This window comes from Lampetra fluviatilis, chromosome 72 (genome assembly GCF_964198595.1).
Source record: "Lampetra fluviatilis chromosome 72, kcLamFluv1.1, whole genome shotgun sequence".
NCBI lineage: Eukaryota > Metazoa > Chordata > Hyperoartia > Petromyzontiformes > Petromyzontidae > Lampetra > Lampetra fluviatilis.
In genome coordinates, this window is record NC_136346.1 from 886954 (window position 1) to 1023308 (window position 136355).

The following is a 136355-nucleotide window of genomic DNA, read 5'->3' on the forward strand; positions in this document are numbered from 1 at the left end:
GGTGTGGCGAACGCCCTTACGGTATGTGGTTTGGAAATCGTAATCCTGGAGGACCTCCAACCATCGGGACAATTGTCCCGATGGCTGTTGAACCCTCAGGGCGTACTGCAGTGCCGCATGATCTGTGCGGACGGTGAAATGCCGACCGTACAGATATGGGCGATACTGTTGGATGAAATGGACAATTGCCAACAGTTCCCTACGGGTGACACAATATCGTTGCTCCGCTGGAGACAACACCCGACTGCCGTACGCAACCACACGTTCCACGCCGTCAACCACCTGGGAGAGCACGCCCCCAATACCCGTGTTGCTCGCATCGGTGTCGAGCAAGAATGGTTTTGAAAAATCAGGGTAAATCAGGGGAGGAGCGTTTACCAAAGCGTCCCGAAGGGAGCAAAAAGCAGCTTCCTCCTCCTGACCCCAGCAGAACCGAACCCCTTTTGATGTTAAAGCGTGTAGGGGTTTTGCTATAGTCGCAAAATTAGCGACGAAGCGTCTATAATACGACGCAAACCCAATAAAACTCCTAACCTCTCCCACTGAGGTGGGAGTCGGCCAGGAGCTTACACACTGCGTTTTGGCGGGATCGGTAGAAATACCTGAGCGTCCCACGATGTGCCCCAAATAACGCACCGACTCGCGTAACAAATGGCATTTTTGGGGCTTAAATTTCAAATTAGCAGCCCGCATCTTTAGGAAAACCGCCCGCAACCTCTGGAGATGTTCATCAAAAGTTTTGCCAAAGACAATAACGTCATCCAAATAAATCAGGCACGACTCCCATTGCAATCCAGCCAAAACTAATTCCATCAACCGCTGGAAAGTTGCCGGCGCTGAGTGTAAGCCCATCGGCAACCGGTTGAATTGAAACAGGCCGTGCGGAGTACGGAAAGCAGTTTTAGGCTTTGAATCATCGTCCAGAGGAAGCTGCCAGAATCCCGAAAGTAAGTCCAATGTGGAGAAGAATCGCGCTCCCGCCAAGGCGTCAAGCGATTCGTCCATCCGTGGGAGCGGGTATGCGTCGGCAACCGTAATTTTGTTAAGGCGCCGAAAGTCAACGCAAAACCGCAACGAACCGTCCTGCTTCTTAACCAGGACGATCGGCGCTCCCCAAGGGCTGTTGGAGGGAGAAATGATGTCGGCGGCTAGCATGTCATCAACAGCCGATTTGACATGGTCCTTTTCGGCGGGACTCAACCGAAAAGGATTCTGGCGTATTGGCGCGCTGTCACCCGTATCAATATGGTGACGCAGCAGATTAGTGCAGCCCAAATCGTATTTATCCCGACTGAAAACGTCGGAAAATTCCCTTAGTAGTGTCTTAAGACGTTGACGCTCTAAATTTGACAGGTCCGTCGATCCCGCACAAAGCGCCTCGAGCCACCCTTCATCGCTGTCCGAATGTGGTCGCGGTGCAGGGACAGCGCCGACATGACTCGCGACGGGTTCCTCACAGGGCACCGGCGTTGCGTGAGCAAGCACGGTCCCCTGTGGGACCACCACCGTCTGCGAGCCCACATTGAGGACCGCGATGAAGGGTTCTCCTTCCCCTCTCACTATGGTCTGGGCCGGGAGTAAATCAGGTCCACTGACCCCGGCCCTAGACGGTCCCAACAGAACCCCTTGAGCCCCAATGCCCTTAGCGAAGGGCCGCCGAAGTTTCAAGGGAATCAACATTTGCGCCCCCGGAGGAACGCGCACCGTTCTATCTACGAACGCCGGCACCGTCGCGAACGCCGTCCGGCTCGTAGCGGGGGATGGCAGAAACGCCATGCGTCGGCCCGATGGGAGCTCAATGCATCCCTGGTCGATTAATATCCTAATCGGCATTTTGGCCAGGAAGTCCGTCCCCAGCAGGCACGGAACCGCCAGCGAGGAGGAAACAAAAATCGGCCCAGACAATTTAATATCCCCGACACAAATTTGGGCACGAATTTGTCCGATGATGCCAAGTGAACCCCCGTTAGCAGCAAAGAATGGCACGTTAACAGGCATCAAAGGACGGCTTTGGGCAGGGAGAATGTTATAAATCAACTCCGAAATAATGGTCGCCGATGCTCCTGTATCGACCAGGATGCGCACCTCGACCCCATCGATGTGGCCCGCAACGGCCGACGACCCTGACGACGCGGCTACAACCCGATGGGCCAACACGGACCACTGGCTGGGTTCAATCTGAGTACCCAGAGCGGTGCGTGTTGGTGCCATGGTACGCGATATTGGCCCCCCCTTCGCTGCGGTGTTTGAGTGTGTGACGGGCGTGTGCGTGGGCCAAGCATGAGGGGTGCCGCGACTCGCCGGATTATGATGGTGGAGCTTGTGACGAGGGCCAGCGTCCCGTTGAGGTGTCGTCCTGCGCTGCCCAGGAGAGCGGCACCCCGAGGCGACGTGGCCCCGGATGCCGCAGTTGTAACAGCGTGGAAGCGCTGGTGACGACGATGGATGTTGTAGACGGCTTGAACCGGCCCGGTCCTCCCGTACTCCCGCTCCATGCTGCCGTTGATGGTCGATGGCGCAAACCTCTTCCGCCGGGAGGGTGGCTGCAGCGACGGCACGCCCGCTCGCCGCCTTGCTGGCCTTCCGTCGTTGAGAGGACAGGTTTGCGTGGAGAAGACGGGCCGCTTGGAGGGAGCACATCTCTGCATCGTCCTGTGCGACAATGACGATGTCTAAGTCGTCCGCCAGCAAAAGTATCTTCTCTGTCACCATGGCGTCGACACCCTCGTCATCCATTCGTGGAAAGGCCTCCTTCGCCAGTGCCAGGAGGCTTGTGCGGTACGCCAGGGGCGACTCCTTCGTCCCTCGCTGGCGATCGTAAAAGAGTTGGCGACAGTCCGATGGTGGACCATATACCGCCGACAGCACCTGCATCGCCTTCCGCAGCGTGGAGCGCCTCTCCTTCGAAGCCGATGTTAGAGTGGCGAGGGCGTCGCTGTCGAGAAGTGCTGGCAGCGCGCGGAGAGCCTCGGCGTCTGTCCACTGTGCCATCTCCTGGTGAGCGAGGAAGCGCCGCTGGAAGCCGCCCCAGTCGCCATCCTCGCCCACAAATTCCTTGAGTGGAGGTAGCCGCTGATGTAAGGCAGCGGCTGCAGAGGAAGAACGCACTCCCTCGTCCGCCTTACTCAAGTCAGCGTCGGCACGAACCAGCGATGGCATCGCCGGTCGCACCCGTGGTGACGTTCCGCCCGTTGGTGGTGACGCGGCAGGTACTGTACTCCCGCCGTTGGACGCGATGCTTAGAGCGGCCACGCCCTCAGCAGCAGCTGCGGCGATGGCGGGAGTTTCAAAATGTTGCTCCGTGGAAATGGCGGGAAGGCGCTGTGATCGTCGGCTGCCGTTGCCCCGTGGCGGTCCCGCAGCCCCCAGCTGCGTGATGGTGTCGAGCATGGCGGCTGCGGCGTACAGCAGCTCGGTCAGCTTCGCGTGCGCCTCCCTCAGCCCCTCCATCGACGGCTCCCCTTCCTCCAGCTGCTGTGGCGTGGATGCGCCCAGCCCCGGCTGGTCGATGGCATCTTCAGCCGTCTCGGGCCCTCCGACTGCAGTGGTGTCTTCTGCCTCTGGTACCCCGACTCGAGTCGTCCGGCGTGTATCCATGTTCGTACTTTGTTTCACTTCTGACGCCAGATGTAGTAACGCTTATGACTCGTTCACACCGGAGTTGGAGGCACACTTGTTTATTTAACACCACACGTTGTGACATACACACTGAGGGGGTATCGGCCCCCTCACCCGTCTATCTGAGGACACACCTCTAGGCTAACCCTAGCCTGCCTCTGAGTCCTCCTCTAATGGGCTAGGGGAGGCTATCTTGGCCCGACACTGGTCAGTCGGGCCCGGTACCCAGAGTCCAGACCAGCACTGGCTCTGGCTCTGGTACCACGCCACTGGCTCGAGCCTGCGCGGTCCTGATAAGGACGGCGTGCCAGGGGGAGACCAGGGCTCTATCTAGGACGTCTTCCGTCTCCTCTTCTTAGCTAACACAACACTCCCGAGCCCCTCGATACATTCCCCTTTTATACCCAACCCCTCCCTGAGGGGTGGGGCCCCGGGGGATCATAATGACCGAATCGACCCCCCAGGGTGTCTGGCGCGGACGTCGCAGAGGGCACCTGCTCGTGCACACATGTAGCCCCGCCTACTGTGTTTGTTTACCATAGGCTGCCATGCATAACGGGCTCTCTCTCTAACACCCCTACACTACTATACTATATAATACACTACTGCACTATATTATACACTACTGCACTATATTATACACTACATTACATTATACGACACTACGTTATACACTACTACACTACATTGTACACCACTACACTATACACTACTAGACTACATTATATAGTACTATACTACAATATACACTACTATACTACATTTTATACTGTTACACTACTGTACAGGGACTGCCCCGACTTACAAACGAGTTGGGTTTGCAGGAGGCTCTGTCTGTTTGCAAGTCCCAACTTTACTCCTGTCGACTGCAAAGGTATTCTACGGCATGTACGGTACTACTATACATGATACACTACTATACAAAAATATACACTACATTACTATATACTACACTGTATTATAAACTACACTACATTATATACATGCCACTGGTTCTTCACGTTCTGTAGATGCCACCGATTCTTCACGTTCTGTAGATGAAGATGCCACTGGTTCTTCACGTTCTGTAGATATAGATGTCATCTACAGAATGGGCAGTGTTGAGTCTATGAGGCAGTGTTGAGTCTATGGTGCAGTGCTGAGCCTATGGTGCAGTGTTGAGTCGATGGTGCAGTGTTGAGTCGATGGTGCAGTGTTGAGTTGATGGTGCAGTATTGAGTTAATGGTGCAGTACGCGTCACTCTGACGATTTATCTCGTGGGTCAGCAATGCTTTCACGCACATTAGGACGAGAAGGGAGTGTTCGCCAAGCCGCGATTCGGGGCAATGCGCGTTTATTTGATCGGTGAGCAAAAAAACCATCACGCAAACTCCAGTCATGCTCGCATGAGCAGAATCGGCAGCGGCTTTTGAGCGGCCATCGAACAAAGACGGCGGTCGACGCATCGCGTGGCGCTTTCAGATGCGCTGCTTATGCGGCCGTCTGGAACGCTCTTCCTTCCGATATTAGGAAGCCACTGGAGCCAAACTACGCACTTTTGAATCATCTAGATTGACAAACTAATTTGTTTAGAACTGCTTGTTGTTGTGTTTAGGTTGTTGCCCAACCCCCCCTTACCTCTGATTATCGCGGTTGGCTACGCACGGTGCAAAAGAAGTTCAACATACATACAAAGCAACTAAACTAATTTAACATTGTTTTAATGGCTTGGTGAGCACTGCATGAATAGTTTAGTGCTGAACCACCAAATTCCCACTCTCGTCCATCGCATGACCGGCATTGTTCACGTATCCGTGTCTTACGGCGCAACTGTTCCTAGCCAGTAAATGCTGCTATCCAGACTACCATCCTCAACACGGCACGAAGCGCCTCGAAACTCACCGAACACCAAACTCTCACGCTCTCGTGGGTTCAGACACGGTGCTCCCTTCCCGCTCGTGGCGCGGCTCGACAAATCTCGCGGTTTCGACCGCGAGATTCCTGCTGGACAGCGTCGTGACTGCACTGCTCGCGGTGACGACGCTGCTGCGGAACAAACATGGCGCCGTCTCTTCTCGCCCCATCTCGTCTCCCCCCGTCTCGTCTCCAGTGGTGTGTACTGTGTGCGGATACCACGAGTACACTACTGTGTGCGGATACCACGTGTACAGTATTGTACACGGATACCATGTGTACAGTATTTATTTCTTTAATTCTCTACATTTAACGAACAATTTAGATTTTTGTACTTAACAAAATACTTTTTGGTGTGTGTTGGGTCGACGCAGGGTAACAACGTAACAACAAAGGTAGGTCCGTGGGTGTCCGTACTACGCTGAGCGCCAAACCAAACCGCAGTATTCCCCCCCCCCCCCATGTAACGTCGGTCCGAGTTTGCAGATGATCGCGGATTTGCCGATCGCAGTTCTAATTTTCAATAAAACGTAGCACCCCCGCCGTGGTGGGCGAGGGTTTCCTGTACCGCTTTCCTTTCACCCGCACTCGGTTCAAGCAGAAAAGACCTCCACCGCCGCACCTCCGGTTAGCTACGTACGGTGGTGTGCGAAAGAAGTTCAACGTACACACACAAGCATACGTAACAATTCAACCGCAATGCAGTTGACGGTTCCTCCTTCCATGCTGATTTAAAAGTTCCTGACTCTTTGCCATTCGTGCTGCGCATTGTCCGCGGTGCATTGTGGGTTTGGCTACCGTGTGCCCGCCCGCTCCACACCACCGCGATTTTGCTTTCGCGCGCCGTGTTGGAATTTTTTTTTTGGTGGGAAAGCATCTACCGCTGTCAAGTGAAGGAGCAGTCCTGCGTGGTGGAATTCGGCCTCTTGAAAGTGTAACTGGGATTCCATTTAACACGTAGCAGCAGGAGGCTTTCGCAATCAATGTTATCCATTATGGAGGTTTTTGGGTTTAGATCGCGTAAATGTGTCGTTAAACCCGCCACCACCCGACAGCCAATTAGGTAAGGGGTTAACCCCTTCCCCCCCTACACCACCTCTAGCCTTTGCACCTGATTGGCTAACAAGTGAAAACATCACATGTATCCCTCTATTTAAGAGCGAAGCAGGAGGAGGATTTTATCCGCAACTCTGTTGCAATCGCCCGATGATGCCGGTTGTTGTTGTAATTACTGGAGAAACATCACGGCTACTCGAATTGTAAATGTTGCAGTGGGTTTACTCTCCAACACACAGCAACCGGTTAGTGCTGAACTAGTAACTAATTGGCGCCACGTTTTGTTTACGTTACAAACCCCTTAACTTAATTGGCTGTGTGGGGGGTGGCGGGTTTAACGACACATTTATACTTACGCGCTATGCCCCAAAAACCTCTGTAATGGGATTCCATTGATGCAAGCAGGTTTCCCAGATGACTCAAAGGTATATTTGATAAATAAACACCAGAGTGTGATGAATAGGTGGTAAGAATGTGCATGGGAACACGATTACATCTGATTATGGATGAATTCAACCAAAAACGGGCGATAGCAGCCAAGCGTCCAGTGGCCGTCAAGCCAAGGAGTTTAAAGCAACGCCTCTGAACGTTAAACGGCCCACGCTCAGCTTCAAGACTCGTAGTGATTAAGACACTTGATGTGAAAGTTGAGGTTCGAAGGGTCCGCAAAGTTCCTCCCGCACACGAAGCACTTGTACGGCTTCTGCACGTTGTGCGTCTTCGTGTGCTTGTCGCGGGCCGACAGGCTCACGAAGCTCTTCTCGCAGATCGGGCACTGGTGCGGCTTCTCGCCCGTGTGGGTCATCATGTGGATCTTCAGCGCCGACAGGTGTACGAACTCCTTCTCGCACAGGGCGCACCTGTGCGACTTCCTGTCCGAGTGGGTCCTCATGTGACTCTTGAGGGTCGAAAAATGCGTGAAGGTCTTCGCGCACAGGTCGCACTTGTGTGGCTTCTCGCCCGTGTGGGTCTTCATGTGGATGTTGAGTGTGGATATCTGCTTGAAGTCCTTCCCGCATACGGAGCACTTGTGCGGCTTCTCTCCCGTGTGGCCCATCATGTGATTCTTAAGTGACTTCGACTCGATGAAGTCCTTGCCGCACGTGGGGCACCGGTGGGGCTTCACGCCCATGTGGATCTTAGTGTGGCTCCTGAGGTTGGAGATACGCGCGAAGGTCTTCCCGCACGTTGCGCACTCGTGCGGCTTTTCGCCCGTATGGATCAGAAGATGGCTCTTGAGCGTCGACGAGTCCGTGAAGGTCTTGCCGCACACCGAGCACATGTACGGCTTCTCGTCCGTGTGCTTCATCATGTGCCTCTTGAGGGCGAACGACTCAATGAATCCCTTTTCGCACAGCGAGCACCGATACGGCTTCTCCCCCGTGTGGATCATCGCGTGGCTCTTGAGGGCCGATGACTTTCGGAAACCCTTCCCACACACGGAGCACTCGAGGGGCCGCTCACCGGTGTGCGTCATCGTGTGGCTCTTGAGGCGCGACAAGCAGGAGAATCCCTTGCCGCACAGGGAGCACCGGTGGGACATCTTCTCGTCGCGGGCCTTCTGGTCGATCGGTGAATTCTTACGACTGCTGTCGTCCTCCAGGACCACCTCAATCTCGGCCACTTCCGACGAAATCACCCCATCTCTCTGTGAGCTCCGTGGCCCTCTCCGAAGCCTCCCTTTGGAACCGCCGGCCTCGAAGGTTTCCTCCTCATCGTGGTCGTCATCATCCCCCTCGTCGGAATGAAGGTCTCGCTCATCGGATTTAAGATCCTCATCCTCACTACTAAGGTCCTCTCCTTCGGACTCAGAGTCTTCTTCTTTCAAACGAATGTCGGATTCTTCCTGACCTAGAAGGCGAAACGTTGAGAGTTGAGCCTCAGTGCGAAGTCACACACGGGACAACGTCGGCTCGTGATGCGTACGCAGCAGAGGGAATGCTAAGAGATGGACAAGCAAGCTAATGTTCAGATGATTTTTAAATTATTAGTATTTAGAGTATTACAACCGACAAAGGATTTAAAATCATGAAGTAGATGGGGGACAGTCGAGTCTCATCACCGTAATCTTAGCAGGAGACAAAGACACTTACTATCATCGGTGTCTTCACTCTTAACTTTCACCCGTGGGCACGTCTCATTTCTCGGCTTTTCTTGACCCGCTTTCCCGTCGCGTGGCTCGACCGGCAAAGAGGCTGCCATCTCATCTGCCCAAAATAAGAGCACAGCAGAACTACTGGACATCTGTGAACACTACTGGACATCCGTGAACACTTCTGGACATCCGTGAACACTAATGGACATCCGTGAACACGACTGGACATCCGTGAACACTATTGGACATCCGTGAACACTATTGGACATCTGTGAACACGACGGACATCCGTGAACACTACTGGACATCTGTGAAAACTACTGGACATCCGTGAACAATATTGGACATCCGTGAAAAAGAGCTTTATAGCAAGGAGAGACTTGTAATTTATATGACTACATTACCCCACCCCCCTTCTTCTCTGGTCTTCGCACCTGATAGGCTCACCACAGTGATGATGACACCACTTTTACTCCCCCTCCAAGGCCGGAAGACTTCTTCACAATTGATGGCTAATCACCAACGAAACGTCACCAGCTACTCGAATGCGTAAATGTTGCTGCGGGTTTAACTCTCCAAACACACAACACAACCAGTTTAGTGCTGAACTAAGTAACTAATCAGCCACGTGTTGTTTCGGTGACACCCCCCCCCCCTCACTGATTGGTCATGTCGGGTGGTGGTGGTGGTGATGGTGATGGTGGGTTTAACGACACAACGTTTATATCCACACGATCTAACTGAAACAACAAAACGCCCAAACGTTTATTATGGATATTGGTCGCAAAAGCCCACGACTACCACTACGACTACTACTACTACGCGTTAAACTGACTCAATGCTAATGCCGCCTGCTCGCCCCGCGACTTTGCAGCCTGAAGGGAAAAGTGCGGGGAAGAAATCGCTCACCGGCGGCGGCATGAACATCCTCGCGCTGAGCATCTCCTCCAAGGGACAGCGTCTCACGGCCGGGGTCCCCTCCAGCGTCTCGCCCGACGGGCGACTGCCCCTCCTCGGACGACGGAGCCTCGGACATACCCTCGTCGCTGACCGTGATGCAGAACGTGAAGAACCAGTGGCATCTACATCTGGAAAACATGAAGAACCAGTAGCATCTACATCTGCAGAACGTGAAGAACCAGTGGCATCTACATTTGCAGAACATGAAGAACCAGTGGCATCTACAACTGCAGAACACGAAGAAGCAGTGGCATCTACATCTACAGAACGTGAAGAACCAGTGGCATCTACGTCTGCAGAATGTGAAGAACCAGTGGCATCTACATCTACAGAACATTAAGAACCAGTGGCATCTACATCTACAGAACATGAAGAACCAGTGGCATCTACATCTTAAAAACGTGAAGAAGCAGTGGAATCTACGTCTACAGAACATGAAGAAGCAGTGGCATCTACATCTGCAGAATATTTTACAACTTTTAAAGCCATTTCCCGTGTTTAGTGCATGCGCAGCACAACACGTTTGTACTTACGACCAGACAGACCACCTGCAACACAACTCGTTTGTAAGTAGAGGCAGTTCCTACAAGGTCATTGCACACGCGCACACAGAGAAAGACCCATATACGTTGAGAGTCATTTGGCTGCAGGAATAGAAGGGAGGCATGGGAGCAGATGAATAGGAGATGCAGCAGGAATCGAAGGATAGAGGAGCAGGAATAGGAGGAAGATGACGATGAGAAGCAGCAGGAAGAGGAGGACAAAGAGGAGGATGAGGGAGGAATAGGGAGAAGAGGAAGAAGAAGAGGCTTTTCGCACCCGCAGAGGAGGTGGAGGAGGCTCCTCGCTCTGCCCCCACGCCGAGCGGTGGTGGGGTGAGTGTGGGGGAGGGTGAGTGTGTGGGGGGTGGCAGCAGCAGAGAGGCGAGATACCGCAGGAGACGCTTCACTTCCTGAGCGGCAGTGGCCGTGGTGGTGCAGCTCTCTCCGCTCCAAGCCGGTTGGAGGAACAGGGGGCGGAGTCACGGGTGGGGGAGGAGCGGTACCACAAAATTGAGGGCGGGGCTAGAAATAAATGGCCTCCTTTATCAAAGGATGTGAGTGGTCGAGGGCCACGAATGAGGGGCGACGAATGAGAGGGGCGGACCCACGGAATGGGGGTGGGGCTACGAATAAAGTGGGCGGTGCCACTTATAGAAGGGGCGGGGCATCTGGTGAGAGGGGCGTGGCTACGGAAATGAGGGAGGGGATTCAGGAGGTGAGGGGTCTGAGCCGGCCATGACGAAGGGTCGTTGCCCGAAACGTCTCCCCCCCCCCCGTCAAAGTGGAGTAGTGGTGGTGGTGGTGGTGGCGGCGTTTGGAGTGCTCCGTCTTGGCTGTGCATTCACTTGCCAGTTGTAGACCCCCACCCACTCAGCCACGCTCCGCGTTCGACGTTTCGCGCTCCGCCTCTCTCCCGCGGTGTGATCCGGGAGATGTTCACTGCCTCGCGTGGTGTACAGGAGGTCGTGTGTAAGGTGTGTGTGTGTAGGTGTGTTTGAGACCAGGAAAGGCACCGGGCAGAGATGATCTCCCAAGCGAAATGCTGAGGGAGGGTGGCGTTTGTGCACAGAATGCCCTATATGACATCATAACAACAGTCCGGACCACTGGACGGGTTCCGCAGGATTTGAAGGATGCCCTGGTGGTCCCCCTCTTTAAGAAGGGGGACCGCACAGACTGTAACAACTACAGGGGCATCTCCTCAGTGTACCGGGAAAGGTCCTGGCAAGGATTATTCAACATCGCCTTGCTCGGCACGCTGAGGAGAGGCTTGCGGAGCCCCAATGCGGTTTCAGGAAAGGGCGGTCCTGTACAGATGCCATATTTTCTGTCCGTCTGCTACAGCAGAGGTGTAGGGAATTCCAACACGACCTACATCTCTGCTTTATTGACCTGGTCAAGGCCTATGATACCATCAGTAGGCCTGGGCTCTGGGTTGTTCTTCGTGCTTTCGGAGTCCCTGACCCTCTGTTCGCGATCATTAAGGGCCTTCATGATGGTGAGCGGGCCCGGGTAAAACTACGTGGCCGGGAATCCGAGCCATTCTCTGTACACCTTGGGGTGCGACAGGAATGTCCTCTGGCTCCCACATTATTTAACATCTATTTTGACCACGTAGTTCGTGAAGCCTTCAATAGCTGTACCGAGGGAATTTCCATTTGTTACAGATATAATGGGAGGCTGATCGATGCCCGGGTGTGATCAAGGGATGGCTCTCTATTGGTCAACCACGTTATGTATGCCGGTGATTTGGTAATAGCTGCTCATTCAGAGGAGGAGTTGGAGACGCTGCTGCTGAGACTGGAATGTGCCACTAAGAGGTGGGGCCTTACCATCAGCCCCACCAAAACTAAGCACCTGCCTGGGTATTTTGTACCATCGGACACTCCACCCCCACAACTACCCAATCAGTGATGGGGCAGTAGTGGAGAGAGTGGAGAGTTTCCCATACCTGGGCAGTGTGCTCATGACCGGCTCCAGTTTAACAGCAGAGGTCTCAGTCCGAATCAGTCGAGCGGCAATATCTTTCCATCGGTTGCGTAACGCTGTGTGGAAGCTACCTGGTCTGTCGCTCCGCACGAAGCTTCAGGTCTTCTCGGCCACAGTCATTCCCTCCCTTCTCTACGCTTGCGAAACGTGGACCCTCCTAATGGAGCATCTTCGCCGGTTAGAAATATTTAGGCTGTTTAACACGTAGGCTTTCGCGACCAATATTATTCATAATCAACGTTTTTAGGTTTAGATCGCGTTATTTATAAATGTGTTGTAACCCTCCACCACCCGACACGGCCAATCAGTAAAAAAGTGTCACGTTGACAAAAGACAAATTAGTTCACTGCTTTAGCCCACCGGTGTGTTGAAGCGCGAAACCACAACATTTACAATTTGAGTACGACGTTTCGCTGGTAATTGCATCCAGCATCATCGGCCAATTCGCCAGAATGGCGAGGCTCTGCTGTGTCTGAGTTAATGATGACGTCACCCTGCTGCTGCTCTATATAAGAACGGGAGACACAGCAGAGCCTCGCCATTCTGGCGAATTGGCCGATGATGCTGGATGCAATTACCAGCGAAACGTCGTACTCAAATTGTAAATGTTGTGGTTTCGCGCTTCAACACACCGGTGGGCTAAAGCAGTGAACTAATTTGTCTTTTGTCAACGTGACACTTTTTTACTGATTGGCCATGTCGGGTGGTGGAGGGTTACGACACATTTATAAATAACGCGATCTAAACCCAAAAACGTTGATTATGAATAATATTTAGGCTGGCCTGCCTACGATCCATCCTGGGTTTAACCAGGCTGGATTGTGTGAGGAGCTCACAAATCCTTAAAAGATCTGGAGCTGAGTGGACTTGCTGATGACTGACACCAGCAGTGTCAAGATCGGCCTCTGTGGAGGAGACTCGTGAAGGACGCTACTGTGCAGTTGGAGGCAGTCGCCGCCCAACAACAACGGAGGGCAGAGGAGCGACGCTCACAACGAGCTGTGTTTTAGCCGGGCAGCTAAAAAACAGCAAGTTGGCACAGTAGGGGCCACAGGTGGTGCATCGGCCACTCATCTCAGTCAGTCGACCCATGGCACCTGCTGGGTCTGCCCCGTGACCTCCTGCCAGCAGGCATTCGACACTTCACGTGGCCGCAATGTACTCGTTCACTGGCACAAGCGCCATGGTGACGTCACCGCCACTTAGTGGGTGAGTGGGTGGGTGGGTGTGTGAGTGGGTGTGTGAGTGGATAAGTGGACGAGTATGTGAGTGCATGAATGAGTGGATAAGTGGGTGGGCGAGTGTGAGCAGGTGAGTGGGTGGGTGAGTGTAACGAATTGGCATTATCTGTTTATATGACAAACCTGACTAATTGTCCGTGTCGGGTGGTGGCAGGTTTAATGATGCAGCATTTATATTTCAGCGATCTAAGAGGCCGTCCGTAAATGACGTCACGCGATTTTGGACAATTTTTGACCCCCCCCCCCCTCGTCACACAGCGTCACAAAAAGTCAGACCCCCCCTCAAATATGACGTCACATAGCTCTGCCCCCCCCCCCCCCCGACAACCATATTTCCATTTTGAAAATAAAACATGCTTCAAATCGCTTTAAACTATTGTCATTGTAGTATTTAATGTGGCGCTGCACTCTGATGTTGTTGTAGAAAACATTCATTAAAAAGGCTATATAATTAAGTAAAACGTGTTGTCTATATTTATTTAAAGTTGCGCATTTTGATGTGACGTCACATTTCTCAAACCCCCCCCCCCCAATCGTCACACATCACGAATGTCTAACCCCAGTGTCTAGGGTGCAGTGCTTCGTCTATGGTGCAGTGATGAGTCTATGGTGCAGTGCTGAGCCCATGGTGCAGTGCTGAGCCCATGGTGCAGTGTTGAGTCGATGGTGCAGTGTTGAGTTGATGGTGCAGTATTGAGTTGATGGTGCAGTACGCGTCACTCAGACGATTCATCTCGTGGGTCAGCAACGCTTTCACGCACATCCAGACGAGAAGGTGTTCGCCAACCCGCGATTCGGGGCAATGCGCGTTTATTTGATTGGTGAGTAAAAAAAACCATCACGCAAACTCCAGTCATGCTCGCAGGAGCAGAATCGGCGGTGGCTTTTGGGCGGCCATCGAACGAAGACGGCGGTCGACGCATCGCGTGGCACTTTCAGATGCGCTGCTTATGCGGCCGTCTGGAACGCTCTTCCTTCCGATGTTAGGAAGCCACTGGAGCCAAACTACGCACTTTTGAATCATCTAGATTGACAAACTAATTTGTTTAGAACTGCTTGTTGTTGTTGTGTTTAGGTTGTTGCCCCCCCCCCCCCCTTACCTCTGATTATCGCGGTTGGCTACCGCACGGTGCGAAAGAAGTTCAACATACATACAAAGCAACTAAACTACACCATTGGAACCTCATTTGCCAGAAGAAAAAATATGATAATTGTTTTTTTACCCTTTTATCTGGCAACAAAACTGACACTTTTTTTTACAAGAAGTCATGTTTGCATAGAGCACAATACCTGCAGTCATAATGCAAACAAAAAACATAACTCTGATAATGTATGCACTGTCCTTGGAAGTTGATTGGTCCACACCCGAGACAGCTTTCCTTAGAGCCTAGTCTCACATGGTGTTGGACAAGGCGTCACCCCACCTCTAGCCTTTGCACCTGATTGGCTAACAAGTGATAACATCACATGTATCCCTCTATTTAAGAGCGCAGCAGGAGGAGGATTTTATCCGCAACTCTGTTGCTGTCGCCCGATGATGACGGTTGTTGTAATTACTGGAGAAACATCACGGCTACTCGAATTGTAAATGTTGCAGTGGGTTTACTCTCCAACACACAGCAACCGGTTAGTGCTGAATTAGTAACTAATTGGCACCACGTTTTGTTTACGTGACAAACCCCTTCACTTAATTGGCTGTCGGGGGGTGGCGGGTTTAACGACACATTTATATTTACACGCTCTGCCCCAAAAACCTCTATGATGAGATTCCATTGATGCAAGCAAGTTTCCCAGATGACTCAAAGGTATACTTGATAAATAAACACCGGAGTGGGATGAATAGGTGGTAAGAATGTGCATGGGAACACGATTAAATCTGCAGCTTCCCAATGTCAGCAACGGGCGATAGCAGCCAAGCCTCCAGTGGCCGTCAAGCCAGGGAGTTTAAAGCGACGCCTCTGAACGTTAAACGGCCCACGCTCGGCTTCAAGACTCGTAGTGATTAAGACACTTGATGTGAAAGTTGAGGTTCGAAGGGTCCGCAAAGTTCCTCCCGCACACGAAGCACTTGTACGGCTATTACACGTTGTGCGTCTTCGTGTGCTTGTCGCGGGCCGACAGGCTCACGAAGCTCTTCTCGCAGATCGGGCACTGGTGCGGCTTCTCGCCCGTGTGGGTCATCATGTGGATCTTCAGCGCTGACAGGTGTACGAACTCCTTCTCGCACAGGGCGCACCTGTGCGACTTCCTGTCCGAGTGGGTCCTCATGTGACTCTTGAGGGTCGAAAAAAGCGTGAAGGTCTTCGCGCACAGGTCGCACTTGTGTGGCTTCTCAAACGTGTGGGTCTTCATGTGGATGTTGAGTGTGGATATCTGCTTGAAGTCCTTCCCGCATACGGAGCACTTGTGTGGCTTCTCTCCCGTGTGGCCCATCATGTGATGCTTAAGTGACTTCGACTCGATGAAGTCCTTGCCGCACGTGGGGCACTGGTGGGGCTTCACGCCCGTGTGGATCTTAGTGTGGCTCCTGAGGTTGGAGATACGCGCGAAGGTCTTCCCGCACGTCGCGCACTCGTGCGGCTTCTCGCCCGTGTGGATCAGAAAGTGGCTCTTGAGCGTCGACAACTCCGTGAAGGTCTTCCCGCACACCGAGCACAAGTGCGGCTTTTCTCCCGTGTGGCCCATCATGTGATTCTTAAGTGACTTTGACTCGATGAAGTCCTTGCCGCACGTGGGGCACTGGTGGGGCTTCACGCCCGTGTGGATCTTAGTGTGGCTCCTGAGGTTGGAGATACGCGCGAAGGTCTTCCCGCACGTCGCGCACTCGTGCGGCTTCTCGCCCGTGTGGATCAGAAAGTGGCTCTTGAGCGTCGACGAGTCCGTGAAGGTCTTCCCGCACACAGAGCACATGTGCGGCTTTTCTCCCGTGTGGCCCATCATGTGATTCTTAAGTGACTTTGACTCGATGAAGTCCTTGCCGCACGTGGGGCACTGGTGGGGCTTCACGCCCGTGTGGATCTTAGCGTGGCTCCTGAGGTTGGAGATACGCGCGAAGGTCTTCCCGCACGTCGCGCACTCGTGCGGCTTCTCGCCCGTGTGGATCAGAAGGTGGCTCTTGAGCGTCGACAAGTCCGTGAAGGTCTTCCCACACACCGAGCACCAGTGCGGCCTCTCGTCTGTGTGCTTCATCATGTGCCTCTTGAGGGCAAACGACTGGATGAATCCCTTTTCGCACAGCGAGCACCGGTACGGCTTCTCCCCCGTGTGGATCATCGCGTGGCTCTTGAGGGCCGACGACTTTCGGAAACCCTTCCCGCACACGGAGCACTCGAGGGGCCGCTCTCCGGTGTGCGTTATCGTGTGGCTCTTGAGGCGCGACAGACAGGAGAATCCCTTGCCGCACAGGGAGCACCGGTGGGACATCTTCTCGTCGCGGGCCTTCTGGTCGATCGGTGAATTCTTACGACTCCTGTCGTCCTCCAGGACCACCTCAATCTCGGCCACGTCCGACGAAATCACCCCGTCTCTCCGTGAGCTCCGTGGCCCTCTCCGAAGCCTCCCTTTGGAACCGTCGGCCTCGAAGGCTTCCTCCTCATCGTGGTCGTCATCATCCCCCTCGTCGGAATGATGGTCTCGCTCATCGGATTGAAGATCCTCATCCTCACTACTAAGGTCCTCTCCTTCGGACTCAGAGTCTTCTTCTTTCAAACGAATGTCGGATTCTTCCTGACCTAGGAGGCGAAACGTTGAGAGTTGAGCCTCAGTGCGAAGTCACACATGGGACAACGTTGGCTCGTGATGCGTACGACTAAGAGATGGACAAGCAAGCTAATGTTCAGATGATTTTTAAATTATTAGTATTTAGAGTATTACAACCGACAAAGGATTTAAAATCATGAAGTAGATGGGGGACAGTCGAGTCTCATCACCGTAATCTTAGCAGGAGACAAAGACACTTACTATCATCGGTGTCTTCACTCTTAACTTTCACCCGTGGGCACGTCTCATTTCTCGGCTTTTCTTGACCCGCTTTCCCGTCGCGTGGCTCGACCGGCAAAGAGGCTGCCATCTCATCTGCCCAAAATGAGAGCACAGCAGAACTACTGGACATCTGTGAACACTACTGGACATCCGTGAACACTACTGGACATCCGTGAACACTATTGGACATCCGTGAAGACTACTGGACATCTGTGAACACGACGGACATCCGTAAACACTACTGGACATCTGTGAAAACTACTGGACATCCGTGAACAATTTTGGACATCCGTGAAAAAGAGCTTTATAGCAAGGAGAGACTTGTAATTTATATGACCCCCTTCTTCTCTGGTCTTCGCACCTGATAGGCTCACCACAGTGATGATGACACCACTTTTACTCACCCTCTAAGGCCGGAAGACTTCTTCACAATTGTTGGCTAATCGCCTGATGGAGGCTGCTGGCAGCTGCTGGCTGTTGTTGTAATCACCAACGAAACATCACCAGCTACTCGAATGCATCAATGTTGCTGCAGGTTTAACTCTCCCAACACACAACAACACAACCGGTTTAGTGCTGAACTAAGTAACTAATCGGCCACTTGTTGTTTCGGTGACACAAACCCCCCCCTTCACTGATTGGCCATGTCTGGTGGTGGTGGGTTTAACAACACAATGTTTATATCCATGCGATCTAACCGAAACAACAAAACTCCCAAACCTTTATTATGGATATTGGTCGCGTAGGCCCACGACTACCACTACGACTACTACTACTACGCGTTAAACTGACTCAATGCTAATGCTGCCTGCTCGCCCCGCAACTTTGCAGCCTGAAGGGAAAAGTGCGGGGAAGAAATCGCTCACCAGCGGCGGCATGAACATCCTCGCGCTGCACATCTCCTCCAAGGGACGGCGTCTCACGGCCGGGGTCCCCTCCAGCGTCTCGCCCAACGGGCGACTGCCCCTCCTCGGACGACGGAGCCTCGGACATGCCCTCGTCACTGACCGTGATGCAAAATGTGAAGAACCAGTGGCATCTGCAGAACATAAAGAAGCAGTGGCATCTACATCTGCAGAACATGAAGAACCAGTGGCATCTACATCTGCAGAACGTGAAGAACCAGTAGCATCTAGATCTGCAGAACATGAAGAACCAGTGGCCTCTATATCTACAAAACATGGAGAACCAGTGGCATCTACATATGCAGAACGTGAAGAACCAGTAGCATCTACATCTGCAGAACATGGAGAACCAGTGGCATCTACATCTGCAGAACGTGAAGAACCAGTGGCATCTATATCTGCAGAACACGAATAAGCAGTGGCATCAACATCTGCAGAACGTGATGAACCAGTAGCATCTACATCTACAGAACGTGAAGAACCAGTGGCATCTACATCTGCAGAACGTGAAGCAGTGGCATCTACATCTGCAGAACGTGAAGAACCAGTGGCATCTACATCTGCTGAACGTGAAGAACCAGTCACATTGACATCTGCAGAACGTGAGGAACCAGTGGAATCTACATCTACAGAACGTGAAAAACCAGTGGCATCTACATCTGCAGAACATGAAGAACCAGTGACATCTACATCTGCAGAACGTGAAGAACCAGTGGCATCTACATCTGCAGAACACGAAGAACCAGTGGCACTTACATCTACAGAACGTGAAAAACCAGTGGAATCTACATCTGCAGAACGTGAAGAACAAGTGGCATCTACATCTTCAGAACGTGAAGAACCAGTGATATCTACATATTCAGAACGTGAAGAAGCAGTGGCATCTACATCTACAGAACGTGAAGAACCAGTGGAATCTACATCTGCAGAACACGAGGAACCAGTGGCATCTACATCTACAGAACATGAGGAACCAGTGGCATCTACATCTACAGAACGTGAAGAACCAGTGGCATCTACATCTGCAGAACGTGAAGAACCAGTGGCATCTAGATCTGCAGAACACGAATAAGCAGTGGCATCAACATCTGCAGAACGTGATGAACCAGTAGCATCTACATCTACAGAACGTGAACAACTAGTTACATCGACATCTGCAGAACGTGAGGAGCCAGTGGAATCTACATCTACAGAATGTGAAAAACCAGTGGCATCTACATCTGCAGAACGTGAAGAACCAGTGACATCTACATCTGCAGAACGTGAAGAACCAGTGGTATCTACATCTGCAGAACATGAAGAACCAGTGACATCTACATCTGCAGAACGTGAAGAACCAGTGGCATCTACATCTGCAGAACACGAAGAACCAGTGGCACTTACATCTACAGAACGTGAAAAACCAGTGGAATCTACATCTGCAGAACGCGAAGAACTAGTGGCATCTACATCATCAGAACGTGAAGAACCAGTGGTATCTACATATGCAGAACGTGAAGAAGCAGTGGCATCAACATCTGCAGAACGTGATGAACCAGTAGCATCTACATCTACAGAACGTGAAGAACCAGTGGCATCTACATCTGCAGAACGTGAAGCAGTGGCATCTACATCTGCAGAACGTGAAGAACCAGTGGCATCTACATCTGCTGAACGTGAAGAACCAGTCACATCGACATCTGCAGAACGTGAGGAACCAGTGGAATCTACATCTACAGAACGTGAAAAACCAGTGGCATCTACATCTGCAGAACGTGAAGAACCAGTGACATCTACATCTGCAGAACGTGAAGAACCAGTGGTATCTACATCTGCAGAACATGAAGAACCAGTGACATCTACATCTGCAGAACGTGAAGAACCAGTGGCATCTACATCTGCAGAACATGAAGAACCAGTGGCACTTACATCTACAGAACGTGAAAAACCAGTGGAATCTACATCTGCAGAATGTGAAGAACAAGTGGCATCTACATCTTCAGAACGTGAAGAACCAGTGATATCTACATATGCAGAACGTGAAGAAGCAGTGGCATCTACATCTACAGAACGTGAAGAACCAGTGGAATCTACATCTGCAGAACACGAGGAACCAGTGGCATCTACATCTACAGAACATGAGGAACCAGTGGCATCTACATCTACAGAACGTGAAGAACCAGTGGCATCAACATCTGCAGAACGTGATGAACCAGTAGCATCTACATCTACAGAACGTGAAGAACTAGTTACATCGACATCTGCAGAACCTGAGGAGCCAGTGGAATCTACATCTACAGAATGTGAAAAACCAGTGGCATCTACATCTGCAGAACGTGAAGAACCAGTGGCATCTACATCTGCAGAACACGAAGAACCAGTGGCACTTACATCTACAGAACGTGAAAAACCAGTGGAATCTACATCTGCAGAATGTGAAGAACAAGTGGCATCTACATCTTCAGAACGTGAAGAACCAGTGATATCTACATATGCAGAACGTGAAGAAGCAGTGGCATCTACATCTACAGAACGTGAAGAACCAGTGGAATTTACATCTGCAGAACACGAGGAACCAGTGACATCTACATCTACAGAACATGAGGAACCAGTGGCATCTACATCTACAGAACGTGAAGAACCAGTGGCATCAACATCTGCAGAACGTGATGAACCAGTAGCATCTACATCTACAGAACGTGAAGAACTAGTTACATCGACATCTGCAGAACGTGAGGAGCCAGTGGAATCTACATCTACAGAATGTGAAAAACCAGTGGCATCTACATCTGCAGAACGTGAAGAACCAGTGACATCTACATCTGCAGAACGTGAAGAACCAGTGGTATCTACATCTGCAGAACATGAAGAACCAGTGACATCTACATCTGCAGAACGTGAAGAACCAGTGGCATCTACATCTGCAGAACACGAAGAACCAGTGGCACTTACATCTACAGAACGTGAAAAACCAGTGGAATCTACATCTGCAGAACGTGAAGAACTAGTGGCATCTACATCATCAGAACGTGAAGAACCAGTGGTATCTACATATGCAGAACGTGAAGAAGCAGTGGCATCTACATCTACAGAACGTGAAGAACCAGTGGAATCTACATCTGCAGAACACGAGGAACCAGTGGCATCTACATCTACAGAATATGAGGAACCAGTGGCATCTACATCTACAGAACGTGAAGAACCAGTGGCATGTACATCTACAGAACGTGAACAACCAGTGGCATCTACATCTTCAAAACATGAATAACCAGTGGCATCTACATCTTAAAAACGTTAAGAAGCAGTGGCATCTACATCTGCAGAACATGAAGAACCAGTGGCATCTACATCTACAAAACGTGAAGAACCAGTGGCATCTACATCTACAAAACATGGAGAACCAGTGGCATCTACATCTACAGAACATGAACAACCAGTGGCATCTACATCTTCAAAACATGAATAACCAGTGGCATCTACATCTTAAAAACGTAAAGAAGCAGTGGCATCTACATCTGCAGAACATGAAGAACCAGTGGCATCGACATCTACAAAACATGGAGAACCAGTGGCATCTACATCTACAGAACGTGAACAACCAGTGGCATCTACATCTGCAGAACGTGAAGAACCAGTGACATCTACATCTGCAGAACGTGAAGAACCAGTGGCATCTACATCTGCAGAACACGAAGAACCAGTGGCACTTACATCTACAGAACGTGAAAAACCAGTGGAATCTACATCTGCAGAACGTGAAGAACTAGTGGCATCTACATCATCAGAACGTGAAGAACCAGTGGTATCTACATATGCAGAACGTGAAGAAGCAGTGGCATCTACATCTACAGAACGTGAAGAACCAGTGGAATCTACATCTGCAGAACACGATGAACCAGTGGCATCTACATCTACAGAACATGAGGAACCAGTGGCATCTACATCTACAGAACGTGAAGAACCAGTGGCATGTACATCTACAGAACGTGAACAACCAGTGGCATCTACATCTTCAAAACATGAATAACCAGTGGCATCTACATCTTAAAAACGTTAAGAAGCAGTGGCATCTACATCTGCAGAACATGAAGAACCAGTGGCATCTACATCTACAAAACGTGAAGAACCAGTGGCATCTACATCTACAAAACATGGAGAACCAGTGGCATCTACATCTACAGAACATGAACAACCAGTGGCATCTACATTTTCAAAACATGAATAACCAGTGGCATCTACATCTTAAAAACGTAAAGAAGCAGTGGCATCTACATCTGCAGAACATGAAGAACCAGTGGCATCGACATCTACAAAACATGGAGAACCAGTGGCATCTACATCTACAGAACGTGAACAACCAGTGGCATCTACATCTACAGAACGTGAAGAACTAGTTACATCGACATCTGCAGAACGTGAGGAACCAGTGGCATCTACATCTGCAGAACGTGAAGAACCAGTGGCATCTACATCTACAGAACACGAAGAACCAGTGGCATCTACATCTACAGAACGTGAAAAACCAGTGGCATCTACATCTGCAGAACGTGAAGAACCAGTGACATCTACATCTGCAGAACGTGAAGAACCAGTGGCATCTACATCTGCAGAACACGAAGAACCAGTGGCATTTACATCTACAGAACGTGAAAACCCAGTGGCATCAACATCTGCAGAACGTGAAGAACCAGTGACATCTACATCTGCAGAACGTGAAGAACCAGTGACATCTACATCTGCAGAACGTGAAGAACCAGTGGCATCTACATCTGCAGAACACGAAGAACCAGTGGCATTTACATCTACAGAACGTGAAAAACCAGTGGAATCTACATCTGCAGAACGTGAAGAACTAGTGGCATCTACATCATCAGAACGTGAAGAACCAGTGGTATCTACATATGCAGAACGTGCAGAAGCAGTGGCATCTACATCTACAGAACGTGAAGAACCAGTGGAATCTACATCTGTAGAACACGAGGAACCAGTGGCATCTACATCTACAGAACATGAGGAACCAGTGGCATCTACATCTACAGAACGTGAAGAACCAGTGGCATGTACATCTACAGAACGTGAACAACCAGTGGCATCTACATCTGCAGAACGTGAAGAACCAGTGGCATCTACATCTGCAGAACACGAAGAACCAGTGGCACTTACATCTACAGAACGTGAAAAACCAGTGGAATCTACATCTGCAGAACGTGAAGAACTAGTGGCATCTACATCATCAGAACGTGAAGAACCAGTGGTATCTACATATGCAGAACACGAGGAACCAGTGGCATCTACATCTACAGAACGTGAAGAACCAGTGGCATCTACATCTGTAGAACGTGAAGAACCAGTAGCATCTACATCTGTAGAACATGAAGAACCAGTGGCATCTACATCTGTAGATCGTGAAGAACCAGTGGAATCTACATCTGCAGAACACGAGGAACCAGTGGCATCTACATCTACAGAACATGAGGAACCAGTGGTATCTACATCTACAGAACGTGAAGAACCAGTGGCATGTACATCTACAGAACGTGAACAACCAGTGGCATCTACATCTTCAAAACATGAATAACCAGTGGCATCTACATCTTAAAAACGTTAAGAAGCAGTGGCATCTACATCTGCAGAACATGAAGAACCAGTGGCATCTACATCTACAAAACGTGAAGAACCAGTGGCATCTACATCTACAAAACATGGAGAACCAGTGGCATCTACATCTACAGAACATGAACAACCAGTGGCATCTACATTTTCAAAACATGAATAACCAGTGGCATCTACATCTTAAAAACGTAAAGAAGCAGTGGCATCTACATCTGCAGAACATGAAGAACCAGTGGCATCGACATCTACAAAACATGGAGAACCAGTGGCATCTACATCTACAGAACGTGAACAACCAGTGGCATCTACATCTACAGAACGTGAAGAACTAGTTACATCGACATCTGCAGAACGTGAGGAACCAGTGGCATCTACATCTGCAGAACGTGAAGAACCAGTGGCATCTACATCTACAGAACACGAAGAACCAGTGGCATCTACATCTACAGAACGTGAAAAACCAGTGGCATCTACATCTGCAGAACGTGAAGAACCAGTGACATCTACATCTGCAGAACGTGAAGAACCAGTGGCATCTACATCAGCAGAACACGAAGAACCAGTGGCATTTACATCTACAGAACGTGAAAAACCAGTGGCATCTACATCTGCAGAACGTGAAGAACCAGTGACATCTACATCTGCAGAACGTGAAGAACCAGTGGCATCTACATCTGCAGAACACGAAGAACCGGTGGCATTTACATCTACAGAACGTGAAAAACCAGTGGAATCTACATCTGCAGAACGTGAAGAACTAGTGGCATCTACATCATCAGAACGTGAAGAACCAGTGGTATCTACATATGCAGAACGTGCAGAAGCAGTGGCATCTACATCTACAGAACGTGAAGAACCAGTGGAATCTACATCTGTAGAACACGAGGAACCAGTGGCATCTACATCTACAGAACATGAGGAACCAGTGGCATCTACATCTACAGAACGTGAAGAACCAGTGGCATGTACATCTACAGAACGTGAACAACCAGTGGCATCTACATCTTCAAAACATGAATAACCAGTGGCATCTACATCTTAAAAACGTTAAGAAGCAGTGGCATCTACATCTGCAGAACATGAAGAACCAGTGGCATCTACATCTACAAAACGTGAAGAACCAGTGGCATCTACATCTACAAAACATGGAGAACCAGTGGCATCTACATCTACAGAACATGAACAACCAGTGGCATCTACATCTTCAAAACATGAATAACCAGTGGCATCTACATCTTAAAAACGTTAAGAAGCAGTGGCATCTACATCTGCAGAACATGAAGAACCAGTGGCATCTACATCTACAAAACATGGAGAACCAGTGGCATCTACATCTACAGAACGTGAACAACCAGTGGCATTTACATCTACAGAACGTGAACAACCAGTGGCATCTACATCTTCAAAACATGAATAACCAGTGGCATCTACATCTTAAAAAACGTTAAGAAGCAGTGGCATCTACATCTGCAGAATATTTTACAACTTTTAAAGCCATTTCCCGTGTTTAGTGCATGCGCAGCACAACACGTTTGTACTTACGACGAGACAGACCACCTACAACACAACTCGTTTGTAAGTAGAGGCAGTTCCTACAAGGTCATTGCACACACACACATAGAGAAAGACCCATATACGTTGAGAGTCATTTGGCTGCGGGAATAGAAGGGGGGCATGGGAGCAGATGAAGAGGAAGTGTAGCAGGAATAGAAGGATAGAGGAGCAGGAATAGGAGGAAGATGACGATGAGAAGCAGCAGGAAGAGGAGGAGGACGAAGAGGAGGAAGATGAGGATGAGGGAGGAATAGGGAGAAGAGGAAGAAGAGAAGGAGGCTTTTCGCACCCGCAGAGGATGTAGAGGAGGCTCCTCGCTCTGCCCCACGCCGAGCGGTGGTGGATGTGAGTGTGGGGGAGGGTGAGTGTGTGGGGGGGGGGCAGCAGCAGCAGAGAGGCGAGATACCGCAGGAGACGCTTCACTTGCCGAGCGGCAGTGGAGGCGGTTGGTGCAGCTCTCTCCGCTCCAAGCCGATTGGAGGATTATTTGTTTCTTTCGGTTAAGTCACGTCTAAAGATAAAATAATAAATTAAATTAAATAATAGAATACGACGTTTCGATTGCAACACAAGCAATCATCATCAGGTATAATGAAATAGCGACATAAAATCTAACCAGAAAACTATAGACAGACATATTAGCAGACAGATATCACCAAGATACATAGAGAGAGCAACACAGGTAACAGAGAGAGGTGGTCGTCTCTGTGGGGTGGCCTTAAATAGACAGAGGGCGGACGCAGAGAGAGGGAGGGGGGTTAGAGAAAAAATTAGCATATCAATGAGTGGACAACAAAACGTGGTGCTGCAAGTGCGATGACACGGCAAGCAAGCCTGAAAATCAGAAGGACACACTAAAATTAAATAACCTAGTAAAATATCGAAATGTAATGTAATACAACACAGAGGGTCGATCAACACACAATTAACGCATAGCCTGGTTGATTACGTATTTCAAAGATTGCTAAGTTAGAATTTAAGTGTGAACATTCCAAAGAAAGGACACAGGCAGAGAGAACAAGTAGTCAGAGAGAGAGAAAAAAAAGAAGATAAGTTTAAAACTTCCCCGTAGAAGTGGTTCAATCTTAATTTTAGAACTTTCGTGACTGCAGGAATTATTATTTGTTTCTTTCGGTTAAGTCACGTCTAAAGATAAAATAATAAATTACCTGTGTTGCTCTCTCTATGTATCTTGGTGATATCTGTCTGCTAATATGTCTGTCTATAGTTTTCTGGTTAGATTTTATGTCGCTATTTCATTATACCTGATGATGATTGCTTGTGTTGCAATCGAAACGTCGTATTCTATTATTTAATTTAATTTATTATTTTATCTTTAGACGTGACTTAACCGAAAGAAACAAATAATAATTCCTGCAGTCACGAAAGTTCTAAAATTAAGACCGATTGGAGGAGTGGGCGGTGCCACTTATAAAAAGGGAGGGGCGGGGCTACGAAATGGGGGAGGGAATTCAGGAGGTGACGAGTCTCTGAGCCGGCCATGACGAAGGGTCGTTGCCCGAAAAGTCTCCCCCCCCCCCCGTCAAAGTGGAGTAGTGGTGGTGGTGATGGCGGCGTTTCGAGTGCTCCGTCTTGGCTGTGCATTCACTTGCCAGTTGTAGACCCCCACCCACCCACTCAGCCACGCTCCGCGTTCGACGTTTCGCGCTCCGCCTCTCTCCCGCGGTGTGATCCGGGAGATGTTCACTGCCTCGCCTGGTGTACAGGAGGTCGTGTGTAAGGTGTGTGTGTGTAGTGTGTGTGTGTAGGTGTGTGTAAGTGTGTGTGTGTAGGTGTGTGTTTAAGGTGTGTGTAAGTGTGTGTGTGTAAGTGTGTGTGTGTAGGTGTGTGTTTAAGGTGTGTGTGTGTAGGTGTGTGTGTGTAGGTTTGTGTGTGGCCTCAAGGTGCACATGGCCTGGCACAAGCGTCGTGGTGACGTCACCGCCACTTACTGGCGAATGGCGGTTGTGTGTAGGTGTGTGTGCCGGTGTGTGTAGGTGAGTGTATGTAGGTGTGTGCAGGTGTGTGGTGTGTGTGTGTAGGTGTGTGTGTGTGTGTACGTGCTGCTCATTCAGAGGAGGAGTTGGAGGCGCAGCTGCTGAAACTGGAGCGTGCCAATAAGAGGTGGGGCCTTACCATCAGCCCCACCAAAACTAAGCACCTGCCTGGGTATTTTGTACCATCGGACACTCCACCCCCACAACTCCCAATCGGTGATGGGGCAGTTGTGGAGAAAGTGGAGAGTTTCCCATACCTTGGCAGTGTGCTTATAACCGGGCTCCGGTTCAACAACAGAGGTCTCACTCCGAATCAGTAAGGCAGAAATATATTTTCATCGGTTGTGTAACGCTGTGTGAAAGCTACCTGGTCTGTCGCTCCGCACGAAGCTTCGGGTCTTCTCGGCCATGGTCATTCCCTCGCTTCTCTACGCTTGCGAAACGTGGACCCCCCTAATGGAACATCTTCGCCGGTTAGAAACATTTAGGCTGGCCTGCCTACGATCCATCCTGGATTTAACCAGGCTGGATTGTGTGAGGAGCTCACAAATCCTTGAAAGATCTGGACAAAGTCCCATCGGTGAGCTCCTCTGGCAGGCAAGGCTGCGTTGGCTGGGTCATGTAGCCCGCATGCCCAGCCACCGCATTCCTAAACAGCTCTTGTTTGGCCGGATAGAGAGGGCTAAACGGGCTCGGCACTGGCTAGAGAAGAGATGGAGCTGATGTGGTCCAGGAGGATGTGGAGCTGAGTGGACTTGCCGATGACTGGTACCAGCGATGTCAAGATCGGCCTCTGTGGAGGAGGCTCGTGAAGGACACTGCTACTGGGCAAGTTGGAGGCAGTCGCCTTGCAGCAACAGCGGAGGAGCGACGCTCACAACAACGAGCGGAGCGCCGGGTGGCTAAAGCACAGCAAGTTGGTACAGTAGGGGGCACAGGTGGTGTATCAGCCAGTCGTCTCAGTCGACCAGTGGTACCTGGGTCTGCCCCGTGATCTCCTCCCAACCGGCGTTCGGCACTTCACGTGGCCTCAACGTGCACATAGTCTGGCGCAAGCGTCGTGGTGACATCACCGCCACTTAGTGGTGAATTGGCGGTTGTTGTGTGTGTGTCGGTGTGTGTATCAGTGTGTGTAGGTGTACATGTTCCGCGTTATAACGAGGGCTTACCAGAGGTGGTAATAAGGGGGATAAGTTATGAGATTCTTGGGATTAATAGGACAAGATAGCAATGATCTTAGCATTTGTGTCAGCGACCAGATCAGTGCATCACTCTTGACCACGAGTCTCGTGTCATTCTCAGACCGCACCTCCGATTAGCACCGTTGGCTACGTACGGTGCAAAATAAGTTCAGCATACATACTACATACTACACTTCTATACACTATACACTACACTATACACTACTATACACTACACTATACACTGCACTATACACTACTATACACTGCTATACACTACACTATACAAACGTATCATACACACCGAAGACTCCGGGCTGACCGAGCAAGGGATCTGCAGGAGGAGATCCTCTCGGCTGTGAGATGTCGCGTAGAGGGGACGACGGATCACGAGGACAGGCTCCTGCTGCTGCTGCTGCTGGTGAGTAGTCCTCTAGCTGCACCTAGCCTGGCGCTAGCGGCCGTGGTGGTGGTAGTGACGGTCCCCGCTAGCGAGCGGCGCTTGTTGCTGGGCGCTGTCTCTGCGTTTGCTTCCTTCCCGCTGCAACCTCACGGAGAGAAGCAGCGGCGGTGCTTGAGTCTCTCACTGCACTGGGTTCCTCTTGGGACAGGAGATGTGGAGGAGGTGGAGGAGGTGGAGGTGTTCCCTTCTCTACCCGTGGAGCCGCTCGTGAAGCGAGAGGAGGAGGAGGAGGAGCCGGGCGGTGGGACGTGGCCACCCGTAAAGGTGGAAAGAGACGACGCTGATGACGGTGAGTGACCTCCCCTGTTCACATCCTTCTGGGGGCTGAACTTTGAGCAACTATTTCATCATCTGAAAGCTTTTCGGCTCTGGCAACGGAAAATAACGTTGCCCTGTTCATTTCCTCACAATCCATCATGCTGCGTGCGCATTGAAAACTTTTCTAAACGTAAAAGCTCATTTCTTTAGAACATTCTTTTTGTGTTTAGTTTGTTGTCCTTCCCCCTCACCTCCGACGAGCATGGTCGGCTCCGTACGGCGGTGCGAAAGTAGTTCAACGCGCACGCACGTAGACGCGCATGGAGAGAAACCATAGACTCGCACGGGGACCCACAGACTTACACGTGCACTTTGAAATAATCGAGATTGAAAACGAATTTACTTCGAACTGCTTGTTGTTGTGTTCAGTTTATTGCTTTAGAGCACGGTCGGCTATGTACCGTGTGAAAAATGTGTGAAAGAAGTTCAACACACACGCACATACATCGTGAACAATGTTGTCTCGTGCGTACATTTGTACAGAGCTCAACTCTTAATGTTTCGTCTCCTAGGTCAAGACCCTGACATTCATTTGAAAGAAGAAGAAGACTCTCAGTCTGAAGGAGAGGACCCAAGCAGCGGAGAAGAAGACCTTCAATTTGATGAACGAGACCTTCATTCTGATGAAGACGATGGTCACGTTGAACAGACCGGTGGCTCCAGAGGGAGGCTTTGGCGAGAATCATGGATCCCGCGAAGAGATGGGGCGACTTCGTCGGACGTGGCGGAGATTGAGGTGGTCCTGGAGGACGACAGGAGCCGTAAGAATTCACCGATCGACCAGAAGGCCCGCGACGAAAAGATGTCCCACCGGTGCTCCCTGTGCGGCAAGGGATTCTCCTGCCCGTCGCGCCTCAAGAGCCACACGATGACACACACCGGAGAGCGGCCTCTCGAGTGCTCCGTGTGCGGGAAGGGTTTCCGAAAGTCGTCGGCCCTCAAGAGCCACGCAATGATCCACACGGGGGAGAAGCCGCACAAGTGTCCGTTGTGCGAGCACAGCTTCATCCAGTCTTCCGCCCTCAAGAGGCACATGATGAAGCACACGGACGAGAGGCCGCACTGGTGCTCGGAGTGCGGCAAGGCCTTCACCGACTCGTCGACGCTCAAGAGCCACCTCCTGATCCACACGGGCGAGAAGCCGCACGAGTGCCCGACGTGCGGCAAGGCCTTCGCGCACCTCTCCAACCTCAGGAGCCACGTCAAGATCCACACGGATGAGAAGCCGCACCGCTGCCCCGTGTGCGAAAAAGGCTTCGCGGAGGCGAAGTCGCTTAAGAATCACATGATGAGCCACACGGGAGAGAAGCCGTACAGGTGTCTGTTGTGCCAGATGGGCTTCGTGCAGCCGTCTGCTCTCAAGAGGCACATGATGAAGCACACGGACGAGAAGCCGCACAAGTGCTCCGTGTGCGGCAAGGCCTTCACGGACTCGTCGACGCTCAAGAGCCACCTCCTGATCCACACGGGTGAGAGGCCGCACGAGTGCGCGACGTGCGGGAAGACCTTCGCGCACCTCTCCAACCTCAGGAGCCACACGAAGATCCACACGGGCGAGAAGCCCCACCGGTGCCCCGTGTGCGACAAGTGTTTCATTGAGGCGAAGTCGCTTAAGAATCACGCGAAGACCCACACGGGCGAGAAGCACAAGTGTGATTCGTGTGAGAAGACTTTCACGCATTTGTCGACGCTGAAGAGTCACAAGATGTCCCACTCGGATGAGAAGCCGCACAAGTGCGCGTTGTGCGAGAAGGAGTTCGTACACTTGTCAGCGCTGAGGAACCACACGATGACTCACACGGGCGAGAAGCCGCACCAGTGCCCAATATGCGAGAAGTTCTTTGTGACCACTTCGGCTCGTGATCGCCACATGAAGACCCACAACCTGCAGAAGCCGTACAAGTGCTTCGTGTGCGGGAGAAACTTTGTAGATCCGGCGAACCTTAACTTTCACATCAAGTGTCTTAATCACTACGAGTCTTGAATCCAAGTACGAACCGTTTAACGTTCAATAGCTCCGCTTTAAATCCTTGATTTCTTGAGGTGTGACAGATGTAGAGAAGGGTAACGGACGTTGGGGGGAAGTAAAACTACTGGAGGCAATAGAGGCTCGGATAGTCTTCTTCTTTCTGATAGCATTTTTGGGAATTGCAACAGATTACAAATTGATGTCGAGATCTCCCTCGGCAGGTCAGATCCCTCGTTGGAGGATTGTGAGGATCGCTGACGATGGATTTCTGCAACAGGGTTGGTTGTTTTGCCCCAAGGCTTCCCTCCATCGTGCTTCGGTGGACTTCTTATCGTCGTGGAGGTTCTTCGCATACCTGCCAAAACGGTTTTTCTGTATTCGAGCCGCCGGTGGTGGTGGTGGCTGCTTATATAGGTAAGAAAGGGGGGAGGGGCAAGGGTGGAGAGAGAGAGGGGGGGGGGAGGAGAGCGCTGCGTGAGCGCTCGGGGGGGAGAGGGCGACCTCTCCCACCTGATGATGATTGCTTATGTTGCAATCGAAACGTCGTGATTTGTTGTATTTTATTTCTAACTACGTGACTTTACCAAAAGAACCAAATAGTATGGATTCCTGCAGTCACGAAAGCTTCAAATCAAGATTGAGAATAATGAATTCTAAATATATGGCTCTCACTCATTAACACCATTCATTCAATCCATTCATCATCATTTACTTTGAGAATAATTAATTATTCTCATTATATGGCTCCCACTCATTAACACCATTCATTCAATCCATTCATCATTTCCTGTCATCCATTTGGCTTTCACCAAATTCAGACATCGCAGATTTTTTTTCCCCCCCATTGCTTCTTGCCTTCTATTTGATTAACCTCGTCTCCACCGTTACATTTGTTAATTATCTGTAACGTGCCTTGGTCAAGGCGCTATATGAATTCCGTCAAGATAAGGTCAGATGGCAGCAGCCAAACAATCTAAACGCGTGATGTTGTTCCTAAATATGGAGGGGGGAAAAGCGGAGAGACCCGGAGAACAATCCACTCGACCACCCCGGGCAGAGATAGAGAACACGACGACTATACAGCAGCAGGTGTCATCAGGGTCCGGGATCGAACCCACGACTTCCTGCGTAGCGGACGAGCGAGATAACGTCTCGCGTGAAGGAGAGCTTTTGTGTTTTTTTAAGTAAGTCGAATTCGTTGGCTGTCTGATTGTCTGCAAGGTGATCTTTCTAAACTATTGAAAATTTCACTTTTTTGTTTTACTAGCTGCTTTGTAACTATTTTTCAGAAGCGACCTGGCTGGGGGCCGTCCATAAATGACGTCACGCGATTTTGGACGATTTCTGACCCCCCCCCCTCGTCACACGGCGTCACAAAAAGTCAGACCCCACCCCCCTCACAGGACAGCAGGTTGCCCACCCCTGGTCTAGAGACACTTGGACCAGGCAACGTATGCTGCGAAAGAAGTTAAACATACATACACTATACACTACACTATACACTACACTATACACTGCACTGCACTATACACTATACACGACAGCGCACTTCCGACTAGCACGGTTGGTTATTTACGGTGCGAAAGCAGCTCAACGTAGATGTGTAGCGCTGTAAATGGGCTGCGGGCACTTACCTGCAGTAGCAGACAGGGCCCATCAGGGGCAGTACCTCGCACCGGCAGAGGGGTCGCTACGTTCCCCAACCCCAAAGCAGGAGGGGGCTACGGGGTTTCCTGGTATCCCCCGAGACCCCACCCCTGGAACTCTCTGGAAGGAAGGCGTAGCCAGGGGCTGACACGCCTGGGAGCTGTATAAAAGCCGGACCTCTGGACGGGTCCGGTGCCAGTTGAAGACTGAAGCCCAGCTAGCCAGGACCCTGGAACTCGCCTGACCCGCCGTCCTTGTAAGGGCCGGGTCTGAGTGGGCCAGTGGTCTCGCCTAGGTCACCCCTAGTCAGAGGACCCAGAGACCGTGGCCCCAGTAGTGGGGCACGTCAGTCCGGAGGCGGTAGCTCCTTAGGCAGCGGGTGAAGGGGCCGGAACCCCTTCAAGTGTTAGGGGTTCGCTACGCGCTGTATCGTAGCTGTGTGTTAATAAACGTGTTGCCCCAAACGTTCGTCTCCACCGTCGTGAAACCCATCACTACAGATGCAACTGCAAGGCATCGCCACGTCTGCACGAAGGGCTCGTGCTGCAGCGTCTTTTGAAACTGGTTGGCCTGCACCAGAGCTGGTTTGCGACCGTGGCCTGGCGTGGTGGGGAGCTTTTAATATTCTCGAGTGTGGGTTGGGTGGGTGTGGATGTTGGCTGGGTTATGTAGCCAGCATGCCCAGCCACCGCATGCCTCAACAGCTTTTGGTCGGCCAGAAAGAGGGGGCTAAACGGGCGCGGCATGGGCTGGAGAGGTGATGGAGTGATGGGTGAGTGAGTGGGTGTGTGTGTGAGTGGGTGGGTGAGTGAGTGAGTGGGTGAGTGAGTTGGTGTGTGGGTGAGTGAGTGGGCGAGTGAGTGAGTGAGTGACACGGGCTAGAGAAGAGATGGAGTGATGTGGTACAGGTCTACAGGAGGATGTGGAGCTGAGTGGACTTGCCGATGACTCAAAGAATACCACACGTCCATACGGAGTACAGCTGATTCAATACGGGCAAAACAAAAACGTTCGTCTATTTGTTTGGGCTATGATAAGGTAGGGCACTGACAGAGACCCATAGAGATAGGGACCCATAGAGATAGACGATGCCCATAGACATACATAGAACCCTATAGATATACATAGAGACCCATATAGATAGAGATACATAGAGACCCATAGAGATACATAGAGCCCTATAGATATACATAGAGTCCCATAAACACCCACAGAGATACATAGAGTCCCATAGAGACCAACAGATATACATAAAGACCCACAGGGATACATAGAGACCCATAGAGATAGACAGAGACCAATAGAATCTCATAGAGATACATAGAGACTCATAAATAGAGACCTATACAGATACATAGAGTCCCATAAAGATACATAAAGACCCACAGAGATACATAGAGACCCATAGAGATACATAGAGTCCCATAAAGACCCACAGATATACACAGAGACCCACAGGGATAGTAACAACAACAGCGTGCAGCGTGTCAGTGCTTCGGCTTGGCTCGCATCCATCGTTCCGTGTTGAGTCGTGGTTGTTGTAACATCCACAGACCACTCTCGTTTCCCACCACCCTCCCCCCACCACCCCCTCCCCCCACGTTGCGCCCCCCCGCCCCGCCCCCCAGGGCGCGCTCCGTCTCCCGCGGGGAGGTCCCCGCTCCGTGCGGGGGGGAAGCCGCCAGCTGCTCCTAGGGCCCCCGCCCCCCCCGGAGCCAGGTTCGCGACCCTCCCGAGCCTCCTCCTCTTCCTCCTCTTAATCATCCTCATCCTCCTCCTCCTCTTAATCATCCTCCTCCTCATCCTCTTGCTCCTCCTCATCCTCTTCCTCCACTTCCTCATCCTCTTGCTCCTCCTCATCCTCTTCTCCTATTGCTCCTCCACTTCTTCCTCCTCTTCCTCATCCTCTTCTTAATCATCCTTTTAATCCTCCTCTTGCTCCTCATCCTCTTAATCATCCTCATCCTCTTGCTCCTCCTTCTCTTACTCCTCTTCCTCTTAATCATCCTCCTCCTCATCCTCTTGCTCCTCCTCCTCTTACTCCTCCACTTCTTCCTCCTCTTGCTCCTCCTCATCCTCTTCATCCTCCTCTTAATCATCCTCTTGCTGCTCCTTCTCTTCCTCCTCCTCATCCTCTTGCTCCTCCTCATCCTGTTCATCCCCCTCTTGCTCCTCCTCCACTTCTTCCTCCTTTTGCTCCTCCTCATCCTCTTCTTAATCATCCTCTCGATCCTCCTCCAGATCCTCCTCCTCCCCCCGATCTCCTTCCCAATCTTCTTCCCCATCCTCCTCAAGATCCAACCACTTCCTCCTCTTCCCGATCCTCGTCCCAATTGGCCATTGTGAATCCACGCCCCTCAAAGTTGATCCGAGAGGAGCCCTCCGGGTCTCTGCTGTGGCCAGGAGATGTTAACTACCTCGCCGGGTACACAGGAGGTCGTGGATTCGATCCCGACCCCGACAATGCCCACTGCTGTATATTTGTGTGGAGCGAGGAGATGTTGACGACCTTGCCGGGTGTACAGGAGGTCGTGGGTTCGATCCAGATCCTGACGATGCCTGCTGCTATATATTTGTGTGGAGCTAGATGTTGACTACCTCGCCGGGTATGCAGGAGGTCGTGGGTTCGATCCCGACCCCGACGATGCCTGCTACTGTATATTTGGAGTCTGTGTGTCTTTCTTCCCGTGGTGAGATGTTAACCACCTCGCCTGGTCTGCAGGAGGCCGTGGGTTCAATCCCGATTTTTCTCCATCGCGCGAGCACGTCTGAGCGAGCGCGCGGGCGAGGCTCCTCCGACCCCGAGACTCCGGCCTCACGGAGCGAGGGAGGCGGCAGGAGGAGATCCTCCCGGCCGTGAGATGTCGCGTCGTAGAGGGGCCGACGAGCCACGCCGAGACGCTGCCGCTGCTGCTACCGGTGAGTAGTCCTCTAGGTGCACCTAGCCTGGCGCTAGCGGCCGTGGTGGTGGTTACGTACCCGGCTTGCTGCCACATATTTGGAGTCTGCGTCTCTCTTCTCTCGCTGTCCCCGTGGTCGTGTGGATTTGTCTCCGGGTCTTCCTCCGGTTTTGCCCCTCCGCATTTTAGAATCAACATCACACAGAGACACAGCCTCATTACAGAGAGACCCGTAGCCTCATTACATAGAGACCCATAGCCTTATTATTCGGAGGTGCGGTGTAGTGTATAGTATGTAGGGTATAGTACTGTAGTCTATAACACATTCCTGCGGAGGGAGCTGGTAGGAACGTTGGGTTGCTCGGTCAATGGCCAGGGTCAACGGCGGCGTGGTGTATTCCTCAAATATGGCCGACTGTGAGGGCGGGCACAAGCCGGCGTGAGTAGGTTAAACGTTGAGTTTTATAAGGGCACCACGGGGTGACCAGCACCTCCCCACCCAGCCCCACCCCTCCCACCCCTCACCCAGCCCCACCCTCCCCACCCAGCCACTCCCCACCCTCCCCTCCCCACCCAGCCCCTCCCCAACCTCCCCTCTCCACCCAGCCCCACCCCTCCCATGCACGACGGACAGACACAATAATCCCCTGTGGGCTGGTGTAACCAGGAGGTTCCTACCAGTGTAGTGTATAGTAGTGTATAGTATAGTAGTGTCGTGTATAGTGTAGTGTATAGTCGTGTAGTGTACAAGTAGTGTATAGTGTAGTGTATAGTATAGTGTAGTTTGTAGTGTAGTATGTAGTGTGCACCGTATAGTGTAGTGTATAGTGTGCCAACCGCGCTAATCAGTGCGTGGTTGGCACACTACACTATACACTATGTGCTGCACTACACGCCCTGATCATTTAAATCTCAACCACAATCATCCATCCTATTTGCGACTGTGTAAGGGGGGGGTGATCCGCGTTGTTCGTTCGCGATCCAATCGCATGACGGGCGGCATCAGCCGGAGTCTCCTCGCTCTGTTGCCGTTGCACAATGGGACAGGCCGGGCGGGGCCCTCGCCTCCGGAGCCGTGTGCTGAGCAAACGGACGAAGCGGGGTCTGGGCACGAGGGGTGGCGGCCGGTGAAAACGGAGAGGGAAGAAGACGCCCCCTGCGACCACGGTGACGACGGCGGTGAGTCGGGATGCCTCTCCGCGTGAAAGGTGGGAAGTTGAATTCCTGTCGGTAGGTGGCGTCTGGAAAAGGAGGCAACGACGGACGTGTCGGTGGTCCGTGACTTGGCGGAGAAGGCAGATCTGGCTGTCGCCTGATGAAGCTGGTTGTGATTACTGGTGAAATGTTGTACTCAGATTGTAAATGTTGTTGCTTGGCTCTCCAACGCACCGGTGTGCTGTACTAATACACTACACTATACACTACACTACTATACACTACACTACTATACACTACACTATACACTACTATACACTACACTATACACTACACTACTATACACTACACACTCATGCTGTACTCGTGACGAATTGGCACGTTCTGTTTACGTGACAACTTTTACAAGTTGGCTGTGTCGGGTGGTGGTGGGTTTTAACGACACATTTATATATTTACGCGGTCTAACCCAAGCCTACCTGTTAAACAGACAGAACTGTCTATAGCCTATACAAAAAACTAGAAACTGGATGAAAATTAAGATTAGGTGTTTTTTTTACACTTTTTGGCTGTGGTTGCATGGTTTTGTCTCCAGGTCGTCTGGTTTTCCCTCCAACATTTAGAATGAACGTCACGCATTTAGAGCATTTGGCCGCTGCTATAAATTTCCACGTGATGATGATGATGATATCAGCCACTTCGATGAGCTGCTATCATTTGTGCCAGTCAGACGAGCTACACAGTAGCTTGGTGAGGCCTTAGTTTAAAATAGATATTGTGGAGAAGATTAGCGGTGCGGAGAGGTCATGGCAACAGATGCCTGTTCGGACCGAGAGTCGTAAGTTCGACTGCGGCACGATAGATGGCGGTGGTGGCATCTACATCTGCAGAACATGAAGAACCAGTGGCATCTGCGTAACGTGAAGAACCAGTGGCATCTACATCTGCGTAACGTGAAGAACCAGTGGCATCTACATCTGCAGAACGTGAAGAACCAGTGGCATCTACATCTGCAGAACGTGAAGAACCAGTGGCATCTACATCTGCAGAACGTGAAGAACCAGTGGCATCTACATCTACAGAACGCGAAGAACCAGTGGCATCTACATCTGCAGAACGTGAAGAACCAGTGGCATCTACATCTGCAGAACGTGAAGAACCAGTGGCATCTACATCTGTAGAACGTGAAGAACCAGTAGCATCTACATCTGTAGAACATGAAGAACCAGTGGCATCTACATCTGTAGATCGTGAAGAACCAGTGGCATCTACATCTGCAGCATCTCGCCAGACAAGTGACCGCCCCTCCTCAGACGACGGAGCCTCTGACGATCCCCTCGTCGCTGACCGTGCCGCAAGGACTCTCGCGCAGTTCTAAAGCGACACGGTCAGCGGCGGCGCCGGGGGGTTTAATGATGCAACGTTTGTACGCTCGCGCGGCTCAACGCTGAGTGACGTTTCGCGTCTCTCTCTCTCTCAGCTCGCGGAGCCGAGGTTCGGATCAAGGAGGAGGAGGAGGAGAACGTCGCGAGCGACGGGGGAGCCCCGGAGAGTCCGGCCACCGACGATGACGGTGGCCGTGCTGGGAAGCGCGGAGAGGTACTGCGGCTACCGTGGGGAGACCGAGCTGCTGCCATTGCTGCTGCTGCTTCGGCTCCTTCGGACGCAGCGGAGATCGAGGTTGTGGTGGAGGATGACGGCGACGGTAAGTCGGGGCGTGGTAGGGGCGTGGTTGGAGCTTGGTAGGGGCGTGGTAGGGGCGTGGTCGGAGCTTGGTAGGAGCTTGGTAGGGGCTTGGTAGGGGCGTGGTAGGGGCGTGGTCGGAGCTTGGTAGGGGCGTGGTCGGAGCTTGGTAGGGGCGTGGTAGGGGCGTGGGAGCGGTGCGGTAGGGGCGATGTATGGGAAGGTGCGGATAGAATAGCGGCGGATTAAAGGCGTCATTTTTTTTCATGTTCACCATCCACCACTCAATTGTGAGTGGATCTCGTCCATTGCTCCTTTAAAATGAGTGAAGGCGGCGGCGGAGCGTTCGTGACGGCAGTCGATTGGTTTGGGATTCGTGAGCGCTCGCCACGCCTGCCCAGATCTTCGGTGGCCGCCATCGGTGCATCGGGTGGCCGCACCAGCCGCGTGCCCTGGCCCCGATTCGGTCGACGGTCGACCAATCGGCTGCGTGGGAGGTTGAGGGCCGGGGGTGCGGGAGGTTCGGCCGACTACGGGAAACGTCGCTCGCAGTCCGCGCTCTCGGCTTCATTCGTATTCTGGGTCGCTTATTGCGAAACCGTTGATTGTGTCTCCCTCCCTCCCGTCCCCTCCCGTCCCCTCCCTCCCCTCACCTCCCCTCCCCTCCCTCCCCTCCCCTCCCTCCCCTCCCTCCCCTCCCTCCCCTCCCTCCCCTCCCTCCCCTCCCTCCCCTCCCTCCCCTCCCTCCCCTCCCTCCCCTCCCTCCCTCCCTCCCCTCCCTCCCTCCCTCTCTCCTCCCCTCCCTCCCCTCCCTCCCCTCCCTCCCTCCCCTCCCTCCCTCCCTCCCCTCCCTCCCCTCCCCTCCCTCTGCCTCCCACGCGGCCCCCCCTTTTACAAAACAAGGTTACTCGGCGGGCCTGGCGTTCTCGGCGGCGGTGGCGGCGGCGGCCGCGGCGAAGAGGAAGCGTGTCGTGCTGACCATCGAACAGAAGTTCGAGATCCTCTCGCGCATCGAAACGGGCCACACGAGGGAGAGGATCGCGGCCGACTTCGGCATCGGCAAGAGCACCGTCACGTCCATCAAGAAGGCGGAGGCGAGCCTCAAGTCGTTCGTCGAGTCCACGGAGTCCTTCACCTCCTGCAGGCAGAGGAAGATCATGCGCGGCGCCCAGGACCACCAGCTGGACAGCGCCGTCTTCACGTGGCTCGTGCAGAGGCGGAGCGAGGGCCTGCCCGTGTCCGGCCCCATCGTGAGCGACAAGGCCAAGCAGCTCAACGCCATCCTGGGCGGCGACCCCGACTTCAAGGCGTCGACCGGCTGGCTGAAGCGCTTCCAGCAGCGCCACGGCATACGGCAGCTCTGCTGCGCTCAGGGCGGGCGGCTCACTGCCGCCGCTGCCGCCGCTGCTGCGGCCGCTGCCGCGGCGGCTGCCGAGGCGGAGGAGGAGTGGACGCGTTGCGACGGAGGCGAGCCCGGCTACCGCATCCTGGCGGACGAGGACATCGACGCCCTGGTGACGGAGACCGAAGCGTCGGGGCGTGCGGCAATGGACGAGGAGGAGGAGGGGGGCGTGGAGGAGGACTTCAATGGCGAGGAGGAGGAGGAGGAGGACGAGGTGGCGGAGAGCCCCGGCTGCGGCGTCTCGCACGCCGAAGCCGGCGAGTGCCTCCGGAGGGCGCTGCGCTGGCTGGAGCGGCAGCCCGAGGCTCGGCCGGTGCAGCTGGCGCTGCTGCGGTCGCTGGTCGGCATGGCCGCCGAGAAGGAGAGATCGCCGGGCGGGGGGGCGAACGGAGAAGCGTTGACCAAATAGAGAAAGAGACCTTCGATCCGTGGTTCGATCCCCCCTCACCCCCCTTGCCCCCCTCCCTCCCCTCGCCCCCCTTGCCCCCGTCCGCCCCCCTCGCCTCCCACGCCCCCCGACGAAGCTCGTCACGTTGAACCAAGGCGTTATTATTTATTGACGTGCCAGTGATCGATGTATTTATCGAGATCCGACCAATAAAGCTCCACCCCCCCACCGCCCGTGCCCGGCGGCTTACAAGAACCGTTCCCTTGCGACGGAATTCGGCGGCGTCAGACTCCAACATGGAACCGATGTCTCATTATCACATCCACCAGCACCACCACCTGCTAGTACTGGACACACCGAAAGCGGCTTCGGCCCGGGGCGTTTCTTGCACCCGGAGCCTGCGAAAGACGACGACAACAACGGGGTGACGTGGATCGTCGGATAACCGCGTGTACTGTACACGAATAACCGCGTGTACTGTACACTGATAACCACGTGCTCTGTACACGGATAACCGCGTGTACTGTACACGGATAACCGCGCGTACCGTACACGAATAACCGCGTGTACTGTACACACGGATAACCGCGTGTACTGTACACACGGATAACCACGTGTACTGTACACGGATAACCGCGTGTACAGTACACACGGATAACCGCGTGTACTTTACACACGGATAACCGCGTGTACAGTACACGGATAACCGCTCACACTGTACACGGATAACCGCTCGCACTACACGAATAAACGCGTGTACTGTACACGGATACCCACGTGCACTGTACACGGATAACCCCTTGTACAGTACACGGGTGGCCACGTGTACAGTGCTCCACACGTATGCAGCGTGTAGAGCGATGCCATTTTAATTCGGAGGAAAGTTGACGACACTTTTTTCCCCGTTTAAAGACTGACGCTGCAACAACATCCCTCTCCCTCTGAATGCGGCGAGTCGCGCTTGCTGTTTTAATAGTAATCACCATTATTATTAGAAGTTAAAGCAACCCCGACGAAGATACACGTGGAGATTGTTTTAGTGTGTGGACATCGCTCTTTGCTGTAAACGACGTTAAATCAAAAGTTCAAATGTGGCATGCAAACCCAACCCAACTCACCCACACAACACCACAAAGTCTCTCCATTTGGCAGCAAAAAACAACGCGCTAATGTGGACTACAACATTCAATAAGGGCCTGGCACGAGCGTGCTTATCCGCGTTACAAAATCAAACGCGCTCATGCTGGCCGCGGAGACCAACTGACAACATAGCAACGGGCGTCACCTGGCAACGGCGTCACTTAGCAACGGCGTCCCAAGCAAACGGCCGTCCCTGGCAACGGCGTCACTTAGCAACGGCGTCCCAAGCAAACGGCCGTCCCTGGCAACGGCGTCACTTAGCAACGGCGTCCCAAGCAAACGGCCGTCCCTGGCAACGGCGTCACTTAGCAACGGCGTCCCAAGCAAACGGCCGTTCCTAGCAACGGCGTCCCTAGCAACAGCTGGGCCTGCAATCCGTGACAGGAGCCTGGCGATTGAATAAGGTAAAGAATGAAAGAAGTTTTAGTGATTGAACGAGAGAAGAATAAGATCGATTTTGACCTCTTAAAAACTTAAAACAAATACTTCACGATTCTGGTGATGTGTGTGTGTATATAGCGACCGAGACAAAGAATCGGGGTCAGAATCTTGTCTTTATACTGGAGGAGGAATCCGATGAGCTATGAAGCGCTTTAATCACAGATGTTGAGTTCGGGGCACGGGGTCAGAACGTCACAACAACAACACAGAACTCACAAACACGACAGGAGTGCAAAGTGCAAGGCAGTTAAACAATCACCCAGACACACAGACACACAATTACACACACAGACACACCCAGAAACACACAGATACACACATACACTGAAAATCACCCAGCCATACACAGACACGCACACAACCATCCCCCATCCTAGTTTAGTGTTTGTATCTGTGTGTGTATGCGTGTGTGTCTTTGTGATTGTGTCTGTGTGTGTCTTTGTGATTGTGTGTCTGGGTGATTGTGTGTGTCTGTGTGTGTCTTTGTGATTGTGTCTGTGTGTGTCTGGGTGATTGTGTGTGTCTGTGTAGGTGTCTGTGTAGGCCTGGGTGTGTCTGTGTGATTGTGTGTGTCTGTGTGATTGTGTGTGTCTGTATGTGTCTGGGTGAATGTGTGTGTCTGTGTGTGTCTGGGTGATTGTGTCTGGGTGATTGTGTAGGTCTTTGTGTTTGTGTAGGTATGTGTGTCTGTGTGTGGCTGGGTGATTGTGTGTGTCTGTGTAGGTCTGTGTGTGTCTGTGTGTGTCTGGGTGATTGTGTAGGTCTGTGTGTGTCTGGGTGATTGTGTAGGTCTGTGTGTGGCTGGGTGATTGTGTAGGTCTGTGTGTGGCTGGGTGATTGTGTGTGTGTGTCTGTGTGTGTCTGGGTGATTGTGTAGGTCTGTGTGTGGCTGGGTGATTGTGTGTGTCTGTGTCGGTCTGTGCATGTCTGTGTGTGTCTGAGTGATTGTTTACCTGTCTTGCACTTTGCACTTCTTTCGTGTTTGTGAGTTCTGTTGTTGTGACGTTCTGACCCCGTGCCCCGAACTCGAAAACATCTGTGATTAAAGAGCTTTATAGCTCATTGGATACGTCCAATATATGCAGTGGATCAACGATTACACAATGTAACACGATTTTTGTTCCTGGGTACTAAGTGTTATTTTCTAATTGCTTCTAAAAGTATAGAACATGGCTATTATTCCCCACAAACTTTGCTTTTGTGACCAGGACTTTCCGTGAAGGAATGACACAAATGCACACCACGTGTTCTCATTGAGCTAAGGTACATTTCAAAATATCACTGTCCTGGTCACAAAAGCAAAGTTTGTGGGGAATAATAGACATTTTCTGTACTTTTGAGGCATAAGCAATTGGAAAATAAAACTTTGTACCCAGGGACCAAAAAAAAATGTTTTTGTTACACAGCGTGTAATTAATCACTCATCATCATTCGTAGGAATATCTTAATTTTTGCACTTTCCTGCATGGCTTTAATGTTTCGGGTGTCGTGTATAATGCTTTTATTACACGCTTTCTATTAACTCACTCTGTTGTTGTCGTATCCTCAAATCTTATAACTCAATTTTAACCCACTTCCCAATGTGGTATCAACTGCAAACTTGGTATACTTATGGCATACTGATGACAATACTATATTCTATCATAAGAAATGTTATGTTTCGGCTTTGGTGTCATTGTCCACGGTCAACTGACGTTGGCTGTTGGCCACGGTCCCTTACGTTGTGGCAAGCTTCGGGGCCACTTCCTGGAGTCGTGGAGTTCTTCCATTACTAGTACGGTACATTTCATGAAAGCGTGTTTTTAAAAAGTTTTTTTAAATATTACTTCTTTCAACGGTTCTACTTAAATTTCGATTTAAAGCTTTCGTGACTGCAGGGATTCATCTTCTTGGTTCTTTCGGTAAAGTCACGTAGAAGGGAAGTAAAAAAATAATAAAAAATAAAACATAATCAAAATTTCGTCCACTTCCCGTTGTCCAATCAATTACACATTTTGCACACGTACTTAGATCCGGTGACAATGCAATGCCTGTATCAAAATCGGCATCAATTCATCAATGAATTCGCTACTTTAACGCAATTTACATTTTGTATGGACGCCTTATTATTGCTATATATATTTGTGTAGGTCAAAAACGCCGCGGTCCCTAAACTGTGGAATCGCACAAAAAGCAGGCGCCACGTGTTTCAGGCGCCATTGACGGACTTCTCGACGACCGTAAGTTAAAGGAAGTTGTTAATAAAACCGTTGTTTAAAAAAACATTTTTTTAAGGAGTTTATGAATGTCTTTGTTCGTTGGTTTCTCAATCCGCTTGTCTTGGCGAGGGTCGTGGCGGTCGCAACGTGTTGAGTGGTGGCGGTCCACGCCTCTGTTTCCTTGGCGACAGACTCCAGCACTACATCACTATACAATACACTATACACTACACTATACACTACTGTACATTACTACATCACTATACACTACACTATACACTACACTATACATTACTATACACTACTACACTACACTATACACTACACGATACACTACTGTATACATTACTACACACTACACTATACAATACTATGCACTACTTTACATTACTGCACACTACTACACTACTATACACCACTACACTACTATACACTACAATACATTACTATAAACTACGACACTATACACTACTACACTATACACTGCTACGTTATACACGACTATACACTACACGATACACTACTACACATTACTATACACTGCTACACTATTATACACTATACACTACTATACACTACACTATACAATACTATACACTACTATACATTACAATACGCTACACGATACATTACTATACACTACTATGCACTACACTATACACTACTACACTCAGAATCTCGCTCTTCCTGGGGAATTCCCAGGCATTCCCAGGCCAACCGAGCAACGTCGTCCCGCCAGCAGCCTGTCCTGGGCCGGCCCTCTGGGGTCTTCTTCAATGAAATTGGCACGAACTTACAAATCTAAATAGCATACTGTCAAAAAAAAAACGGGTGACTGCATCTACTCTACCGTACTTACCACTCCAACTAGAAGACTTTGCGTGGGGCGATGTCCGTAGCACTACGCCGCCCGTATTTCAACAACCATGATGTGTGTTTTAACGATCGCTGGACTGGGTCGCAGCTTTTGGAGCGGGCTTTGCCGGACCACTGGATAATGTTGTAAGCAGTCGGATAATCGACGATCGAATGGATTCTGATCCACTTTACTTTTGCTCCTCGGCCCTTGCCTTCCTTTCCCCACATTACAGAGTGGGCCATAACGACCCGCTTTGAAAGAGCGGTCATTTTGTGTTCAATTATTTTGTAAACGAAACGTAAAAACACGCGCGGAAATAAAGTGGACGCATGGGGAGTTTACGACGAACCGGCAAGACACTTCAGCAGCGTGCAAAAATACTTGACATTTCAGAAACCATCGTTCAATCATTTAGAATTCGTGTTTTTATTTCACTTTTTCACAAGCCATAGGCAAAACAAATCAAGGTCGTTACTTATGGCCCAGCCTGTATAGACCCCTTAAGTTCCCGCTCCCGGTGACCTTAAAACCAAAACAGGAGCAGGATTTCTCCACAACTCTGGCTGTCGCCTGACGAGACTGGATGTCACGGTACTCGAATTCTAAACGTAGTGGGTTTACTCTACGACACACAACCGGTTAGTGCTGTACTAGTCACGAATTGGTACGTTTTGTTTACGTGACAAACTAATTAGCATCTAAACAAAAAAAATACCTATAACATGGATAATATTGGTCACGAATGCCTACTACTACTACTAAGATGTTACACTGTGCAGTATAAGAGTTTGCGGTGAAACAAAATAAATATATACAAGGTGCTTCAAAAAAAGTGATGACACTTCTGAAAATTTGCAACAATACCACGAGAAATGTGCCCCTCTGGGCTCTGGAGACCATCTGGAGAAGATTACAGGCGTGAGTTGACAATGATGGTGAACAAGTGGGAGACTCTGGCTTTTTTAAGCTATTAACATTACATTTGTTATCATGTTACGGTGTATTATCCGTTCTTTTTCCATTCAAAACGATAATTCCACAAAAGTGTTAAAAAAAATTTTGAAGCACCCTGTATATACGGTAGGCGACAAAACCACTGGTTTTCAAATGGGAGGCATAAAAAAAAACACATTCGGGACACGCGAGGTCTTCACTTGAGCGCGTGCGTCTTTGAGTGCCTGTTCAGCTGACCACTCTGGGCAAACCCCTTGCCGCACTCCTCGCACACGTACGGCTTCTCGCCCGTGTGCGTCCTCGCGTGCCTCTCCAGTTGGGCGGAATGCGAGAAGCCCCGGCCGCACTCGGCGCACACGTGCGGCCACTCGCCGGTGTGCGTCCTCGTGTGCGCCTCCAGGGAGGAGCGCTGCGAGAACGCCTTTCCGCACTCCTCGCACGCGTACGGTCTCTCGCCCGTGTGCATCCTCGTGTGGACCTCCAGGGCGGAGCGCTGCGAGAACGTCTTGTCGCACTCGCCACACGCGTGCGGCCTTTCGCCCGTGTGGGTCCTCGCGTGCGCGTTCAGGGTGGCGCGGTAGGCGAAGGCCTTGCCGCACTGCTCGCACGCGTACGGCCTCTCGCCCGTGTGCGTCCTCGTGTGCTCCTCCAGGGCGAAGCGCTGAGAGAACGCCTTGCCGCATTCGCCGCACCCGTACGGCTTCTCGCCCGTGTGCGTCCTCGTGTGCGCCTCCAGCGCGGAACGCTGCGAAAAAGCCTTGTCACACTCCTCGCACGCGTGCGGCCTTTCGCCCGTGTGTGTCCTCGTGTGCGCCTCCAACGCGGAACGCTGAGAGAACGCCTTGCCGCACTCGCCGCACCCGTGCGGCCTCTCACCCGTGTGCCTCTTCGCGTGCGCGTTCAGGGTGGCGCGGTAGGCGAAGCCCTTGCCGCACTCCTCGCACGCGTACGGCCTCTCGGCCGTGTGCCTCCTCGCGTGCACTACTAATTGGGAGCGCTGCGCAAACTTCCTCCCGCAATCGGCGCACGCGTGCCTCCGCCGGTCGCCGGCGACCGCCGCGCACGACGGCGCGGTGGCTTCCAGCGGCTTGCCGCACCGCGCGCAGGAGGCTCCCGGCGTGGCGGCCGCTCGTCCGGCGTCGTCCGCCCCCGTCCACAAGCGTCGTCCGCCCGCCTCGCACTCCTCGCACAGGAGTTCCGTTCCTGTCGCGTCGTAATAATTGTGAACAGTGTCTGGGACTCCGAAATCATGAAGAAAAACCCAGAGCCCAGACCTATTATGATGGGGTTATGGGTCTCCGTGTGATGGATATATGGGTCTCTATGTAATGAGTCTATGGGTCTCTATGTGATGAGTCTATGGGTCTCTGTGTGATGACTCTATGGGTCTCTATGTAATGAGTCTATGGGTCTCTGTGTGATGACTCTATGGGTATCTGTGTGATGACTCTATGGGTCTCTATGGAATGAGTCCATAGACGGCAACTAAACAATGTTTACGTTACCAGGTGTGAGCTGTGTGGCTCTTTTGTCAGATAAGCGACATGGCCACCACACAAATGATAGCAGCTCAACAGAATTGGCTTATCACGTGGGAATCTATAGTAACCAATTACCCTAAATGCGTGACGTTGATTCTAAACGTGGAGGGAAAAACCGCAGGAGCCGGAGAAAATTCCACGCGACCTCGGGGAGAGAGAGAGAGACACCCACGAAACTCCGAATAAAGTGAAACTCACGCTCACCGACATCCTCCTCTGACAGCTCCACCTCGATGAAGTTCTGGTTTGCGGTGAAGAGACGTCCGTGAGATTCCTCCGTCTCATCCGGCCTCTCGATTGCGTCTGCGGCTGCAACGTCAGAAAAAGCGCCACATGGCCTTTGGACGAGTAGGGGGTGAAACGCACCCGAAGATCGTGCAGTCAAGCTGCCAGCTGGGGATGTTTCCCCTTCCGCATATTAATTGATGAGAGTGGTCTCTCGGTTAACGTTATTTCGTTGGTTCCACGAAAAACCGTCGTAAATCGAATATAGCAAATGCACGTTAAAGGCTTAATTTGATAAGTTTAACTTTTTCACCCTAAAACATTGCTTGTATGTTTAAACACACAATTTTAACAAATACACGGTGTAAAAACATGTTAACACATTAATATTAGTAGAAACATGGATAAATAATGCATAAGTAGGGCATAAAATAGTGCATAAAGCGCAGAAACATACACGTCAGTCACTTATCAGTGCCCGACCTCATTACAGACCAATTCAGACCTTATTGGTCACCCTGTGACCTTCATACATCCCAACGTTCATCCTACAAAGTCCCATCACAAGCGAGAGAAATACAAACAAATAGACAAAATCATGTTGATTTGAAGCTTTCGTGACTGCAGGAATCCATACTCTTTGGTTCTTTCGGTAAAGTCACGTAGGTAGAAAAAGAAAAAAAGAAAAATCACGACGTTTCGATCACAACACAAGCAGTTGCCCTCAGGCGGAAAAAAATTATCCAGCAGTGGAACTGTTGAACCAGGAAGAACACAGCGAGAGAGCCGTTACAACGATGAGGTTATATACGTGGCGAAGGGCAAGCAGGCGGGGTCTGAGCTGGAAAGGAATTCCATCCCCGCACGCAAGCACGTCAGTTGTGTTAATGGGAGAGATTAGGCAGAGAGATTATGGGGATTATCAAAAATAGTGTTGTCCGTATTGAAACGGCTGTACGCCATATGGACCTGAAAACTAAATTTCCCTGTACAAGAATACGGGGTCAACCATACGGGTTGACGCGGTATTCATAAAATAAAAAGTCTTACCTTAGGCCGAGAAGGCGGATGGCTTAAGTATTCAAGAGAGCCGTTTCCAGAAGCAACGCAACACCAAACATCGAAAAGCCCACAGTCAGCCGCCCTCAAAACGCTCGTAAAAGGGGCGGTCGCGGATTGGCTGAGATCTGCCGGGTTCACTTGGGAGCGCTCCGATTATTGGCCGAAATTGGCGGCTCCGCGTGGTATCGTACAACACGTCGTTGATAAAAAAAAAACGTATCGCAAACAGAAACAATGGGAACCCCATGGGAGGCGGATCGCGAGTCGAAACATCGCTACCCTGTGGCATCATTAAACCGAGGGACCGCTGCATTAGCATCCTGCCCTAGTTTGGTTCTTAACAATCTCAAAGCTGTCATAGGGAAAGGGGGCCTCACCGTCATCCTCCACTTCCGTTTTCACCACGATCCTCAGGATCTCGGGGCTCAGGCTCCCCTCACCCTCCTGCTTCACGACTGCGCCTGCAAAAGTGCGCATTGACACAGACATCGGCACAGACACATTGGCACAGACACATCGGAACAGAGATGGCCTCGACTTGTCACCGCGAGACGACGGGTCGTAGTGGGGGGATCAGAAACGGCGAGTACCGGAAGACTTTACCCGTGGCGGCTTTATCGATCGCGTGTTTTGGCTGTACACGGTTCACCTGATGAGCTCTGTTATCTGGAACACAGGGGGTGACGTTTTGTCCCTACACAGTTCACCTGATGAGCTCCGTTATCTGGAGAACAGGGGGTGACGTTTTGGCTCTACACGGTTCACCTGATGAGCTCTGTTATCTATTATACTACTAAACTACTATACCACTACACTACTATACACTACACTACTGCACACTAGACTACAGCATACTTGTCAACCCCTTATCACAAGAAGAGAAATACAAATAGACTAAATAATGTTGCTCGTATTTTAAACGGCTGTACGCCGTATGGACCTGAAAACTCAATTTCCCTGTACAACAATACGGAGTAAACCGTACGGTAATATTCAAGAGAGCTGTTTCCGGAAGCAACGCAACATCAAACATGGAAAAGCCCGCAACCAGCCGCCCTCAAAACGGTCATAAATGGGGCAGTCGCTGATTGGCTGAGGTCTGCCGAGTCAAAACATCGCTACCCTGTGTCATCGTTAAACCGAGGGATCGTTGCATTGGCGACTTGCTTGTCAGTTTTGATGTGGTTTCCTTATTCACCAAAGTTCCTGTACCTGACACCATCGCAATCATTGAAGACTTGGTTCATCAAGGACTGAACACTGTGGTACCCCCCCCTGGTGAGACACTGCTTAACCAATACATACTTCACCTTGAATGGAACTTTCTACAAACAAACTGAGGGCACGCCAATGGGCTCTCCCCTATCTCCGGTTGTAGCCAACGTTTTCATGGAAAAATTTGAGACTGCCGCCATCCAGACTGCCACTCTACGCCCAACCTTATGGAAGAGGTACGTGGATGACACTTTTGTCATCTGGCCACATGGCCGGCATGCTCTAGACCAATTCCTCAACCACATCAATTCCATACACCCATCCATCAGATTTACCATGGAAGTCGAAAAAGATGACAAGCTACCTTTGTTGGATGTCCTAATATAAAAGGGTCATGATGGCTCAATGAGCCACTCTGTCTACAGGAAAGCTACCCATACAGATGCTTACCTAAAACCGGATTCCCACCACCATCCATCCCAGAAGAATTCCCTCATCAAGACTCTACACCATAGAGCCCAATGCATCTCTGACCAGAACACATTGCCAGTGAACTCAAGCACGTACACCAAGCTCTTAAGGCTAATGGTTACTCCGACTACACAATCCGCAAAGCCATCACTCCAACCATGAAGAAGGACCCTCTTGAGGAGCCATTCAAAACCATCACCTTACCCTACATTGCGGGGATCACAAAAAATATCTCCAAAATCTTGAATAAACACAAGATCCAGGTCCGATTCAACACAGTACATAAAATCCGTGATCTGGTTCCGTCTGTAAAAGATGTGATTCCGGACATAGATTACCCTGGCGTCTACAAACTAAGTTGCCTCTGTGGTAGTAGTTACATTGGAGAAACCAAACGACATGTCTCGGACCGCATCCGTGAACACAAAGCAAACCTAAAACACGGTAGGACCAACACCTCGGCCGTGGCAGACCACTGTTATAATTCAGTGGGCTCACATGACATTGACTTCTCCAAGACAGAGGTTCTCTGCAAGCCATCTGGCTACCATGAGAGATTCGTTCATGAGGCTATCCACATATACAAACACAGAGACAATTTCAACCGAGAAGATGGATTCTGGCTTAGCAATCATTGTAAGGATTTGATAAACCATTTCGGGTCTTAATTGATTGTGTTCACGCTTACGGTGACTTTCAGACCGCTTTCCATTCTCTTCCTCTCCCCCCTCCTCTTTTACGAACATAGATGGACTCATCCATCTGAACAACTGCCAAGTCGCTGTCCGTGGTGCTAACGTGAAGAAAAAAACGCCACTTTTTTCAAATTTTCTTGCTGTAGTTTTCACACCTGATGATGATTGCTTGTGTTGCAATCGAAACGTCATGATAATTTTATTGTTTTATATTTTATTCTTTTATTGTTTCCCTTCTACGTGACTTTACCCAAAGAACCAAGAATATGAATCTCAAAGCTGTCGTAGGGGAAGGGGACCTCACTGTCATCCTCGACTTCCGTTTTCACCACGATCCTCAGGATCTCGGGGATCAGGCTCCCCTCGTCCTCCTGCTTCACGACTGCGCCTGCAAAAGCGCGCATTGACACAGACATTGAACAGACATTGGCACAGACACATCGAAACAGAGACGGCCTCGACTCGTCACTGCGAGACGACGGGTCTTAGTGGGGGGGTCAGAGATGGCGAGTACGGGAAGACTTTGCCCATGGCGGCTTTATCGATCGCGTGTTTTGGCTCTACACGGTTCACCTGATGAGCTCTGTTATCTGGAACACAGGAGGTGACGTTTTGGCTGTACACTGTTCACCTGATGAGCTCTGTTATCTGAAACACAGGAGATGACGTTGTGGCCCTACACGGATCACCTGATGAGCTCCATTATCTGGACAATGACGGTACAACGCAAATGTTCGTCACGCATTCCCCACACGCATCTAGCCGTCCCAGTCGCCGAGGGCGTCGGTCACACCGACGTCAGGATGGCGAATCGTCAACGTTCAAGTGGCGGTGTCGGGGCCGAGCATTGAGAGGAGCTGCTGCGATCCCAATCCGGGTCTTAATGACGGCCCTCAATCAAAATTCCCGTGGTGCAGAACCTTTTCACGTGGAGCCTGAGACTCTATCCTGGCCTCGAGAAACGATTTAATTTTAGCCAGTGCAAGGCCCCACTGAGTTGTGCAGCGCTTTTTCAGAAGCGACCTGAACATCACCAAATGACACCTCAACCAAGTAGCTCATCACGTGGAGATTCAGAGGAGCCTAACGCAGCGGTCTCCAACCTCTTTGGCACCAGGGACCGGTTTCGTGAAAGACAATTTTTTGACGGACCAGAGGGGGGTCATCATTGGGTCTTTTCCCCTTTTCAAAGAAGCTCTCCGGCGACGTTTGTTTTTTTACTAATTTTGGCCAGGGGTTAGCTTGTGGGCTTACCAAAACCTAATTCTAGATTTGAAGTTTTCGTGACTGCAAGAATTCATACTCTTGTTTTTTTCGGTAAAGTCACGACGTTTCGAGGCAACAAGCTGAGACAAGTGCGCAGTGCGGGAAAGAGGCACGGACGGAAGTGGTCAATAAAATAATGGGCGGGCCACGCGCGGACTCACCGTTCTCGCCTCCTGCTGTGCGGTCCGGTTCCTAACAGGCCACGGACCGGTACCTAACAGACCACGGACCGGTACCGGTCCGCGGCCCGGGGGTTGGGGACCCCTGGGCTAACAATTCATAGTGGCATTGTCCCTGTGCTGTCCGCCTTTTGGCGTTGTCCTCTGGTCTAAGCCAAAATGGCCTCTTGTTGCAGCAGCCCCTTTTGCCCACTTCAGCAATTGTTTCTTGCTGTGGTTGTCCCACCTGATGACGGACGCTTGTGTTGCGCCCGAAACGCGACTTTACAGAAAGAACCAAAGAGTATGGATCCCTGCAGTCACGAAAACTTCAATTCTAGATTGGTCTAAGTGTGTTTCAGACGAGGCTCTGAAGAAAGCTGTCTCTGGTGTGGGCCAATCAGTTTCAAAGACAATGCATCATCATCTACTACCAGAGCGTGGTGTTTGTTTGCATGTTCATCACAAGGACTGTGTGTGGTTAATGCAGTAACTTGATTCCTCGCTAAAGGTTTCTGTTTGGTGTTTTAACATCTTAACACCTCCTGTTTTATTGCTGCCAGAAAGGGTAAAATATGTTCTGTTACAGCCAAATACTCTCAACTCGTGACGTTGATTATAAACGTGGAGACAAAGGGAAAACCGAAGGATCCGGAGAAGAAATTCCACGCGACCACGGGAAGAGAATATGCAGACTCCAAATATATAGCAGTGGGCATTGTCAGGGTCGGGGTCAAACCCACGACCTCCTGCACACCAGGCAAGGTAGTCAACATCTCACCACAATGAGACACAGACTCCAAATATACAGCAGCGGGCATCGTCAGGGTCGGGGTCAAATCCACGACCTCCTGCATACCAGGCGAGGTAGTCAACATCTCCTAGCCACGGGCAATGCAATCTCACCAGCAGCGTCGGCGTCATCGTGTTTGACCTTCGCGCCCGGCCCCATCCCGAGGCTCGGGTGATCTTCGTCGTTTTCTCGCTTGATGGCGAACGTCGAACTGGCGTGCGAAGCCATCTGGGAGGGAAAACCGATCGAGACTCAGACTCCCCCCCCTTTTCACTTAAGATGTTGACACGCACACACACACGCGAGTAGCAAACACCCACAAAGACTACAGGGGATAGTGTAAAGTGTAGTGTATAGTAGTGTATTGTGTAGTGTATGATAGTGTAGTGTAGTAGTAGTGTATTGTGTAGTGTATAATAGTGTAGTAGTAGTGTATAGTGTAGTGTATAGTAGTGTATAGTGTAGTATATAGTAGTGTATTGTGTAGTGTATAGTAGTGAATAGTGTAGTGTAAAGTAGTGTATAGTGTAGTGTATAGCAGTGTATAGTGTAGTGTATAGTAGTGTATGGTGTAATGTATAGTAGTGTATAGTGTAGTGTATAGTAGTGTATAGTGTAGTGTTCGCTACGCTACACCGCTACACCAGGGTCCTCATTTGAGGCTGAGTCGACCTAGGGAAGGCCCAGGTACCGGTTCAGAAAATCGTAAACGCAGAGACACCCACGACTCGCTCACCACGCGAGCTCTCCGCCTCTCTCCTCTCCGCCTTTGTCTCTCTGTGTCTCTGTCTCTCTCTCTCTCTGTATCTCTGTCTGTCTCTCTGTGTCACTGTCTCTGTCTCTCTCTCTGTGTCTTCTCTGTGTCTCTGTCTCTGTGTCTCTCTCTATCGAAATCGCCTCCAGTGCTGTTGCTGCTGGCGGCAATAAAAGTTGTTTAAAAGTCAAGTCTTTGTCTCTGTGTCTATCGCTGCGACTCTTCCAAACCTTCACCCCTCCTCCCTGCCTCACAGCAAACGCCAAGATGCAACGCAAGACGCAAAGTCCCACAGGGGAGAATATGTTGCAGCGAGAGTCTGGGGGTGCAGTGTAGTGTCTAGTGTAGTGTATCGTGTAGTGTATAGTGTAGTAGTGTGTAGTGTAGTATGTAGTGTATTGTATAGTAGTGTATAGTATAGTGTAGATGTAGTGCTGAACTTCACGCGACAGCTTCTTACTTTTTCTTCGTCAATTGATTTCACCAACATCATTTAACATTGCCCCACACGCTCTCCGCTCGCTCGCCGCGTTCCGCCGGCCTCGCTCGCTCCGCGTCTCCGTCGACTCTCCTCTCCGCTTCCCCCGTCACAGTTCAGCCGCTCTCCCGCGGCTCTCCCGCCTCTCTGCAGCCGCCCTCTATCGGCTTCTCCGTCACACTCCAGCTGCTTTCTGCTGGCTTCGCCGTCACACTCCAGCCGCTTTCTGCTGGCTTTGCCGTCACACTCTACGCTACTTTACGCGTCGCTCAATCCGCTGCTACCTTGTACTTATCCACTGCTACCCTAAACTTTTCCACTGCTACCCTATACTTCTCCACTGCTTCAGCTCCAACCGTCTTCTTCTCCTCCCAGGCGTGAACTCCCGTCAGCTCCAACTCCCCTGTATTAATGCCCGACCCAATTAACTTCCAATTGATTAATCGGCGTCCCTCCGACCCCCCCCCCCCGCTCCTAGCCACCCTCCGCCACCTGTTGTTTTTCCACTGTACTGCACGCGCACGTGCGTGCAATCTCCCGCGCGTGGCGCGTATTTAAACCGCAACATATATAAGTGTATAGTGTAGTATGTAGTGTATAGTGTAGTGTAGTATGTAGTGTATAGTGTAGTGTATAGTATAGTATAATGTAATATGTTGTGTATAGTCATGTATAGTGTAGTGTAGTATATGTAGTGTATAGTGCAGTGTATAGTATAGTATAATGTATGTTGTGTATAGTCATGTATAGTGTAGTGTAGTATGTAGTGTGTAGTAGTGTATAGTGTAGCGTATAGTGTAGCATATAGTAGTGTATAGTGTAGCGTATAGTAGTGTATAGTAGTGTATAGTGTAGTGTATACTGTATAGTGTAGTGTATAGTGTAGTATGTAGTGTATAGTGTAGTGTAGTATGTAGTGTATAGTGTAGTGTATATTAGTGTAGTGTCTAGTGTAGTATGTAGTGTATAGTGTAGTGTGTAGTGTAGTATGTAGTGTATAGTGTAGTGTATAGTGTAGTGTATATTAGTGTATAGTGTAGTGTAGTATGTAGTGTATAGTGTAGTGTGTAGTGTAGTATGTAGTGTATAGTATAGTGTAGTATTATGGACGCTGAACTTCTTTCACCACCGTACATAGCCGACCATGCTCATTGGAGGTGCACGGGTTTACTCCATGACCTGTGCTTATATCTGGATCCAACCGCACCCTTAATAGCAAGCGACTATTCAGGTGATAACCACTTAACAACGTGCTCGACAGACACGATACTACACTATACACTACACTATACACTACTATACACTACACTATACACTACTATTCACTACACTATACACTACTATACATTACACTATACACTACTATACATTACACGATACAAATACACTACTACATACTACACTATACGCTACACTATACACTACTACACACTACACGACTATACACTACTATACACTATACTATACACTATTACACACTACACAAATACACTACTACACACTACACTATACACTACTATATACTGTACACTACTATACACTACACTATACACTACTATACACTACATTACACACTACTACACACGCCACTATACACTACACTATACACTACACTGCACCCCCAGACTCTCGCTGCAACATTTTCTCCCCCGCCGTACTTTGAGTCTTGCGCTGCATCTTGGCGTTTGCTGTGAGGCAGGGAGGAGGGGGGGAAGGGTTGGAAGAGCCGCAGAGAGACACAGAGAGACAGATAGAGACACAGATTTGTGATTTTATAATGAAATCCTACAACGCAGTGCAACTTACACAGACGCTACATGTTAGACTGTTTAACACGCAACACACAGAGACACAGAGACAGATAGAGACACAGACACAGAGAGACAGATAGAGACACAGAGAGACAGATAGAGACAGAGAAAGACAGAGACACAGAGACAGAGAGGCACAGAGAGACGGAGACAGAGAGAGACAGAGACGAGACACAGAAACAGAGAAACAGAGAGAGAGAGACAAAGGCGGAGAGGAGAGAGGCGGAGAAGCTCGCGTGGTGAGCGAGTCGTGGGTGTCTCTGCGTTGACGATTTTCTGAACCGGTCCCTGGGCCTCAAATGAGGTGTAGCGTAGCGGACACTACACTATACACTACACTATACACTACACGATACATTACTATATACTCCACTATACACTACATTATACACAACTATACACTACACTATACACTACTATACACTAATATACTACGTACTATACTATACACCAGAGGTGTGGACTCGAGTCATGTGACTTGGACTCGAGTCAGACTCGAGTCATGAATTTGATGACTTGCGACTCGACTTGGACTTGCATAACAATGACTTTGTCCCACCTATGAGATGTGGACTCGAGTCATGTGACTTGGACTCGAGTCAGACTCGAGTCATGAATTTGATGACTTGCGACTCGACTTGGACTTGCATAACAATGACTTTGTCCCACCTCTGCTATACACTAATACATTACACTACACACTACACTATACACTACGCTATACACTACACTATACACTACACTATACCCTGTAGTCTTCATGGGTGTTTGCCTCTCGCGTGCGTGTGTGCGTGTCAACATCTTAAGTGAAAGGTGGGGGGGTCTGAGTCTCGATCGGTTTTCCCTCTCAGATGGCTTTGCACGCCAGGTCGACATTCGCCATCAAGCGAGAAAACGACGAAGATCACCCGAGCCTCGGGATGGGGCCGGGCGCGAAGGTCAAACACGAAGACGCCGGCGCTGCTGGTGAGATTGCATTGCCCGTGCTAGGAGATGTTGACTACCGCGCCTGGTGTGCAGGAGGTCGTGGGTTCGATCCCGACCCTGACGATGCCTGCTGCTGTATATTTGGAGTCTGCGTCTCTCTTTCTCTCATCATCATCACGGTAGCTAGGAGATGTTGACTCCCTCGCCTGGTCTATAGGAGGTCGTGGGTTCTATCCCGACCCTGACCATGCTCGCTGCTGTATAGTTGGAGTCTGCGTCTCTCTCATCATCACGGTGGTTAGGAGATGGTGACTACCTCGCTTGGTCTACAGGAGGTCGTGGGTTCTATCCCAACCCTGACGATGCCTGCTGCTGTATATTTGGAGTCCGCGTGTTCTCTTCCTGTGGTCGCGTGGAGAGAGTGGAGAGATTCCCATACCTGGGCAGTGTGCTCATAACCGGCTCCGGTTTGGCAGTGGAGGTCTCACTCCGAATCAGTCGAGCGGCAATATCTTTTCATCGGTTGCGTAACGCTGTGTGGAAGCTGCCTGGTCTGTCGCTCCACACGAAGCTTCAGGTCTTCTCGGCCACAGTCATTCCCTCCGTTCTTTACGCTTGCGAAACGTGGACCCCCCAAATGGAGCATCTTCGCCGTTAGAAACATTTAGGCTGGCCTGCCTACGATCCATCCTGGGTTTAACCAGGCTGGATTGTGTGAGGAACTCACAGATCCTCGAAAGATCTGGTCAAAGTCCCATCGGTGAGCTCCTCCGGCAGGCAAGTCTGTGTTGGCTGGGTCATGTAGCCCGCATGCCCAGCCACCGCATGCCTAAACAGCCTTTGTTCGGCCGGATCGAGGGGGCTTAACGGGCGCAGCACGGGCTAGAGAAGAGATAGAGTGATGTGTTACAGGAGGACGTGGAGCTGAGTGGACTTGACGATGACCGGTACCAGCGGTGTCAAGATCGGCCTTTGTGGGGGAGGCTCGTGAAGGACGCTACTGGGCAGTTGGAGGTAGTCGCCCTCCAACAACAACGGAGGGCGGAGGAGCGACGCTCACAACAACAAGCGGAGCACTGGGTGGCTAAAACACAGCAAGTTGGCACAGTAGGGGGCACAGGTGGTGCATCAGCCAGTCATCTCAGTCAGTCGACCCGTGGCCCCTGGGTCTGCCCCGTGACCTCCTGCCAGCGGGCATTCGACACTTAAAGTGACCTCAAGGTGCACATGGCCTGGCACATGCGTCATTGTGATGTCACCGCCACTTAGTGGCGAATGGCGGTTGTTGTTGCTGCCCATGCGAAAGGTGGTCGGGCGTCGTGCTGGCCACCAGGGGCAGAGCCACAGGGGGGACTGGTGGAGGGGCTCAGCCCCCCCTGAAATTTTGGGAAAGTCGGTAATCGGATATCCGGCTGCTGCAAAATGCTGGCTGCTACCTTGTGCTGCCCTGCAGGCTGCTTGAGCGGCAGCTTTTCGAACTTATCAAACTTATTAGCCACATCAGCGGCTCCGACCTATTAATAAACTCCGTACATCCGCCACAGCCTTCTGGTACAATCGGGATTCGGATTCACTCTGTGAGCAGCAGCGGGCTGACAGGCTGAAAGGCTGACAGCACAATGTGACCAACAAAAACTCTGTTTGACTATTTTTCACCTTCAGTGCCTGAGCCTCAACATGTGCCAGAGCCAGATCCAGAAATTGGTTCGGAAAGCGATAAAGAAAGTGATCAGCCAGGAAGTGAGCTGGAGGATTTGGAATTGCAGCAAGATTCTGAAGAAGAAAAGGAAGAGGAGTCTGCGCCTGTGTCATCGGGTCCGTCGTCACATGATAGTGGAAAATCCCCTGCTCGCAAAAAGAGTCGGTTGTCTCAAGATGACCGCGGTGCTACGGTGACTATTGAACGGGATCCAGGCAAACGCAAACCAATTTCAGATTACGAACCGGATGAACGTGATAGCGCGCGACATGCATGCCTGCAATCCGGTCCTCATCAACCTGACTTGAAGTCATATCCCAGGACCAAGTACAGCCAGAATGCTCAGCCTCGTTCATTCTCTAAGAGCTGGTTCAAGAATGAGCACTGTGAACAATGGTTGGAGTATGCTCCAGTGACTGACAAGGCGTACTGCTTATATTGCTACCTATTCACCAAGCCCAATCCTGACGCTGGCGCCGATGCGTTCATTCTTGACGGGTACAACAACTAGAAATAGTTTTTGGAGAAGTCGAAGGGAATAGCGAAGCATATCGGTGCAGTGAACAAGCATATCGGTGAAGTGAACAGCGTAGCCAGAGTAGTGTATCTAGGCTGTGTACCTAGGCTGTAACAGAGTATCAGGACTGTTGGAGTGTTGTATTGTAATAAAGAAGTTACCTCTACAAGTTTCTCCGGAACCCATTACATCTGTGCCAATGTCTGTGCCAACGTGTGTGCCCATGCGAAAGGGCGTCGTGCTGGCCACCCACCCCCTCATGTACGGTTCCGGCTTTCCAATGTGTGTGCCAATTTGCAGGCGCAGTCGTGAAGCAGGAGGACGAGGGGAGCCTGAGCCCCGAGATCCTGAGGATTGTGGTGAAAACGGAATTCGAGGATGACGGTGAGGCCCCCTTTCCCGACGACAGCTTTGAGATTGTTAAGAACCAAACTATGGCAGGATGACAATGCAGCGATCCCTCGGTTTAATGATGCCACAGGGTAGCGATGTTTCGACTCGCGATCCGCCTCCCAAGGGGGTTCCCATTGTTTTTGTTTGCGATATGTTTTTTTTTTATGAACGACGTGTTGTACGATACCACGCGGAGCTGCCAATTTCGGCCAATCGAAGCGCTCCCAAGTGGACCCAGCAGACCTCAGCCAATCCACGACCGCCCCTTTTACGAGCGTTTTGAGGGCGGCTGGCTGCGGGCTTTTCGATGTTTGATGTTGCGTTGCTTCTGGAAACGGCTCTCTTGAATACTTAAGCCATCCGCCTTCTCGGCCTAAGGTAAGACTTTTTACTTTATGAATACCGCGTCAACCCGTACGGTTTACCCCATATTCTTGTACTGGGAAATTGAGTTTTTAGGTCCATACAGCGTACAGCCGTTTCAATACAGACAACATTATTTTTGCTAATCCCCCTAATCTCTCTGCCTAATCTCTTCCATCAACATAGTGCTAATCTCCCATTAACACTGCTGTTGTGCGCATATGCGGGGACGATACTCTTATGCGCGAAGGAAGCTCATTTTATGCTAATCTCTCTCCCTAATCTCTCTCTCCCTAATCTCCCCCATTAATACAACTGACGTGCTTGCGTGCGGGGATGGAATTCCTTTCCAGCTCAGACCCCGCCTGCTTGCCCTTCGCCACATATAGAACCTCTTCGTTGTAACGGCTCTCTCGCTGTGTTCTTCCTGGTTCAGCAGTTCTACTGCTGGATTATTTGTTTCCACATGAGGACAACAGCTTGTGTTGCGATCGAAACGTCGTGATATGTAATTTTTTATTTAATTTAAATTTTATACCTACGTGACTTTACCGAAAGAACCAAAGAGTATGGATTCCTGCAGTCGCGAAAGCTTCAAATCAACATTATTGTCTATTTGTTTGTATTTCTCTCGCTTGTGATGCGACTTTGTAGGATGAACTTTAGGATTTATAAGGGGCATGGGGTGACCAATAATGTCTGAATTGGTCTGTAATTAGGTAGGGCACTGATAAGTGATTGACGTGTATGCTTATGCTCGTCATGCACCTTTTTATGCCCTATGTATGCATTATTTATCCATGTTTCTACTAATATTAATGCTTTAACATGGTTTTACATTTATTTGTTAAAATTGTGCGTTGACTGCAGGAATTCATATTCTTTGGGTCTTATTATTATTTTTCTATCTACGTGGCTTTACCGAAAACCCCAAAGAATATAAAATTTTGTGTTTAAGCATACAAACGATGTTTTTAGGGTAAAAAAGTTAAACTTATCATATAAGCCTTTAATGTGCATTTGCTATGTTCGATTCACGATCATTTCGATTAACGACGATTTTTCGTGGAACCAATAAAACACCATTAACCGAGAGACCACTCTCATCAATTAATATGCGGAAGGGGAAACATCCCCAGCTGGCAGCTTGACTGCACGATCTTCGGGTGCGTTTCACCCCCTACTCGTCCAAAGGCCATGTGGCGCTTTTTCTGACGTTGCAGCCGCAGACGCAATCGAGAGTCCGGAGGAGACGGAGGAATCTCACGGACGTCTCTTCACCGCAGACCAGAACTTCATCGAGGTGGAGCTGTCGGAGGAGGATGTCGGTGAGTGTGAGGTTTCACTATATTCGGAGTTTCGTGGGTGTCTCTCTCTCTCTCCCCGAGGTCGCGTGAAATTTTCTCCGGCTCCGTTTTTTCCCTCCACGAGACCCATACAGTCATCACACAGAGGCCCATAGACTCAGCACACAGAGACCCATAGAGTCATCACACAGAGACCCATAACCCCATCACATAGAGACCCATAGAGTCATCACACAGAGACCCATAACTCCATCACATAGAGACCCATAGACGTTTAGAGTATTTGGCTGCTGCTATAAATGTCCACGTGATGATGACATCAGCCCCTTTGTTAAGCTGTCGTTTGTGATGGGCAGGTCGCTTCTGAGAAAGATCTACTATATAGCTCAGTGGGACGCTACACCTGTTAACATAAAAGGTTTAGTTTTAGTTTGATAACGTGACAGATAAAATGCAACGTCTTCTTGTTTGTATCACCGGTCGTATATCCCAGACGCGCCACTAGCTGAGTCCACTGCGGGACTCGTACGCTTGGCATAAACCGGCGTCGTTTGAGAGAAAACGGCCATCGTTTTGTTTTTGGCGGAGTGAAAACCCGAGTTCAATTCCCGCTCACGGCCACCAATACCGGTGACGGCGATTATTTGAACCGGCCCCGGGCCTCCCGTACGTCAAAGAAAAGAGAAGCTGAGGAGCTAAAGCCTTAACGGCGCTTCCGTTTCCTGAACTCCGCGCCTCGTTTTTCTTCGTGTCGTTTAACATCGAACTCTACATTTTGCCTTTGGTGAAAATGTGCGGCGGACGACGCGACAGGAACGGAACTCCTGTGCGAGGAGTGCGAGGCGGGCGGACGACGCTTGTGGACGGGGGCGGACGACGCTGGACGAGCGGCCGCCACGCCGGGAGCCTCCTGCGCGCGGTGCGGCAAGCCGTTGGAAGCCGCGGCGCCGTCGTGCGCGGCGGTCGTTGGGGACCGGCGGAGGCACACATGCGACGATTGCGGGAGGCAGTTTGCGCAGCGCTCCCACTTAGCGGAGCACGCAAGGACACACACAGGCGAGAAGCCGCACGTGTGCATGGAGTGCGGGAAGGGCTTCGCGCAGCGCTCCTCCCTGGAGGCGCACGCGAGGACGCACACGGGCGAGTGGCCGCACGTGTGCACCGAGTGCGGCCAGGGCTTCGCGCAGCGCTCGGATCTGGAGAAACACCGGAGGATGCACAGCGGCGAGAAGCCGTACGTCTGCAAGCAGTGCGGCAGGGGCTTCGGGCAGAGTTCCACACTGACGGCGCACGTGAGGACGCACACGGGAGAGAAGCCGCACGTGTGCAAGGAGTGCGGCAAGGGGTTCTCACAGAGTTCCTCCCTGGAGGCGCACACCAGGACGCACACTGGCGAGAGACCGTACGCTTGCGAGCAGTGCGGCAGGGCCTTCGCCCTCCGCGCCACCCTGAACGCGCACGCGAGGACCCACACGGGCGAGTGGCCGCACGTGTGCGCCGAGTGTGGCCGCGGCTTCGCGCTCTCCTCCCACCTGGAGAGGCACACTAGGACCCATACTGGCGAGAGGCCGCACGTTTGCAAGGAGTGCGGCAAGGCGTTCTCGCAGCGCTCCTCCCTGGAGGCGCACACGAGAACGCACACGGGCGAAAGGCCGTACGCGTGCGAGCAGTGCGGCAAGGCCTTCGCCCTCCGCGCCACCCTGAACGCGCACGCGAGGACCCACACAGGCGAGAGGCCGCACGTCTGCAAGGAGTGCGGCAAGGCGTTTTCGCAGAGCTCCTCCCTGGAGGTGCACACCAGGACTCACACGGGCGAAAGGCCGTACGCGTGCGAGCAGTGCGGCAGGGCGTTCGCCCTCCGCGCCACCCTGAACGCGCACGCGAGGATGCACACTGGCGAGTGGCCGCACTCGTGCAAAGAGTGCGGCCGGGGCTTCGCGCAGCGCTCGGATCTGGAGAAGCACCGGAGGACGCACAGCGGCGAGAAGCCGTACGTGTGCAAGGAGTGCGGCAAGGCGTTTTCGCAGAGTTCTACGCTGACGGCGCACGTGAGGACGCACACGGGCGAGAAGCCGCACGTTTGCAAGGAGTGCGGCGAGGGGTTTGCGCAGAGCGGTCAGCTGAAGAGGCACTCAAAGACGCACGCGCTCAAGTGAAAACTTCGCGTGTCCCGAATGGGTTTTTTTTTATGCCTCCCATTTGAAAACCAGTGGTTTTGTCGCTTAACGTGTATACAGGGTGCTTCAAAAAATGTTTTAACACTTATATGGGATTATTGTTTTGAATGTAAAAAGAACGGATAATACACCGTAACATGATAACAAATGTAATGTTAATAGCTTTAAAAAAGCCAGTCTCCCACTTGTTCGCCGTCATTGTCAACTCACGCCGGTAATCTTCTCCAGATGGTCTCCAGAGTCCGGAGGCACATTTCTCGTGGTATTGTTACAAATTCTCAGAAGTGTCATCACTTTTTTTGAAGCACCTTGTATATATTTATTTTGTTTCACCGCAAACTCTTAAACTGTACAGTGTAACATCTTAGTAGTAGTAGGCGTTCATGACCAATATTATCTATGTTATAGGGTTTTCTTGGTTTAGATGCTAATTAGTTTGTCACGTAAACAAAACGTGCCAATTCGTGACTAGTACAGCACTAACCGGTTGTGTGTCGTAGAGTAAACCCACTATGACGTTTAGAATTCGAGTACCGTGACATCCAGGCTCGTCAGTCGACGGCCAGAGTTGTGGAGAAATCCTCCTGTTTCAGTTTTAAGTAAACGATACATTTTCAGAATGTAACGAATCACCTCCACGAGCAGATAGATAATCTGGGGAGCAGGCTGACTGTGGTCACACACACCTTTTGCTCGTGCTCAGTAATAATAACACTTTCCTTGCACCCACCCAGCAGAAGACTCGGCCCACTGCACTCCTGTCGTGTTTGTGAGTTCCGTGTTGTTGTTGTGACGTTCTGACCCCGTGCCCCGAACTCAACATCTGTGATTAAAGATCTTCATAGCTCATCGGATTCCTCCTCCAGTATAAAGACAAGATTCTGATTCCGATTCTTTGTCTCGGTCGCTATACACACACACACATAACCAGATTCGTAACGTATTTATTTTAAGTTTCTAAGAGGTCAAATCGATCTCATTCCTTTCTCGTTCAATCACTCAAACCTCTTTCATTCTTTACCTCATTCAATCGCCAGGTTCCTGTCACGGATTGCAGGCCCAGCTGTTGCTAGGGTCGCCGTTGCCATGAACGCCCGTTTGCTTGGGACGCCTGTTGCTAGGGACGCTTGTTGCCAGGGACGATGTCGCCACGGACGTCTGTTGCCAGGGACGCCCGTTTGCTTGGGACGCCGTTGCTTAGGGACACCGTTGCTAGGGACGCCCATTGCCAGGTGATGCCCGTTGCTATGTTGACAGTTGGTCCCCGAAACCAAAGCCGAAAGTTAAAAATTTACTTTCGGCCAAGACCGAAAGGTATACAGATGTAATATGAGGATGCACCTGGGGGTAACTGGGCGATGGTGATAGGCTCTGCCGGCCTCAGCCCGCAGCCAATGGGACGTCGAGCCAAGGTTCATAGCCCTGGGGCTGTATAGCAACATCTAGAAGGTTCCATGGGAGAGGCTTATGATTGGCTGCGTGGCATCACGTGAGCCAGGTGATATAAGGGGTGGAGAGAGAGACAGTTTGGGGTCAGTGTGAAGAGCTTGAAGGAGAGACTACGTCTTGGAGTCTACAAACTAAGTTGCACCTGTGGTGGGTGTTACATTGGGAAACGAAACATCATATCTCGGACCGTGTTCGCGAGCACAAGGCAGATCTGAAATATGGCAGAACTAATACCTCCGCCGTGGCTGACCATTGCTATAACGCTGTGGGCTCTCGTGATATTGTTTTTCCGAGACCAAGGTGCTCTGCAAACCTTAGGGCTACTATCAAAGGTTTGTTCATGAAGCCATCCAGATGTATAAACATCGACATAACTTCAACCAAGAAGATGGATACAAATTAAGCAATCATTGGAAGGATGTTATTAACCAGGTAAAACCTTAAATTATTTATGGTTGTTCCATCATACAGATAGTTACGATGGTCCGAGTTATGATATTTAGATCTTACAATGGCGATAACGATACGACAAAATTTTAAATATTTTACTTTTCGCGCGGCAGGCAAACGCAGCAGCGTACGAGGTACGATTCTGTACTTTATCATCGCCATCCTCTTCCGACAACTAAGTTAATGTAGCCATCAACAACCTAACATCGTTCAAGTATGCAGACGACGGACAGAATCTTGGTGAGTACAGTACAATATGATACGATACATACGTTCAATGCATGTTCAAAGTTTTTTTTTATAGCAGATAGGATTGTTTCCTGAGAAAAACTTTTTATTAAATTGCAGTTCATATAGGTAGGCTAATAATTTACCTTGTTTTTTATACTTTACATTTTACTGTGCAATACAGTATTGTAATTAATAAATACAGTATAAAGTTTATACAGTACGCTACTGTAAATTGCTCTGTTTTGCTAAATTACCACCATTCTTTAAGACTCCTGGGTAGGCGAGGCCATCTTCGACTTACGATATTTTTGACTTACGATGGGGTCGTCGTAACGCATCTCCATCGTAAGTAGAAGACTACCTGTATTTACCGGGCACTAGGCTATTTTGCCGAGTGAATTGCATCCCCAGCGTTTGGCATTGCTGCTGCATTGGGGTTGTTGGCTTCATTGGCACTTTTACGCATCCTCAGCTCTCTCAACCTCCCACTTCCATCCCTGCCCACTTCCCGTCCAGTTTCAAGTCTCCCTCTCCTAGCGTCCACGCAACGCTCCCCTCCCTCTACCCCCCTCACATGGGCCCTGCGCATGGGCCCTGCGCAAGGATGACACGCAAATTCGTGAAGCGTTCTACCCCCCTCACTTGCCCCTCCCCCCTCTTTTACCTATAACACATTCCTGCGGAGGGAGCTGGTAGGAACATTGGGTTGCTCGGTCAATGGCCAGGGTCAACGGCGGCGTGGTGTATTCCGCAAATATGGCCGACTGTGAGGGCGGGCACAAGCCGGCGTGAGTAGGTTAAACGTTGAGTTTTATGACCAGCCCCTCCCCACCCAGCCCTTCCCCACCCTCCCCACCCAGCCTCTCCCCACCCTCCCCACCCAGCCCCTCCCTGCACGACGAACGGACGGACACAATAATCCCCTGTGGGCTGGTGTAACCAGGAGGTTCCTACCAGTATAACCTCTTACCACGGTATCTCTCTCCCACTTCAGCAAACATTTTCTTGCTGTGGTTTTCCCAACTGATGATGATTGCTTGTGTTGCGATCGAAACGTCGTGATTTAATTTATTTTGTACCTACGTGACTTTACCGAAAGAACCAAAGAGTATGGATCCCTGCAGTCACGAAAACTTCAAATCAAGATTACACAGTTACACTATACACTACTATACGCTACACTATACACTACTATACACTACACTATACACTGCACATTACTACACACTACACTATACACTACTACACACTACACTATACACTACACTATAAACTGCACTATACACTACTACACTATACACTACACTAGACACTACACTGCACCCCCAGACTCTCGCTGCAACATTTTCTCCCCCGCCGGACTTTGCGTCTTGCGCTGCATCTTGGCGCTTGCTGTGAGGCAGGGAGGAGGGGGGAAGGGTTGGAAGAGCCGCAGAGACACAGAGACAGAGAGACACAGACACAGAGAGACAGATAGAGACAGATAGAGACAGAGACACACAGAGACAGATATAGACACATACAGAGAGACACATAGAGACAGAGACACAGAGACACAGAGAGACAGAGACACACAGAGACACAGACAGAGACACAGAAACAGAGACACAGAGACAGAAACGGAGACAGAGACACAGAGAGAGACACAGACACTGAGAGACAAAGGCGGAGAGGAGAGAGACAAAGGCGGAGAGGAGAGAGGCGGAGAGCTCGCGTGGTGAGCGACTCGTGGGTGTCTCTGCGTTGACGATTTTCTGAACCGGTCCCTGGGCCTCCCCTAGGTCGACTCAGCCTCAAATGAGGACCCTGGTGGAGCGGTGGAGCGTAGCGGATATCGCGAGCACTGGGGGAGAGACAAAGGCGGCCGGGCGTGGTGGTGCTGGTGGCCACCCACCCCCCTCTGTGTGTGTAGCCACAGCGCCAGGGGCCTTCGTAGGCGCTGCTGCTGCTACTCACTGCCGGCAGCACTTGCCCCTACAGCCCGCGTTGGCTGCTGGGTCACACTATACATTACACTATACACTACACTATACACTCTATAGTCTATACTATACACTACTATACACTATACGATACACTACACTATACACTACACTATACACTACTACACAATACACTACACTATACACTACACTATACACTACACTATACACTACACTCTATACTATACACTACTATACACTACACTATACACTACTACACACTACACTATACACTACACTATACCCTGTAGTCTTCGTGGGTGTTTGCCTCTCGCGTGCGTGTGCGCGTGTCAACATCTTGTGAAAGGGGGGAGGGTCTGAGTCTCGATCGGTTTTCCCTCCCAGATGGCTTTGCACGCCAAGTCGGCGTTCGTCATCAAGCGAGAAAACGACGAAGATCACCTGATGGGGCCGGGCGCGAAGGTCAAACACGAAGACGCCGACGCTGCTGGTGAGATTGCATTGCCCGTGGCTAGGAGATGTTGACTACCTCGCCTGGTACGCAGGAGGTCGTGGGTTTGACCCCGACCCTGACGATGCCCGCTGCTGTATATTTGGAGTCTGCGTCTCTCACCGTGGTGAGATGTTGACTACCTCGCCAGGTGTACAGGAGGTCGTGGCTTTGACCCCGACCCTGACAATGCCTGTTGCTGTCTATGTGGAGTCTGCGTGTTTCTCTTCCCGTGGTCGCGTGGAATTTCTTCTCCGGATCCTCCGGTTTTCCCTTTGCCTCCACGTTTAGAATCAACGTCACGAGTTGAGAGTATTTGGCAGCAATAAAACAGGAGGTGTTTAGATATTAAAACAACAAACAGAAACCTTTAGCGAGGAATCAAGTTACCGCATTAACCACACAAAGTACTTGTGGTGAACATACAAAGTAAAAATATGCTCTGGTAGTAGATGATGATGCATTGTCTTTGAAACTGATTGGTTCACACCAGGGACAGCTTTCTTTAGAGCCTGGTCTCAAACAGTCTTAGACCAGAGGGCAACGTCAAAAGTCGGACAGCACAGGGACAATGCCACTATGAACTGTTAGCCCAGGGGTCCCCAACCCCGGGGCCGTGGGACGGTACCGGTCCGCCGTCCCCCCCACTTTGACCCGCGACAGCCTCGTCTTGTCACCGCAAAGGTCTGTGCCAATGTCTGCTAACATGTGTGCCCATGCGAAAGGGCGTCGTGCTGGCCACCCACCCCCTCATGTACGGTTCCGGCTTTCATAGGTGCTCGCTAACAGCACTTGCCCCAACAGTCTGTTGAGACTATATGTGGGATCTTTACCTGTGTCTGTGCCAATGTCTGTTCCAATGTGTGTGCCAATTTGCAGGCGCAGTCGTGAAGCAGGAGGACGAGGGGAGCCAGAGCCCTGAGATCCTGAGGATCGTGGTGAAAACGGAAGTGGAGGATGATGGTGAGGCCCCCCCTTTCCCTACGACAGCTTTGAGATTGTTAAGAACCAAACTAGGGCAGGATGCCAATGCAGCGGTCCCTCGGTTTAACGATGCCGCAGAGTAACGATGTTTCGACTCGCGATCCGCCTCCCATGGGGTTCCCAATTTTTTATCAACGACGTGTTGTACGATACTAATAGGGTTTTTACCCTTTTTTCTGGCAACAAAACGGACACCTTTTGCAAGCAATCATGTTCACATTAACCATACTTGCAGTCAAATGCAAACAAAAAACAATACTCTGATCATTTATGCATTGTCCTTGAAACTGATTGGTCCACACCAGAGACAGCTTTTCTTAGAGCCTAGTCTCATATGGTGTTGGACCAGATGACGCCAAAAGGTGCACAGTTCAAAGACAACGCACTATCAGAGAAATGAGAGCTCGGGGTAAGCATCTACATCATGCATTATTTATCCATGTTTATACTAATGTAGTGCTGTACTTTACACGGGCAACTTCTTGCTTTTCTGTCGTCACTTTATTTATACTAACGTGTGTGCAATTTCCCTCCTTGGCGCGTGTTAAACCACTACACTAATATTAATGCTTTAATATGTTTTTACAACATTTATTTGTTAAAATTGCGTGTTGACTTAAAGCTTTCGTGTTTTTAGTGTGAAAAAGGTCAACTTAATATCAAATTAAGCCTTCAACGTGCATTTGCTATGTTCGATTCACGATCATTTCGATTAACGACGGTTTTTCGTGGAACCAACGAAATATTGTTAACCGAGAGACCACTCTCACCAATTAATATGCGGAAGGGGAACATCCCCAGCTGGCAGCCAGACTGCACGATCTTCGGGTGCGTTTCACCCCCCACTCGTCCAAAGGCCATGGTGACGCTTTTTCTGACGTTGCAGCCGCAGACGCAATCGAGAGTCCGGAGGAGACAGAGGGATCTCATGGATGTCTCTTCACCGCAGACCAGAACTTCATCGAGGTGGAGTTGTCCGAGGAGGATGTCGGTGAGCATGAGTTTCACTATATTTGGAGTTTCGTGGGTGTCTCTCTCTCTCTCCCCGAGGTCGCGTGGAATTTTCTCCGGCTCCTTCGGTTTTCCCTTCCACGTTTAGAATCAACGTCACGCGTTTAGGGTAATTGGTTACTATAGATTCCCACGTGATAAGCCAATTCTGTTGAGCTGCTATCATTTGTGTGGTGGCCACGTCACTTATCTGACAAAAGAGCCACACAGCTCAGTGGGTCCTCACACCTGGTAACTTAAACAAAACATTGTTTTGTTGCCGTCTATGGACTCATTACATAGAGACCCATAGAGTCATCACACAGAGACCCATAGAGTCATCACACAGAGATCCATAGAGTCATTACATAGAGACCCATAGACTCAGCACACAGAGACCCATAGAGTCATCACACAGAGACCCATAGAGTCATCACACAGAGACCCACAGACTCATTACATAGAGACCCATCGAGTCATCACACAGAGACCCGTAACCCCATCACATAGAGACCCATAGAGTCATCACGCGAGACCCATAACCCCATCACATATAGACCCATAGACTCATCACATAGAGACCCATAGAGTCATCACACAGAGACCCACAGACTCATTACATAGAGACCCATAGACTCATTACACAGAGACCCATAACCCCATCACATAGAGACTCATATACGTTTAGAGTATTTGGCTGCTGCTATAAATGTCCACGTGATGATGACATCAGCCACTTTGTTGAGCTGTCATTTGTGATGGGCAGGTCGCTTCTGAGAAAGATCTACTACATAGCTCAGTGGGGCGCTACACCTGTTAGCATAAAAAGTTTAGTTTTAGTTTGATAACGTGACAGATAAAATGCAACGTCTTCTTGTTTGTATCACCGGTCGTATATCCCAGACGCGCCACTAGCTGAAGCGATGTCCACTGCGGGACTCGTACGCTTGGCATAAACCGCGTCGTTTGAGAGAAAACGGCCATCGTTTTGTTTTTGGCGGAGTGAAAACCCGGGCCAACCCAGAGGGCGCCTCAAAACATTGGAGGAAGTAGCCACCCTCTGCGAGTGGCCGGCTAGTGGGAGACTTGTCGGGGCACATCTCGGAGGTCGCCCGTTTGTTGTCTCGCAGCAAAAGCATTGGCGACGAGAGGTGACATCAACTACGCGTGGGGCTGTCACACAAAGCGTGCGTGCGTGTGGCTGGGTGTGCGTGTTTGTGTGTGTGTCCTGTGTCTGTGTGTGTCCTGTGCGTGAGTTTTTGTTTGTGTTTGTGTTGAGTGGTGGTGAGGTGTGGGAAGCTGTAAGCCCCAAGGTGGTGGGGGATAGCTTCCCCATTAAACGGGAGGCGAGGAATGGTGGTGGTGGTTACTTACGCCCCCACCGAAGATGAACATCAGTGGAGGGATTCAGGCAAGGCCGATGAGTCATGCCTTCTATGTCCTCCTGTCACAGGTGCTAGCTAAAGTGGCACCTCTGGATAGAGTCATCTTGTTGGGTGACTTCAATGCACGAGTTGGTCATGATGCTGGCACCCGGTCTGGAGTGATTGGAAGGCATGGGCCAGATCAGCTCAATAACAATGGTAGGAGGCTGCTAGACTTTTGTGCAGTCCATGGGCTTGTAATTACCAACACACTGTTCCGGCTTCGGCGCATCCACACAACATCATGGATGCATGCCGGGTCCAAGCAAGAACATGTTGGGCTACGTAGTGATGGAACAGCGGATGCAGACCCATTTCCTTGACACCAGAACCTACTGTGGAGCTGATCTGCTCACTGACCATTGGCTTGTCATCAGTAAAATGTGCCTGCCATTCTTCCACTCTGGTGGTGGGTGTACACCCAGGACCCCATTCAAACCCCCAGTGCCTGGTCTCAACTAGCTGATGAAAGTTGCAAGCGAGAATGTCATCATCGCATGCAGCTGGGGTTGGCATCATCTCCCCTCCTCCTGGAAGAAATAGTCACCCCCTGTGAATGGCTGGCCAAAGTGCCATCTGTTGAAGATTTACGGAAGGTGATCTAATTTCTGAGACCAAGAAAAGGGTGTTGTTTGTGTGCAGACCGCCTTATGTGACAATAACAATCTGGACCACTGGACGGGTTCCGCAGGATTGGAAGGATGCCCTGGTGGTCTCCATCTTTAAAAAGGGGGACCGCACAGACTGTAACAACTACAGGGGCATCTCACTCCTCAGTGTGCCGGGAAAGGTCCTGGCAAGGATTATTCAACATCGCCCCTTGCCAGGCACGCTGAGGAGAGGCTTGCGGAGCCCCAATGCAGTTTCAGACCAGGGCGGTCCTGCACAGATGCCATATTTTCTGTCCGTCTCCTACAGATGTAGGGAATTCCAACAAGACCTACATCTCGGTTTTATTGACCTGGTCAAGGCCTATAAGACCATCAATAGGTCTGGGCTCTGTATTCTTTTTCATGATTTCGGAGTTCCAGACTCTCTGTTCACAATTATTACGGACCTTAATAATGAAGGGCGGGCCCGGAGTCGGAACTGTTCCCTGTTCACCTTGGGGTGAGACAGGGATGTCCTCGTACACCTACATTATTTAGCATCTTTTTCGATCACATAGTTTGAGAAGTGTTCCATGACTGTACCGGAGGAATTTTCATCTGGTACAGATACAATGGGAGACTGATTGATGCCCGGGTGTAGTCAAGGGATGGCTTCTATTGGTCAACCATGTTATGTATGCTGATGATCTGGTGATTGCTGCTCACTCTGATGAGGAGTTGGAGGCGCTGCTGCTGAACCTGGAGCATGCTACTAAGTGGTGGGGCCTTATCATCAGCCCCTCCAAAACTAAGCACCTGCTTGGGTATGTTGTGCCATCACTCCACCCCTTCAACTCCCCATTGGTGTTGTGGCAGTTGTGGAAAGCGTGGAGAGGTTTCCATACTTGAGCAGTGTGCTTATGACCAGCTCTGGTTTGACAGCAGAGGTCTCACTCCAAATCAGTCAAGCTGCATTATCTTCTCATCGGCTGTATAACGCTGTGTGGAAGCTACCTGGTCTGTTGCTCCACAAGAAGCTTCGGGTCTTCTCGGCCACAGTCATACCCTCCCTTCTCTATTCTTGGAACATCTTCGCCGGTTCGAAACATCCAGGCTGGCCTGCCTATGATCCATCCTGGGTTTAACCAGGCTGAATTATGTGAGGAGCTCACAAATCCTTGAAAGATCTGGACAAAGTCCCATCAGTGAGCTTCTCCGGCAGGCAAGGATGCGTTGGCTGGGTCATGCCCCCCGCTTGCCCAGCCACCGCATGCCTAAATAGCTTTTGTTCGGCTGGCTAGTGGGGGCTCAACAGGCATGGCATGGGCTAGAGAAGAGATGGAGTAATGTAGTGCAAGAGGATATGGAGCTGAGTGGACTTGCCAATAACTGGAACCAACGGTGTCAAGATTGGCCTCTGTGGAGGAGGCTCGTGAAGGACACTACTGGGCAGTTGGAGGCAGTTGCCCTCCAACAACAACGGAGGGCGGTTGGAGGGACGCTCACAACAACGAGCGGAGCGCTGGGTGGCTAAAGCACAGCAAGTTGGCACAGTAGGGGGCACAGGTGGTGCATCAGCCAGTCATCTCGATCATCTCAGTCAGTCGACCCGTGGCACCTGGGTCTGCCCCGTGACCTCCTGCCAGCGGGCGTTCAACACTTCACATGGCCTCAAAGCGCACATAGCCTGGCACAAGCGTCGTGGTGACGTCACCGCCACTTAGTGGCAAATGGCGGTTGTTGTTGCGTGGAATTTTTGGGAGCAGTGGTGTAGTGGTTAGCGCTACACTGCGCTACAAACCCGGCGACCCGAGTTCGATTCCCACTCACGGCCACCAACACCGGTGACGGCGATTATCTGAACCGGTCCCGGGCCTCCCGTACGTCAAAGAAAAGAGAAGCTGATGAGCTAAAGCCTTAACGGCACTGCCGTTTCCTGAACTCCGAGCCTCGTTTTTCTTCGTGTCCTTTAACCTCGAACTTTTGCCTTTGGTGAAAATGTGTGGCGGACGATGCGACAGGAACGGAACTCCTGTGCGAGGAGTGCGAGGCGGGCGGACGACGCTTGGGGACGGGGGCGGACGACGCCGGACACGTGGCCGCCACGCCGGGAGCCTCCTGCGCGCGGTGCGGCAAGCCGCTGGAAGTCGCGGCGCCTTCGTGCGCGGCGGTCACCGGCGACCGGCGGAGGCACACATGCGACGATTGCGGGAAGGAGTTTGCGCAGCGTTCTCACTTAGAGGAGCACACGAGGACGCACACGGGCGAGAAACCGCACGTGTGCACGGAGTGCGGGAAGGGCTTCGTGACGCGTTACAACTTGGAGACGCATTTCATATCGCACACGGGGAAGTGGCCACACGTGTGCAAGGAGTGCGGCAAGGGCTACGCGCAACGCTACTCCTTGGAGGAGCACCTGAGGACGCACACTGGCGAGAAGCCGCACGTGTGCACGGAGTGCGGCAAGGGATTCACGCGCTCGTCCGACCTCAAGATCCACTTCAGGATTCACACGGGCGAGAAGCCGCACGTTTGCGCCGAGTGCGGCAAGGGCTTCGTGCAAAGCTCCCACCTGGAGGCGCACGTCGGGAAGCACGCGAGCGAGAAGCCGTACGCGTGCGCCGAGTGCGGCAAGGGATTCACGCGCTCGTCCGACCTGAAGATCCACCGCAGGACCCACACGGGCGAGTGGCCACATGCGTGCGACGAATGCGGCAAGGGCTTCGCGAGGTCGTCCGACCTGAAGATCCACCGCAGGACGCACACGGGCGAGAAGCCGCACGTGTGCGCCGAGTGCGGCCGCGGCTTCGCGCTCTCCTCCCACCTGGAGAGACACACTAGGACCCACACAGGCGAGAGGCCGCACGTTTGCAAGGAGTGCGGCAAGGCGTTCGCGCAACGCTCCTCCCTGGAGGCGCACACGAGGACGCACACGGGCGAAAGGCCGTACGCGTGCGAGCAGTGCGGCAAGGCCTTCGCCCTCCGCGCCACCCTGAACGCGCACGCGAGGACCCACACGGGCGAAAGGCCGCACGTTTGCAAGGAGTGCGGAAAGGCGTTTTCGCAGAGCTCCTCCCTGGAGGCGCACACCAGGACGCACACGGGCGAAAGGCCGTACGCTTGTGAGCAGTGCGGCAGGGCCTTCGCCCTCCGCGCCACCCTGAACGCGCACGCGAGGACCCACACGGGCGAGTGGCCGCACATTTGCAAGGAGTGCGGCCGGGGCTTCGCGCAGCGCTCGGATCTGGAGAAACACCGGAGGACGCACAGCGGCGAGAAGCCGTACGTGTGCAAGGAGTGCGGCAGGGGCTTCGGGCAGAGCTCCACGCTGACGGCGCACGTGAGGACGCACACGGGAGAGAAGCCGCACGTTTGCAAGGAGTGCGGCGAGGGGTTTGCGCAGAGCGGTCATCTGAAGAGGCACTCGAAGACGCACGCGCTAGAGTGAAAACCTCGCATGTCCCGAATGGGTTTTTTATTTTGCCTCCCATTTGAAAACCAGTGGGTAATGGTTTTGTCGCTTACCGTATGTCCAAAATTTTTTTTTAACACTTATATGGAAAAAAGAACAGATAATGCACCATAACATGCTAACAAATACTCTTTGGTTCTTCGGTAAAGTCACGTGGGTAGAAAAAATAAAAGATCACGATGTTTCGATCGCAACACAAGCAATCATCATCAGGTAGAAAGATACAGCAGTAGAACTGCTGAACAAGAAAGGGCTGTTGAAACAAGAGGTTATATCCAGCTTTGAGGTGGGTGTCACCCAAGGATAAGTAGGCGGGGTCAGAGATGGAAAGGAGTCTTGTCGCCGTACACCCACGCTATTTTACCGAAAGAACCAAACAGTTTTAAAAAGTCAAAGAGTCTCACACTTGTTCGCCATCGTTGTCAACGCACGCCTGGAATCTTCTCCAGGTGGTCTCCAGAGCCCAGAGGGGCACATTTTTTGTGTTATTACAAATTCTCAGAAGTGTCAACGTTTTTTGAAAGCACCCTGTATATACTTATTTTGTTTCACCGTAAACTCTTAAACTGTACAGTTTAACACCTTAGCAGTAGTAGTAGGTGTTCGCGACCAATATTATCCATATTATAGGGGTTTTTTTTGGGTTAGATCGCGTAAATTTTAATGCTGTCGTTAAACTCGCCGTCACCACCCGACACTGCCAATTAGTTTGTCACGTAAACAAAACGTGGCAATTCGAGTACAGCACCAACTGGTTGTGTGTCGTAGAGTAAACCCACTACGACGTTTAGAATTCGAGTACCATGACATCCAGCCTCGTCAGGGGACAGGCAGAGAAATCCTGCTCCTGTTTCGGGTTTTAAGTAAACGATACATTTTCAGAATTTAACGAATCACCTCCACGAGCAGATAGATACTCTGGAGAGCAGACCAACCGTCACTCACACCTAATGCACTCGCCGATGGATCGGTGAACCCAGTGCCCACGTGACCGCAACGCTTGCCAAGGTAAACCGATTGCGTTTGTAAAGGATAAAAAAAAACAATGGATGACCACTTCAGCATCTTCACCTCTAATAATAGGGGTTTCCCCCTTTTTCTGGCAACAAAACTGAAAACGTTTTACAAGGATTCATGTCTGCATTAACCACAATACTTGCAGTCAAAATTCAAACAAAAAACATACTATGATAATATATGCATTGTCCTTGAAACTGATTGGTCCACACCAAGGGACGGCTTTCTTTTAAAAGGTACGCCTTTTGGCGTCCTCTGATCGAGCACCAATTGGGTCGAGGCTCAAAAGAAAGCCGTCCCTTGGTGTGGACCAATCAGTTTCAAGGACAATTTATATATTATCATAGGATGTTTTTTTTTGTTTTTTTGCATTTTGACTACAAGTATTGTGGTTAATGCAGACATGAATCCTCATAAAAAGGTTTCAGTTTTGTTCTTTCGGATGTATATACTTTTGTTCCGTCTGGATGATCCCTTCGTTTTCATTCTTAGTCAGGCCTCGTTCACTCATTCCGCCCCCTCGTTCAGTGACTCATCCCATCCATTCGCCCAATGCCCTCGCTCACTCTTCCCTCCATTGACACGCTCGCACGTTCTTTTCCATTTGTGCAACTCGCCGTTTTCTGGTTGAACGGCAGCGGACAAACTCGCGATTTTTGCAACGCGCGCGGACGCGCCTCGGGATTGTGGGTGGTTGAATTTCGAACGTAGCGACCGATGGGGTACAGTCGTGAACCCAGGCGACAGAGGGATAGATGGTGTGGGGGTGAGTGAGAGTGAGCTTGACAAATACAGAAAGCTCCAGATTTTCCGCGCGTTAATGACGGGGAGGACGGTCGCGGATAATTCAACATCGTGGATAATCCAACAAATATCGCATTTTCCGCGAATCTCCATGCCAAAAACCACTCGTATAGGTATACATTTTGTTTAAGTTAAGAAAATGTAGTTAATGAAAAAAACAGTGGTCAATCAAACTTAGCCCCACTGAGTGGATGGCAGCAGAGCCACAGCCAATCAGCATCATTCAAACTCCGCCCACCGTTGTCAAGTTATGGCAACTACTGTACTGTAGTGGCGATCGCGTTGAATTCAGATTAACTGGTTTAAGCACCGTGTGACTTATAATGAACATTCCCAACAATGTACAACTGTTTTTAGACTATTAATTTGGGCTGAAGGGAAAATCACCGAGTTATTGATTTATGTCAAAATCTCGGGTGCGCGGGTTAATCCGCAAATCGGATAAACTGCACAAGTGGATAATCGAGAATCCGCCATATTGCCAGTTCTGAACAACGACAACAGGAGGACTGGAGCAGGGGGCTGGTGGAGGGGGTTAGGGGGGATAAAAGGGGGTCTCTGCGGGTAGGGAGAGGCACGGGCGTGAGACAAGGAGCGAACACGACAGGGGATGGAGAGAGAGGGGGGAGAGGGCATCCAATGGTCCCTCGTGTGTGTGTAGTGTGGAGGAGGCTCGTGAAGGATGCCCTTTCCCCCCTCTCTCTCTCTACAACAACGAGCAGAGCACCTGGCGGCTAAAATGCAGCAAGTTAGCACCGTAGGGGGTACAGCTGGTGGTGCATCTACCAGTAGTGATCTCAGTCAGCCAACCAATGGCACCTGCTGGGTCTGTCCCGTGACCTCTTGCAAATAACCTGGCACAGTCGGGGGTACAGCTGATTTATTTTGCCTATAACTTGTGAAAAAGTGAAATAAAACACGAACTCTAAATGATAACACTTTCTTTAATTCGATATGACGCATGAACACCCCAGAACCTGCAAATGTTGTTTTGTTGAGGTGAAAATGACGTTCTGACATCATTAAATTTGACTAATATCAGCCGTCTTGGTCTGCAAGTTCAATGAAAGCACCGCGAGCTTTGGTGGCCTCTGGGCTGCAATTCTTGCACCGGCTGAATCTTCCGCGGAAAAAAAAAAGAGTCCCTTTACCCACGATCAGCGTAGTGTATACTAATGTTTAGTGTAGTGTATAGTAGTGTATATTGTAGTATGTAGCGTATGGTATAGTGTGTGTATGTTGAAGTTTTTTCACACCCTACGTAGCCAACAACACTAAACACAACAAGCAGCAGCTCGAGGGACGTGAGTTTTCAATCAAGATTTAATCAACAACCCCGATAATCCCGATAATGGATAGTCGATGGTTAACTTTGAGAGGCCAGAGGGTGAACCGTTACATTGTGAATCTGTGTGGTTAAGTGGCCCCGTGGTGCCTAGGAGATGTTGACTACCTCGCCTGGTATGTAGGAGGTCGTCGGTTCGATCTCGGACCCTGACGATGCCTGCTGCTGTATATTTGCATGTTTCTATCTCTCATCATCATCACGGTGGCTAGGAAATGTTAACTACCCCGCCTGGGATCCAGGTGGTCATGGTTTCAATCACGACCCTGATACCTGCTCCTGTTTATTTGGGCTTTGCGTCTCTCACTGTCATCATCACAGTGGCTAGGAGATGTTAACTACCTCGCCTGGTGTGCAGGAGGTTGTGGGTTCGATCCCGACCCTGACGACACCTGCTGCTGTATATTTGGAGTTTGCGTGTCTCTCACCGTGGATTTTTGTCCAGATCCTCCGATCGTTCTCTCCACATTTAGAATCAACGTCACCATGCATTTAGAATATTTGGCTGCTGCTATAAATGTCCACATAATAAGCCACTTGTTTGAGCTGCTATCATTTGTGATGGCCATGTCGCTTCTGAACAAGAGCTACTACACAACAACTAAGTGGGTGTTTAGCTGGTCAAATAAAAGTGTAGTTTTCGTCTATAGACTGATCACACAGAGACCCATAGCCTCATCAAACAGACCCATATACTCATTACATAGAGACCCATAGCCTCATCACATAGAGACCCACAGACCCATTACACAGAGACCCATAGACTCATTACATAGAGACCCATAAAAAAATTCGGTATTCAGGTGCTGCTATAAAAGAGCTACAAGGCTCAGTGGGCCTTACCTGGTAAAATATAATATAGTTTAATATTAGTATGGGTCTCTATGAATTTCTGTGAGTCTCAATGAGCATGGGTCTCTGTGAGTCTCTTGAGTGTGAATCTCTCTGGGTCGTTGTGGGTCTCTGAGTCTGTAGAAACACACATTTAGCTAATTTGGCTGCTGCTATGAATTTCCTCGCGACGATGACGATATGAGCCACTTGGTTGAGTATTCTTTGGGACTTTCGGTAAAGTCACGTAGATAGGTTAAAAGAAAATAACAAAAAAAGCCGACGTTTCGATCGCAACACAAGCGGTCGTCATCAGGAAGAGGTCGAGCTGCTGTCATTTGCGATGGCCATGTTACCGCTACGTAGCAGCTCAATGGGTGCTTATAGCTGATCAAATAAAAAAAGAGTTTCTCTTTAGTTGACATGGTGGGAGCCGATAGCGTTGCAGGAGCATGGCGACATTTGCCGTCGCTACTGACACACCCCCCCCGCCCGCCTCTCGAGGCCTTCGTCACTGCGGCGTGTACGTCCTGGAGTGCCTCCTGAAGTGCCTCTTGAGGTGGCCGTTCTGCGCGAAGCCCCTGCCGCACCGGCCGCAGACGTACGGCTTCTCGCCCGTGTGCGTCCGCGAGTGCGTCCGCAGGTTGTAGCGCGTCGCGAACGCTTTGCCGCACTCGCCGCACGCGTGCGGCCTCTCGCCCGTGTGCGTCCTCGAGTGCTTCTCCAGGTCGGAGGGCCGCGCGAACACTTTGCCGCACCTGCCGCAAGCGTGCGGCCTCTTCCTGCCGCCACCGGGGGGCGCCGCCCCCGCGCTCCCTCCGAGTCCGCTCCCCGTCCGATTGGCGGCGGTGGGCGGCGGCCTCCCGTGCCGCCCACTGGGGGCTCGTCCGGCATCGTGCGCCCCCGTCGCGCTCCCGCACCACCCCTCCCATAGGGGCTCTCTTCCTGTCGTTGCGTCCGACGCAATGTTCGGAGCAAAAAGAAAAAGGGGGGGGGGGGGGTGGGGCGGGGCTTCAATTTGGACCGCGGTCGACACCGGGGGTAAGCTCAGCACCTCCTATTAGCGTGGCTGGCTAGCAGAGTGGTGTAGTGTATAGTGAAGTATGTAGTGTAGTGAATAGTAGTGTGAAATAGTGTAAAGTAGTATATAGTATATTAGTTTATAGTGTATCGTAGTATACAGTGTAGTGTATATATATATTAGTATATAGTGTTGTGTATAGTAGTGTATAGTGGAGTACATCATGTATAGTGTAGCACATATGTATGTTGAACTTGAGGTAGTTAACATCTCCTCAGCATTGTGAATAGCTCCTCAGCAACTCTTCGTCAAATGGCAACGTTGGCCCGGACGGTGGCCACTTCCTCCAGCACGCTGCCACGTCCGGGACGTATACGACCGGCGATGGAAAAAGAACCCACGGGGAAGACCAAGTAAGACGCTCACCCTCGTTGCGCTCCTCCTCGTCGTCCTCCGACACCTCCACCTCGATGAAGTTCCGGTCTGCGGTGAAGTGACCTCCGGATTCGTCCGCCTCAGCCGGCCTCCAGGGGGCCTCTCGTGGCTCCAAACGCGGCGCTGCGGTGCGGGAGACACAACGACGGGAAGTGAGGTCGACAGGCGAGCCGGAGGACTTTCACGTGAGTGCGGAGATCCGCCCATGGTTTGGTTGCGAGACCCTGGCTCGGTACGAAAGAATATGTCGGTGTTGTAGCCTCTCTGGCAGTAAAAAGATGTTCAAACGCCAAACAGAAACCTTTGGCAAGGAATCGGGTCACTGCATTGACCACACACGCAGTGCTTGTGGTGAACATGCAAACTAACATGGCTCTGACAGTGCTTGAACGTTATGGCGGTACCCCGGGGTACCATAGTACGCCGGCTCTCACATAATGTCCGTGATGGGACCTTTTTGCCAGTATCAAGGTATGAAAAAGTAAGAATAGGTGTTTAACACGCAGGCTTTTGCAACCAGTATCATCCACGATACAGGCTTTTTGGGTTAGATCACGTAAACAGATAAATGTGTCGTTAAACCCGCCACCACCGGCACAGATAATTGGTAAGGTTTGTCACGTAAACAGAACATGCCAATTCGTTACTAGTGAAGTACCGGTGAAGACGCTGGACACCCAGGTTGAGGCACACGTATATTTATTTCAGCTTATCGGTACAGGACAACACTAGAGGGGGTAGCGGCCCCCTCACCCGGATAACTGGGGATACCCCCTAGCTAATCTCACCTATCCCCAAGTCCTCCTCTAACGAGCTAGGGGAGGCTAACTGGCCCGACACTGGTGAGTCGGGCTACGGTCTCCGGAGTCCCAGGGTCTAACCCTGGTTCACGGAACCACGCCTCTGGCTCGCTCCTCTGCAGCCCTGACAAGGGCGGCGTCGAGGGGAGTCCAGGGCTCTAGCTAGAGGATCTTCACTCTTCCTCCTTCGTTCCCAGACTGAGCCCCGAGCTCTCTTTGTCCTCCCCCTTTATACCCCCCATCAGGATCACAACCCCCCAGGCTGCCTGATGCGGACGTCGCTGCGGGCACCCCCCCCGTGTACTCCCGTAACTCCGCCCACTGTGTTTGTTACCCATTGGATCGTATGCACTTACAGCCCTCCCGTAACAGCCCTACATCACCCCCCCCATTACAGCTCGCAGCCGTCCCGGCTGCAACAATTCCAAATAAAGGAACAATTACCCCTCGACCCCGTGTGTGCCTCATTTTTTCAACAAAATGCAAATAGCAGAACAACAACAAGAACAACAACCATACCCCCGAAGGGAATGTCCGACGCACCCCCCCCCCCGCATAAATACGAAATCCGTAAGCACGTATGTACAACTAGCCAGGAACTCCCCCATCACACACAGCACACCCACGACACACAACGCACCCACAACACACACACCGCGCCCACACAACACAACACACTCAGTGTGCAAGGAGCACACCACCGACGCAGCATACAGTAACCATGACACGTGAAGGAAAATAAATAAGAAAAGTTTTTTTTTTTTCTTTTTCTTCCTGCTGTATATTATAAGAGTCTGCGCATTTTAGCGCGCGTCCTTGCCGCAGGCCCGTCACACGGGGCAACCCCGGACGGCGGACCATCCGGTGGCGGCTGTCCCATTTGAGGTGAGGTCGCGATTGAAGTCGCGCGACTGTCGGCATCACCTGTGGGGGTTCCAGGGCGTGAGCCCGTCATTCCCGGTACACCTGTGGGTGGGACAGCCGGCAACACATCAGGCGAGAGCAGCGACGGACCCTCCGAGTCGGTCGACCCCCCACATGCTTGGCCTCGCGTGCGTGGCGTGGGCCCCCGCACCGCAACAAACGGCTTCAGCCTAGAGGGGTGTACAAACCACCGGCGCCTCCCCCATTGGATTCGAACGCACTGAGGCCTCAAAACCTCAACAACCTCGACGGGGCCCCGCCACGGGCGTACGAGTTTAGAGGAGGTCGCGAGTGGTACCTGGGGACAGTGCAGCCATGCCCTGTCCCCCGGCTTCCACTGCAGCACGTGCGCGCGAGCCAGTCTGAGGCGCTCGTTCGCCTTCTGACGCCTGTCAGAATTTAGCCTCGCCGCATCCCGCGCCTCAGTCAGTTTGTCAAGATTAAATTTAACGTGATCGTCCAATTTAGATTTGCCCAGCGGCACGGGGATCTGCAACTGTGCCCGAACAGGTGGGTCGGGTTCGCGGCCATACATAAGAAAGAAAGGTGAAAACCCCGTCGCAGCATGGGGAGCCAATCTGTATGCCGCTAGAACCCCTTGAATATGTAAGTCCCAATCAGCCTGTGAGTCCGAAACTTGCTGCGACAACATAGACGTGATGGTGCGATGCAGACGCTCGACCATCCCGTCCGTTTGCGGGTGATAGGGGGAGGTTCGAATTTTTTTCGTTCCCAGGAGATCACAGACTTGTTTTAGGAGTTTCCCCGAAAAATTTCTACCCTGGTCGGTCAACAACCGCTCCGGGGCACCTTTGTCCATGACATAACCTTGGACAAAGGCGTCGACGATGGCTGCTGCCGACTGATTCGCCAGGGGCCAGGCCATAGGCCAGCGCGTAAAATATTCGACCCCAGTAAGCAAATATTTATTTCCCCTGGAGGTGGCGGGGAATGGCCCCAGAATATCCAGTGCGACCAGTTCATTTATTCTGGAGACCTGGATGGATTGCAAGGGCGGGTTCGACTCCCGTGCCGGTGGTTTGCGCTGCGCACACTGAGGGCATGCCGCCAACAGATCAGTGACATCCTTTGTCATACCCGGCCAAAAAAAATTCAGCTGGAGCAAGGCGAGTGTTTTCTGGGTACCTAGGTGGAGGAGGCGCTCATGAGCAGCCCACACCACCTTACCTCGTAGGCCAGAAGGGACCACCAGCCGGTGACGCTGGGATTTCCCGTCCCAATGCATAAGCAAGCCCGCATGGGTTTCCCATGCGTCGGCATGACCCGTCACACGCCCCCTCTCCCCGGCGCGACGACGCAACGCGAGGAGGGAGGCATCCTCCAACTGGAGGCGCCCCCATTCATCAACGGGCAATCCAAGCAGGGAATCTCTCCCCTGTTCGGCGATATCAATGGGGACTACCGTTTCATCGTCGGCGGCCGCCGCCAGGACCGGAACCATCATGTCCCCTACTGGCTTGCAACGCCCCGACCCCAGGAGACATGCGCATTCGGAGGCGGTTGGCATCCGTGACAGAGCGTCAGCGTTGGTGTGGCGAACGCCCTTACGATAAGTGGTTTCAAAACTGAAATCCTGGAGGACCTCCAGCCATCGGGACAATTGTCCCGATGGCTGTTGAACCTTCAGGGCGTACTGCAGTGCCGCATGATCTGTGCGGACGGTGAAATGCCGACCGTACAGATATGGGCGATACTGTTGGATGAAATAGACAATTGCCAACAGTTCCCTACGGGTGACACAATATCTTTGCTCCGTTGGAGACAACACCCGACTGCCGTACGCGACCACCCGTTCCACGCCGTCAACCACCTGGGAAAGCACGCCTCCAATACCCGTGTTGCTCGCGTCGGTGTCGAGCAAAAACGGCCTCGAAAAATCTGGGTAAATCAAGGGAGGAGCCTTCACCAGCGCGTCCCGAAGGGAGCAGAAAGCAGCTTCCTCATCCTGACCCCAGTGGAACCGAACCCCTTTAGATGTTAACGCGTGTAGGGGTTTGGCAATCGTTGCAAAATTAGCGACGAAGCGTCGGTAATATGATGCGAAGCCAATAAAACTCCTGACCTCTCCCACCGAGGTGGGAGTCGGCCAGGAGCTGACACACTGCGTTTTGGCGGGATCGGTAGCAATACCCGAGCGCCCTACGATGTGCCCCAAATAACGCACCGACTCGCGTAACAAATGGCATTTTTGGGGCTTAAATTTCAAATTAGCAGCCCGCATCTTTAGGAAAACCGCCCGCAACCTCTGGAGATGTTCATCAAAAGTTTTACCAAAGACAATAACGTCATCCAAATAAATCAGGCACGATTCCCATTGCAATCCAGCCAAAACCAATTCCATCAATCGCTGGAAAGTTGCCGGCGCTGAGTGTAAGCCCATCGGCAACCGGTTGAATTGGAACAGGCCGTGCGGTGTACGGAAAGCAGTTTTAGGCTTAGAATCATCGTCCAGAGGAAGCTGCCAGAATCCCGAAAGTAAATCTAGTGTGGAGAAGAATCGCGCTCCCGCCAAAGCGTCCAGCGATTCGTCCATCCGCGGGAGCGGGTATGCGTCGGCAACCGAAATTTTATTAAGGCGCCGAAAATCAACGCAAAACCGCAACGAGCCGTCCTGCTTTTTAACCAGGACGATCGGCGCTCCCCACGGGCTGGTGGAGGGAGAAATGATGTCGGCGGCTAACATGTCATCAACAGCCGATTTGACATGGTCCTTTTCGGCGGGACTTAACCGAAACGGATTTTGGCGAATTGGCGCGCTGTCACCCGTGTCAATATGGTGACGCAGCAGGTGAGTGCAACCCAAATCATATTTATCACGACTGAAAACGTCGGAAAATTCCCTCAGTAGCGTTCTAAGCTGTTGGCGCTCTGAATTTGTCAGGTCCGTCGATCCCGCACAAAGCGCGTCGATCCACCCTTCATCGCTGTCCGAATGTGGGAGCATCCGGGAAGCAGTGCCAACGTGGTTCGCGACAGGTTCCTCGCAGGGCACTGGCGTCGCGTGAGCGAGCACCGTCCCTTGAGGAACCACCACCGTCTGCGATCCCACATTGAGGACCGCGATGAAAGGGTCCCCGTCCCCTCTTACGACGGTCTGGGCCGGAATCAAATGAGGCCCATTAACCCCGGCCCTAGACGGTCCCAGCAAAACACCCTGATCCCCTATGCCCTTAGCGAAGGGCCTACGAAGTTTCAGAGGCACTAGCATTTGAGCTCCCGGCGGCACACGAACAGTTTTAACGACGAACGCCGGTACCGTCGCGAACGCCGACCGAGCTGCCGCAGGGGATGGCAGGAACGCCATGCGCCGCCCCGATGGAAGCTCAATGCATCCTTGGTCGATCAAAATACGAATGGGCATTTTACCTAAGAAATCCGTCCCCAGCAGGCACGGAACCGCCAGCGAGGAGGAAACGAAAATCGGCCCCGACAATTTGATGTCCCCAATAGAAATTTGCGCTCGAATCTGTCCCATGATGCCGAGAGAGCCCCCGTTAGCGGCATAGAATGGGACGTTAACCGGCAGTAAAGGCCGGCTTTGTACGGGCAGAATATTGTAAATTAATTCCGAAATGATTGTCGCCGATGCCCCCGTATCGACCAAGATGCGTACTTCTACCCCGTCAATGTGTCCGACTACGGCCGACGACCCTGACGACGCGGCTACCACGCGATGGGCCAACACGGACCACTGTTTGGGCTCGATTTGAGTCCCCGCAGTGATCCGCGTTAGCCCCTCGCAACGCGACATCGGCCCCCCGTTTGTTGTGGTGCGAGAGCGTGCAACGGGTAGGTGCTTTGGCCAAACATGTGTGGTGCCGCGACTCGCCGGGTCATGTTGCTGGAGCTTGGGAGGAGGAGGCCCGGCGTCCCGTCGAGCCGTCGTCCCGCGCTGTCGAGGAGAGCGGCACCCCGAGGCGACGTGGCCCCGGACGCCGCAGTTGAAACACCGCGGGAGCCCCGGTGGAGACGACGGGCGGTTGAAACGGCTTGACCCGTCCCGGGCCGACCGTACTTCTTGCGCCTGTTGCCGTCGATGGTCGACGGCGAAGAGCTCCTCCGTCGGAAGGGTGGCTGCAGCCACCGCACGCCCTGCCGATGCCCTGCTGGCTTTCCGCCGCAGGGACAGAAGGTTGGCGTGAAGGAGGCGCGCCGCCTGAAGAGAGGTCATCTCGGCGTCCTCCTGTGCGACGACAGCGATGTCCAGGTCGTCTGCCAGGAGGAGTATTTTCTCCGTGACCATCGCGTCCACGCCATCGTCGTCCATACGGGGAAAAGCCGTCTTAGCCAGCGCTAGGAGGCTCGTCCTGTATGCCAGGGGCGACTCCTTCTCACCCCGCTTGCGCTCGTAGAACCGCTCTCTGCATTCCGCTGAAGGTCCATAGACCCCGGCCAGCAGCTGTAGTGCCTTCGGCAGAGTAGACCGCTTCTCTTTCGGCGCCGATGTGAGGGCGGCGAGCGCGTCTGCGTCGAGGAGCGCCGGCAGCGCGCAGAGGGCTTCATCGTCGGACCACCTTGCCATTTCTTGGTGGGCGATGAAGCGTCGCTGGAAGCCGCCCCAGTCGCCCTCTGCACCAACAAATTCTTTAAGCGGAGGCAGCCGTTGTTGTAGCGCAGCGTTCGCCTTGGACGTCTGTAGGCTGCTATCCCCGGGACTCGGCTGTGCGTCGGCGCGAATGGCAGATGGAATCGCCTGTCGCGGATGTGATGACGCTCCCTCCGCTGGAGATGACGCAGCTGTCCCAGCGAGAGCGGTGTCGGACCCAAGGTTGAGCCCGGCCACGCCCTCCGCAGCTGCCGTGACGATGGCGGGAAATTCAAAGCTTGAGTTTTCAGAAATGGCGGGAAGGCGCTCAGGTTGACGGCTCCCCTCGCCCCGTGGTGGACCACCAGCCCCCAGCCGCGTGATGTTTTCCAGCGTGGCGGCAGCGGCGTACAGTAGCTCCGCCAGTCTCTCGTGAGCCAGCCGTAGCGCGTCTGGCTGCGGCCCCTCTTCATGCCGATGCCCCGGTAGGAACGCGTCGGCCCCCGGCTGCGCCATGTCTTGGTGAGCCGCCTCGGGCTCAACGACTTCAGCAGTGTCCTCCTCCGGTACTCTGGCTCGAGCTGTCTGACGTGTTTCCATGTCCGTAGTACTTCTGACACCAGATGAAGTACCGGTGAAGACGCTGGACACCCAGGTTGAGGCACACGTATATTTATTTCAGCTTATCGGTACAGGACAACACTAGAGGGGGTAGCGGCCCCCTCACCCGGATAACTGGGGATACCCCCTAGCTAATCTCACCTATCCCCAAGTCCTCCTCTAACGAGCTAGGGGAGGCTAACTGGCCCGACACTGGTGAGTCGGGCTACGGTCTCCGGAGTCCCAGGGTCTAACCCTGGTTCACGGAACCACGCCTCTGGCTCGCTCCTCTGCAGCCCTGACAAGGGCGGCGTCGAGGGGAGTCCAGGGCTCTAGCTAGAGGATCTTCACTCTTCCTCCTTCGTTCCCAGACTGAGCCCCGAGCTCTCTTTGTCCTCCCCCTTTATACCCCCCATCAGGATCACAACCCCCCAGGCTGCCTGATGCGGACGTCGCTGCGGGCACCCCCCCCGTGTACTCCCGTAACTCCGCCCACTGTGTTTGTTACCCATTGGATCGTATGCACTTACAGCCCTCCCGTAACAGCCCTACACTAGTACAGCACTAGTGTATAGTATATAGCAGTGTAGTGTATAGTGTAGTGTGTAGTGTAGTGTATAGTGTAGTGTATAGTGTAGTATATAGTGTTGTATATAGTGTAGTGTATAGTGTAGTGTGTAGTGTATAGTAGTGGTGTATAGTGTAGTATACTAGTAGTGGTGTGTTGAACCCTTTCTGGCAGTAATGAAACAGGGGCTGTGTGAAGATCTTCAAGGGTTTCCATTTTGTCGTTTGAACACCCGAACACGACTCCTGTTGTATTACTCGCAGAATGGGTAACAACACCCCCCGTTCTTATTTTGTCACACTTGGAATACTGGCAAACAAGGGGGGGGGTCTCATTTAGACCCTCGCTCAGTCTGTCAGTAGGAATGAGGGGGATCTCTCTCTCTCTCTCGCTCTCTCTTTACCGTCATCGCCCACTTCGGTTTTCACCACGATCCTCAGGAACTCGGGGCTCCATCTCCCTTCGTACTCCCGCTTCACCACTGCCCCCGCCGCCTCCTCCTCCTCCGTTACCATCACTGCATGCGAACGCTCACACAGCCGGGCATCTCTTAAAGGGCTATACGGGGGGAGGGGGGTTCTAAGCGGAAAGGGATCTTAGAAGAGGTTTTCCCCTTTTTTCTGGCAACAAAACAGTTGTGTTAAGATGTTAAAACACCAAGCCGAAACCTTTCACGAGGAATCATGTCCGCATTAACCACAGATACTTGTGGTCAGAATGCAAACAAAAAACGTACTAGATTTGAAGCTTTCGTGGCTGCAGGAATTACTCTTTGGTTCTTTCGGTAAAGTCACGTAGAAAATCAAATCCAATCAAATAATAGAATACGACATTTCGGTTGCAACACAAGCAACCATCGTCAGGTAAGAATGAATGACAAAACACAGACGCGGGAACAGCATAGGCAGACACATGCAGAGAGAGACACGCACAAAGACAGAGCGAGACACACACCAAGACAAACAGAAGGACAACGAATCCGTGCCGAGGCCTTAAATAGAGAGAGGGGGGGTGGGCCGGGGCAGAGAGAGGACTGGGGATGCGGGACCAGCTGACAGACGAGGGGACAAGGAGGGAGCAGCGTGGAATTCTGGACCACAGTGGCCGGAGGAGAGACAATGGTTTAGAGCAAGAAAATCCAAAGTTTGAGAAGGCAAATTTAGTAAAATTAAGAAGTGTAATGCAATGCAACACAGAGGGTTGGTTAACACACAGTTAACGCAGAGCCTGGTTGATTAACGTTCTCCCAACGATTGCTAAATTAGAAGTAAAGTATGAGTTGTGAGTAAACCCTCCCCGTAGAGGTGGTTCAAACTAGATTCGAGGCTTTCGTGACTGCAGGAATTACTCTTCGGTTTTTTCTGGTAAAGTCACGTCGAAAATAAAATCAAATAATAACTCACAACTCACACTTCTAATTTAGGAGCTCAGTGCGCCTGGCAACGTGAAAATCAGGTGAGCTCACCTTCATCAAAGTCCTCTGTCCACACCTCCATGTCGATAAACTTGCGGCCTGGAGCGGCGAGAAACGCGAAGGCATCCGCGGGCTCCTCCGACCCCTCATCGCCGGCTCCCGGTCCCCGCCCTCCTGGAAGCCGCGGTTCCAAGAAAAAGTCACCGCACGTCTCTATAACCGGGCGGGAGTTGAACTTACGAGCGACGTTGAGACAGTCAGTCAGTCGGTCAGTCGGCTCCAGCGAGAGATATCCCCCCACCCCCGAAAGAGACAGGCGCCATGTTGGCTAGGAGATGTTAAATGCCTCACCTGGTATACAGGAGGTCGTGGGTTTAATCTCGATCCTGACACCTGCTGTACATTTGGAGCTTGCGTCTTTCTATCGTCAACATCATGGTGGCTAGATGTTAACTGCCTCACCTGGTATACAGGAGGTTGTGGGTTCGATCTCGATCCTGACACCTGCTGTACATTTGGAGTCTGCGTCTCTCTCACTCTCGTCAACATCACGGTGGCTAAGAGATGTTAAGTGCCTCACCTGGTATACAGGATGTCGTGGGTTCGATCTCGATCCTGACGCCTACTGTACATTTGGAGTTTGCGTCTCTCTCTCGTCAACATCAGGATCGAGATTGAACCCACCCCCTCCTGCGTACCAGGTGAAGTCGTTAACATCTCCGAGCCACCGTGATGATGATGAGAGAGACGCAAACTCCAAATATAGAGATGTCAGGGTTGGTATCGAACCCACGACCTGCTGTATACCAGGCGAGGTAGTTATCATATCCGAGCCATCGTGATGATGATGATGATGAGAGAAAGATGCAAACTCCAAATATACAGCAGATGTCAGGGTCGGGATAGAACCCACGCCATTCTGTATCCAGGCGAGGTAGTCAACATCTCCCAGCCACCGTGGTAATGATGAGAAAGAGACACAAACTCCAAATATACAGCAGTAGGCATCGTCAAGATCTGGATAGAACCCACGCCATCCTGTATACCAGGCGAGGTAGTGAACATCTCCCAGCCACCGTAGTCTCCCACGTGCGTGGCGGTGGCCGTCCATGCAATTGCTCTCCAGGCTCATTCCCCGTCGAGAGTCAGTGGCCTGGCTTGGGTGAGGGGGGCCCCATTCCCGGTGGTCTGATCGTAGTGCCAAAGCGACCTCACCGAAGGCAATAATTGGTTTTTTACCCTTCTATCTGGCAACAAAACTGACACCTTTTTTTACAAGGAGTCATGTTTACATAGACCACAATACCTGCAGTCATAATGCAAACAAAAAACATAACTCTGATAATGGTGTAAATGCTTCACCGAAGGCGTCGGCGTCCTCGTGTTTCACCATCGAGGCCGGTCCCGTCCAGAGGCTCGGATTCTCTTCGTTCTCTCGTTTGACGACGAACGGCGACTGGGCGTGCAAGGCCATCTGAGAGGGGGTGAAACCGATCGAGATTCAAGGCCTCTCCCCCCTTCCACTTAGAGGTCGATATACAGGGTGCTTAAAAAAATGTTAATGCTTACAATGGGACTATCGTTTTTAATGGGAAGAAAACGGATAACACTGTAACATGATAACAAACGTAACGTTAATAGCTTCAAAAAGTCTCCCACTTGTTCACCACCATTGTCAACGCATGCCTCGAATCTTCTCCAGGTGGTTCTTCACAGCCCAGAGGAGGCATATTTATTGTGGTATTGTTGCAAATTCAAGAGGTATTAACATTTTTTGAAGCACCCTGTATAACAAAGATAAAGATAGCCCAGCCCCATATATAGCTTTTAACAGACTTTTGGGGCAAGTGCTGTAAGCGAGCAGGACCTATGAAGGCCGGCACGGCGCATGAGGGGGTGGGTGGCTAGCACCACGCCCGGCCGCCTTTGTCTCCCCACTACACACCGCACCAGGTACGCGTTTGAGGCCGAGTCGACCTAGGGGAGACCTACATCCTCTTGTACCACATTACTCTATCTCTTCTTTAGCCCGTGCCGTACCCATTTAGCCCCCTCTATCCGGCCAAACAAAAGCTGTTCAGGCATGCGGTAGCTGGGCATGCGGGCTACATGACCCAGCCAATGCAGCCTTGCCTGTCGGAGGAGCGACAGACCAGGTAGCTTCCACACAGCGTGATACAGCCGATGAAAAGATAATGCCGCTCGACTGATTCAGATTGAGACCTCTGCTGTCAAACTGGAGCCGGTCATGAGCACACTGCCCAGGTATGGGAAACGCTCCACTCTCTCCACAACTGCACCATCACCAATTGAGAGTTGTGGGGGTGGAGTGTCCAACGGTACAAAATACCCAGGCAGGTGCTTAGTTTTGGTGGGGCTGATGGTAAAGCTCCAGGTTCAACAGCAGCGCCTCCAACTCCTCCTCTGAGTGAGCAGCAATTACAAGATCATCGGCATACATAACGTGGTTGACCAATAGGGAGCCATCCCTTGATAGCATACGGGCATCGATCAGCCTCCCATTGTATCTGTTCCAGATGGAGATTCCTCTGGTACAGTCATCGAAGGGGTCACGAACTACGTGATCGAAATAGAAGTTAAATAATGTGGGAGCCAGAGGACATCCTTGTCGCACCCCAAGGTGTACAGGGAATGGCTCTGAATCCCAGCCACGTAGTTTCACTCGGGCCCGCTCACCATCATGAAGGTCCTTAATGATCGTGAGCAGTGGGTTAGGGACTCCGAAAGCACGAAGAACAACCCAGAGCCCAGGCCTACTGATGGTATCATAGGCCTTGACCAGGTCAATAAAGCAGAGATGTAGGTCTTGTTGGAATTCCCTACACCTCTGCTGTAGCAGACGGACAGAAAATATGGCATCTGTGCAAGACCGCCCTTTCCTGAAACCGCATTTGGGCTCCGCAAGCCTCTCCTCAGCGTGCCTAGCAAGGCGATGTTGAATAATCCTTGCCAGGACCTTTTAGGTACACAGAGACACACACAGATACACACAGAGACACACACAGATACACACAGACACAAACACAGACAGATACACACAGACACACACACAGATACACACAGACGGATACACACAGACATACACACAGATACACACACAGATACACACACACACAGATACACACACAGATACACACAGACACACACACAGACAGATACACACAGACACACACACAGCCACACAGGAACAAAGATCCCCCTATGTAGCCTGAACAGAATGTGCGGGCAAGTGCTGTTAGCGAGCACCTATGAAGGCCGGCACGGCACACGAGGGGGTGGGTGGCTAGCACCACGCCCGACCGCCTTTGTTTCCCCAGTGGCGATGTTGACTACACACCGCACCAGGTACTCATTTGAGGCTGAGTCGACCTAGGGGAGGCCCAGGAACGGTTCAGATAATCGTCACTGCTGTTGGCCTTGAGCGGGAATCAAACTCGGGTCGCCAGGTTCATAGCGCAGCGTAGCGCTAACCACTACACTACCGCTCCCCACCAGAGACACACAGACAGACATACACACACACACAGACATACACACACAGACAGACATACACAGACACACATACACACCGACACACAGACATACATATACACAGACATACACTCACTGCCACACAGACGGACACACTCGCACAGACACACAGACAGACACTCACACACACAGAGACAGACACTCACACACACAGAGACAGACACACAGACAGACACACAGACACTCGCACACACAAAGACAGACACTGACACACACAGAGCCAGACACACAGACATACACACAGACAGACATACATACACACAGACACACACACAGACACACAGACAAAGACATACACACACCTCACACACAGACACTCACACACATAGACTCACACAGACACTCACACAGACACACACAGACACTCACACACACAGACACCTCACCCTGTGCGACGAAGGCGAACAGGGCGACAAGATGCAACGCACACGAGGGGCGGACAACGGCAAGACGCGGCCGGAGCGGCGGCGAGATGCAGGACAAGACGCAGCCAGCGACGTCTCGAACTCACCGCAGGGGCAAGTGCTGTGGGTGGCGAGTAGCAGCAGAGACAAAGCTCCCCTAGGTAGCCTCTGGCAGGATGTAGGGGCAAGTGCAGTGGGTGGCGAGTAGCAGCAGAGACAAAGCTCCCCTAGGTAGCCTCTAGCAGGATGTAGTAGTAGTATACGATAGTAGTGTAGTAGAATACTTGACTTAAAGCTTCTGTGTTGTAATCGAAACGTTCTAGTTTTTTATTTTCTTTGAATCTCTCTACGTGACTTTACCGAAAGTCCCCAAGAATAGTAGTATACTATTGTCGTGTGATGGGACGTTGTAGGATGAACGTTGAGACTTATAAGGGGCACGGGGTGACCAGCAAGTTCTGAATCGATCTGTACCAAGGTAGGGCACTGATCAGGGGTTGGCAGGGCACGGGATGTCGATTTAAAAAAATAGCCGACGGCTCAGTTTCGAGATGCCCATCTTGACTTGCATCACACTGGGATTTTTGCACACAGCGTTGTAATACGGTGGTGTTTAACAGGTAGGAACAACAGGTTCCACACTGCCCGCCAGGGATTATTTTTCTGACGTGCATAAATATATATATAATATAAACAGCTCTCTGATTGGTGGAGACCGACTATCCGGGTACGGAGAGGGGAGGGGCCTAAGGGAGGAGGGTCATGGGAGGGGCCTAAGGATATGGGGGGGTGGTCAGGGGAGGGGCCTAAGGGAAGGGTGGTCATGGGAGGGGCCTAAGGATATGGGGGGGGGGTCAGGGGAGGGGCCTACGGATATGGGGGGGGGGGGGTCAGGGGAGGGGCCTGAGGGAGGGGGGGTCAGGGGAGGGGCCTAAGGGAGGGGGGGGGTAAGGGGAGGTGCCTAAGCAAGGGGGAGGGGCCGATAGTTAAGGGGCCTGGCTACCTGGCTGGCTGCCTGGCTACCTCAAGTCAAGTTATCTTCTACACAGGTAGCAACAACAGGTTCCACACTGCCCACCAGGGATTATTTGTCTGTCGTGCACGAATGCGCTGTCCAACCAAGTTCCTACCTGCCCACTCCTAAGGAACGTGTTAAGGAATACGTAGCGGTAACGTATTACATCGCCAATACATGTCGGTGCTGAATCTGGGCTAAGGTGTCGGGGGGGGGGGGGTCTCCGGGGATTTGTGGGGTTACCCACAAAGCCGTGAAAAAAAATCTGAATATTACGGATTGCATCTTGAAAGTGAGAACCCCCCCCCCAACATACAATTTAGCTAGGGGCTCGTAAAATGAATCCAAACACCACGCTCAGTTTGACACAGCCATTCTTTTAATAGACACCTGCCAATTTGACAACTTCGACCGACGGTTGCAAATGTCGCCCTCGAGGCCGACTCGACGGCAGTGTTAGGTACGGGACGCCCTCGACTTACGAACGTTCGTAAGTCGGGCGTCCGTAAGTCGGGGCGTTCGTAAGCCCGGGTGTTCATAAGTTGGGGCGTTCGTAAGTTGGGGCGTTCATAAGCCCGGATGTTCGTAAGTTGGGGCGTTCGTAAGTCGGGGCATTCGTAAGTCGAGCATTGCATGTACTGCACCACACACGAAGCTTATATTGAGGCTATTCAGTGAGGATTTACTTAACGAAACGCTACAATGCACTAGAAAACATTTACGGTCACACTATCAACGCGAGTAACCACACGATAGCACGGCAATACAAATAACCCCCGTCCCCCTCCTTTTTTCCAATCTAAAATAATTGTATATTCATAGATATATAGAGAGATCGACTTCACTCAAGGCGCTTGACATAGTTGAAAAAGAAAAGAGCGACACAGAATGTGACCATTTTGATTGGCAGGGAGCATGCAAGGGGGTTGAGGAATTTGTGGTACCGGGATAGAGGGGTAATTAGGGGATAATGAAACGGTAGGGTAGGGGAAGTAGCCGCAATAGAGGGTACGTAGTCGGAATCGATATTAGGAAGCCGCTGGAGCTATAAGTTATACATTATCGAGATTGAAAACTCATTTCTTTAGAACTGCCTGTTGTGTTTAGTTTGATGTCCTTCTCCCCACACCTCCGATTAGCACGGATGGCTACGTACGATGCGAAAGAATATTCTTTAGTTCTTTCGGTAAAGTCACGTAGAATAAAAATAATAAAATAACAAATAACCACGACGTTTCGATTGCAACACAAGGGGTGATCATCAGGAAAAGGGGGGTTAGCCTCTAAAGGCAAACTGCCTATAAAGGTCTGAAATGAGCGTAGCCCAAGTGTCAGCAGCATGGGCGGGGCAGCTGATGTTAATGTAAGTGGCGGGCGATGGCCGCCGTTGGTGGTGGGTTTCCACCAATTAAAGGGCTGCCAGGTAAAGGTTTAACATGGGAATGGTGGTACAGGTGGCGGGCTTCCACCAGTAAAGGGCTACTGCTAGTGGTGATGGTAGTCGTGGGTAGCGATGGTCCTGGTGGTGGGCTTCCACCAATTAAAGGGCTGCCAGGTCTAAAATGGAAACATTACAGCCAGTTATGACTCGAACTGGCTGATAACGATGCAAAAGAAGTTCAACACAGATACATACAGGATGCCACTGGAGCTATGCACTTGTAAATAATCTCGATTGAAAATTCATTTCTGAAGAACTGCCTGTTGTGTTTAGTTTGACGTCCCCCCCCCCCCCGAACCTCCCATTCGCACGGTTGGCTACGTACGGTGTGAAAGAGGTTCAACATACACACGTGTACATACGAAGGAGTATGGGGGAGGTGACCACGATGGAGGAGATTTATGGGTCATAAAGGGGTAGGGGGGGGGGGACGGGAAGGGGTGGAGGGGGCCGAGGGAAGAGGACGGGCGATCTGGAAGTGGGCGAGCTGATCAAGCAGCATCGACCGGCGCGGCAAAGTACGGTCAAGCAAATCCCCGTGACTGACGGAGCAGGGGAAGCTTTCGTCATCGACTCGACCGTTGTAATCACACGTAACGACAAAGCGTCCCCTTGTTAAAAATATCTATCTATCTAAGACGCGGTTATGAAATGCTACTCTTTAATGCTCACAATAGTAGTAGTACTAGTACATGCGTCAGAGAAATGCTTGGGAGAAAATGAACTTTGAAATTCACGTCATAGCATTGTGATGACGACACGGACCTCAGTGACGTTCATCGTTGTTAAGGGCAAGACAACAAACTCCGATTCGGGTGTTCAAATCCCGATCGCAAACCACGACTATGGTGGACTGCGTAGAATAGGAATTAGGTTTGCAGGCTTCTACCGTTTTTGAAAGTAACCATCAGACAAAGGCGGTGGTCACCGCATCATCGCGCGGCGCTTTCAGACGCGTCTCTGCGGCCGTCTGGAACGCTCTTCCTTGGAGCTGCGCCACATTTAAAGTCATCACCTAGATTGACAAACACATTTCTTTAGAAACTGCTTCTTGTTCTTCTGTTCAGCTTGTTGTTCTCCCTCCGCACCTCCCGATGAGCACGGTTGGCAACGTACGGACGTCCATGCATACAAAGCCTTGCCGAAACCCGCTTTATCGAGCGCGTGTTTCGGCTCTACAGTTGAGCTCTGTTTTCTGGAACATGGGGGGGTGACGTTTCACCTCCACGCGGTTCAACGCAGCCAAGATTCTCACCTCCGCGTCGACAAGCAATGCCGTGCGTCAACGGATCGACTGCGAGAACGATTAATTTCAACACGCGGGGTCTCTCACGTGTTCATAAAGAAACGCGGCTCAACACGAACACGACGGTAAAAACGCAAACGCTCGTCACGCATTGCCCGCACGCACCTAGCCGTCCCAGTCGCCGAGGGCATCGGTCGTGCCGACGTCTCGATGGCGAACCGTCAACGTGCAAGTGGCAAGCGCAGAGGTCGCAACCGGGTACCCGATACCTGTACCCTACCCGATACCCGGCTACCCGTACCCGGCCGGGTACGGGTAGCCGTTTGCGACCCTGGTGCGGCCGGGTACGGGTACGGGTAGGCCGTGAGTCACTGGTGAGTAACCGTTTGTCACTCATTTTCCAACGTCTTGTCTCTTCTCACGATTCAAGTTCCTAGAATCAACCCACCCGTGCCTGCAACATGGCTTCATCCCAGAGGTCGCAATTGGGTACCCGTACCCGTACCCTACCCTATACCCGGCCGGGTACGGGTAGCCGGGTATCGGGTAGGGTACGGGTACGGGTAGGGTATGGGTACGGCCGGGTACGGGTACCCGTTTTCGACCCTGGTGCGGCCGGGTACGGGTAAGGAATCAAAACCCGTTTGCGACCTCTGGGCAAGCGTCAGGGGCGAGCGTCGGACACGGCGATTCAGCGTTTGGGCACGAGTGCGGGAAGGGAAAAGGAGCCGTGGGGGAGGGGGGGGGAGGTTCAACGTCGAGGCGAAATTGACAAAGATTGTGTACTCAGACACACGGACTGTTCAACCTTGTGGCAATCCGTTGTTGAGCAACCCGGGGTGAGATGGATTTGTCGCCCATATAGACACGCGGTCTCCTGTTGCTCAGTATCGTCCATACCGGGCGTATTGTTTCGAGACAGGAGGTCGTCCTTGCGAGCTTAAACATCCAGAACTGTATATTTATATTCTTGCTTCTTTCAGTAAAGTCACGTAGAAGGGAAATAATAAAATAATACAAATATTAAACAATAAAAATTCTCACGACGTTTCGACTGCAACACAAGCAATCGTCATCAGGTGTGAAATCCACAGCAAAAAAACTATTTTTTAAAATTTTCTTGCTGTGGATTTCACACCTGATGATGATTGCTTGTGTTGCAGTCGAAACGTCGTGAGAATTTTTACTGTTTTATATATTTTTTCATTTATTATTTCCCTTCTACGTGACTTTACCGAAGGAACCAAGAATATGAATCCCTGCAGTCACGAAAGCTTTAAATCAAAAAATCCAGAACTGTGTCTGTAGACCGACGACGAGTCCACAAAGGCTGCGCCGGTCTTGGATTTCTTCCGGAACCCGGCCTCGATGTGCGTCGCGAGGGCCAGGACTCGCCCAGAACAGGCCGCAATGTACAACGTGCGACGGACGCCAACTCCATTCGAACCTCATTTGCCAGTAAAAAATATGATAATTGGTTTTTTACCCTTCTATCTGGCAACAAAACTGACACCTTTTTTTTACAAGGAGACCACAATACCTGCAGTCATAATGCAAAAAAAAAACACATAACTCCTCCAACCCACAAATACGAAGGAGGGGACATCGTCACATCGATACGCCGCTCCGCCGCTCCTGACACGGTTGTCTCGGCTTGACCACCTGAATGTGAAATTGTGGTCGTAGTCTCTGGCTTCGACGTCGGCAGCCGTACAGAAGAAGCAGAATAACGAGGGTCAGGGTATCTTGTAGAATTAGTTAAATGAAGACGGGAGATCATTTCGGACCAAGGAACGCAATCCCAGTTTCCCCGTGCGCTCGGCAAGGTCAACCTTCGAAGGAATCCCGATTGCAAATCACGACGATCACCGACGATCCATTGATGCCGGTCTTACGGGGAGACGGGCAATCCCAACTAAACCCTTAAAAAACGTAAATCTTGATTTGAATCTTGATTTCAATCTTGATTTGAATCTTGATTTGAAAGACGCAAATGCCAAACATGATTTCTTTAAAAAAAAAATTAGCGTACGGATCCGACAGCTGTCGTTCAAACTACGTGGACTAGGAATGAAATCGTAGGCGGGCGTTCACCTCGTAGATTCGTTTGCTCGCCGCCCAAAAGCCTCTGCGGCCGCACGGGCACCAATTCACTTGTGCGTCTTGCCGTGCCTCTCCAGGTTGGAAGGGTGCGCAAACCCCTTCCCGCACGTGCCGCACACGTGCGGTTTCTCCACGGTGTGCGTCCTCTTGTGCTCCTCCAGCTGGCAGCGCCGCACGAAGCCCCTGCCGCACTCCACGCACACGTGCGGCTTTTCGCCCGTATGCGTCCTGGTGTGCTCCTCCAGCTGGTAGCGCCGCACAAACTCCTTGCCGCACTCCTTGCAGGCGTGCGGTTTCTCGCCGGTGTGCGCCCTCTTGTGCCTCTCCAGGCTGTAGCAGTGGATGAAGCCCTTGCCGCACTCGGCGCACACGTGCGGTTTCTCGCCCGTGTGCGTCCTCGTGTGCACCTCGAGGGTGGACCAGTAGGAGAAGCCCTTGCCGCACTCGGGGCAGACGTGCGGTTTCTCGCCAGTGTGCGTCGTCACGTGCTTCTCCAGGTGCGAGCGCTTCGCGAAAGCCTTGCCGCACTCGCCGCAAGCGTGCGGCTTCTCGCCCGTGTGCGTCCTCGTGTGCATCTCCAGGCTGGAGCGCCCGCCGAACACCTTGCCGCACTCCTTGCACTCGTACGGGCAGTCGCCGGTGTGCGTCCGCGCGTGCGTCTCGAAGTCGCAGGGGCGGGCGAAGCCCTTGCCGCACTCCTGGCACACGTACGGCCACTCGCCCGTGTGCGAGATGGCGTGAGTGTTCAGCGAGTAGCACGTCGCGAACCTCTTGCCGCACTCCTTGCACACGTGCGGCTTCTCGCGGGTGTGCGTCCTCAGGTGCGCCTCCAGGAAGTTGGTGCGAGCGAAGCCCTTGCCGCACTCCTTGCACACGTGCGGCCACTTGCCCGTGTGCGACATGAAGTGCGAGTTCAAGGTGTAGCGCGACGCGAAGCCCTTGCCGCACTCCACGCACACGTGCGGCTTCTCGCTCGTGTGCCGCCTCGCGTGCTCCTCCAGGTGCGAGCGCAGCTCGAAGCCTCGGCCGCAGTCCTTGCACGTGTGCCTCCGACGGCCGCCGGCGGCGGCGGCGGTGACGGCGAAGACGACGCAAAGCGCCGCGCCCTCCAGCGCCTTGCCGCACTCCGCGCAGGCACGCGGGGTCGCGCCGGCGCACTCCACTCTGTCCGCGTCGCCGTCGAAGCGTCTGCCCTTGGCGCAGTCCGCGCACAGCGTCTCGGGTTCGCTGGCTCCGTCCGCTGCGAGGTTTTTTGTGGGGGGAAAGACGCGAGAGGGAGCGGCGCTCCGGTCAAACCTCCTGTTTCGTCTTTTGGTGTTCTTCTCTGGTTTGACGCTGGCAGTGAGACTAGGCCCTAAAGAAGGCTGCTGTTTCTGGGTGTAGGGCAATTGGTTTCAAAGATAAAATGCAATGTCACATTATAATTACATGCAAGTGTATTATCAGAGCCTGTTGGTTTGCATGTTCACCACAAGCAGTGTAGAGTAACTTGATTCTTTGATAAAGGTTTCTATTTGGTGGTTGAACATCTTAACACAACTCCTGTTTCATTACTGCCAGATAGGGTAAAACCTATTCTTATTTTTTCATGTTCTTATGATGTTCGTGTATTAAAATAGCGCCTTTTAAATGTTGCATAAACTATGTTTTTCGGGTGAAAAAGGTCAACGACGTCCATTTGCCTCATTTGATTGACGACAATTTCAATGAACGATGGCTTTCTTGGCATCAATTAAATACGCTGCATGTACGTACGCCAGGGATGCCGCGAAAGGGGAGAAACTCACCAGCACCGATTTCCTCCTCCGACAACTCCACCTCGATGAAGTTACGGTCTGCGGCGACCATCAATCCGTAGGCGTCTCTCGTCTCCTCCGCCCATTCGCCATCCCGTTCCACTTTAACCGCCTGCAGAACTGCGGCTGTGATTTAGGAGAAAACAAATTAAAAAAATTAGCAAGCCTGGAATTTGATGGACGGGAGGGTCATCTTGACTGAGATGACTACTGGCCGATGCACCACCTGTGCCCCCTGCTGTGCCAACTTGCTGTGTTTTAGCCGCCCGGCGCTCCGCTCGTTGTTGTGAGCATCGCTCCTCCGCCCTCCGTTGTTGTTGGAGGGTGACTGCCTCCAACTGCCCAGTAGCAGCGTCCTTCACGAGCCTCCTCCACAGAGGCTGATCTTGACACTGCTGGTAAAGTCGTCGGCAAGTCCACTCAGCTCCACATCCTCCTGTACCACATCACTCCATCTCTTCTCTAGCCCGTGCTGCGCCCATTTAGCCCCCTCGATCCGACCGAACAAAAGCTATTTAGGCATGTGGTGGCTGGGCATGTGGGCTACATGACCCAGCCAACATAGCCTCGCCTTGCCGGAGGAGCTGACCGACATAACTTTGTCCAGATCTTTCAAGGATTTGTGAGCTCCTCACACAATCTAACCTGGTTAAACCCAGGATTGATCGTAGGCAGCCCAGGGGGGTTCACGTTTTACAAGTATAGAGAAGGGAGGGCATGACCATGGCCGAGAAGACCCGAAGCTTCATGTGGACCAACAGACCAGGTAGCTTCCACACAGCGTTACGCAGTCGGTGAAAAGATAATGCCTCTTGACTGATTCTGAGTGAGACTTCTGCTGTAAACCCAGAACTGGTCAAAAGAACACTGCCCAGGTATGGAAAACTCTCCACTCTTTCCACGACTGCCCTATCACCAATTTAGAGTTGATGGGGTGCAGTGTTTGATGGCATGAAATACCCAGGCCGATTCTTAGTTTTGGTGGGGCTGATGGCAAGTCCCCACCTCTTAGTGGCACGCTCCAGGTTCAGCAGCAGCGCCTCTGACAACACCTCTGAGTGAGCAGCAATCACCAAATCGTCGGCATGCGTAACATGGTTGACCAATAGGGAGCCATCTCACGACCGCATCTGAGAATTGATCAGCCTCCTGTTGTATCTGTACCAGATGGAGATTCCTTTGATACAGTCAGATTTCTCGAACTAAGTGGTAAAAAAATATGTTAAATAAATGTAGGAGCTAGAGGACATCCCTGTCACACCCCAAGGTGAACAGGGAATGGCTCCGACTCCCGGCCACATAGCTTTGCCTGGGTCTGCCCACCATCATGAAGGTCCTTAACGATTGTTAAAAGTGAGTCAGGGACTCCGAAAGCACAATGAACAACCTAGAGCCCGGGCTTATTGATGGTATCATAGGCCTTGACCAGGTCAATAAAGCAGAGATGTAGGTCTTGTTGAAAGTCCCTACACCTCTGCTGTAGCAAACAGATGGAAAATATGGCATCTGTGCAGGACCGCCCTGGCCTGAAAACAAATTGGGGCTCCACAAGCCTCTCTTCAGCGTGCCTAGCAAGGCGATGTTGAATATAATCCTTGCCAGGTCCTTTCCCAGCACACCGAGGAGTGAGATGCCCCTGTAGTTGTTACAGTCTGTGCGGTCCCCCTTCTTAAAGAGGGGGACCACCAGGGCATCCTTCCAATCCTGCGGAACCCGTCAAGTGGTCCAGACTGTTATTATGATGTCATATAGGGCAGTCTGCACACAGACGCCACCCTTTTCCTGGTCTCAGACTCTGGATCGCCTTCAGTGCTTCCTCAATAGATGGCACTTCAGCCAGCCACTCACAGGGGGTGACTTCTTCCAATATTTGAGGCACTGCAGCCTCAGCAGGGTCATCCCCACTCTTCCCCATGATGTTTTCTAGGCTGAGGGATTTCCCCTCCTCCAAGACCTCAAAGAAATGCTCAGCAAATCTGCAAACCTGGTCCTGGGGGTTGGAGATTGGATCACCTTTATTTCCCCTAAGAATGGTGATAGGTGTGGTGCTGCAAGTTCGTTTTTTGATGGAGTCAAAGAGTAATTTGAGATCCCGGGCTACTGAGTAAGACTCCATCTCTTCAGTAACCCACAACCACCACCCATCCTTGCAGTGCTGCATGCCTCTCCAAACCTCCGAGCGAAGGCTGTGGGAAACCTCCTCATTCTCCGACGTGGGATGCTGTAGACAGTGAGAGTGGGCCTGTCGCTTTTTCTCAGCCAGCTTAAACACCTCCTCTGTCAGCCAGGGTCTCTGGGGAGGTCTGGACCGTGTACCCAAAGCAGTCATTTGAGCTGCATGAGCCACAGTCCTAAACCTCGCCCATTTCCCATCAGCATCAGGAGGAGGGGGGGGGGGGTTATGCCAACCCCAGTTGCAAGCGATATTGAAATTCTCGATTGCAACTTTCATCAGCTAGCGGAGACCAAACCACTATGGGTTTGATTGGGGTCCTAGATGGACACCCACCACCAGAGTGAAAGAATGGCAGGCGCATCTTACAGATGTCAGTGGGCAGATCAGTCTCCTGCCCCGAGTAGAGGAATGTCCACTCCTCATGCTGACTGGAGCCAAAGCCTTGTGAATACCGCAGAGATCCAGGCGGTGCAAGTCCAGCCAGTCCAGCTCTCAACAGAGGAGTGGCAGCCTCTCCTCCGCAGTGAGCGTTCAAACATTCCACGTGGCCACCTGCAGTGGCTTTTTTGCCATTTCTGGAGGAACCTCGAACATACAGATTCAGTCTCCTGGCTCCGCCAAATGGGATTTGTGGTCAGGAGACATCATAGACGCCTGTTCCAGCATAACCTTAGTTTAATATTTAGCATCGTAGTTTAGGGGTTAGTTGAATTGAAGGTGGAGGTGTCACCAGCCCCTCGCACCCATCCAGAGCCCCCATTCGGCCACTGTGGTGGCTACTAGCGCCATTGGAATCGGCCTTCCCCCCCACAGCATTTCTCACATCCACCACAGCGCTACCATCATCCGGAACCCGCCCAGGAGGGAAGGGGGTTGTGGTTTTATGCCGAACTACACAAGTACGTACACAGCCCATTTTCACCCCTCAGCCGTTTGATTCATGGTTCCGCTGCATCCGGCAAAGGGTGGGAAAGAGGTTGGGGGTGGGGGGGGGGTGTCCAGTTACCATCTTCCCCGACTTCGGTTTTCACCACGATTCTTGGAATCTCCGGTCCCAGACTCCCTTCAGCTTCATGCTTCACGACGCCTGCTGTTGCTGCTGCTGCTGCTGCTGCAAGACAAAGGCACCCCCCCCCCGCAGTGTAGCCTCAACAGACTTTTGGGCAAGTGCCGTCAGTAGCAGCGAGTAGCAGCAGCAGCACGGATACGGGTAAGGAATCAAAACCCGTTTGCGACCTCAGGTTCATGGGTGAGAGGGTGGGTGGGTGGCTCCAACCTGTCCACCTGTCCACTCACACAGTCATCTGTTCACTCACCCGTCCACCCACCCACTCACCCATGAACCTGAGGTCGCAAATGGGTTTTGATTCCTTACCCGTACCCGTACCCGGCCGCACCAGGGTCGCAAATGGGTACCCGTACCCGTACCCGGCCGGGTACGGGTTCCCGTTCCCTACCCGTACCCGGCCGCACCAGGGTCGCAAACAGCTACCCGTACCCGGCCGGGTACGGGTAGCCAGGTATCAGGTAGGGTACGAGTATCGGGTACCCGGTTGCGACCTCTGCCATGAACGTCGGCACTGTGGTGCACACGAGATGGTGGTGGGGGTGGTGGGTGGCCAACACCACGTCCGCCCGCCCGCCCGCCCGTCATAACTAAAGCTGTAGCTCTGGCGCAGGCCAATCAGTTCCCAGGGCAATGCGTACATTATTGTTAATATCATCATCTCCATCATCAAAACGTTGTTTATTTGCATGTTTTACCGTGAGCATGATGCGTGGTTAATGCCGACGGGTTCACTTTGATAGCGGCAATGAGGAGCCCCCCACAGATACGGCGAAATAATCATCTCTTGCGAAATGATGAAGCCACCGGGAGCGATGATGGACTTCTACTTCGCCGACATTGACAAACTAATTTCTTTAGAACTGCTGCTGCTTGTTGTTGTTGTTGTGTTTAGCTGGGTAAAATTGCTGTATCAAGTGACGGTTTCACCTGAAGACGGAGGCTTGTGTTGCCTCCGAAACGTCGTGATTAAATGTATTCGCTTTCTTTTCACCCACGTGACTTTACCGAAAACACCAAAGAGTATGAATCATTGCAGTCACGAAAGCTTCAAATCTAGAATTAGATGATGATGATGATGTTGTCAGCCCACGTGGTTGAACTGCTATCAATTTGTGATGTCCACGTTTATTACACTGGTCAACAACAACAAAAATTCTGGCCTGGACTTTTGCAGCTGTTTTAGACTAATTTCAGGGTGCTGATTCCAAATCTGATCTCAGATTTGCTGTATCACATCGGCATACCCCATTTTCATTGATTTTACCCGAAATTAACTCTGTCACTGATGATTGCAAGTTGTTGCGAGTCAGTGACTGCTTTAGTGTTAAAATATGGTGCTGTATTTCTAGGATAGTGTGTTTATAATTTCGTTTTATGTAGATGTCCACATTTATTTAAGATTTTTCTTCTGCAGTTTTTATTGAAAATGCAATATTTGATATCTCAAAAACCTGACGTGATAGACAAAAACTGATGCCACATTTGGAATCGGCACCCCAAAATTACCTTCCAACCGTTGGAATACCTTGTGCCAGAAAAAGTGTGTTGACCAGTGAATTATCTGACAAAAGACCCAGGACACAATAGTAGCAGGTCAGCGGGGTCCTTACACCTGGAAAAAAATGAAATAGTTGAGTGTTTGAGTGATCTCACCAACAGCGTCGGCGTCCTCGTGTTTCAACGTCAAGTCTGGACCCATCCAGAGGCTCGGATTCTCTTCGTTCTCTCGCTTGATGATGAACGGCGACTGGGCGTGCGAGGCCATCTGAGGGCGGGAACCCATCGAGACTCAGAACCCCCCTTTCACTGAAGATGTAGAGCCTTGGCAGACTGTTGGGGCGAGTGCTGACAATGGGAACTTTATGAGATGATGAAAATTGAATCAGCGTTTATCTAACAGTAACCCACTCACACACCCACCCACACACCCACCCGCACACCCACTCGCTCACCCACTCACCCACTCACACACCCACTCACTCACTCACACACACACCCACTGACCCACACACTCACACACCCACCCACTCACACACCCACCCACTCACACACCCACCCACTCACACACCCACCCACTCACACACCCACCCACCCACACACCCACCCACCCACACACCCACCCACCCACACACCCACCCACCCACACACTCACACACCCACCCACACACCCACCCACCCACACACCCACCCACCCACACACCCACCCACACACCCACCCACACACACACCCACCCACACACCCACCCACCCACACACCCACCCACTCACTCACTCACCCACTCACTCACTCACACACCCACCCACTCACACACAAAGACAAAGATCCCCTGTATAGCCTCAGCAGACTGTTGGGGCGAGTGCTAAGATGATGAAAATTGAATAATCGGCGTTTATCTCGCAGTAATAAAAGAGAAGTTGTTAAGATGTTCAGACAACAAATAGATACCTCTTGAAAGGCATTGAGAACGCATTAACAACACCGACCCACTCACCAACTCACCAACTCAACCACCCACTCACTCACCCACCAACCCACTCAGCAACCCCCACTCACCCACACCCACCTACTTACCCACTCACACACTCACCCACACCCACCCACCCACTCACCCACCCACCCACTCACCCACTTATACACCCACACACTCACCCACTCACTCACCCACCCACAACCCAGAGTCTCTGCTGCCTGCGTGTTTATCCTGCCTGTCCAGAGTTACAATGTAAACACATAAACACATCCATAATAGAGGTTTTGTTTTGGGTTAAAACGCGTGGTGGTGGTGTGGGTGGTGGTGGTGGTAGTGGTGGTGTGGGTGGGGTGTGAGTGGTGGTGTGATGGTGGTGGTGTGGGTGGTGGTGTAGGTGGTGGTGTGGGTGGTGGTGGTGTGGGTGGTGGTGGTGTGGATGGTGGTGGTGTGGATGGTGAGTGGTGGTAGTGGTGATGGTAGTGGTGGTGGTGTGGGTGGTGGTGGTGGTGTGGGTGGTAGTGGTGGTGGTGTGGGTGGGGAATGGAGGGTCGGACTTCACCACTGATTCACGCGACCGCTGCCTTCGTCCAGCGGTGGATGGGGAACTTGAAGCAGCAGCAGTGTCTCTGTCTCCGTGTCTCTGTCCCTGTGTCTCTGTGTTTTTGTGTGTCTCTGTCTCCGTGTCTCTGTCCCTGTGTCTCTGTCTGTGTCTCTATGTGTGTGTTTCTCTCTCCCTGTGTCTCTGTGTCTCTGTGTGTCTCTGTCTCCGTGTCTCTGTCCCTGTGTCTCTGTCTGTGTCTCTATGTGTGTGTTTCTCTCTCCCTGTGTCTCTGTGTCTCTGTGTGTCTGTGTGTGTGTCTCTGTGTCTCTGTCTGTGTCTCTATGTGTGTGTTTCTCTCTCCCTGTGTCTCTGTGTGTGTCTCTGTGTCTCTCTCCCTGTGTCTCTGTGTGTGTCTCTGTGTCTCTCTCCCTGTGTCTGTCTCCGTGTCTGTGTGTCTCTCTCTGTCTCTCTGTGTCTCTCTGTGTGTCTGTCTCTCCCTGTGTCTCTCTCTGTCTATCTCCGTGTCTGTAACTCTGTGTCTCTCTGTGTCTCTGTGTTTCTGTATGTGTCTATCTCCGTGTCTCTCTGTGTCTTTGTATCTCTCTGTGTCTGTCTGTCTCTGTGTCTCTGTCTGTGTTTGTATTTCTGTGTCTGTGTCTCTCTCTGTGTTTGTATCTCTCTGGCTGTGTCTCTCTGTATCTGTGTCTCTGTGTTTGTCTCCGTGTCTCTGTCTGTGTCTCTCTGTGTCTGTGTCTCTCTCTGTGTCTCTCTCTGTCTGTCTCTGTGTCTCTGTGTGTCTCTGTCTCTCTGTGTGTCTCTGTCTCTGTGTGTCTCTCTCTGTCTGTCTCTCTGTGTCTCTCTGTATCTGTGTCTGTCTCCGTGTCTCTGTCTGTGTCTCTCTGTGTCTGTGTCTCTCTGTGTCTGTGTCTCTCTCTCTCTGTGTCTCTCTCTGTCTGTCTCTCTGTGTCTCTGTCTGTCTGTCTGTGTCTCTGTCTGTGTCTCTCTCTCTGTCTGCGTCTCTCTCTGTCTGTCTCTGTCTGTGTCTCTGTCTGCGTCTCTCTCCGAGCGGTCTATCCCTGACCCCTCACCGTCTGCTCATTCAACGTCCAGCGAGCGGCAAGATGCGGCACAAGTCGGAGCAGGGCGACACGACGCGGGCACAAGACGCGGCTAGACAGGAAGCTGCCGACACAAAAGACGCGGCTAAGCCACGAGATGCGGGCACAAGACGAAGACGACCCAGCATGGTGGGTGAGGGGCGTGGATGGGAGGGGAGAGCCCCGGAACGTGAATAGCAGGTGCCTCTGCGGCTCCAAAACGTGCATAGCCGGGAGACAAGATGCGTGACAAGACAAAGGCAAAACATATTTGTTGAGTGACTGATAAAATTAGTGGTAAGCAATAAATTGACACACTCAGTAGGGGCTTTAGCTGGTAGAATGGGGATGGTTTAGTGTTTGTATCTGTGGGTGATTGTGTGTGTCTGGGTGTGTCTGTGTGATTCTGTGTGTGTCTGTGTGGGGTCTGGGTGATTGCGTGTCTGTGTGTGCTGGGTGATTGTGTCTATGCCTGGGTGTGTCTGTGTGGTTCCGTGTCTGTCTGTTTGTGTCTGTGTGTGCTGGGTGATTGTGTGTGTCTGTGTGATTGTGTGGGTCTGGGTGATTGTGTGTGTGTCTATGTGTGTCTGTGCCTGGGTGTGTCTGTGTGATTCTGTGTGTGTCTGTGTGGGTCTGGGTGATTGTGTCTATGTTATTGTGTGTGGCGGATCCACCGGGTTTAGGTGTGCATGATAATTGATTATTTACCCTTCTATCTGGCAACAAAACTGACACCTTTTTTTGTTGCCAGATAGAAGGGTAAAACACCAATTTCATATTTTTTTACTGGCAAATGAGGTTCCATTAGGTGTGCATATTCATACAGCCCTGTCCCAGCAGCCGTCCCCTTCGCCGCTAGCATTAGCATCTGTTTGCACAGCGGATTAAGGCCGACCCACAGGAGGGTCGGGGAGCATGTTTTCAGCGCTAGCCGTGGTGGCCAACGAGCGCCTGCAGGGGCTCGCGCGTGCACGCAGCCACCTCCGCATGAGTGGTGGTGGTGTACGTGGGGAGTGTGCGGGGTAACCCGAGGTGGTGGTGAGCCAGCCTCAGAGAGGGCGATGGCGCGCGGGGGGCCGATCACTCGATCGGCGGGGGCCAGAGGTCGCAAATGGGTTTTGATTCCTTACCCGTACCTGTACCCGGCCGCACCAGGGTCGCAAATGGGTACCCGTACCTGTACCCGGCCGGGTACGGGTACCCGTGCCCTACCCGAAATGAGTGACAAACGGTTAATCACCGGTGACTCACGGCCTACCCGTACCCGTACCCGGCCGCACCAGGGTCGCAAATGGGTACCCGTACCTGTACCCGGCCGGGTACGGGTACCCGTGCCGTACCCGTACCCTACCCGAAATGAGTGACAAACGGTTACTCACCGGTGACTCACGGCCTACCCGGCTACCCGTACCCGGCCGCACCAGGGTCGCAAACGGCTACCCGTACCCGTACCCGGCCGGGTACGGGTTCCCGTTCCCTACCCGTACCCATACCCTACCCGAAATGAGTGACAAACGGTTACTCACCAGTGACTCACGGCCTACCCGACTACCCGTACCCGGCCGCACCAGGGTCGCAAACGGGTACCCGTACCCGGCCGGGTACGGGTAGCCGGGTATCGGGTAGGGTACGGGTATCGGGTACCCGGTTGCGACCTCTGGCGGGGGTCCGGCGAGAAGTGGCCGAGGAAGAAGGGGGAGTGGAGGGGGGGACAACGCGCCCTGCCCGATCACGGGGAGTTGAGCGTCAGCCCCCCACAACAACAACAACCGCCATTCGCCACTAAGTGGCGGTGACGTCACCACGACGCTTGTGCCAGGCCAAGTGCACCTTGAGGCTACCAAGTGAAGTGTCGAACGCCCGCTGGCAGGAGGTCATGGGGCAGACCCAGCAGGTGCCTCGGGTCGACTGACTGAGATGACTGAGATGAGTGGCTGATGCACCAGCTGTGCCTCCTACTGTGCCAACTTGCTGTGCTTTAGCTACCCGGCGCTCCACTCGTTGTTGTGAGCGTCGCTCTTCCGCCCTCCGTTGTTGTTGGAGGGCCCCCACATTATCACCACCACCATCATCACCACCACCATCACCACCATCATAACCACCACCACAAATACCATCATCACCACCACCATCATCACCACCACCACCATCATCATCACCACCACCATCACCACCATCATAACCATCACCACCACAAACACCATCACCACCACCATCATCATCACCACCATCATCACCAACACAACCGCCACCATCAATGTCTGTAGAACCACGAAAGAGTGATGTTTGAAAACAAAATTCAAAGTGTAAATTAAAATGGTTTAATTTCCTCGTGGGTACAAACGTCAGCTCGACGTTGTATTCCTCTATAACGACAATCATCACCATATTACAATGCAGAGCGCCTGTCAACATTCCCACGTCGCCAGATATCACCGCTGCCAGAAGTATTATCTTTGTTGGGATCATGTTATAAAGTGTGTTATTGCTATGTGACAATGTGTTACTGGTACCATGTTATGAAGTGTTATTGATATGTGACAATGTGTTACTGGTACCATGTTATGAAGTGTTATTGATATGTGACAATGTGTTACTGGCACCATGTTATTAAGTGTTATTGCTATGTTACAATGTGTTACTGGTACCATGTTATGAAGTGTGTTATTGCTACGTGACAATGTGTTACTGGTACCATGTTATGAAGTGTTATTGATATGTGACAATGTGTTACTGTTACCATGTTATGAAGTGTTATTGCTATGTGACAATGTGTTACTGTTACCATGTTATGAAGTGTTATTGATATGTGACAATGTGTTACTGGTACCATGTTATGAAGTGTTATTGTGTGTGTCTGTGTGATTGTGTGGGTCTGGGTGATTGTGTGTGTGTCTATGTGTGTCTGTGCCTGGGTGTGTCTGTGTGATTCTGTGTGTGTCTGTGTGGGTCTGGGTGATTGTGTCTATGTTATTGTGTGTGGCGGATCCACCGGGTTTAGGTGTGCATGATAATTGATTATTTACCCTTCTATCTGGCAACAAAACTGACACCTTTTTTTGTTGCCAGATAGAAGGGTAAAACACCAATTTCATATTTTTTTACTGGCAAATGAGGTTCCATTAGGTGTGCATATTCATACAGCCCTGTCCCAGCAGCCGTCCCCTTCGCCGCTAGCATTAGCATCTGTTTGCACAGCGGTTTAAGGCCGACCCACAGGAGGGTCGGGGAGCATGTTTTCAGCGCTAGCCGTGGTGGCCAACGAGCGCCTGCAGGGGCTCGCGCGTGCATGCAGCCACCTCCGCATGAGTGGTGGTGGTGTACGTGGGGAGTGTGCGGGGTAACCCGAGGTGGTGGTGAGCCAGCCTCAGAGAGGGCGATGGCGCGCGGGGGGCCGATCACTCGATCGGCGGGGGCCAGAGGTCGCAAATGGGTTTTGATTCCTTACCCGTACCTGTACCCGGCCGCACCAGGGTCGCAAATGGGTACCCGTACCTGTACCCGGCCGGGTACGGGTACCCGTGCCCTACCCGAAATGAGTGACAAACGGTTAATCACCGGTGACTCACGGCCTACCCGTACCCGTACCCGGCCGCACCAGGGTCGCAAATGGGTACCCGTACCTGTACCCGGCCGGGTACGGGTACCCGTGCCGTACCCGTACCCTACCCGAAATGAGTGACAAACGGTTACTCACCGGTGACTCACGGCCTACCCGGCTACCCGTACCTGGCCGCACCAGGGTCGCAAACGGCTACCCGTACCCGGCCGGGTACGGGTAGCCGGGTATCGGGTAGGGTACGGGTATCGGGTACCCGGTTGCGACCTCTGGCGGGGGTCCGGCGAGAAGTGGCCGAGGAAGAAGGGGGAGTGGAGGGGGGGGACAACGCGCCCTGCCCGATCACGGGGAGTTGAGCGTCAGCCCCCCACAACAACAACAACCGCCATTCGCCACTAAGTGGCGGTGACGTCACCACGACGCTTGTGCCAGGCCAAGTGCACCTTGAGGCTACCAAGTGAAGTGTCGAACGCCCGCTGGCAGGAGGTCATGGGGCAGACCCAGCAGGTGCCTCGGGTCGACTGACTGAGATGACTGAGATGAGTGGCTGATGCACCAGCTGTGCCTCCTACTGTGCCAACTTGCTGTGCTTTAGCTACCCGGCGCTCCACTCGTTGTTGTGAGCGTCGCTCTTCCGCCCTCCGTTGTTGTTGGAGGGCCCCCACATTATCACCACCACCATCATCACCACCACCATCACCACCATCATAACCACCACCACAAATACCATCATCACCACCACCATCATCACCACCACCACCACCATCATCATCACCACCACCATCACCACCATCATAACCATCACCACCACAAACACCATCACCACCACCATCATCATCACCACCATCATCACCAACACAACCGCCACCATCAATGTCTGTAGAACCACGAAAGAGTGATGTTTGAAAACAAAATTCAAAGTGTAAATTAAAATGGTTTAATTTCCTCGTGGGTACAAACGTCAGCTCGACGTTGTATTCCTCTATAACGACAATCATCACCATATTACAATGCAGAGCGCCTGTCAACATTCCCACGTCGCCAGATATCACCGCTACCAGAAGTATTATCTTTGTTGGGATCATGTTATAAAGTGTGTTATTGCTATGTGACAATGTGTTACTGGTACCATGTTATGAAGTGTTATTGATATGTGACAATGTGTTACTGGTACCATGTTATGAAGTGTTATTGATATGTGACAATGTGTTACTGGTACCATGTTATGAAGTGTTATTGATATGTGACAATGTGTTACTGGCACCATGTTATTAAGTGTTATTGCTATGTTACAATGTGTTACTGGTACCATGTTATGAAGTGTGTTATTGCTACGTGACAATGTGTTACTGGTACCATGTTATGAAGTGTTATTGATATGTGACAATGTGTTACTGGTACCATGTTATGAAGTGTTATTGATATGTGACAATGTGTTACTGGTACCATGTTATGAAGTGTTATTGATATGTGACAATGTGTTACTGTTACCATGTTATGAAGTGTTATTGATATGTGACAATGTGTTACTGGTACCATGTTATGAAGTGTTATTGCTATGTTACAATGTGTTACTGGTACCATGTTATGAAGTGTTATTGATATGTGACAATGTGTTACTGGTACCATGTTATGAAGTGTTATTGATATGTGACAATGTGTTACTGGTACCATGTTATGAAGTGTTATTGATATGTGACAATGTGTTACTGTTACCATGTTATGAAGTGTTATTGATATGTGACAATGTGTTACTGGTACCATGTTATGAAGTGTTATTGCTATGTTACAATGTGTTACTGGTACCATGTTATGAAGTGTTATTGATATGTGACAATGTGTTACTGGTACCATGTTATGAAGTGTTATTGATATGTGACAATGTGTTACTGGTACCATGTTATGAAGTGTTATTGATATGTGACAATTTGTTACTGGTACCATGTTATGAAGTGTTATTGATATGTGACAATGTGTTACTGTTACCATGTTATGAAGTGTTATTGATATGTGACAATGTGTTACTGGTACCATGTTATGAAGTGTTATTGATATGTGACAATGTGTTACTGGTACCATGTTATGAAGTGTTATTGATATGTGACAATGTGTTACTGTTACCATGTTATGAAGTGTTATTGATATGTGACAATGTGTTACTGGTACCATGTTATGAAGTGTTATTGCTATGTTACAATGTGTTACTGTTACCATGTTATGAAGTGTTATTGATATGTGACAATGTGTTACTGGTACCATGTTATGAAGTGTTATTGATATGTGACAATGTGTTACTGGTACCATGTTATGAAGTGTTATTGATATGTGACAATGTGTTACTGTTACCATGTTATGAAGTGTTATTGATATGTGACAATGTGTTACTGGTACCATGTTATGAAGTGTTATTGCTATGTTACAATGTGTTACTGGTACCATGTTATGAAGTGTTATTGATATGTGACAATGTGTTACTGGTACCATGTTATGAAGTGTTATTGATATGTGACAATGTGTTACTGGTACCATGTTATGAAGTGTTATTGATATGTGACAATGTGTTACTGTTACCATGTTATAAAGTGTTATTGATATGTGACAATGTGTTACTGGTACCATGTTATGAAGTGTTATTGATATGTGACAATGTGTTACTGGTACCATGTTATAAAATGTTATTGATATGTGACAATGTGTTACTGGTACCATGTTATGAAGTGTTATTGATATGTGACAATATTATTTTTGGTTCTTTCGGTAAAGTCACGTAGAAAGATAAAGTAATAAATTAAATAATAGCATAAGACGTTACTGTGTGCCTATGTGTTCATCTCTCTCTGTGTGTCTCTGTGTTATCTCTCTCTCTGCTTACGTGTCTGTGTGTGTGTCTCCTGTTATGTGTTTAATCTCTCTCTTAAATGTAACAATCTTTGGAAGAACACAATCAACCAGGTAGGGTGTTGACCGTTATGTTAGCCGAGTCTCTGTGTTGTATCCCGTTGTATTTCTAAGTTTACTAGGTTTGTTTTCTCTCTCATTTGTACCTGATGACGATTGCTTGTGTTGCTATCGAAACGTCGTGTGCTAGTATTTAATTTAGCATTTTCTCTTTCTACGTGACTTTACCGAAAGAACCAGAGAGTAATTCCTGCAGTAACGAAAGCGCCACATCAAATGTTACAATGTTACTGGTATGTTACAGTGTGTTATACTGGTAGGAACGAAGTGGGCCAGACCACCAATAGATTAATGTGTCCGTCCGTCCGACTGTCCGTCTGTCCGACAAGATGGCCGCCCGCCCCCCCCTGCGATCCGTGAACTAAATGAACTAAACAAGATGGCCGTCGCATCCGGCGCAGCCAATGACATCGCCTGTTGCAATCCTTGCTCTGTGGGCGCGCGAGTCAGTGGGGAGGGGGGTGTGGACGTCATCGCTCACCCCCCATGCACAAATCATTTTCTTTTTAACTCCTCTATACCCGGTCGATATCCCTGTACCGGTATTAGTATTATTCCTACCAGCCCACCCCGCAGGGTCCTGTTTGATATGTTAGAGTGTGTTACTGGTCCCATGTTATAAAGTGTGTTATTGATATGTTAGAGTGTGTTATTGATATGTTACAGTGTGTTGTTGATATGTTACAGTGTGTTGTTGATATGTTACAGTGCGTTGCTGGTACCATGTTACAATTTGAGTGCCTATGTTAACATTGTTTCCACTTTAAAGGAGAATTGAAAGTGCAAAAGTGTAAATCTAAAAATCTGGTTCGCCAGATGTCACTTCTACAACAATTAGTATTATTGTTGTTGGTATAATGTTTTACGATTTCAGTGCCTGTCAACATTGTTTCCACTTTTAAGGAGCATTTAAAGTGCAAAAGTGTAAATCTACAAATCATATTCGCCACATATCACTTCTACAATAATTAGCATTATTGTTGTTGGTATCATGTTTAACGATTTGTTATTGGTGTCAAGTTACAATTTTAGAGCCTCTGTCAAGATTGTTTCCACTTTTAAAGAAGCATTGAAAAGTGCAAAACGGATTTTAAAAAATCTTAACCTGTCCGTTGACGTTTCTGTATAAGACGACGACAATGATGATCGATTTAACGCGTAGGGTACGCTTTGCTGGTTCTTCACGTTCTGGAGATGCCACTGGTTCTTCACGTTCTGCAGATGTAGATGCCACCTCCTCCACCTCCACCATCCCCACCACCTCCTCCGCCTCCTCCACCTGCTCCACCTCCTCCACCTCCACCATCTCCTCGCCTCCTCCACCGCCTTCACCACCTCCACCACCTCCTCCACCTCCTCCTCCACCACCTCCACCACCTCCTCCACCACCTTCACCATCTCCACCACCTCCTCCACCTCCTCCATCTCCTCCTCCACCACCTCCTCCACCACCTCCTCCACCTCCTCCACCTCCTCCTCCACCACCTTCACATCCTCCACCTCCTCGACCACCTCCTCCTCCTCCACCTCCTCCACCTCCTCCTCCTCCACCTCCTCCTCCTCCTCCACCTCCTCCTCCACCTCCTCCACCACCTCCACCACCTCCTCTGCCTACTCCTCCACCTCCTCCACCTCCTCCACCTCCTCCTCCTCCACCTCCTCCACCTCCTCCTCCACCACCTTCACCTCCTCCACCTCCTCCTCCACCTTCACCACCTCTTCCACCTCCACCACCTCCTCCTCCTCCTCGTCCACCTCCTCCACCTCCACCTTCTTCCCCACCTTCACCTCCTCCACCACCTCTGCCCGCTCCGCTTTTTCACCTCCTCCACCTCCTCCTCCTCAAACTTCTCTCCCAGGGGAAGCTCCTTCCTGCGTGGACAGAGGCGGCACACGGCAGCACGAGGCACCGATTGGCCAGAGAGAGTGAGTGACGTGTGTAGTGTATAGTGTAGTGTATAGTGTAGTGTATAGTGTAGTGTATAGTGTAGTCTGTAGTGTATAGTGTAGTGTATAGTGTAGTGTGTAGTGTAGTGTATAGTGTAGTGTATAGTGTGTAGTGTATAGTGTAGTCTGTAGTGTATAGTGTAGTGTGTATAGTAGTGTATAGTTTAGTGTATAGTAGTGTATAGTGTAGTGTATAGTGTAGTGTATCATAGTGTATAGTGTAGTGTATAGTATATCATAGTGTATAGTGTAGTGTATAATGTAGTGTGTAGTGTATAGTGTAGTGTATAGTGTATCATTGTGTATAGTGTAGTGTATCGTAGTATATAGTGTAGTGTAGCGTGTAGCACTAAACACCTGGGCTCCAGCGCGTGCCTCTCCGCCCCCACCGCCCCCTCTTCGCCGTCAACGTCACAGGCAACGACGACGGCCATTGCCCCTGCCCCACCCAGCGCCTCCACTGTGTCGGGCAGCGGTCTCCGCAGCGTCTCGGGCAGCAGCCACGGCACGACGCTCGCCAGCGCCGACGTGCAGCCGTAGGCCGCCAGGGGCAGGGCCGGGACGACGTCGCCGGCCAGGATCACGAGGGGGGCCAGGAGACCTCCGATCCGCGCGGCCACTGAGCACGCGCCCAGACCGTTCTGCCTGAGCACGCCGCAGGTAACGTGGAGACACAGGTCCAGACACGGATAGACACGCCCAGGCACTCTCAGGTAATGTCCAGACAAGCCCAGGCAAAGTAGTGTATAGTGTAGTGTGTAGTGTATAGTGTAGTGTGTGGTATAGTGTAGTGTATAGTGTAGTAGTGTAGTGTATAGTAGTGTAGTGTATAGTGTAGTGTATAGTAGTGTATAGTAGGGTAGTGTATAGTAGGATAGTGTATAGTAGTGTAGTGTATAGTAGTGTAGTGTATAGTAGTGTAGTGTATAGTAGTGTAGTGTATAGTAGTGTATAGTGTAGTGTGTAGTGTAGTGTATAGTGTAGTGTATAGTAGTGTATAGTGTAGTGTATAGTAGTGTAGTGTATAGTAGTGTAGTGTATAGTGTAGTGTATAGTAGTGTATAGTGTAGTGTGTAGTGTAGTGTATAGTAGTGTAGTGTATAGTGGAGTGTAGTGTATAGTGTAGTGTATAGTAGTGTATAGTAGTGTAGTGTATAGTAGTGTAGTGTATAGTAGTGAATAGTGTAGTGTATAGTGTAGTGTATAGTATAGTGTATAGTAGTGTATAGTGTAGTGTTTAGTGTAGTGTGTATAGTAGTGTATAGTATAGTGTATAGTGTAATATATAGTGTAGTGTATAGTGTAGTGCATAGTGTAGTGCATAGTGAAGTGTATGTGTAGTGTAGTGTATAGTGTAGTGTATATATCATCTTCACCACCATCCTTCAACCACTCACCTCACCACGGTGGGGAAACTCTCGCTGGCGAAGAGGATGATGCAAGTGAAGGATGCTGAGAGAGCTCCCTTGCCCAGCACAACCACACAGGCACGGAGCGTCGTCATCTCTGCACAGAGACGCAGAGGAGGCAACGTCCACCCCGTGTAGCCTCGACAGGGGCTGTTGGGGCAAGTGCTGCGAGTAGCGCTGTGGCACTCACCCACTCAGTCACTCACTCGCTCACTCATCCACTCACTCAGTCAATCAATCAATCACTCACTCACCCACTCGCTCCCCCACTCACCCACTCACTCGCTCATTCACTCACCCACCCACTCACCCACTCGCTCACCCACTCACTCAATCCATCATTCACCCACTCATTCACCCACTCACTCAGTCACTCACTCACTCACCCACTCAGCCACTCACTCAGTCACTCAGTCACTCACCCACTCACCCACTCACTCAGTCACTCACTCACCCACTCACCCACTCATTCACCCACCCACCCAACTCACTCACCAACCCACCCACTCACTCACCCACCTACCCAATCAATCAATCACCCACCCACTCACCCACTCACTCACCAACCCACTCACTCACTCACCCACCAATCCACTCACCCCCCCCCCCACCTACCAAGCGGTACGATGAGCATCCCCAGCAGGGCGACGGCTGCGCTGAGTAGCGCTGCGCTCTGCGTGGCCCTGCGGCCAGCCAGCGCCATGCCCAGCAGCGCCAGCGGCTTGGCCGGGATGTCGATGGCGCCACTCACTTATCCACTCACTCACCTACCCACCCACCCACTCACCTACCCACTCACCTACCCACTCACTCACCTACCCACTCACCCATTCACCTACCCACTCACCCACTCACCCATTCACCTACCCACTCACCCACTCACCCACCCACTCACCTACCCACTCACCCACCCACTCACCTACCCACTCACCTACCCACTCACCCACCCACTCACTCACCAACCCACCCACTTACCCACTCACTCACTCACCCTCTCACCAACCCACCCTCTCACCAACCCACCCACTCACTCACCCACCCACTCACTCACCCACCCACTCACTCACCCACCCACTCACTCACCCACCACACCCCCCCACCCACTCACCCCCACCTACCAAGCGGTACGATGAGCATCCCCAGCAAGGCGACGGCTGCGCTGAGCAGCGCTGCGCTCTGCGTGGCCCTGCGGCCAGCCAGCGCCATGCCCAGCAGCGCCAGCGCCTTGGCCGGGATGTCGATGGCGCCGAAGACGAGCTGCATCAGGTAGACGTCGACGCCGAAACTCTGCAGGTTCAGGGCCACGCCGTAGTAGGAGAACGACGTCGTGAAGCTGGGGGCGGGGGGGCGGGGGGGCGGGTGGGCGGGTGGGCGAGCGAGTGAGTTGAGTGGATGGGTGAGTGAGTGAGTGGGTAAGTGAGTGAGTGAGTGGGTTGGTGAGTGGGTGAGTGAATGAGTGGTGAGTGGGTGATTGAGTGGGTGAGTGAGTGGGTGATTGAGTCGGTGAGTGAGTGGGTGAGTGGGTGAGTGAGCGTACAAGATGGCAGATAGAGCGAGTGTTCGTCTGCGTAGCTGCGGCTGCCGCAGGAGGTGATTGAGTGGGTGGGTGAGTGAGTGGGTGAGTGAGTGGGTGAGTGAGTGGGTGAGTGAGCGAGTCAGTTAGTGAGTGGGTGAGTGGTTGGGTGAGCGTACAAGATGGCAGACAGAGCGAGTGTTCGTCTGCGTAGCTGCGGCTGCCGCAGGAGGTCGATGGCTCCATGCCTCTTGGGCCGCCCGAGACTCCCCTCCTTGCCCATCGCTGCCCTCAGCATCTGAGAAGCAGAGCACAGAGACCCACAGAGACCCTTAGAGACCCACAGACACCTATAGAAACCCACAGAGACTCACAGAGACCCTTAGAGACCCACAGACACCTATAGAAACCCACAGAGACCCACAGAGACCCTTAGAGACTCACAGAGACCCTTAGAGACCCACAGACACCTATAGAAACCCACAGAGACCCACAGATACCCTTAGAGACCCACAGAGACCCCTAGAGACCCACAGAGACCCACAAAGACACACAGAGACCCACATAGTTGACACAGAGACCCACAGAGACCCACAGAGTTGACACAGAAACCTATAGAAACCAGAGGTGTGGACTCGAGTCATGTGACTTGGACTCGAGTCAGACTCGAGTCATGAATTTGATGACTTGCGACTCGACTTGGACTTGCATAACAATGACTTTGTCCCACCTATGAGATGTGGACTCGAGTCATGTGACTTGGACTCGAGTCAGACTCGAGTCATGAATTTGATGACTTGCGACTCGACTTGGACTTGCATAACAATGACTTTGTCCCACCTCTGATAGAAACCCCTCCCACCCCCACCTGGAGGCTGAGCTTGTCCCCCTGAGACTCACAGAGATCCACAGACACCTATAGAAACCCACAGAAACCCACAGAGACCCATAGAAACCCACAGAGACCTATAAAAACCCACAGAGACCCACAGAGTTGACACAGAGACCCACAGAGACCCATAGAGACCCACAGAGACCCACAAAGACACACAGAGACCCACATAGTTGACACAGAGACCCACAGAGACCCACAGAGTTGACACAGAAACCTATAGAAACCAGAGGTGTGGACTCGAGTCATGTGACTTGGACTCGAGTCAGACTCGAGTCATGAATTTGATGACTTGCGACTCGACTTGGACTTGCATAACAATGACTTTGTCCCACCTATGAGATGTGGACTCGAGTCATGTGACTTGGACTCGAGTCAGACTCGAGTCATGAATTTGATGACTTGCGACTCGACTTGGACTTGCATAACAATGACTTTGTCCCACCTCTGATAGAAACCCCTCCCACCCCCACCTGGAGGCTGAGCTTGTCCCCCTGAGACTCACAGAGATCCACAGACACCTATAGAAACCCACAGAAACCCACAGAGACCCATAGAAACCCACAGAGACCTATAAAAACCCACAGAGACCCACAGAGTTGACACAGAGACCCACAGAGACCCATAGAGACCCACAGAGACCCACAGAGTTGACACAGAGACCCACAGAGTTGACACAGAGACCCACAGAGACCCACAGAGTTGACACAGAAACCCACAGAGACACCTGCAGACTGAGCTTGTCCCCCTGAGCTCGGCGTCCGTTGACTTTGGCGACGAAGCGAAGCTCCTTGAGGGCCGCCTCGAAGCGGCCGCGTTGAATCAGCCAGCGAGCAGATTCGGGGGTGAACCTGTGGGGGGGGGGGGGGGGGGTGAGTGGGTGGGTGAGTGGGTGACTGACTGAGTGACTGATTGAGTGACTGACTGAGTGAGTGACTGAGTGACTGACTGAGTGACTGACTGAGTGACTAACTGAGTGACTGACTGACTGAGTGACTGACTGTGTGACTGAGTGACTGACTGAGTGACTGAGTGACGGACTGAGTGACTGACTGTGTGACTGAGTGACTGACTGACTGAGTGACTGACTGAGTGACTGACTGAGTAAATAACTGAGTGACTAACTGAGTGACTGACTGACTGACTGAGTTACTGAGTGACTGACTGAGTGACTGAGTGACTGACTGACTGACTGAGTGACTGAGTCACTGACTGTGTGACTGACTGAGTGACTGACTGAGTGACTGACTGAGTAACTGAGTAAATAACTGAGTGACTGACTGAGTAAATAACTGAGTGACTAACTGAGTGGCTGAGTGACTGACTTAGTGACTCACCACGACCAGAGGAAGAAGACGAAGTAGGGGACTGAGATGACTAACTGAGTGACTGACTGACTGACTGAGTGACTGACTGACTGACTGAGTGACTGACTGAGTGACTGAGTGACTGACTGAGTGACTGAGTGACTGACTGACTGAGTGACTGAGTGACTGACTGAGTGACTGAGTGACTGACTGAGTGACTGACTGAGTGACTGAGTGACTGACTGAGTGACTGACTGACTGAGTGACTGAGTCACTGACTGTGTGACTGAGTGACTGAGTGACTGACTGAGTAACTGAGTAAATAACTGAGTGACTGAGTGACTGACTGAGTAAATAACTGAGTGACTAACTGAGTGGCTGAGTGACTGACTGAGTGACTCACCACAACCAGAGGAAGAAGACGAAGTAGGGGACCGAGATGAGTGGCTGAGTGACTGAGTGACTGACTGAGTGACTGAGTGACTGACTGAGTGACTGACTGAGTAAATAACTGACTAACTGAGTGACTAACTGAGTGACTGACTGAGTGACTCACCACGACCAGAGGAAGAAGACGAAGTAGGGGACCGAGATGACGATCTGCAAGAGGCGCCAATCGCGGATTCCAAACGCCAAACCGGCCAGTAGCAACTGCCCGGCCGTGTAGACGCCTCCACTCACGCCGCTGTAGAGCTCTCGGTGGCGGGGAGACAGCCACTCTACGCCTGGTGGTGGTGGGGTGGTGGGTGGGGGGGTGGGTGGGTGAGTGGGTGGGTGGGTGGGTGAGTGGGTGGGTGGGTGACTCACTGACTGACTGAGTGACTGAGTGATTGATTGAGTGACTGACTGTGTGATTGATTGGGTAGGTGAGTGATGGACTGAGTGATTGATTGGGTAGGTGAGTGAGTGACTGAGTGATTGATTGGGTAGGTGAGTGAGTGACTGACTGAGTGACTGAGTGACTGACTCCCTGAGTGAGTTACTGAGTGACTGACTGAGTGACTGACTCACTGGCTGACTGACTCACTGAGTGACTCACTGACTGACTGACTCACTGACTGACTGAGTGACTGACTGACTGAGTGAGTGACTCACAGAGTGAGTGATTGATTGGGTAGGTGACTGACTGACTGACTCACTGAGTGAGTGACTCACAGAGTGAGTGATTGATTGGGTAGGTGACTGACTGACTGACTCACTGACTGACTCACTAACTCACTGACTGACTGACTCACTCACTGGCTGACTGACTCACACAGTGCGAGCCTGTTGAGCAGCATGCCCGTGGTGGCCACGCCGACCAGGAAGCGGCACGCCACGTAGGGTCCCAGCGAGGTGGTGAGTGACTGAGTGACTGACTGAGTGACTGAGTGACTGACTAAGTGACTGAGTGACTGGGTGAGTGACTGATTGAGTGATTGACTGACTGATTGATTGGGTAGATGATTGAGTGAGTGAGTGGCTGACTGACTGACTGAGTGAGTGACTGAGTGAGTGACTGATTGGGTAGGTGAGTGATGGACTGAGTGATTGATTGGGTAGGTGAGTGAGTGACTGACTGAGTGATTGATTGGGTAGGTGAGTGAGTGACTGACTGAGTGACTGAGTGACTGACTCCCTGAGTGAGTTACTGAGTGACTGACTGAGTGACTGACTCACTGGCTGACTGACTCACTGAGTGACTCACTGACTGATTGACTGACTCACTGACTGACTGAGTAACTGACTGACTGAGTGAGTGACTCACAGAGTGAGTGATTGATTGGGTAGGTGACTGACTGACTGACTCACTGAGTGAGTGACTCACAGAGTGAGTGATTGATTGGGTAGGTGACTGACTGACTGACTCACTGACTGACTCACTAACTCACTGACTGACTGACTCACTCACTGGCTGACTGACTCACACAGTGCGAGCCTGTTGAGCAGCATGCCCGTGGTGGCCACGCCGACCAGGAAGCGGCACGCCACGTAGGGTCCCAGCGAGGTGGTGAGTGACTGAGTGACTGACTGAGTGACTGACTAAGTGACTGGGTGAGTGACTGATTGAGTGATTGACTGACTGATTGATTGGGTAGATGATTGAGTGAGTGAGTGAGTGACTGACTGACTGAGTGAGTGAGTGACTGAGTGAGTGAGTGAGTGACTGATTGGGTAGGTGAGTGACTGAGTGACTGACTGACTGACTCACTGACTTACTGACTGAGTGAGTGATTGATTGGGTAGATGATTGAGTGAGTGAGTGACTGACTCACTGAGTGAGTTACTGAGTGACTGAGTGACTGACTGAGTGAGTGACTGAGTGACTGAGTGACTGACTGATTGAGTGATTGACTGAGTGATTGATTGGGTAGATGATTGAGTGAGTGAGTGAGTGACTGACTGAGTGAGTGACTGAGTGAGTGACTGATTGGGTAGGTGAGTGACTGAGTGACTGACTGACTCACTGACTCACTGACTGAGTGATTGATTGGGTAGATGATTGACTGAGTGACTGACTGAGTGACTGACTGAGTGACTGACTGAGTGACTGACTCACTGACTCACTAACTCACACAGTGCCAGGCTGTTGAGCAGCATGCCGGTGGTGGCCACGCCCACCAGGAAGCGGCACGCCACGTAGGGTCCCAGCGAGGAGGTGAGTGACTGAGTGACTGAGTGACTGGCTGAGTGACTGACTGAGTGTGTGAGTGATTGAGTGACTGACTGATTGAGTGATTGACTGAGTGATTGATTGGGTAGATGATTGAGTGACTGACTGAGTGACTGACTGAGTGACTGACTCACTAACTCACTGACTGACTCACTGACTGAGTGACTGACTGACTGACTCACTGACTGACTGACTCACTCACTGACTCACTCACTGACTGAGTGACTCACACAGTGCCAGGCTGTTGAGCAGCATGCCGGTGGTGGCCACGCCCACCAGGAAGCGGCACGCCACGTAGGGTCCCAGCGAGGTGGTGAGTGACTGAGTGACTGAGTGAGTGACTGAGTGACTGGCTGAGTGACTGACTGAGTGGGTGAGTGATTGAGTGACTGACTGATTGAGTGATTGACTGAGTGATTGATTGGGTAGATGATTGACCGACTGACTGAGTGACTGACTCACTAACTCACTGACTAACTCACTGACTGAGTGACTCACTGACTGACTGAGTGACTGACTGAGTGACTGACTCACTCACTGACTCACTCACTGACTGAGTGACTCACAGAGTGTCAAGCTGTTGAGCAGCATGCCGGTGGTGGCCACGCCCACCAGGAAGCGGCACGCCACGTAGGGGCCCAGCGAGGTGGTGAGTGACTGAGTGACTGACTGAGTGGGTGAGTGATTGAGTGACTGACTGAGTGACTGACTGAGTGACTGAGTGTGTGACTGACTGACTCACTGAGTAACTGACTCACTCAGTGACTGAGTGACTCACTGACTCACTGACTGAGTGACTGACTGAGTGACTGACTGAGTGACTGAGTGACTGGCTGACTGAGTGACTGACTGAGTGACTGACTCACTAACTCACTGACTGACTCACTGACTGAGTGACTGACTGACTCACTGAGTGACTGACTGAGTGACTGACTGACTGAGTGACTGACTGAGTGGCTGACTCACAGAGTGAGTGATTGGGTAGGTGACTGACTGAGTGACTGAGTGACTGACTGAGTGACTCACTGACTGAGTGAGTGACTGACTCACTGACTGACTGACTCACTCACTGACTCACTCACTGACTGAGTGACTCACACAGTGCCAGGCTGTTGAGCAGCATGCCGGTGGTGGCCACGCCCACCAGGAAGCGGCACGCCACGTAGGGGCCCAGCGAGGAGGTGAGTGACTGAGTGACTGAGTGAGTGACTGAGTGGGTGAGTGATTGAGTGACTGACTGAGTGATTGACTGAGTGATTGATTGGGTAGATGAATGAGTGACTGACTGAGTGACTGACTGAGTGACTGACTCACTAACTCACTGACTGACTGACTCACTGAGTGACTCACTGACTGACTCACTCGCTAACTCACACAGTGCGAGGCTGTTGAGCAGCATGCCGGTGGTGGCCACGCCCACCAGGAAGCGGCACGCCACGTAGGGGCCCAGCGAGGAGGTGAGTGACTGAGTGACTGAGTGAGTGACTGAGTGGGTGAGTGATTGAGTGACTGACTGAGTGATTGACTGAGTGATTGATTGGGTAGATGAATGAGTGACTGACTGAGTGACTGACTGAGTGACTGACTCACTAACTCACTGACTGACTGACTGACTCACTGAGTGACTCACTGACTGACTCACTCGCTAACTCACACAGTGCGAGGCTGTTGAGCAGCATGCCGGTGGTGGCCACGCCCACCAGGAAGCGGCACGCCACGTAGGGGCCCAGCGAGGAGGTGAGTGACTGAGTGACTGAGTGAGTGACTGAGTGGGTGAGTGATTGAGTGACTGACTGAGTGATTGACTGAGTGATTGATTGGGTAGATGAATGAGTGACTGACTGAGTGACTGACTGAGTGACTGACTCACTAACTCACTGACTGACTGACTCACTGAGTGACTCACTGACTGACTCACTCGCTAACTCACACAGTGCGAGGCTGTTGAGCAGCATGCCGGTGGTGGCCACGCCCACCAGGAAGCGGCACGCCACGTAGGGGCCCAGCGAGGAGGTGAGTGACTGAGTGACTGAGTGAGTGACTGAGTGGGTGAGTGATTGAGTGACTGACTGAGTGATTGACTGAGTGATTGATTGGGTAGATGAATGAGTGACTGACTGAGTGACTGACTGAGTGACTGACTCACTAACTCACTGACTGACTGACTGACTCACTGAGTGACTCACTGACTGACTCACTCGCTAACTCACACAGTGCGAGGCTGTTGAGCAGCATGCCGGTGGTGGCCACGCCCACCAGGAAGCGGCACGCCACGTAGGGGCCCAGCGAGGAGGTGAGTGACTGAGTGGCTGAGTGAGTGACTGAGTGGGTGAGTGATTGAGTGACTGACTGAGTGATTGACTGAGTGATTGATTGGGTAGATGAATGAGTGACTGACTGAGTGACTGACTGAGTGACTGACTCACTAACTCACTGACTGACTGACTCACTGAGTGACTCACTGACTGACTCACTCGCTAACTCACACAGTGCGAGGCTGTTGAGCAGCATGCCGGTGGTGGCCACGCCCACCAGGAAGCGGCACGCCACGTAGGGGCCCAGCGAGGAGGTGAGTGACTGAGTGACTGAGTGAGTGACTGAGTGGGTGAGTGATTGAGTGACTGACTGAGTGATTGACTGAGTGATTGATTGGGTAGATGAATGAGTGACTGACTGAGTGACTGACTGAGTGACTGACTCACTAACTCACTGACTGACTGACTGACTCACTGAGTGACTCACTGACTGACTCACTCGCTAACTCACACAGTGCGAGGCTGTTGAGCAGCATGCCGGTGGTGGCCACGCCCACCAGGAAACGGCACGCCACGTAGGGGCCCAGCGAGGAGGTGAGTGACTGAGTGACTGAGTGAGTGACTGAGTGGGTGAGTGATTGAGTGACTGACTGAGTGATTGACTGAGTGATTGATTGGGTAGATGAATGAGTGACTGAGTGACTGACTGAGTGACTGACTCACTAACTCACTGACTGACTGACTGACTCACTGAGTGACTCACTGACTGACTCACTCGCTAACTCACACAGTGCGAGGCTGTTGAGCAGCATGCCGGTGGTGGCCACGCCCACCAGGAAGCGGCACGCCACGTAGGGGCCCAGCGAGGAGGTGAGTGACTGAGTGACTGAGTGAGTGACTGAGTGGGTGAGTGATTGAGTGACTGACTGAGTGATTGACTGAGTGATTGATTGGGTAGATGAATGAGTGACTGACTGAGTGACTGACTGAGTGACTGACTGAGTGACTGACTCACTAACTCATTGACTGACTGACTGACTCACTGAGTGACTCACTGACTGACTCACTCGCTAACTCACACAGTGCGAGGCTGTTGAGCAGCATGCCGGTGGTGGCCACGCCCACCAGGAAGCGGCACGCCACGTAGGGGCCCAGCGAGGAGGTGAGTGACTGAGTGACTGAGTGAGTGACTGAGTGGGTGAGTGATTGAGTGACTGACTGAGTGATTGACTGAGTGATTGATTGGGTAGATGAATGAGTGACTGACTGAGTGACTGACTGAGTGACTGACTCACTAACTCACTGACTGACTGACTGACTCACTGAGTGACTCACTGACTGACTCACTCGCTAACTCACACAGTGCGAGGCTGTTGAGCAGCATGCCGGTGGTGGCCACGCCCACCAGGAAGCGGCACGCCACGTAGGGGCCCAGCGAGGAGGTGAGTGACTGAGTGACTGAGTGAGTGACTGAGTGGGTGAGTGATTGAGTGACTGACTGAGTGATTGACTGAGTGATTGATTGGGTAGATGAATGAGTGACTGACTGAGTGACTGACTGAGTGACTGACTCACTAACTCACTGACTGACTGACTCACTGAGTGACTCACTGACTGACTCACTCGCTAACTCACACAGTGCGAGGCTGTTGAGCAGCATGCCGGTGGTGGCCACGCCCACCAGGAAGCGGCACGCCACGTAGGGGCCCAGCGAGGAGGTGAGTGACTGAGTGACTGAGTGAGTGACTGAGTGGGTGAGTGATTGAGTGACTGACTGAGTGATTGACTGAGTGATTGATTGGGTAGATGAATGAGTGACTGACTGAGTGACTGACTGAGTGACTGACTCACTAACTCACTGACTGACTGACTGACTCACTGAGTGACTCACTGACTGACTCACTCGCTAACTCACACAGTGCGAGGCTGTTGAGCAGCATGCCGGTGGTGGCCACGCCCACCAGGAAACGGCACGCCACGTAGGGGCCCAGCGAGGAGGTGAGTGACTGAGTGACTGAGTGAGTGACTGAGTGGGTGAGTGATTGAGTGACTGACTGAGTGATTGACTGAGTGATTGATTGGGTAGATGAATGAGTGACTGAGTGACTGACTGAGTGACTGACTCACTAACTCACTGACTGACTGACTGACTCACTGAGTGACTCACTGACTGACTCACTCGCTAACTCACACAGTGCGAGGCTGTTGAGCAGCATGCCGGTGGTGGCCACGCCCACCAGGAAGCGGCACGCCACGTAGGGGCCCAGCGAGGAGGTGAGTGACTGAGTGACTGAGTGAGTGACTGAGTGGGTGAGTGATTGAGTGACTGACTGAGTGATTGACTGAGTGATTGATTGGGTAGATGAATGAGTGACTGACTGAGTGACTGACTGAGTGACTGACTCACTAACTCATTGACTGACTGACTGACTCACTGAGTGACTCACTGACTGACTCACTCGCTAACTCACACAGTGCGAGGCTGTTGAGCAGCATGCCGGTGGTGGCCACGCCCACCAGGAAGCGGCACGCCACGTAGGGGCCCAGCGAGGAGGTGAGTGACTGAGTGAGTGACTGAGTGGGTGAGTGATTGAGTGACTGACTGAGTGATTGACTGAGTGATTGATTGGGTAGATGAATGAGTGACTGACTGAGTGACTGACTGAGTGACTGACTCACTAACTCACTGACTGACTGACTCACTGAGTGACTCACTGACTGACTCACTCGCTAACTCACACAGTGCGAGGCTGTTGAGCAGCATGCCGGTGGTGGCCACGCCCACCAGGAAGCGGCACGCCACGTAGGGGCCCAGCGAGGAGGTGAGTGACTGAGTGACTGAGTGACTGAGTGAGTGACTGAGTGGGTGAGTGATTGAGTGACTGACTGAGTGATTGATTGGGTAGATGATTGAGTGACTGACTGAGTGACTGACTGAGTGACTGACTCACTAACTCACTGAGTGACTCACTCACTGACTCACTCGCTAACTCACAGAGTGCGAGGCTGTTGAGCAGCATGCCGGTGGTGGCCACGCCCACCAGGAAGCGGCACGCCACGTAGGGGCCCAGCGAGGAGGTGAGTGACTGAGTGACTGAGTGACTGAGTGAGTGACTGAGTGGGTGAGTGATTGAGTGACTGACTGAGTGATTGATTGGGTAGATGATTGAGTGACTGACTGAGTGACTGACTGAGTGACTGACTCACTAACTCACTGAGTGACTCACTCACTGACTCACTCGCTAACTCACAGAGTGCGAGGCTGTTGAGCAGCATGCCGGTGGTGGCCACGCCCACCAGGAAGCGGCACGCCACGTAGGGGCCCAGCGAGGCGGTGCACGCGGCCGCGGTGCCGCTCGACGCCAGCAGCAGGTGGGAGAGCGACACCACTCGCTTGCGGCCCAGCCTGGTCACGTGGGCGGGGGGGGCACAGGTGGGTGGGGGCATGGGGGGAGGGGCACAGGTGGGTGGGGGCATGGGGGGAGGGGGGGCATGGGGGGGAGGGGGGGCATGGGGGGGAGGGGGGCATGGGGGGAGGGGGGGGCATGGGGGGAGGGGGGGGCATGGGGGGAGGGGCATGGGGGGGAGGGGGGGCATGGGGGGAGGGGGGGCATGGGGGGGAGGGGGGCATGGGGGGAGGGGGGGGCATGGGGGGAGGGGCATGGGGGGGAGGGGGGGCATGGGGGAGGGGGGGGCATGGGGGGAGGGGGGGGCATGGGGGGAGGGGGGGGCATGGGGGGAGGGGGGGCATGGGGGGGAGGGGGGCATGGGGGGAGGGGGGGGCATGGGGGGAGGGGGGGGCATGGGGGGAGGGGCATGGGGGGGAGGGGGGCATGGGGGGAGGGGGGGGCATGGGGGGAGGGGGGGGCATGGGGGGAGGGGCATGGGGGGGAGGGGGGGCATGGGGGAGGGGGGGCATGGGGGGGAGGGGGGGCATGGGGGAGGGGGGGGCATGGGGGGAGGGGCATGGGGGGGGGGGGGCATGGGGGGGGGGGGCATGGGGGGGAGGGGGGGCATGGGGGAGGGGCATGGGGGAGGGGGGGGCATGGGGGGAGGGGCATGGGGGGGGGGGGGGCATGGGGGGGGGGGGAGGGGGGGTGGGGGGCATGGGGGGGAGGGGGGGCATGAGGGAGGGGGGGGCATGGGGGGGGCATGGGGGGGGGGGGGGCATGGGGGGTGTGAGACGTGGGGGTCGGCGGGGGGGGTCTGGGGGAGACCGCGGGGTCACGTGGGGGGGTCAGAGGTCGCTACCTCACAGGCAAAGTGCGCCCAGGTAGCCTCGCACGGGGTGTACGGGCAAGTGCTATTCGCCACCATCACCACCCCCATCACCCCCATCACCACCATCACCATCACCACCCCCATCACCACAATCACCTCCACCACCCCCATCTCTACCATTACCACCCCCATCACCCCCCCCCCCCCCCCCCACCATCACCCCCATCACCACCATCACCCCCATCACCAGTCCCATCACCACCCCCATCACCACCGCCATCCCCACCACCACCCCCCACCACCCCCACCACCATCACCACCATCACCACCATCACCACCACCACCATCACTACCCCCATCACCACCCCCATCACCACCATCACCCCCATCACCATCACCACCCCCATCACCAGTCCCATCACCACCCCCATCACCACCGCCATCCCCACCACCACCCCCCACCACCCCCACCACCATCACCACCATCACCACCATCACCACCACCACCATCACTACCCCCATCACCACCCCCATCACCACCATCACCCCCATCACCATCACCACCCCCATCACCACCCCCATCACCTGTCACCGAGTGGTCCCAGGATGAAAGCTCCGACCAGGAGTCCGGTCATGTAGAGAGTCTGAGCCAGCTGCTTCAGCGGGGCTCGCGTACACACCAGATCCCACTACACACACACACACACAGTCACACACACACAGACAGTCACACACACACAGTCACACACACACAGACACACACACAGACACACACACACAGACACACACACAGTCACACACACACACAGACACACACACAGTCACACACACAGACACACACACAGACACACACACAGTCACACACACACAGACACACACACAGACACACACACAGTCACACACACACAGACACATACACACAGTCACACACACAGACAGTCACACACACACAGACACACACAGACACACACACACACAGACACACACAGACACACACACACACAGACACACACACAGTCACACACACAGACACACACACACAGACACACACACACAGACACACACACAGTCACACACACAGACACACACACAGACACACACACAGTCACACACACACAGACACACACACAGACACACACACAGTCACACACACACAGACACATACACACAGTCACACACACAGACAGTCACACACACACAGACACACACAGACACACACACACACAGACACACACAGACACACACACACACAGACACACACACAGTCACACACACAGACACACACACACAGACACACACACACAGACACACACACAGTTACACACACAGACACACACAGACACACACACACAGACACACACACAGACCCACACACAGTCACAGACACACACACACGCAGTCACACACACACACACAGTCACACACACATAGTCACACACACACAGACACACACACACACACACACAGACACACACACAGTCACACACACACAGACACACACACACAGACACACACACACACAGACACACACACAGTCACAGACACACACACAGTCACACAGACAGACACACAGACACACACACAGACACACACACACACAGTCACACACACACACACCAGATCCCACTACACACACAGACACACACACAGACACACACACACAGTCACACACACAGACACACACACACACACAGTCACACACACACACCAGATCCCACTACACACACACAGAAACAGTCACACACAGTCACACACACAGTCACACACAGTCACACACACAGTCACACACACACACAGACACACACACAGTCACACACACAGAAACACACACAGTCACACACAGAGACACACACACAGACACACACACAGACACACACACAGACACACACAGACACACAGTCACACAGACACACACACACAGTCACACACACACAATCACACACGCACACCAGATCCCACTACACACACAGAGACACAGTCACACACAGTCACACACACACACACAGTCACACACACACAGTCACACACACAGACACACACACACAGTCACACACACAGTCACACACACACAGACACACACAGTCACACACACATAGTCACACACACAGTCACACACACACAGACACACACAGTCACACACACACAGTCACACACACAGACACACACACACACACAGTCACACACACAGACACACACAGTCACACACACACACAGTCCCACACACACAGTCACACACAGACACACACATAGTCACACACACACACACAGTCACACACACAGTCAAACAGACACACACACACAGTCACACACACAGTCAAACAGACACACACAGCCACTCACTCACCCACTCACACACACACAGCCACTCACTCACCCACTCACACACACACAGCCACTCACCCACTCACACACACACAGCCACTCACCCACTCACACACACAGCCACTCACCCACTCACACACACACAGCCACTCACTCACTCAAACACACACACAGCCACTCACACACACACACAGCCACTCACCCACTCAAACACACACACAGCCACTCACCCACTCACACACACACACAGCCACTCACTCACCCACTCACACACACACATCCACTCACCCACTCACACACACACACAGCCACTCACCCACTCAAACAGACACCCACTCACTCACCAACTCACACAGACACACACAGCCACTCACACACAGCCACTCACAGCCACTCACCCACTCACTAACTCACACCGACACACACAGCCACTCACACACAGCCACTCACTCACCCACTCACACACACAGCCACTCACCCACTCACACACACACACAGCCACTCACCCACTCACACACACACACAGCCACTCACCCACTCACACACACACAGCCACTCACCCACTCACACACACACACACACAGCCACTCACCCACTCACACACACACACAGCCACTCACTCACCCACTCACACACACACAGCCACTCACCCACTCAATCAGACACCCACTCACTCACCAACTCACACAGACACACACAGCCACTCACACACAGCCACTCACTCACCCACTCACACACACACAGCCACTCACCCACTCAAACAGACACCCACTCATTCACCAACTCACACAGACACACACAGCCACTCACACACAGCCACTCACTCACCCACTCACACACACACAGCCACTCACCCACTCACACACACACAGCCACTCACTCACCCACTCACTCACACACAGCCACTCACTCACCCACTCACACACACAGCCACTCACCCACTCACACACACACACAGCCACTCACCCACTCAAACAGACACACACTCACTCACCAACTCACACAGACACACACAGCCACTCACACACAGCCACTCACCCACTCACACACACACACAGCCACTCACCCACTCAAACAGACACCCACTCATTCACCAACTCACACAGACACACACAGCCACTCACACACAGCCACTCACCCACTCACACACACACAGCCACTCACCCACTCACACACACACAGCCACTCACTCACCCACTCACTCACACACAGCCACTCACTCACCCACTCACACACACAGCCACTCACCCACTCACACACACACACAGCCACTCACCCACTCAAACAGACACCCACTCACTCACCAACTCACACAGACACACACAGCCACTCACACACAGCCACTCACTCACCCACTCACACACACAGCCACTCACACACAGCCACTCACTCACCCACTCACACACACAGCCACTCACACACTCACACACACACACAGCCACTCACCCACTCAAACAGACACCCACTCACTCACCAACTCACACAGACACACACAGCCACTCACACACAGCCACTCACTCACCCACTCACACACACAGCCACTCACACACAGCCACTCACTCACCCACTCACACACACAGCCACTCACACACAGCCACTCACTCACCCACTCACACACACACAGCCACTCACCCACTCACACACACACACAGCCACTCACCCACTCACTCACACACACAGCCACTCACACACAGCCACTCACTCACACACACAGCCACTCACTTACGCATGATTATTCTACTCACGATGATGATTCTGCTGCTGATGATGATGATTGTTGCGATGATGATGATGATTCTTCTGATGATGATTCTGCTAACGATGACGATTCTGCTGCTGCTGCTGCTCATGATGAGGATGATTGTTCCGATGATGATTCTGCTGCTGATGATGATGATTGTTGCGATGATGATGATTCTTCTGCTGATTATTCTGATGATGATTCTGCTAACGACGACGATTCTGCTGCTGTTCATGATGATGATGATTGTTCCGATGATGATTTTGCTGCTGCCGATGAGGATGAGGATGATTGTTGCGATCATGATGTTGATGATGATGAAGATTGAGGAGGAGATCTCACCTCCGTCACGATGGTAGACTGAT

General features: G+C 51.8%; 7 protein-coding genes across 11 annotated transcripts in view; 3 read left to right on the forward strand and 4 right to left on the reverse strand.

Annotated features, from left to right (window-relative positions):
* Positions 1–5974: 5974 nt before the first annotated feature.
* LOC144953168 (uncharacterized) lies at positions 5975–25746 on the reverse strand. The gene is made up of 9 exons (XM_078883727.1): positions 25717–25746; positions 18243–18415; positions 17356–17469; positions 15478–17126; positions 10443–10612; positions 10157–10171; positions 9573–9751; positions 8662–8775; positions 5975–8419 (listed from the first exon to the last, which is right to left on the reverse strand). Exons 2-9 carry the CDS (start codon positions 18367–18369, stop codon positions 7179–7181), a joined length of 3609 nt encoding a protein of 1202 aa, XP_078739853.1. The 5' UTR covers positions 18370–18415; positions 25717–25746; the 3' UTR covers positions 5975–7178.
* A 3169-nt stretch (positions 25747–28915) lies between these two features.
* On the forward strand, positions 28916–31752 carry LOC144953118 (uncharacterized). The gene is made up of 3 exons (XM_078883663.1): positions 28916–29026; positions 29217–29357; positions 29899–31752. Exons 1-3 carry the CDS (start codon positions 28969–28971, stop codon positions 31368–31370), a joined length of 1671 nt encoding a protein of 556 aa, XP_078739789.1. The 5' UTR covers positions 28916–28968; the 3' UTR covers positions 31371–31752.
* A 2863-nt stretch (positions 31753–34615) lies between these two features.
* LOC144953128 (uncharacterized) lies at positions 34616–41072 on the forward strand. Its single transcript, XM_078883684.1, has 5 exons — positions 34616–34721; positions 35725–35921; positions 36950–37081; positions 38538–38762; positions 39644–41072. The coding sequence occupies exons 2-5, from the start codon at positions 35864–35866 to the stop codon at positions 40549–40551; spliced, it is 1323 nt and encodes a 440-aa protein (XP_078739810.1). The 5' UTR covers positions 34616–34721; positions 35725–35863; the 3' UTR covers positions 40552–41072.
* Positions 41073–45648: 4576 nt separating this feature from the next.
* Positions 45649–54850, reverse strand: LOC144953124 (uncharacterized). Of its 3 annotated transcripts, none has more exons than XM_078883679.1 (6): positions 54763–54850; positions 53662–53776; positions 51636–51719; positions 49328–49411; positions 47868–47972; positions 45649–47325 (listed from the first exon to the last, which is right to left on the reverse strand). In XM_078883679.1, the coding sequence occupies exons 1-6, from the start codon at positions 54793–54795 to the stop codon at positions 46319–46321; spliced, it is 1428 nt and encodes a 475-aa protein (XP_078739805.1). In that variant the 5' UTR covers positions 54796–54850; the 3' UTR covers positions 45649–46318. The 3 variants fall into 3 exon arrangements, with proteins under 3 accessions (XP_078739805.1, XP_078739804.1, XP_078739806.1); XM_078883678.1 differs by having other exon boundaries at positions 47862–47972; XM_078883680.1 differs by lacking the exon at positions 54763–54850 and adding an exon at positions 54285–54544 and having other exon boundaries at positions 47862–47972.
* Positions 54851–55951: 1101 nt separating this feature from the next.
* On the forward strand, positions 55952–77304 carry LOC144953116 (uncharacterized). Of its 3 annotated transcripts, XM_078883659.1 has the most exons (6): positions 56389–56830; positions 57443–57557; positions 60035–60118; positions 61714–61818; positions 62611–63871; positions 74716–77304. In XM_078883659.1, exons 2-6 carry the CDS (start codon positions 57443–57445, stop codon positions 75971–75973), a joined length of 2823 nt encoding a protein of 940 aa, XP_078739785.1. In that variant the 5' UTR covers positions 56389–56830; the 3' UTR covers positions 75974–77304. The 3 variants fall into 3 exon arrangements, with proteins under 3 accessions (XP_078739784.1, XP_078739785.1, XP_078739783.1); XM_078883658.1 differs by lacking the exons at positions 56389–56830; positions 74716–77304 and adding an exon at positions 55952–56011 and having other exon boundaries at positions 62611–64839; XM_078883657.1 differs by lacking the exons at positions 56389–56830; positions 57443–57557; positions 60035–60118; positions 61714–61818; positions 62611–63871 and adding exons at positions 67423–67821; positions 68432–68537; positions 69417–69500; positions 70408–70512 and having other exon boundaries at positions 74547–77304.
* Positions 77305–78773: 1469 nt separating this feature from the next.
* LOC144953169 (uncharacterized) lies at positions 78774–108904 on the reverse strand. Its single transcript, XM_078883728.1, has 12 exons — positions 108135–108904; positions 106758–106869; positions 105042–105146; positions 101851–101985; positions 100115–101303; positions 95389–95398; positions 93000–93083; positions 91665–91776; positions 90354–90476; positions 89292–89405; positions 81442–81573; positions 78774–80939 (listed from the first exon to the last, which is right to left on the reverse strand). The coding sequence occupies exons 2-12, from the start codon at positions 106867–106869 to the stop codon at positions 80506–80508; spliced, it is 2550 nt and encodes an 849-aa protein (XP_078739854.1). The 5' UTR covers positions 108135–108904; the 3' UTR covers positions 78774–80505.
* An 8610-nt stretch (positions 108905–117514) lies between these two features.
* LOC144953171 (solute carrier family 22 member 6-like) overlaps positions 117515–136355 on the reverse strand; it is a 19793-nt gene continuing 952 nt past the window's right edge. The window contains exons 1-11 of the mRNA XM_078883729.1: positions 136333–136355; positions 132513–132616; positions 130958–131112; positions 130702–130785; positions 123355–123523; positions 122219–122342; positions 120779–120897; positions 120205–120419; positions 119075–119183; positions 118035–118322; positions 117515–117602 (exon numbers count right to left, since the gene is read on the reverse strand). The exon at positions 136333–136355 is cut by the window's right edge and continues 952 nt beyond it. Coding sequence (XP_078739855.1) covers positions 117515–117602; positions 118035–118322; positions 119075–119183; positions 120205–120419; positions 120779–120897; positions 122219–122342; positions 123355–123523; positions 130702–130785; positions 130958–131112; positions 132513–132616; positions 136333–136355 — 1478 coding nt within the window. The remainder of the gene's footprint in view (positions 117603–118034; positions 118323–119074; positions 119184–120204; positions 120420–120778; positions 120898–122218; positions 122343–123354; positions 123524–130701; positions 130786–130957; positions 131113–132512; positions 132617–136332) is intronic.

Bases quoted from the DNA above. Each gene is read 5' to 3' on its own strand.
- LOC144953168 (XM_078883727.1), bottom strand. From the start codon at position 18,369: ATGTCCGAGGCTCCGTCGTCCGAGGAGGGGCAGTCGCCCGTTGGGCGA. The intron at 17,470-18,242 runs GTGAGCGATTTC...CATTTTGGGCAG, and splicing joins GGATGTTCATGCCGCCGCTG to ATGAGATGGCAGCCTCTTTG. The intron at 8,776-9,572 runs GTGAGCGATTTC...TATTTTGGGCAG, and splicing joins GGATGTTCATGCCGCCGCCG to ATGAGATGGCAGCCTCTTTG.
- LOC144953118 (XM_078883663.1), top strand. From the start codon at position 28,969: ATGTCGCGTAGAGGGGACGACGGATCACGAGGACAGGCTCCTGCTGCT. The intron at 29,027-29,216 runs GTGAGTAGTCCT...CTCTTGGGACAG, and splicing joins TCCTGCTGCTGCTGCTGCTG to GAGATGTGGAGGAGGTGGAG. The intron at 29,358-29,898 runs GTGAGTGACCTC...TTCGTCTCCTAG, and splicing joins AAGAGACGACGCTGATGACG to GTCAAGACCCTGACATTCAT.
- LOC144953128 (XM_078883684.1), top strand. From the start codon at position 35,864: ATGTCGCGTCGTAGAGGGGCCGACGAGCCACGCCGAGACGCTGCCGCT. The intron at 37,082-38,537 runs GTGAGTCGGGAT...TCTCTCTCTCAG, and splicing joins CGACCACGGTGACGACGGCG to CTCGCGGAGCCGAGGTTCGG. The intron at 38,763-39,643 runs GTAAGTCGGGGC...TTACAAAACAAG, and splicing joins GGTGGAGGATGACGGCGACG to GTTACTCGGCGGGCCTGGCG.
- LOC144953124 (XM_078883678.1), bottom strand. From the start codon at position 54,795: ATGATGTTGGTGAAATCAATTGACGAAGAAAAA. The intron at 51,720-53,661 runs GTGAGATTGCAT...GCGCTTTTGCAG, and splicing joins CGATGACGCCGACGCTGCTG to GCGCAGTCGTGAAGCAGGAG. The intron at 47,326-47,861 runs GTGAGTTTCACT...ACGACGCGACAG, and splicing joins AGAGGAGGATGTCGGTGAGC to GAACGGAACTCCTGTGCGAG.
- LOC144953116 (XM_078883659.1), top strand. From the start codon at position 57,443: ATGGCTTTGCACGCCAGGTCGACATTCGCCATCAAGCGAGAAAACGAC. The intron at 61,819-62,610 runs GTGAGTGTGAGG...ACGACGCGACAG, and splicing joins GCTGTCGGAGGAGGATGTCG to GAACGGAACTCCTGTGCGAG. The intron at 63,872-74,715 runs GCACGTTTGCAA...CGACCGGCGGAG, and splicing joins ACGCACACGGGCGAGAAGCC to GCACACATGCGACGATTGCG.
- LOC144953169 (XM_078883728.1), bottom strand. From the start codon at position 106,869: ATGGCCTCGCACGCCCAGTCGCCGTTCATCATCAAGCGAGAGAACGAA. The intron at 101,986-105,041 runs GTAACTGGACAC...CCTAAATCACAG, and splicing joins AACCGAAGTCGGGGAAGATG to CCGCAGTTCTGCAGGCGGTT. The intron at 90,477-91,664 runs GTGAAGCATTTA...CGCGGCTTCCAG, and splicing joins CGAGGACGCCGACGCCTTCG to GAGGGCGGGGACCGGGAGCC.